The sequence below is a fragment of the Lactuca sativa genome, chromosome 1 (assembly GCF_002870075.4).
Source record: "Lactuca sativa cultivar Salinas chromosome 1, Lsat_Salinas_v11, whole genome shotgun sequence".
NCBI lineage: Eukaryota > Viridiplantae > Streptophyta > Magnoliopsida > Asterales > Asteraceae > Lactuca > Lactuca sativa.
The window spans coordinates 133,086,175-133,230,353 of record NC_056623.2 but is presented as its reverse complement, the minus strand read 5'-3'; the positions used below and the strand labels follow the sequence as shown (position 1 = coordinate 133,230,353).

Here is a 144,179-nt window from a genome sequence, read left to right as displayed (position 1 = left end):
GAGCATTTGGTCTGGTGCACCCCTTATAGCACTAATAGACTACTTGAACATCATATAGAAACAATGATGGACTCATGTTACACCTGTTACACTCTACAACATTTTTCTTATTCGATTCATAAGTATTAATGTTATGTATAAGTATGAAAAAAATTTATGCCTGGTGTGCTTGAACAATATAATTACCGGTACAGAACTTAAAAAAGTAAGGAATTGTACTTAATATCCACACCATATTATAAAACTGATTATATGTCTGCAATGGTCTGAACATGATATAGCAACGGTTATAGTCCCATGTAGTGCTAATTATAGACTAGAACATTATACTTATTCGATTAACAAGTATTAATGTTATCTATAAGTATCACAAATACTTACGCCTGGAATGCTTAAACTATTTTGGGTATAGAAATTATATAATAAGTAAGGACTTTGTAAACTAATTATATGTCAGGTAGGTCATTACAAACTATATTTTCTACATTTATGTTAGAAAACTACTATTCTATATATTGTATAAGAGTACTTTCGGTTATAAAAAGTACACAGAGTCAAAACCTCAGAACATGTGAACGAACAAACTTTATTTTGACATATCTTAAAAAATCATGTATTCTCAAGAACATCATAAGATGCAGTTTCACGCACCTAATACACCTATAGAACTTTTATTCTATACTAAAAATGTCTATATATTAGTGCATGCATCGTATTTAGAATTCCATGTAAGGATGATATAACCGTAGAACGAAAAACAATGTAATTTCTATTTTTGATATTTAGAGAAGCCTATATTTTATTATTATTTTTTTTGTACTATTCAATGTATGTTTATTAACTGTGATTCATGAATAAGTCGCACCACCCAACGTTTCCGCTACAGATCGGGGGTGTGACACATATTCTTCTGGCCCTTTGATACTAGAATCGAAGGTCAGTTACTATTCTTACCCTTATTTTGCATAATCAGTTTTCTCACACTTAGCATTCAAACTACCACCGTCTATAGTCCATAATCATCAGAACCCTGCAGAGGCTCCATCCTAATATACACTCCCTAATTCTGAAAGACTATAATTAATATACCATTACATTGTCCTTTAAATAATTAATATCACCTTTGAAACATATCAGAAAAGAATAGGAAGTACGGCTAATTCAAAATTTTAACCCTATGTAATTCGATTATGCATAGTCCCATGCTAACCAAAACAACTCTTGACTACCTAATCTTTGGTTTCAGTGTTCTCAACTAACATGAAGCCCTTTCCAAAATAAGTGACCAAGTCATACATTTTTCTTATGAGCCACCAAGCTAAGATAGGATCAAAGTCTAACAAAACATACCACTCAAAACAAGCATCAAAATAATTGCAATTTTTTTTCATGATAATAGAAAATACACTGTCAAAAATAAAAGGTGCTGAGTTCTACACCATCTATCTGGCTAGTCGGAGACAATCGTCATTCTCGTGACCTAGTTGATTGCAAAGAAAATATACTCTCTTATCCCTTTTGTATAGTCCCGACTATAATGATCATGATGATTAAATCTGAAACATTCGAACACGTATCCACAACAACCACTTTAGTTCCTTATAGTCTTTGTTGGATCATGTCACTGTCACAACCCATCATACCAAACAAGATTCGTAGAGAAAAATCACCAAACATCCTTTCCACTACAGGATGCAAAATATTCATCGCAAACAAGACCTTTTTGCCTCCACTAGGCAGAAATCACCCTCTACCTCACCTAGACCTGACACCATTTCCACTTGGTCCCTAAACCACAACCACTTTTTTTTGCATATCCCAAACCACATTACGAATAATTAGTGAAGTAGGTTACAATCAAGACATGGTGCAACATAGCAATATGTACCCACCTACTAACTCCTCAGTAACTTTGTGACACTTCCTGATCCTTGTATGTATCATGTGCTTCTGGTAATACGGTGCCATATTGTTGGATTAGGTGTCTAAGCCCATAACTATAGTTGGTATAAACTTGAATTGACAGTAGCACAGTCTCTTTAAGTTGCTTTCAAACTTGGCAATTGAACAGGATAACTTTTAGAGAGAGAAGAATGATTTATTAATTTATTACTTGGTTAATAAATTAATTAGAAATCAAAAGAAATGATTTATTAATGTATTATAATGTTTAATCAGAAATTAATTTAGCATTAATTTTAGGGTTAAAGGAATTAATTAAAATTGTAGGGACTAAAGGTGACAATGTTCAATAGTTGAGAATTGGGCAATTCTACAACCTCCCAAAATAGGGGGGAGCGAAATCTAGAGTGTCTCTACGATTTCCTTGGGCTCTAAGGGTGCCTTGGATTCCTTAGGGAGAAAGTTAAGGGATTAGGGTTATCTTGGAGATACGTGCCTTATCCAATACCTTCCTAAACACCTCTATAAACCTTATTTAGGGTAGAATTTCGGCCATGACTTATTTCTATGTTCCTTGTATGAAATTTTAGCCCCTTCCCTCTCTCTCTCTCTCTCTCTCTCTCTCTCTAGTTTTCCTTGGTTGCTAGGGTTTGTTTGTAAACCATTGGAGACGCAACACTTGTGGCGCTTGCTACCAAACGTCTTCCAAGAAAGGATTCAAGATTGTTTACAATAACAATCTTAATGGTATGTATCATAACCTTTATTATGTGATTTTCGATTATAATATAGAGATCTAGGGATTGCAATTGGTTGCTCATATTATATGTTCAATTACAGAAAACATAGATCTCATTTAGGGTTGCATGCACATATAGGATTGTATATTATGCTCAATACTCATCACTGGTATCAGAGAGTAAGTTTAGTTTTCTATTGAATTGATACTAATATGAACTTAAAAAAGGAGGAGAAAACCTAATCATCATTATGTTCTTCAAACATATTGTGGTGTTCTTCGAACACGACGTTTTGGACTACAACGCGACATGTTGGTCCTCCAACACGGCGTGTTTGTGAGTCAGATCCTTATTTCGGATTTTCTTGTCTAACTTGATTTATTTGATTAATATTTGGTAATGATCGTTTTTTTAAATCTAACATAATTCGGTTCTTTGTAATGTTGGTAGAAAATTATGAATTGGATAATGTTGATCTTATTTAATTATAAATATCCTTATGGATATGATTATTAATTTAATTAACTGTTTAATTTAAGGATAATTAATATATCCATAATTTGTTACTAAATAATTGATTTGATTATGAATTGGACTTAATAATTAATGTAAATTTTAGGGTTGTTTGAGATTTAAATTAAAAGGTTTAATTTTTAAATTTTAAAATGTAAAACCTAAATTACATTCATATGGATTTGTTGATAATTTAATTAAATGATTAATGAAAGTATAATTAATAAATCCATATATGGTTTAAACTTAATAAAACTAAAAGTTTAATTTATTAAAAGATTAAACCCATGTTTAAAATTCACCTTATAATATATATATATATATATATATATATATATAATTAAGAGTTTATTTATATTATATGTATAAGAATAGTCATTCGAACCGCTAGTACGCATCATTCATGAAGCTATAGTATAAGGGGAGTTTAAGGAATCGGCATGTAAAATGGCTGCCATTGGGTACCCATTCTTATCCACCACTCTCTTGTATGGTGGAGGGTCGTTAGCCGAGCGGGTTCGACATGACAATTACTCCTTATTTAAATTATAATGATAAAGTAACAAAACCATTTTCTAAAATCCCATTCTTAGTTACTTTAGGAAAAATATGAATTTAATGCTAACCCATGAAATTGCACATTGCACCTTATTGGTTGTTAGTGGAGCATGTGTGGTTAACTGACACAGTAATATGAGACTAATATTGTTGGAAATGGTTGTCTCGTAAATTATCACTGAATTAATGGAGCGTGTGTGGTTAACTGGCACGTTAGTATTAGATGAGAAATGACATTGAGAGTACCAAGCTAACTTGCATGATTATTCACATCTCGTTTGTAATCCTCGACATCCCAATCACAAAGTGAGAGCATAATCTCGATTAAATATGCCATTGAGTTGTTCAATGAATCTCAAAAGCTCTAGGAGTTTCATAAGATTGAAATTGGTAAATGCCTTAGCTACCTAAAATAGATTCAAATTTGCTTAAGGTGTCCTTCTACAGAATTCGAATTGAAAATATGGATCCTTGCCTTAATTTAAACTTTTGGGTTAATAATTAAGGATTATAATCAACTAATTTTAATTCTCTATTATCCTTTTATAGATATCAAGTTCAGACAACAATGATCTTCCTCGTTCCTCTGGAAATGGTTTTCCTTCTCTATCTGAAGATGATCATCCACAAGTTGATCAAGAGGAAAGAATGTTCACATCTTCATGCAATGGTGGAACTCGAGATTACGCTTCTTTTAACGACCCAAAAATCAAGGGTAAAAATTTCATTTTTAATCCAACCCAAATATAGATACCATTTATTCCAAACATTCCAAAACAGTGTTAATTAGAAACATTTATCATAGTTCGTTCCCAAAGTCATTCATTGCGAAAATCATAGGGGTGTGTGTGTGTATTACGATCAGTCTGAGCCCTTCATTTCCAAAACGATCTAACCTGAAAACAAAATTGTAAACCGTAAGAACAAATCTTATTGAGTCCCCCAGATCATACCTTACACACAATCCACATAACACATATCAAACTAGCTGTAATAGCTATCTTTGCCGTTATCACGTATCAATAAGCTATAAAAGCCCTCTCTACCTTTAGCACATATCAATTAGCTACATAAGCCACTTCTGCCACATATCACATATCAAATAACTATAAAATCTATCTTTACCACTGGCACATATCAATTAGCTATACAAGCTATCTCTACCGTTAGCCACAAAGGCTATCTCTACTGTTAACCACAAGGCTATCTCTACCATCAGCCATAAAGGCTGTCTCTACTATTAGCTACAAGGCTATCTCTACCATCAGCCATAAAGGTTGTCTCCACCATTAGCCACAAAGGCTATCTCTACCGCATATCATGCATATATACATATCACACACCTCTACATATCAAGTATACCAACTATCATAAAATGGGTCGGCCTTGGTGCCTTAGACCCATTAGTATGGTGAGAAGACTCATCTCTCGAACACTAAACTGATAATCTAAAGTCTGACATATCCCACACGATGCTCTTTCTCAACTTCCCATAATCATCAGGTGATTAGCTTGACACAATCCCATAAATACCCTCAGGTCAACCCTGGTCAAAGTCAAAGTATATAGTCAAGGTCAACAGTCCATATTGATATTGACTCGCCGAGTACATTCATTCACTCGTCGGGTTCCCTGCTTAACTCGCCGACTCGCCGAGTCTGTCACACCCCAAAACTAAGAACGACGGAAATGTTCTGGGGCGGAGGACGTCATGTAAAGTATCACAACACAGTATAATAGCAAACAAGTAAACAACATCATCCATTGCATTATATATATAATTTTAATACAAGTGTGTTCTGTATAGTTATAGACACACCAAAATATGAATCAAAATATAAGATGAGTCTTGTTAGCACAAGTGAAAATTTCGGGTTGTCATAGAGTGACCCGAGGGACTCATCGAGTTCCTTGGTGTTTACAGCCGTAAACCACCAACTGTACTGTAACGCCAGTAGATCTAGGCTAGTCAATTTTGAGGCAATAAGTGTCGAAAACGAATTTTAGGCAAAATATTATCTATAATAAATAGTCTTAACCAAGTTCTAGATAATGTGTCATGGTTTCCGTATATATAAAGAGCGCCGAAATCCGAGTTATAACGAAGAAGTTATGGCACGTCGAAGTTTTACGGCAAAACCGGCACGACACTGGGAAGCGTAAATAGTTTTACGATGGAGCGACGTTTAACCTAAGCGACCTAAAAGAAAGTCGTAGAATATGTTAAACCGAGAAAATCCATAAAAAGAACGCCCAAATATGACTTCGTATGAAGAAGTTATGATTTTTCTAAGATTCGGCTTAGTAGTGCACGACCCGAAACTCGAATTTTAGTTTGAGCAGTTTTTGGTTTACGCGGCCTAAATGAGAGTTGAAGATCTCATTAATAGGAACTCAATGGTAAAAAGATGGACGAAAACAGAGTTCGTGAGAAGGAGTTACGAACTCTTCGCGGTCATTTAACAGTCTAAATGTCTCCTACTGTTAAATTTGAGATCGGTTGAGAATTAGCTAACAGAGTCTAAATGAAAGCTCTAGATCTTGTTTTTACCTATGCGTGGAAAAAAAGAATGTCGAAAACGGAGCTCGTATGCCAAAGTTATGAATTTTTGAAAATCGGCTGATTTCCACCCTGTGTGCGATGCCACGTGTCAGCACCAGGCTTTGCCTTGGTGCCCAAGCAGGCTCACGACGTGAGAATCAAGGAACTCACGATGTGAGTGACCCTCTAGCCTCCTATAAATAGAGATGCCCCCTCCATTCATTCTCACACCTCCCTTCACTTCCCTCCCTCTCTAGAACTTCTCTCTAGCCCCGAAACCCCCCGAAAAGCCTAGGGAATCTCCCTAGCACAAGGCGGAAGCCCCGAAGCACCCGACGGCTCTGAGAAGAAGAGCCTTTCGGCTCGGGAAAGTTGCTCCAGCGGCGCCCGGTTTTGAGAAAAACCCACTGTAAGTGAGCTATGCCTACCCTATCTTTAGTATAACTTATGTTTTAATATAGTAATGTTATTAGGAACTTATAATGAGTATTTGGGCTATTATTATGAGTTATATTGAGTGTTATTTAACACTTATATAATAATGATAATAGTCAGACTATGAATTAGTCACGGTTAACGTCATACTAAACCCTAGTGGTATTGATACTAGGTTTTATCGAAGGAAATTGTTTTGAGAGTATCGAAGCGCTGTCTGAGTGCTGAGTCACCACCTTTCATGTGAGTGCATAGTTACTTTCAGCTTACACATATATATGAAGTATTTTATATAAATTACGTGCTACGTGTGCATATTATCAGAATACTTGTTGTCTATGCTGGATGAACGTTTTATACATGTTTTCAATGATTTAAACTGTATATGTATTTTATATCTACGAAAATGTTAGGGTAAAACATGGGTAGATGTAATAGGTGATGTGTGATAAAATGATGAGGGGCATCGATGTTCATGTTGTTGAATCTGTCATCTAGCGGAGTATGGATGACGAGCACGGACTCTTCTAGATAGTCCAGTGGGACACTAGCAGGCTCGCAACCTGTAGGTGTTTGTGAACGATGTGCTCACCGGTGTACTCCATCCCCCACATGGTTGCCTTTAGGACATTTATTGCTGAGGAATCCCCTTAGCAGTAGTGTCCATCCCGATGATGATCTTTAGGCTACGTCCCTTATGATAGGTGTTTAGGGACGTAAAGTGAAGATAACGGGAACGGGTAATCAGGTTATTGTTGATTGATGAAATTAATAAACGTATTTATTGTGGGTTGAAAAACCTATGTGCTCACCAGGCTCCCCAACCTGACCCACTCAGTTTCTTGTATTACAGGTAGTGGTGCATGAGCATATATATGATGTTTGGATGAGGGATTACGGATATACCTGTATATATGAAATAATGTAGTAAGGCTTATATTGTACTTTTTATGCTTTTTATCTGTACAAACATGACATCCCAAGTATTTTAATAAAATACATTTCTATGGAAATGATTTTGATAAATCTTTATCATATTTTGTTTTGGGACAATTCCGCAACACTTTTATTTAAAATGTTACTCTGATTTTCAAACAAAACATAACAAAGTCGGTCTTTTATGGCCGTGATTTTGCGGATGTCACAGTTGGTATCAGAGAATTAGTTTAAGCGAACTAGGATTTTGTAGGAAATTTCTAGACTTAAACTTAGAATGCTAAGCGATGATTGTGATATGAGTGTCTACTATATTTTAGACACAAGCACTAGTTTATTTTAGGAAAGATGCCTAAAATGTTTTATGTGCTAAATGTTTTATGTTATAGCTAGAAACATACCTTATATGCTATTATTTGTTCGGATCTATGGTCTCTTGCCAGCCGGATCTGGAAATTTTATGTGTTCGGGTTTTTAGACGTTTAATTACGATATTAGAACTGGAATATAACTTTTCAAAGTGATAGGGAGAATTATACGTCGATCATAAATAAAATCTTCTCTATTTAAATTCTCATCACTCCACACCGGACATCTAAATTTGACGTATAGATTGACATGATGAACCCTCAACGTGGATTTGGAGATAGTAACCCACAGCCTAAGCCACTAGTGAATGAGCATGCACCAGAATTAGTAGTTGCACCTGAGCCAATCACGATGGTAGAAGTACAGGCAATGGTGCAGACGATGTTGGATCGACATATGGGGGATACAAGGCGCTTATTTCAACAAATTAAGGACAAAATTATGGTGCCAATACGCCAGGCACCTGCTCTTGAGGCAGCCATCAGGGTTAAGATTGGTAAGAAGAGGAAATTTGAGGGATCTTCATGGTCCGACAGGAAAGGCTTATTCTCATAGTCTAGAGAAGGAAGAGGTGAAGCAAAATGGTGTAATAGGAGATGCCCTAAGGAAATGGCCTGCTTCAAATGCGGGAAGATTGGTCATTATGCCCATAAATGCTCAACCAAGGAGGAAGTTTGCCTTAAGTGTAGTGGAGAGGGACACTTCAAGAAAGATTGTTCGATGAGAGCAACAATGCCATATGTACTGCAAGAACACTATGAAGGATACGATGATAAGGTGACTTGCTACAAATATGGAAGGAAAGGGCATTACGCCAGCAAGTGCACGTCCAAGAGTAAGGTGTGCTACGGATGTAACAAAGAAGGACATTTATCTAGGGACTGCCCGAAGAAAAATTAAGCAGCAGAGCGAATGCACCTCCAGAGCTAAGGAACATCCATGACAAAGTAGCTGGCAATGCAAGGAATCAAGAGTAAGGACGGATGACCGAAGATCAAGTTATGAAGTAGTCATGTAGATAGTACCACGTGGAGTAGCCTATTAGAGGCATAGTCTAGAGTGAACTTGAACACCTATGTAATAGTTTCAAGAAATAATGAATCCTTCATTTTGTTATCTGGTGTGTTAAACTGTTATGTGATTTTCTTGTATGGTGACTTGGAGACTACGAGACAATACTTGGGACGAGTATGAGTAGGTGTGAATGGTAGTAGAGGCCTATACTACCGGAAGCACATGACTCACACTTAGAACAGGGAAAGTCACAAGGTTACCAAGAAGCTAGTAATTGATTTCGTTTTATTCAAGTATGTCATTACCATTGTCTCGGTAATGACTAAGAAGATTGTTGTTATCCCGACTCTAGTGGTCATATCACATTGAGTCCGACTACGATGAGTAGGTTACGTGGTTCAGAGAACCAAGTTTGATGTAGCGTCCGACTTAAACCAAATGATTGAAATCAAAGCGATCAATAGAATTATTGTGCTCGTTGTTAAAGAAGTTGGTAGCTACAAACACTTGTCACACCCCAAAACCGAGAACGGCGGAAACGTTCTGGGGTGGAGGACGTCATGCAATGTATCGCAACACAGTAATAGTAAACAAGCAAACAACATCATCCATTGCATTAAATATATAAATTTTAATACAAGTGTGTTCTGTACAGTTATAGACACCAAAAATAATGTAAATCAAAATAAAGAGATGAGTCCTGAATGCGCTCCATCTTCTCAAAAGTTGGTCTCGGTACTTGTCTACTGATGACCTGAGGATAGAAGTTATTTTGAAAGCGAGTATCAGCATTAAGCTGGTGAGTTCATAAGTATTTTAGTGTCGGTGTTTGTATCAAAACGTTTGAACATATCTCCATTGTAAGTTTGTAAAAGGTATGTAAATGTTTGTAAGTGTTTGTAGAAGTTTGAATATCTCAGAAAAACCTATATTTTCTATTAAAAGTAGCCTTCTCCCAAGGCGTAACTGTTTTGTATGTTTGTTTATCGTAAAAGTGGGTAATTTTCCAAGTGTAATTATCATTATCAAAATATAGTTTATACATTGTTATTTAAGTGAAATAGTCACTAAATGTATATAAAGGATAAATTACTGTAGTACTTGTAGTATTGTATTATAATAACTACTGTTGTACTATCTACCTTAAACCGGATTTATATTAAGGTATCATGTGATAAATTGCACCATACTATAAACTGGTAATAACGACAACGTATAGTCGAAAAATAAGGTATGACGTTTGGCACCCACAGACCTGCAGGTCTGGCTGTAGCTAGCAACAACGTGTAGGACAGTCAATCCAGTATAGATCTACATGCAAACTCACGCTCTCCCTCCAAGAGATTCTGGTTACAACTCGGGCCATGACATTTAAGGCATGCCCGATACAGTGGATCACAATTGTAAAAGTATTCATGTATAGGTAATGTAATGTTACTGGTTCTGGTATCGTTGTATATGTTCTCTTCCTAGTATAGTTGTATATGTTCTTCTCTAGTATAGTTGTGTATGTTCCCTTTCTAGTATAGTTGAAAATGTTCTCATAGTAATGTTATGTATATGTTCTCATAGTTAATAAGTATTGACTCATGAATGAACTGACTCATTGATCTAGAATTTGTAGTAGTATGATCCTGTGTTACCCCGATGGTAACTTACTATTGATGTAACTGATACGCATGAATATGGAAGTAATTTTATGTCTATATATGCACATATGATATATAATTAATATTGAAACGACCCTCGGACAGCTACCCGACATCCCACCAGACCACATCCAAATCGAGGAAAAGGAAATAGGGCGGATGGCCTTCCTAAGTCTTTTAAACATTTCTTATATATCTATACATGTATGGACATGCAATTTATAAGAAGTATAATAAAGTTTAAATAAAAGTATTTGATAAGTAAAAGAGTTTGTAAAACATTTTGATGTAAAGCAGTTTGATAAACAGTTTGAACAGTGATAAAATCATTGGTTTTCTAGTTATTAATCACATATGATTGATGTAATAACTATAAGTATTTAGCTTGTATTCCCCCCTATTAAAGTATTTAATACATTTAAAAGTATTTCAAAGGTTAATTAAAGGGGTATGAACTCACCTGTAGTGAGTGGTTCTGATGACTATGTTGGATCAGACGCTAGGTGCCAAGTAGTGACTTGAGTACACGCGCGAATCCTAATTAGCATATATTGGCACATATATGGATTTAATTAGTGTTATGAACAACTAATTGATGATTTTGGGACCACCTTAGGGACTAGTAAACACTTTTAATGAAGTGTTATAATCATATATGATTGTATGAGGGTTTATAAGGCTATACAAGAGGGTGTATGGTCAAAATACACACTATATGTGTGTGTGCGGCCAGGTGTGCGGCCTAGTGTGCTGCCAGCACATGTGTGCGGCCATGTGTGCTGTCAGGTGGTGTGTGCTGCCATGTGTGCAGCCAGATGAAGATCTTGGTGTTCTTGGTGTTCTTGGTACCTTTTATGAACATCTTCAAGGAGAATGGATGATACTTGAGAGGATTTTTGGGTTCTATGCTTGAAGAAGTGAAGGAAGTGTTGAAGAATGATCTAAGGGTGGCATATATAGGTAGAGTGTGTGGTTGGGAAGGTGTGAGGCCACAAACAAGAGTGTGTGGCCGCACACTCAAGTGTATGGCCGCACACTCCATGTGTTGGAGTGTTTGGCCCGGTTTTGATTCCTACACCTCGAGTTAACCCTTCTTAACACTCCTACCTTGATTATATCACATTTACAACGCTTCATTAGACTCTAAAGGGTATTACCATATAGTGAAATAAGTCTAATATTGGAAAGAATTGAAGAGTGCAAGTGAGAAGTTTTTCGGGTTGTCACAACACTACATGTTAAAATGTGATTATATCACATTAGACCATGAAGGAATGCATATTCCATTCCGGAATTTGACTCTAAAAGACCTGAGTCTAAGCGTTGCTACATAAGATGATAGGTCATTACAATATGACACATCGGTCAATTGTAGTAATCAAATTAACTTATCCTAAGTTTGTTATGAAGAAGAAGGAGTCTCTGATAAAGAATGAGGTTGTGACACGGAGGTCATGATTGAAAGTCTAACGAGCAGGTGCAAGACTGAGCACCGCCTGCAGTCAAGGAGTCCAAGAGTTAGATACTTGTTCGAAGCCACATAAAAATTACAGTTATTACCTAGGATGAAGAGATAACGTATGGAGTCATTATTCTACCTTGTTTTGTTGATGATTCCGGGACGTAATCATCCTAAGGGGGAGATAATTGTACGCTCGCAGATCCGAGCTAGTCAATTTTGAGGCAATAAGTGTCGAAAACCACTTTTCGGAAAAATATTATTTATAATAAGTAGTCTTAAACAAGTTGTAGATAATGTCTCATGGTTTCCGTACATATAAAGAATGCCGAAATCCGAGTTATAAAGAAGAAGTTATGGCACGTCGAAGTTTTACGACAAAACCGACACGACACCGGGAAGCGTAAATAGTAAATTTATAATGGAGTGAATTTTAACCTTAGCGACCTAAGAAAAAGTCGTAGAATATGTTAAACCGAGAAAATCCATAAAAAGAACGCCCAAATCTGACTTCGTATGAAGAAGTTATGATTTTTCTAAGATTTGGCTTAGCAGTGCACAACCCGAAACTCGAATTTTAGTTCGAGCGGTTTTTGGCTTACGCGACCTAAATGAGAGTTGAAGATCTCATTTATAGGAACTCAACGGTAAAAGTATGGACGAAAACAGAGTTGGTGTGAAGGAGTTACGAATTCTTCGCGGTCATTTAACAGTCTAAACGCCTCCTACTATTAAATTTGAGATCGGTCGAGAATTAGCCAACGACGTCTAAATGAAAGTTATAGATCTTGTTTTTAACTACGCATGGAATAAAAGAACGTCGAAAACGGAGCTCGTATGCGAAAGTTATGAATTTTTGAAAATCGGCTGATTTCCACCCTGTGTGCGATGCCACGTGTCAGCACCAGGCTTTGCCTTGGTGCCCAAGTAGGATCACGACGTGAGCATCAAGAAAATCACGATGTGAGTGACCCTCCACCCTCCTATAAATAGAGATGCCCCCCTCCATTCATTCTCACACCTCCCTTCACTTCCCTCTTTCTCTAGAACTTCTCTCTAGCCCGAAACCCCCGGTTTTGAGAAAAAGAGCCTTTTGGCTCCTAGAAGAAGAGCCTTTTGGCTCGGGAACGCTGCTCCAGCGGCACCCGGTTTTGAGAAAAACCTGTTGTAAGTGAGCTATTCCTACTCTATCTTTAGTATAGCTTATATTTTAACATAGTAACGTTATTAGGAACTTATAATGAGTATTTGGTCTATTATTATGAGTTATATTGAGTGTTAATTAACGCTTATATAATAATAATAATAGTCAAACTATTAATTAGTCGTGGTTAACGTCAGACTAAACCCTAGTAGTATTGATACTGGGTTTTATCGAAGGAAATTGTTTTGTGAATATTGAAGCGCTGTCCGAGTGCTGAGTCACCACTTTTCATGTGAGTCCATAGTTACTTTCAGCTTACACATAGATATGAAGTATTTTATATAAATTACTTGCTATGTGTGCATATTATCTGAATACCTGCTGTCTATGCTAGATGAACGTTTTATACATGTTTTCAACGATTTAAACTGTATATGTATTTTATATCTACAAAAATGTTGGGGTTAAACATGGGTAGATGTAATAGGTGATGTGTGATAAAATGATGAGAGGCCTCGATATTGATGTTGTTGATTCTGTCATCTAACGGAGTATGGTTGACGACCACAGACTCTTCTAGACAGTCCAGTGGAACACTAGCAGGCTCGCAACCTATAGGTGTTTGGGAACGATGCGTTCACCGGTGTACTTAATCCCCCACATGGTTGCCTTTAGGACATTTATTGCTGAGGAATCCCCTTAGCCGTAGTGTCCATCCCGATGATGATCCTTAGGCTAGGTCCCTTATGATAGGTGTTTAGGGACGTAAAGTGAGGATAACGGGAACACGTAATCGGGTTATTGTTGATTGATGAAATTAATAAACTTATTTATTGTGAGTTGAAAACCCTATGTGCTCACCAGGCTCCCCAGCCTGACCAACTCAGTTTCTTGTATTACAGGTAGTGGCGCATGAGCATAGATATGATGTTTGGATGATGGATTACGGATATAGGCCTGTAGATATGAAATAATGTAGTAAGGCTTATATTGTACTGTTTATGCTTTTGATCTGTACGAACATGACATCCCAAGTATTTTAATAAAATAGATTTCTAGGGAAACGCTTTTGATAAATCTTTATCATATTTTGTTTTGGGACAATTCCGCAACACTTTTATTTAAAATGTTACTCTGATTTTCAAACAAAACATAAACAAAATCGGTCTTTTCTGGCCATGATTTTGGGGATGTCACATGTACACCTTTAACCGTAAACCCTTGTCCATACACCCTTGGCCGCACGCCCTTGGTCGTGAACCCTCTCGACTCGCCGAGTCACAAGAACGACTCGATGAGTTCCCACGTATTCGGTCCTTTCTAGTTGGATTTAAGGTCCCAAACTTCAGATCCATATTCTCCTAGTGATAATACCACGTAAAGTTGCCAACTTTACGCTCATACTAAGTCTCATAATGCCAAAACCACATCAACAAGCTTCTTACAAGGCCCAAATGCATGAATAAGAGTTAGAGTGCACCAAGGAGACAACTTTATAACATCTGCGACCTAAGAAGTTCCGGATCTGGAACCATATCCTTGTGATAGGTCCAGATCCAAACTTGGTTCCATTTCGTCAAGAATGGCCATAATCTCCACAAAGAAGTCAAAGCTAAAAGTAGTAGATTAATACCTCAGACAGATGCCCAATACAAAATAGGTGATAGATCCAGTGTTTTACCCTTGATTATTCTTCTCCAAATTTGGATTCCTTCCCAAATTCCCAAAGTCAAGCTCTCAAATACACACACTTCACACACTAGGGAGTTTGCGGCAGTACACAACTTCTAGGGTGTAAAATGGAGGCTACTAGGGCTTGTATTGATGTTTATATAGGGGGAAACCCTAAAATTGGGGTTTTCCTTAAATAGACCTGACTCGCCGAGTCGGCCTTCCGGCTCACCTAGTGTCTTTCGACTCGTGCCCAAAATGCCTTGACCCTACTCAATGAGTTGGACTCCCAGCTCGCCGAGTCCATGCATAACGTTTCCCCCAAATGGTTCGCTCTAACTGATACTCGAAATAGGTTTTACAAGTCTCCCCCACTTGAATTAGACTTCGTCCTCGAAGTCTTCCATCCCAAGCAATTCTGGGTAAAACTCTTGCATCTTTTCTTCTGGCTCCCAAATCCATTCGGAGCCCCTTCGGTGCTGCCATCACACCTATCCTAATCTTGTTTCCCCATTCTGAAGACCTTTGGTCTTCCAATCAAGAATCGCAACTTGCTTCTCGATGTAGTTCGGACTTTCATCCATCTGAATGTCATCCAATGAAACGTCTGCAGACTCGACCATGACACCCTTCCGAAGCTAAGACACATGGAAGGTATTGTGAGTCTGGCTAAGCCCCTGTGGCAGGTCCAAGCGATATGCCACATTGCCCAACCGGGCTGAGATCCTGAACGGCCTGAAAACCGAGGCCCCGCCTGCTTCTCTTCCGAAACCTGATAATCCCTTTCTAGGGAGACACCCTTGGCAACACAAAATCCAAGAATGAACGAATTACTAGCAACCTGATCACATATGCTTCATCTAAAATTTGAAGTTTCAAGATGGTCTGTCTCCCTGATAGATTGCCCACTTCGACTCATCATCGAACGGGCTCCACGTGAAAACAAGTCTAAATAGAATACTTCCCACTCGTAATACTTTGAGGCTTCCTAAAGAACAAAGTCACCGATCAATCACGGCTAATGAATAACATAGAACCCAAATCAATGAAGTCGCTCCTACTCCTCTTGTTGCTACATGGTTGTTTCCTAGAAGAGCAACTGGGGACCTTACTGGCCCCAACCTGTTTACCCACTGCGAGGAACACCGTACACCTAACTGATTGTTGGACCAAACCATACTCGACAGTCCCCTGTGACCTCCGAAGAACACCTTGTCTAACCATAACTACCCTATCTCCTTCTATCTGACGGATCCATTTACTCGTGATAGGCTGAAAACCTGTCGCCACTGAATCCGACGCAACAAGGTGAGTACTACCACAATAGTTGTAGTCTTACATCATACCCGGTCTCCTTCAACCTACCATTTCCTGATTCCGACATGCCGTGGCTCTATAACAACTAGAGCCACACGAGACACATCCCAATGACTTAAACCACCATTAAATCAACCCGTTCATCAACCTGGAATTCTGCCCTCGAGGCCCTTGACATATAGATGCCCCACATCCTATCTCACTGAAACGAGATCCTGCACGAATTCTGATTTAGGCTCCTATATAAATCTGAATCGTTGCTCCTATCCAGAGATCCTCGAATCGGCATTTGCATAATGCACCATGACCTTCTTCCCTCCTTTACTTGACTGGTTACTAAATACCCTTAGTCGATTCCCTAAGACTTCTAGTCTTGTACCCGGTCCAACCACGAGGTTCCTATGAGATCCCAAAACAGGGCTACCCAGCCGCAGCCCTACAGAAACATGCACCACTCAATCACAATAGCCTGCATCACAAGGTCCAACCCATAGCTCAACAGTCTTTATCGGTTCCAACCTGAACTCCCATACACGTCCGGGCTTACCCCAAGATAACTGACCGATCAACCACCTCGGGTCCTGATCCTAACTAAGATGTGGCTCTCCCACAACCCTACAAACTAGCCTACCCTAGTCCAAATAACCTGAAAGAATCCGTGAATGCTACGTCACCCCGTAGTCTTACAAGACTCTATATCGCTAGTGAATGCTACGACTCCCCTCGTAGTCTTACATCACTCTCTACCGCTAGTGAATGCTACGGATCCCCCATAGTCTTACATCACTTTCACCCCATCTGAACATTAGTGAATGCTACCGATCCCCCGTAGTATAACAACACCTTCACCCTTGCTTCTGACCCGGATACCTGGGCAGTTCTCCTCCACTTAGATTCAACTAAGTCTGTCTTGCACACAAAAATTGCAGGATTCCCAATCCTCATTACGTTCCAATGCTCACCTTGCTGATGACCTGTGCTTACTAAAGCTAGAAAACTGTTCATAACTCTTCCCAAGCAACACGTCTTTCGAAAACCAGCTAACACTTCTTGAATCCGAACAATGCCAATGACTCTAGCTGCCCATAATGATATCACACTTAGATCTCGAAAGTACAAATGCCAAATGCTCCAATTAAATCTTCAGCTTCAACTCTCTTTTCCTTTGACAACCCCAAAAGCCTTTCCAAACATAATAGCTAAGGTTACTAGAACCTAGACATAATTCCCTCTTACCAACCCTTGAACCAAACCCGACCATTTCCCCAAGATGATACTCAAACACTGGACAATCCACGATATAAAGAAGAAGACCCCATAATATTCCACCGAAAATCATGGCATGTGGATGGCATTTAACTCTTCTTGAAGGTACATATAACTTAACCACAACCAGAGATGACAACCAATGATACGCGTACTCACACTGGTTAGGAGGCAAAAGGGTATATACCTCGCACCCTTTCCTATTGAAATTCCGATCTCTCCTGTCCGATCCTGCAAAGTGGGGCCCCTCTCTGCTAGGCTCCGGCTCTACCCTCTCATCCATTGGTGATCCTGAAAATAGCCAGAGCGGATACACTCACCGCTCTACTCTTGATCGTCAGGTAGTCGGCCTCCTCATCACCCACCTGCCCACAATGGAAATATAACATTCTTGCCCCCTATGGGTAGTACTTGCTATTGTGGCCAAAGATGCTACACCCGTAGCAATCCAAATCACCGAAAAAATTCCGATAACGAATCGGAGCAATCACGGCATATGTGGACCTGCTCTGCGACATATGTCTGTTTGGAGGCTCCTCAAAATTCCTCGGCATGCTGTCTAACACCTGACAACCCTTGCTGACCCGGAAAATATCAAAGAACCGAACCGAGATCCAACTTATCACCATTCTGAAGCAATGCAAATTCTCGATACACACTGGGAATGACCGTAGATAGCATACCCGCAAACATCTGGAGGAATCCTGACCACTTCCTCCTGAGTTACCCCCCGACCATCTTGAGAAGATGATGTAATACTTTCTTCCAATCTTAATGACTATCCAACCCTTGGAGAAAAACTCCATCATGCAGTTTCTGCAAGCGTTGCACTGAATCCGGCCCTCACTGGCCTCTCAAAAGTTGTTCAAAGCTTCTGGATCTCTTTCTGAGATCCTCCACTAACTTCACATAGCTTAAACCTCTCTACTTGAGGTATCCCTAATCAATCTTCCACCCTCGGTGTAACACCCCGTTGATTTTTCAAATAAATAAATAAATTAATGATCGAATAGTTGCCCTAAAATCGATAATTATTTAGCAAGGTGTTGATCTCGAGGAGCTATTTGCCACACTTTTAGAGATTGGGGATTAAAAGTGTAAATCCAGACTTAATTTGTAAGTATTATTGAAGGCAGGGATTAAATGGTAACTTCTGGGACTTTATTTGAAGTGAGTTTGGAGAGAAAGGGGTTGTTTTGTAAATATTGTACCTAGATTGCAATGCATTTTTAATGTTGGGGTTTATAAGGTAAATATGGGACTTATTGCGAAATGATTTTAAAAGGGAGGGGCCATAGTTGTTATTATGCGTTAATGTCTTGAAGGAAGCGAGTATATAACCCTAGCTTCACCGGTCATTAACCCTAAACCTAAGGAACAACCTTCAGCCGCCATGATAAATCTTTAGCCACCGCCTGCCCTCCTCTTCTCCATTGAACGGTCGCCAGACGCCAAGAGTGGACTGCTATGCGTGGAGTGTTACCACCACCCGACTCCCTCTCATTCTCCTATGGGTTGAATCCTCAAGCGACTGCCGACGTCAAGCCGCTATCAGAGCCGTTGTTGCTCTAGTTGCCGACGAGGACACAAGCAGGCGTCTTCTCTCTGTTGTGTCGCTGCTGCTATCATCGGGGGTTATTTCGCCGTCGCTGCCTCGCTGTTAGTCCTTTTCAAAAAGGACTGCGCCTGCCTCCACCCTTTCGCCTTCATCTTCGCTGTCGTCGTTCATTGCTTCTACGCCATCATCTTCTTCATTTCTTCTCGCTAGCCACCGCCTTTAGCCACCATTGTGGCCGCTATGTTACTGTTGTCATCACCGTGCACCACCAGTGGGTGGTTGCGCCCAGATTCCGATTTACATGTCGTGTGTGGGTAAATTATTGGCTGGAAGACACAGGAGGACCATCATGGCAGCCAACCATGGTGGATGTCACCGGGAATGCTTTTTTTGCCGCCACAAGCCACCATGAAAGGTGGTTCTGGGTGAGTTATGGTGGTTATGTTCATTGGTTGTGATGTTATGAGGTTACATGAGCATTCTTGGTTGGAGATCCGAAGATAGAACCCACAGCCACCACCGTGAGGTGGTGGCTGCCGTCATTCGCCACCACCGGCCGCCACTAGGTTGGTGTGTATATGTGTTTGTATTAGTGTGTGTGTGTGTGTGTGTGATTATTTGGGGTTTTAGCATTGTAAAATCTAACAAAAAAAAGAAGAGTAATGAAAAGAAAACAGAAAACCACCACCCTAGAGTGGTGGCTGCCACCATCGGCCGCCTCGCCGGGTGGCAGTGTGCTTAGTTGTGTTGGGATTGCTTTTTCGATGTTTGGACAAAGGACTAAAACCCTAATGGGCCCAATGAAGCCCTAATGGAACCAAAAGCCCAAACATGTGGCTAATGGGAGTAAGAAACCCTAATTGACCTAAGGAAAACCCTAATGGGCTTAAGGACTTGGTTTTGGGCCTATTGGGCTAAGATGAGATTGGAAACCCTAATTAGGGTTTAGAAAACTCTAATATTGGATTTATAGGCTTGGACTTATCGGGACCCACATTTGGGCCATTAGAATGGAATTGTGTATTAAGCCCAATCACAGCATATGATTCATTTAGAAGAGTGATAGACTTAATGGATTAAAGTCCTTAATGGGTTAAGTGAGAAACACTTAACCCTAACCGTCATTTTATGTGAAACCCTAATTCCACTTGGGTTTATTGTTGGGCCTTTTTCTTGGGCCTTGATGATTGGGTTATTAATGGGCCATTCAAAGTCAAGCAAATGGACTAGAATAATTAATGGGCTTTGAGGTAAGGCCCATATGAGGAGTTGGGCCCAACTTGGAAAATTAGGCCATAGATTTGGCCTTTATGATTATGTGGTATTGGGGCATTATAATGTGGAATGTTGGACTGGACTAAATGGTTTGGACTTAATGTAAGACCTTATAAAGGTTTGGGCCCAATTTGGAAAATTGGGCCATGTGTTGGGCTTTAAGCCATAGTTAGACTTTTGGGCCTAGGATTGGGCCTTGGGTTTGCATAAAGCCATGCTTAGGGTAATGTAGTAATTATCCAAAGTATCTACTGTTGGTCATGCAGTGGAACCCAAATATTAATTGGGTGTTATTTTGGTGTTGACAGTTCGGGAATCTATCAGCCAGCAGCTGGGTTTGAGTCTACGGGACTTCAGTAGTGTGGGATTGTGTCTACGGGACTTCAACGGTGTGAGGTGAGTTACCTTCCTGTAGGAGTGGGTCTACAGCCACATTGTCGGCCCACTAGTAGGACTTTTTTGTTAGATGATTGTCTTTGTGATAATTATCTGGTGTGTTATTATCTGATATGCCTTATGTGCTAGGATGCTATGACATATATGTTAGTAGTGGCAGGGGTGATATAGCCCCTAGTTACTGGTTAAAAGATACCAAAGGATTAGATAGTACCCATGCATGCCTAACAGTATGATTATGATATGTTATTATGTGAGAGTGGTAGGGGGTGAAATAGTTCCCGGTTACTGGTTGAAAGATACCGATGGGGTAGACAGAACCCATGCATAATATGTTGTAATCTGATCAGTATGCTTATGATATGTTATTTTGTGATAGTGGTAGGGGATCAAATAGACCCCGATTACCGGTTGGAAGATACCGAAGGGGAGGTTAGTTCCCAGTTACCGGTTAAAAGATACCGAAGGGGAGGTTAGCTCCCGGTTACCGGTTGAAAGATACCAAAGGGGAGGTTAGTTCCTGGTTACCGGTTGAAAGATACTGAAGGGGAGCCCAACTCCCAGTTATGCCAGAAAGATACCGGTTGAAAGATATCGAGGGATAGGCATTTTGTGGTACGTGGTATGATGGGGGAACTCACTAAGCTTCATGCTTACGGTTTAAAGTTTTGGTTTATGGTACTCGTGTTCAAAGGAAAGGAGCTAGCTTGATGGCATTGCATCACACTATGTTTTCCGTACATGAGATCTTGGGGATTACACTCTGATATGGTTTTATGATAATATGTTTTGATTATTGACACTTTGGTTTGCCATGAGATATTAATATTAATGTTTTTATACTGATGGTTCTATATAATAACTTAATTAACACGAAATTTTTGGACTGGAATTTTAGGACGTTACAAGTTGGTATCAGAGCCTTGGTTTGAGGGATTCAGGCGCACTCTCGAGTGTGTCTGAACTCAAACTAAGCACTTCGTATGAAAATTTTTAAAAGTAAAATTCATTTCATAAAAAGGATGTTTGAAAAGGGAAGAGAACTTTGAAAAGAATAAGATGTGTGATGCGTGCAATCGGCCGAGCTCAAGTAAGTTTTCCTCAAGATACCCATACATGTTATGTTATTATATGATTATGAGAATTTCATGCTAGATTAGAGCTGAGGATCTAGGAGGATGCCTGGTATGCCTATTGTATGTGCTTGTAGACTTGCATGATAGTACTAATTAGTTAGTGATAGGATTGCCTGTTTACGTTATGCCTGATTGTATGAACCTTTGAATTGCATCTACAAACTCCTGAGTAGAGGATAGAATGGTTTGATTGGAATATGATGGTTAGATTTTCCATTGTCTGAATGCTGCTTGCTCTGTGCTTTGTGGGACTCCTAGTAATGTGAGCTAGCTATATTCATGAAATAGCTACTTGACATTACTGGGAATCTTTCAGCAGCTAAGGACTGGGCGAGTTCGAGAACCTAAGAGAGCCTATGATATGTTTCAGTGGGTTAGCAGTGAGTTCTAGTGAGACTGCGTGTACCAGTTTGAGGAAGTGACTTGGAGGATTCAGGAGGATTGCTGAGGAAAGTATGGATAGGTGTGGAAGGTAGTATTGGGCCCGTACTACTGAAAGCACCAGATCCATACTCGAATTGGTGAGAGTCTTGGAGAATCTGAGAAGCTTAAGGGAAGAGTTTGTGACCCAATTTGGCGACAGAGTATGTTTCAGTTGTTGCAGCTTAGCCTTTGGCAAGTGAGCTAGTGAGCGTGACAGGGTGTCAGACCTTGAAGGATACGATTTCCAAGAGTTGCAGATGCGAGATCGATTTGGAACACCCTGGGAAAAGAGGTTCGTGCCAGGTACATATAGTAGAGGGTCCCGGAAAGAGATCCATGACTTCTGATCCTCATGTGAAAACCCAGTAGGGCCGAAGTTAGTACTGCACGTACGAGAAAATGCACAAGGGAGTTTTCCGCTCCAAGGGTTTAGGCTGGTACAAGTGTGGCAGGGTTGGTCATGTCAGCTGAAGGTGATTTGTATCCTTCCAGATGTTACGGGTATGTCATCTTCTACTACTGCTAGATGGATGTTGGGAATATGTATCGTTTTGGAATTGTGAGTGAGTTTGGATAAGTCAGACCTCGGGTCGGTTTTCCTGCTAGTGCTTGGGTTACCAAGGATCATATATGTCATCCTGCATGTCAAAAAGTTCTTGGTGAACCTATAGAGGGACGCGTCTTGCGGAATGCGTTCCGCGTGTACCATTATCATTCTGGATCTTTATCGGGATCTAAGCAAGAGTATTATTTAGAGGATACTCGGTCAGGGTTAGAATGATAGTTATCCAGTGAAGTCAGCGTTCAGTGGTTCCAACATTGTTGGGTAGGGTCGTTAGGTGTCTATGGAAGAACTTCGGAGTTCAAGGCACCATCGTTGCTAGGGAAGGATTAGTAGCATGAAGAATGTGAAGTCATTTGTGAGTGTTAGATGCATGGGTGTTCGGTCATTGGATGTCCAAGAGAAATGCATTTCTCGCATGGGTTGTGTTCGGTTAGAGTTAAGTGATATTGCAAGATTGGAAGTGGGAACAAGGATTCGTCATTTAGAGTGAAGATTAAGATCTTCAGTGGACAGCATGGGAGATGGTGAGGTGTCAGACTATACCAGATTCAAGAGTACTCTTCAAGATTTCATAGGATGGGCGATCTTAAGGTTTAACTGGTAAGTGATCGCTAGCATGGGTAAGCATAGGTTGTCATCAGTGGGATACTGGAAAGCAAGAAGGAATGGGAATCCTTCAATTCTCACGTACATCGAACACTTAGTCGAATCTAAGTAGGGGAGAGACTTTTTATATAGTTCTTTGAATGTGAGTTCTGGTTGCGCGGGGCATAATCTCTGGGGCACCTTGTCAACCAGAAGGGAATTCTGGTCGATCCGGCCAAGATAGTGGTCGTGATGCCGTGGGAGATTCTGAGCTCTCCAACTGAGATTCGGAGTTTCATGGGTATAGCGGGATATTACCAGAGATTTATATAGGACTTCTCCGAGATTGCGGTCCCTTTGACCCGACTGAACAAGAAGTCGGTGGCCTTCGTTGGCGGCCTGAGCAGCAGACAACCTTCGAGACTCTCAGACAACAGGTTTTGGGAACTAGGTTAGAGTTTCGGTTAGGACTCAAGTTCAGTGGTGTGTTAGGTCGAGTGCATGTTCAACCCAGTTTGGAAAGTGTTGTAAGACTACGGGGGTAGCCATAGCATTCACTAGCAGTCAGACTGTTTAGAAAGTGTTGTAAGACTACGGGGGTAGTCGTAGCATTCACTAGCAGTCAGATAGTTTGGAAAGTGTTGAAAGACTACGGGGGTAGCCGTAGCATTCACTAGTAGACATATAATTTAGAAAGTGTTGTAAGACTACTGGGGTATCCATAGCATTCACTAGCAGTCAGATAGTTTGGAAAGTGTTGTAAGACTACAGGGATAGCAGTGTATTCATTAGCAATCAGATAGTATGGAAAGTGTTGTAAGACTACGGGGGGTGGCCGTAGCATTCACTAGTGGTCAGTTAGTGTAGGAAGTGATGTAAGACTACGGGGGTAGCCGTAGCATTTACTAGTGGTCAGCTAGCATGGGAAGTGTTGTAAGACTGTGGGGGTAGTCGTAGCATTCACTAGCGGTCAGAGAGTGATAGAGTGTCGTGAGACTACGGGTGTAGCCGTAACACTTACTAGGTTGGTAGATGGCATGAGTGTGTTGTTAGGACGTGGAAGGAACAATAGTACCAACCAGTTCGGGTGCAGTAGAGAGGATATGGAAATCCACGGATTGGATTTCGGGATTACCCAAATGGATTAGATCTGGTTGAGCCAACGATACGACAATTGGAACGTCACTGTAGTATGAGGTCAGGGAAGCAATGGATTACTTAGGTTCGTGTATGATATAAGGCTATCGTTGGTCATGGAGCCATCACTTTTAGCCTTGGGTGTGGAGACGTTAGGATTCGACGCATGGAATCGATCGTTTAGATCAGAAAGTTGTTAGAGTCACAGTGGCATGATAACTAGTTGCAACTAGTTCCATAGAAGGATTTCATTCAGAAGTCGTGTGAGGCAACTAAGTGGAAGTCCTTTGGCTCCGTAGCCGGGCCGGAACCCGGTATTTCCGATGATTGGTGAATGAATCGAGACCAGGCAGGTCTAGATAGATTCTGAAAAGCAGCTGTATGGCAACATACTGCTTCAGGCAGTTCAGGGTTAGAACAGTTTTAGCGTTTGGGCAGCGTTAGTATTTTCGTTTCAGGTTGCAAATACAGACGGAATGGCTAGTTGATTGGGAAGTGGCAAGTCACTCACAGCGGGATTATTTGAGCCTTAGTCGAGTGCAAGCGATCTGCAGAGAAATTTTGGATTGTGGTCCTGATTTATAGTGGGAACCTCGAGTTATCAGGTGTTAAGTAGTCAGATGATAGATTAGTGGACTGGATTTAGCGATAATGATTCAGTATGAGGGATTCATTCACCAGCGGGTTTAACCCCTTGCGAAGATTGGTCATGGCTACCCTAGGAAGACTAGGGTGTGCCAATTTTGGTGACCATGTTACTAGAGTGGTTGGGCGAGTAAGGAATGGTAAGGAATGATTTTGAGGACGAAATCTAATTTAAGTGGGGGAGAGTTGTAACAACCCATTTAATTTTCTAATAAATAAATAAATTAATGATCGAATAGTAGCCCTAAAATCGATAATTATTTAGCAAGGTGTTGATCTCGAGGAGCTATTTGTAGCACTTTTAGAGATTGGGGGTTAAAAGTGTAAATCCGGACTTAATTTGCAATTATTATTGAAGGCAGGGATTCAATAGTAATTTCTGGGACTTTATTTGAAGTGATTTTGGAGATAAAGGGGCTATTTTGTAAATATTGTACCTAGATTGCAATGGATTTTTAATGTTGGGGTTTAAAAGGTAAATGTGGGACTTATTGCCAAATGATTTTAGAAGGGAGGGCCCATAGTTGTAATTATGGGTGAATGTCTTTGAAGGAAGTGGGTATATAACCCTAGCTTCATCGGTCATTAACCCTAAACCTAAGGAACACCCATCAGACTCCATGAGAAATCTTCGGCCGCCGCCTGCCCTCCTCTTCGCCATTGAACGGTCGTCGGACGCCAAGAGTGGACCGCCATGCATGGAGTTCTACCACCACCCGAATCCCTCTCATTCTCCTATCTGTTGAATCCTCGAGCGACTGCCGATGTCAAGCCGTTATCAGAGTCGCTGTTGCTCCAGTTGCTGATGAGGACACAAGCAGCCGTCTTCTCTCTATCGTGCCATTGTTGCTATCGTCTGGGGTTATTTCGCCGTCGCCGCCTCGCTGTTAGTTCTCTCTGTTAAGGACTGCACCTGCCGTCACCCTTTCGCATCCATCTTCGCTGCCGTCGCTCATTGATGCTACGCCATCATCTTCTTCGTTTCTCCCCGCTAGCCACCGTTGTGGCCGCTATGGTTACTATTTCCGTCACCGCACACCACCAGTGGGTGGTTGCGCCTAGATTCCGATTTGCAAGCTATGTGTGGGTAAATTATTGGCCGGAAGACACAGGTGGACCACCATGGTAGCCAACCATGGTGGCTGTCACCGGTAATGCTTTTTCTACCGCCACAAGCCACCGTAAAAGGTGTATGTAGGCGAGTTGTGGTGGTTGTGTTCATTGGTTGTGATGTTATGAGGCTACATGACCATTCTTGGTTGGATATCTGAGGATAGACCCCATAGCCACCACCATGAGGTGGTGGTTGCCGCTATTCGCCACCACTGGCTGCCAGTAGGTTGTTGTGTATATGTGTTTGTATTAGTGTGTTTGTGTGATTATTTGGGGTTTTAGCATTGTAAAATGTAACAAAGAAAGAAGAGTAATGAAAAGAAAACTAAAAAACACCACCATAGGATGGTGGCTGCCGCCACCGGCCGCCGCGTCGGGTGGCAGTGTGCTTAGTTGTGTTGGGATTGCTTTTTGGATGTTTGGACAAAGGACTAAAACCCTAAAGGGCCTATTAAACCCTAATGGGACCAATGAAGCCGTAATGGACCAAAAAGCCCAAACATGTGACTAATGGGTGTAATAAACCCTAATTGACCGAAGGAAAACCCTAATGGGCTTAAGGATTTGGTTTTGGGCATATTGGGCTAAGATGGGATTGGAAACCCTAATTAGGGTTTAGAAAACTCTAATATTGGATTTATGGGCTTGGACTTATCGGGACCGACATTTGGGCCATTAGAATGGAAGTGTGTATTAAGCCCAATCACACCATATGATTTATTTAGAAGGATGATGGACTTAATGGATTAAAGTCCTTAATGGGTTAAGTGAGAAACACTTAACCCTTATCCTCGTTTTATGTGAAACCCTAACTCCACTTGGGTTTATTGTTAAGCCTTTTTATTGGGCCTTGATGATTGGGTTATTAATGGGCCATCCAAAGTCAAGCAAATAGACTAGAATAATTAATGGGCTTTGTGGTAAGGCCCATATGAGGAGTTAGGCCCAATTTTGAAAATTGGGCCATAGATTGGGCCTTTATGATTATGTGGTATTGGGCATTAGAATGTTGAATCTTTGACTGGACTAGATGGTTGGGCCTTATGGTAAGGCCATATAAAGGTTTGGGCCCAATTTGGAAAATTGGGCCATATGTTGGGCTTTGAGCCATAGTTGGACTTTTGGGCCTTGGATTGGGCCTTAGGATTGCATAAAGCCAAGCTTGGGGTAATGTAGTAATTATCCAAAGTATGTTCTCATGGTTATGTAGTGGAACCCAAATATTAATTGGGTGTGATTTTGGTGTTGACAATTCGGGAATTTGTCAGCCAGCAGCTGGGGTTGAGTCTGCGGCACTTCATCAGTGTGGGATTGTGTCTACGAACTTCAGCAGTGTGAGGTGAGTTACCTTCCAGTAGTAGTGGGTCTACAGCCACAATGTTGGTCCACTAGTAGGAGTTTTTTATTAGATGATTGTCTTTGTGATAATTATCTGGTGTTTTGTTATTTGATATGCCTTATGTGCTAGGATGCTATGACATATGTGTTAGTAGTGGCAGGGGTGATATAGCCCCTAATTACCGGTTGAAAGATACCGAAGGAGTAGATAGTAACCATGTATGCCCAGCAGTATGAATATGATACGCTATTATGTGATAGTGGTAGGGGTGAAATAGTCCCCGGTTACCGGTTGAATGATACCGAAGGGGTAGACAGAACCCATGCATGATATGTTGTAATGTGATCAGTATGCTTATGATATGTTATTATGTCATAGTGGTAGGGGTGAAATAGTCCCCGATTACTGGTTGAAAGATAGCGAAGGGGAGGTTAGTTCCCAGTTACCGGTTGAAAGATACCGAAGGGGAGGTTAGCTCCCGATTACCGGTTGAAAGATACCAAAAGGGAGCCTAGCTCCCAGTTATGCCAGATAGATACCGGTTGAAAGATACCGAGGGATAGGCATTATGTGGTGTGTGGTATGATGGGGGAAGTCACTAAGCTTTGTGCTTACATTTTATAGTTTTGGTATCAGGTACTTGTGTTCAAAGGAAAGGAGCGCGCTTTATCGCAGCGCATCACACTATGTTTTCCGCACAACAGATCTTGGGGATTACACTCTAATATGGTGTTATGGTAATATGTTTTGATTATTGACACTTTGGTTTTCCATGAGATATTAATATGAATGTTTTTATATTGATGGTTCTATAGAATAAATTAATTAAAATGAAATTTTTGGTCAGGAATTTTGGGCGTTACACTCGGGCTCTGGAATCCATGTCATCCAGGGTCTCGCACCCTGACCCACTTACTGGCTCAATCGTCAATGGCTGAACTGCAACAGTTAGAGTGACCTCTGCTCTACACTAGGCTACTAACTGTCCTTAAGACATAGTCTCCAATCCGAAAAGTGTAATAAATCTCATAATCGATCCCTGCCGTCTGATACCAGAGATCCACGACGAACTCAAAACACTGGCAGTCCTTCCCCTAACTGGCTCACTACCGGAGCCTGGACTAAACCCTGGTCCTCCCTTATGCCTGCTCATCCTCATCTGCACAACTACTATTCCCACTATCAGAACATAGCAAAGAATTTATCTTCCCATCAACTTCTTAGATTCTCCAAGACTCTCACTGATTGGAGTATGGATCCTGTGCTTTCAGTAGTATGGGGCCATACTACCTTCCACACCTATCCATAGTTTCCTCAGCAATCCTCCCGAATCTTCTAAGTCATCTATCCTACTAGTACACCAATATCTCCTAAACAGCAACACAATATTCACTGAAGCACATCCTACGCCCCCTAGGCTCCCAAACGTCACCGAACTGCCTCTACTAAGTTCACTGGATCATATCCTAGGCTTTCCTAGGTTTTCAACCTCGCCCTGACATCAGCTGCTGAAGAAAACCCCATGATACTAGTCATCTACCTCCTAGATATCGTCACATCCACTTAGTAACTGACTCGCATCACTTAAGAGTTCCACAAAGCACAAAACAAGCAGCATTCATGTAGTTGCACTCTGATCCAAAGAACTGCAAGAGAACATTCTGCCCACATATCCCAACCTGTGCTATCCACATCCATCCATCCTTACTGTCGCTGCCTTATGCATGCAAATTATGCACATAACAGGATCTAATAGACTGTCGAATAATTGACTCTACCCTAGGACCACAACCAGACAAGGAACATAAAATAAGGCCAAATCAATTATTCTAAGGCTATAAGATCCTAACCATATACAATTTTAAAAGCATACACATAGCAGTTATAAATACTAACTATCATTCTCATTCCAGCATGGCATCTAATATTCCAAGGCTGCAAGCATTACATATCAGGCCAACCTATTGCTGACTGCACAGCACTAGCATGCAAGTCTACCAGTTCATACATCATATACAGCATCTCCCTTAGCCCTAACTAGCATGCGAGTCACAGATTCATAAACCAAGTCATAATAGACAACATATGTGGGTATTCTGGGGAAGCTTACTTAAGCTCGGCTGATTACACCCATCACACACATTGTTCTTTTCAAAGTTCTTTTCCCTTTTTAGCTTCTTTTTTCAAATTCCTTTTTGTAAAAATGATTTTCTTTTGGAAAATTTTCATACCATGTCTTCAGTCTGAGTCTAGACACACCCGAGAGTATGCCGAATCTCTCAAACCAAGGCTTTGATACCAACTTGTAACGGCCCAAAAATCAAGGGTAAAAATTTCATTTTTAATCCAACCGAAACATTGATACCATTTGTTCCAAACAATCCAAAACAATGTGAATTAGAAACATTTATCAGAGTTCGTTCCCAAAATCATTCATTACGGAAATCATAGGTGTGTGTGTGTGTACTACGATCAATCCAAGCCCTTCATTTCCAAAACGATCTAACCTGAAACCAAAACTGTAAACCGTAAGCACAAAGCTTAGTGAGTCTCCCAGATCATACCCCACACACAATCCACATAACACATATCGAACTAACTGTAATACCTATCTCTACCGTTATCACGTATCAATCAGCTATAAAAGCCCTCTCTACCATTAGCACATATCAATTAGCTACATAAGCTACTTCTACCATATATCACGTATCAAATAAATATAAAAGCTATCTCTACCACTGGAACATATCAATTAGCTATATAAGTTATCTTTACCCTTAGCCACAAAGGCTATCTCTACCGTTAGCCACAAGGCTACCTCTACCGTCAGCCATAAAGGCTATCTCTACTATTAGCCATAAGGCTATCTCTACCATCAACCATAAAGGCTATCTCTGCCATTAGCCACAAAGGCTATCTCTACCGCATATCACACATACATACATATCACACACCTCTACATAGAAAGTATACCAACTATCATAAAATGGGTCGACCTTGATGCCTTAGACCCATTAGTATGGTGAGAAGACTCACCTCTCGAACATTGGACTGATAATATGATGTCATACATATCCCACACGCTGCTCCTTCCCAACTTCCATTCTTATCAGTTGATTAGCTTGACACAATCCCATAAATACCCTCATGTCAACCCTGGTTCAAGTCAAAGTCTATAGTCAAGGTCAACAATCTATATTGACCTTGACTCGCCGAGTACAATCATTCAGTCGTCGGGTTCCCTGCTTAACTCGCCAACTCGCCGAGTCTGTCACACCCCAATAGCAAGAACGGCGGAAACGTTCTGGGGCGGAGGACGTCATGTAAAGTATCAAAACACAGTATAATAGTAAACAAGTAAACAACATCATACATTGCATTAAATATATAATTTTAACATAAGTGTGTTCTGTACAGTTATAGACACCAAAATATGAATCAAATATAAGATGCGTCTTGTATGCGCTCCATCTTCTCAAAAGTTGGCATCGGTACCTATCTACTGATGACCTGAGAATACAAGTTATTTTGAAAGTGAGTATCAGCATTAAATCTGGTGAGTTCATAAGTATTTAGTGTCAATGTTTGTATCAAAATGTTTGAAACAGTGTTTGAAGTACGAATTTGTAAACGTTGGTAGTAAAAGTATGAATATGTTTGTAAGTGTTTGTAAAAGTTTGTAACTGCTAGAAAATCCTATATTTTCTACTAAAAGTAGCCTTCTACCAAGGTACATCTGTTTTCTATGCTTGTTTCTTTTAAAAGTGTGAAATTTTCGCAAGTGTAACTATCATTATCAAAATATAGTTTGTACATTAATGTTTAAGTAAGGTAATCACCAAATAAATGTAACGGGTAAATTAATGTAGTACTGTAGTGTTGTATTATAGGAACTATTGTCGTACTAACTACCTTAAACCGGATTTATATCAAGGTATTATGTGATTAATTGTACCATACTATTGACTATGAAACACGATAATGTAAGTCATCAAATGGTATGACATTTGGCACCCGAAGACCTATAGGTCCCACTATAGCTAGTGTGACAACCCGAAGTTTATTCTATTGCGGTAACCTGTTCCGTCAATAAAATTTGTCTTTTTCGAATTGTTTCCGTTTACGTTTTGGATAAAGTCGTTAAATTTGAGACTTTTATTATTACTTAATGGGTGTCCAAACACGTTAGAAATAAAAGAAAACACTCCAAATTAGTAATTGGAAATTTTTTAGTTTCGACCATGTCGGGTTACGACAAGCTAATCAGGTACGACCAAAAGCCTCGTTTAACGTCAGTATCTGGCAGAATTCCACTGCCTCTCAAACTTAAACCATATATAAAGTTTAAATAACTTCATTTTGAAGCTTTTCACTCTCTCTCACAACTCTGTCTCTACAAACACAATCTTTGGTCCAAAATCACCCAATTCAAGCTCCAAATTGTTAAGATAACTATCCTAGCTCATAGATTAACATCTTTAGCCTTCAAATTAGTGCTTAAATCATGAAATAGGACCATAAACAGGTGTTTACAGCCCTGGAACAGCCTTAGGCCGTAAACACACATAGATGGGGTTTTGGAGCCCCAAAACCCGTCCAAAACACCTTTGGAGCTTAGATATGACTTAAGGGATTACAAGACCGGACTTGGAACACCATAAACTCATCATTTAAGGGGTAAACATGAGTTTATGGCCCAAGAACATGCTTGGATCGTAAACCCCCTTTCTTAGGCCGTAAACACCTTTCAAGGTGTTAAGATGCCCCTTAAACACCTCATAAGCCTTGGAATAATGTCTAAAAGCAACTTAAAAGGTGTTAGGGACCTTAAACTTGATAAAACCACTCCCTTAGGAGTTCACGGTCGTAAACCCCCCAAGGAAAGGTTCCTGGGCCGTAAGCTTCTATAACTTGGTCAAATGGTGCCCTAACTTCATTACATGGCTTGTATAATGAGTTTGAATCACATGTGATTGACCTAGAACCACCAAAACACATAAGGAATGGATGCATGGGAGTTTATGGCTGTAAAATCCATGTTTACATCGGTGAACTCCTTGAAATGGTCCATGTGTTGGTTTAATCACTTCCCATGCCTTAGAACTTAACCTAGCTTCATCCCACAAGTGATTGATGACCATTTAGCACTCTAGAACACATCACCCGTGAGTTTACCGCCGTGAACTCATGGGGACATGGTCATTGGTCCGAAAACTACATTAGGAGTTTACTCTTGAAGAGAAAACTCCATATCTAGGCCATATGCATCCATAAATGCCACTCGGGTCACTCCGAACACTTAAATTGAAGTGTTTTCGCGTCTCGAAGTGTATATTCATATCTAATAAGTGGTTCAAAGACTAATTAGATACAATTGTGTATCTCTTCATATTACATAGGAACCTCACGCATTATCTAGCCCCGAACTGACGTTTAGCATCCAAACCGACGCTTTCCTCGATTGGTGAGTTCATACCCCTACACTTTTTCCGTGTTTTCAATATTTTCAGGGGGGGGATACAAGAAAAGTACAAGGAATACTTGTACTCAAAACTTATTATTTCATGTGTTATGTTTCATATTTCGTATGCTTTTAACATTGGAAATCGTATCAACCAACCATTTAACTTGCAGATCCAATCATCATACTGTTTGTGAAACTCTTTATAAAATGTTGTATTTTATATTTCACAAATGATTTTCCATGTTATTTATGTTAAAAGCATTAACCTTAGAACTTTGATACGTCCTTGGTAACACTCCCCCGAAATACGAGAATGAAAGACACGTCCTGGATAACACTCCCCAGGATACGAGAGTGGTGGACTAATAAATAGAGTTCTCCGTAATACTACTTTCGAAATTCATTAATCTTAACGATTGAAGTCATGTCCTTGGCAACACTCCCCCTAGTTACGAGAGTGTAGGACTACCCCTGTAAGCAGAATCTCTTGGAGGGAGAACGTGACTTGAGTGTATAGATCTATACGGGATTGACTATCCCACACCTGGCTGCTAGCTACAGCTGAACCGAAAGGTTCAAGGGTGACAAATGTCATAAAAAGATACGGGCCCCGTTTCGAGCCTTATCTAGTGTTTAGTATGGTTATAGAACTCGCAATCTAGATTATGAAAACTTTCCTACTTACTTATTAGTTTTATATACGTGTTAAAACTAATGCACTTTACTAGGATAATTAGGTTTTCAGAACACATCTCTTAACACTGCAAGTATGGTAGATACTTGTACATTTCATTTCGGATTGGTAACTAACATTTAGGAAAATAAGGGTTTTTCCTGGGATAGCTGAACTGTTCATAACCAAACTTGTGTAACAAGCGGATAACCAAACTTTACTTATAAGAAAATATGGGATTTTCTTGGATTCATAACTTTTACAAAAACCAAAGGAAACTTGTTCATTTTCAGAAAACAAACCGCTTATGAACTCACCAGCTTTATGCTGATTTTCAAACTACTTGTATTCTCAGGTCCACATTAGACAGGTACCCCACGGTCTTTTGAAGAAGATGGAGCGCGTAGAAGTCACGTCTTACTTTTGTTCATATGATGTATACGTATAAAACTTGTAACACTTTACTTTCAAACAAAATGTAAATTTTTCCTATGTAATGTAGTGGTTGTTTACTTTGCTTACTATGTACATTGGTTGTGATACTTAACATGACGTCACCTCCGCCCTGGAACGTTTCCGCCTTCGGTTTCGGGGTGTGACAGATTGGTATCAGAGCCCTTGTTTATAGTAAACTAAGTATACCAAACCTTACATGGTATAAGACTATAAACACTAAGGGGCCTAAGTGCTATGAACTAAAAGTATACTTCAAAATATAAGTATTTTAGAAAGTATACAAGTATACCTAACTGCCGGAATTTGTAACCTCGAGTAGAACAAAACATAAGTAATTGGGTGTTGGGCACTGTGGTTAAACCTGGGCAGTTATGTAGTTGTGTCTAGGGTCAATATAGCCTGATCAACTATATTCGTTGGAGACACAGCCAACATGTGCTTGGAAGTGACTGTGGTGTTCAACATGCCTAAAACTTACCCAATACCCAAACAACGAGCCGTCGTCGCAGCGAAACATGAAATACTATGGGAGTATTTCTTCATCCAATTCCGTTATGAAAATCCTCATTCCAGCGTTGCTCCTTCATCATTCTTTTAGCGATAATTTTTCTATTTTGATAATTCTTTCCTGCTTTATCGCTTAATAGAAATCTATATCTGTCATATCTCTTGATTTCAATTTAGAGGACTTACCATCCTCTCTTTGTTAATCTTTTAGATCAAGATGCCTCCAAGAAAGAGACCCAACTCAAAGACCAACAACCCTCCGCCACCACCTCCTCCTGAATTTGATCCTGTGATGTTCTAGGCAGCTTTTACTGCTGTAGTGGCAGTCACCATGTCCCAAATGAACCCTGGTGGCTCCGGTGGTTCAGGAGGTGGTACTCAATCCCAAAACCAAGAAGGTAGCCAGGGACACCAGAAGGAGTGTTCCTACAAAGACTTTATGAACGCGAAACCCACATCTTTCGATGGCACTGGAGGTGTCATTACCCTGACTCGATGGTTCGAGAAAATCGAATCTATCTTCGAAATCTGTACCTGCTGTAAATCCGATAAGGTGAAGTTCGCTGCCTGCACTTTCACCGATAAAGCCCTGACTTGGTGGAATGGCCGAGTCAAATCCTTAACCCTACCTGTAGCCAATGCCATGGGTTGGGAGGCCATGAAGGAACTTCTACTTGCGGAGTACCGCCCTCGGGGCGAAATGCAGAAGCTGGAGCATGAACTCTGGAAGCTAAAGATGAAAGGTTTTGACATCGTCGCATACACTTCCAGATTCGATGACTACCGCTTCTCTGTCCGGGGATGATTACCCCGGAAAGAAAAAAGATTGAGAGATTCATCTGGGGGCTGACCCAGCCAACCAAAGGGAATGTCTTGGCTACAAAGCCATACACCTACAACAGCGCAAACTCTGATTGACCATAGCGATGACCATGACGAAGCAACTGCCACTCCTAAACCAACCAACAGGAGTGGTGAGAAAAGAACGTTTTGGAAGAAGAAGAAGAATCAGCCTTCTTAGGAATCCTCAAAGAAGCAGCTAATTGTAGCAGTCCACGCTGCTACTATCCTTGCTACTGCTTCTGCTGTCGGATCCACAGCTCAAACATCTACCAGTAGGTATGCTGGTACTCTTCCCCAGTGCAACAAATGCAACTATCATCACCTCCCTTCTAACCCATGCCGAGAGGTGCTTTGCAAAAACTGTGGCAAGAAAGGCCACATGGCGTGAAACTGCAAGACACCAACCCAATCAACTAATCAGTCTTCCGGAGCTGGTGTCGGTCAGGCCTGCTACGGTTGTGGGGAAGTCGGGCATTTCAAGAGGAACTGTCCCAAGGCGACAATAACTGGTAAGACCAGGAGAGTCCTAGCTATGGGACGAGAGGAAGCAGTCGCCGATCCCACCGTTATCTCGGGTACGTTCCTTCTCGACAACTCTTATGCTAGTATCCATTTCGATTCGGGTGCCGAAAGAAGTTTTGTTAGCCATTCATTCAAACATAACCATAAACATAATCCCAAACCATTAACCAAAACATTTACCGTCGAGATGGCTAATGGTGAGGAAGAAAGCGCTACCGATGTATTCATAGGTTGTACCCTTACCCTGAACGATCATTCTTTTCCCATCGATCTTATGTCAGTTTCAATAAAGAGCTTTGATGTTATCATTGGCATGGATTGGTTGAGTCCCAATCATGCAGATATCCTTTGTTACGAAAAAGCCATCCGTCTCAATCTTCATGCGGTTCAAACTCTCATGATCTATGACGATAAGCTTAGCTCCAATCTTCGCATCATTTCTTGCATCAAAGCTCAAAAGCTTCTGCGAAAGGAGTGCCATGCATTCCTAGCCCATGTAATCAACGAGAAACAGGAAGTTAAAGACCTCGAGAGCATCCCCGAAGTCTGTAACTTTCCTGATGAAATTTCCCGAAGAGCTCCCACGAATTCCTCCCGAACGTCAAGTTGAGTTTCGTATCGACTTAATTCCTGGAGCTACCCCCGTAGCCAAGTCTCCATATCGCTTAGCTCCAGCAGAAATGCAAGAGTTATCCAACCAGCTCAATGAGCTGCTCAACAAAGGGTTCATCAGACCGAGTTCTTCACCCTGGGGAGCTCAGGTATTGTTTGTGAAGAAGAAAGATGGATCCTTCCGGATGTGTATCGACTATCGTGAACTGAATAAGTCGACCGTCAAAAACCGATATCCTCTTCCTCGAATAGATGACCTCTTCGATCAACTTCAGGGACCCAGCTACTTCTCAAAGATAGACCTTAGGTCAGGGTACCATCAACTACGAGTTCATGAGAGTGATGTTTCCAAAACAGCTTTCAGGACTCGATAATGGCACTACGAGTTCGTAGTGATGCCCTTCGGTCTAACCAACACACCGACAATGTTCATGGACCTGATGAACCGTGTGTGTCGTCATTTTCTGGACAAGTTCATCATCATGTTCATTGATGACATACTTGTATACTCCAGAAGAGAAGAAGATCACAAACAACACTTGAGATTAGTGTTGGAAACCCTTAGATCCGAAAAGTTGTACGCGAAATTTTCCAAGTGTGAATTCTGTATTCGGAAGGTAACTTTCCTCGATCACGTGGTAAGCGAGGAGGGTATTCACGTGGACCCTTCCAAGATCAAAGCGATAGAAAATTGGTCGGCACCGAAGATACCCACAGAAATCTGTCAATTCTTGGGTCTCGCCGGCTATTATCGGAGATTCATCCAGAATTTTTCCAGCATCGCCAAACCCTTAACCACTCTGACACAGAAAGGTGTACCCTTCTGTTGGAGTGAAAAGCAAGAAACTACGTTCCAAACATTAAATCAAGACTTGTGGAGCGCATCTATCCTGTCCCTACCCGAAGGGACGGAGGACTTCGTTGTCTATTGTGATGCGTCCAATCAAGGTTTAGGCTGTGTACTTATGCAAAGGGGAAAAGTTATTGCTTATGCCTCGAGACAGCTGAAGGCACACGAAGTCAACTATACCACTCACGACCTGGAGTTAGGAGCAGTAGTCTTTGCACTGAAGATTTGGAGACATTATCTCTACGGAACCAAGTGTACGATCTTCACTGACCATGAGAGCTTGCAGCACATCTTTGATCAGAAAGACTTAAACATGAGGCAACGACGATGGGTAGAACTGCTCAGTAACTATGAGTGCGAAATCCGCTACCATCCCGGCAAGGCCAATGTGGTGGCAGATGCCCTTAGCCGAAAGGAAAGTTCAAGCCGCAAGGTGAAGACACTGACGATGACTACCCATTCCCACTTGTCCATGCAAATCCGAGAAGCCCAGTTAGAAGCCCTCAAACCAAAGAACGTGTCGAATGAAGCCTTGAGGGGAATGGACAAGAAACTTGAGATCAGAGGTGACAGAGTCTACTGTTTCATAGACCGAATCTGGATCCCAAAGTTCGGAGGATTCTGCGAGGTTGTCATGGAGGAAGCACATAAGACCAAATACTCTGTTCACCCGGGTTCTGATAAGATGTATCTGGATCTCAAGAAACAATACTGGTGGCCAAACATGAAAGCCGAGATCGTCACCTTCGTGGGCAAGTGTCTGACTTGCGCCAAGGTGAAAGTTGAATACCAGAAACCCTCGGGTCTGCTCCAGCAGCTCGAGATACCCGAGTGGAAATGGGAGATGATTACCATGGATTTCATCACCAAGTTACCCAAATGTCCGAGTGGGTACGATACCATTTGGGTAATTGTCGATAGTTTGAAAAAATCCGCTGACTTCATTCTGATTAAAGAATCATTCAAGATGGAAAGACTCACGCGAATCTACATCCAAGAGGTAGTCCGACTGCACGGTGTGCCTGTGTCCATTATCTCGAATCGAGATAGCACGTTTACCTCCAGATTTTTGCAGTCTCTTCAGAAGGACCTTGGAACTAAACTGGACATGAACAAAGCTTATCATCCTCAGACCGATGGACCGAGTGAGAAAACTATCCAAACCCTGGAAGACATGCTTAGAACATGTGTCATCGATTTCAGAAAGTCGTGGGACACACATTTGCCATTGATCGAGTTCTCGTATAACAACAATTACCACACCAGCATCAAGGTTGCCCCGTTCGAAGCCCTTTACGGTCGCAAGTGCAGATCCCCTCTATGCTGGGCCGAGGTAGGGGACACGCAACTAGTAAGAGTCGATTCCCCGACAGTGCTCTCACTAGTCTTGAAATCATCCGTGAAACCACCGAAAAGATCATTCAAATCCGAGAATGACTGAAAGCTTCATGAGATCAACAGAAGAGTTACGCCGATATACGAAGAGAACCTCTGGAGTTCCAGGTTGGAGACCGTGTCTTGTTGAAGGTCTCGCCCTGGAAAGGCATGGTATGCTTCAGAAAGCGCGGGAAAATTAACCCAAGGTACATCAGACCTTTCGAGATCCTAGTCAGGATCGGTCCTGTAGGCTATAAACTTCGATTACCCCAAGAGCTTAGTAACATCCATCCTGTCTTCCACGTCTCTAACCTTAAAAAGTGTTTATCCGATGAAACCCTCGTGATCCCTCTGGATGAAATACAGATCAACGAGAACCTAAAGTATGTGGAAGAACCGATTGAAATCATGGATCGAGAGATCAAACGTACGAAACAAAGTCTCATCCCGATAGTGAAGGTTCGCTGGAATGCCAAGCGGGGACCCGAATTCACTTGGGAGCGCGAAGACTCGATGAAACAAAAGTATCTGCATCTCTTTCCAAATCCATGATTTGTATCTTAATTTTTGAATTTCGGGACGAAACTCCCTCTAACAGGGGGATAATGTGACAACCCGAAGTTTATTCTATTGCGGTAACCCGTTCCGTCAATAAAATTCGTGTTTTTCGAATTGTTTCCGTTTACGTTTTGGATTAAGTCGTTAAATTTGAGACTTTTATTATGACTTAATGGGTGTCCAAACACGTTATAAATACAAGAAAACACTCCAAAATAGTAATTGGAAAATTTTTAGTTTCGACCATGTCGGGTTACGACAACCTAATCGGGTACGACCAAAAGCCTCGTTTAACATCAGTATCGAGTAGAATTCCACTCTCTCTCTCTCACTACTCTCTCTCTACAAACACAATCTTTGGTTCAAAATCACCCAATTCAAGCTCCAAATCGGTAAGATGACTATCCTAGCTCATAGATTAACATCTTTAGCCTTCAAATTTGTGCTTAAATCATGAAATAGGACCATAAACATGTTTTTACGGCCCTGGAACAGCCTTAGGCCACAAACACACATAGATCGGGTTTTGGAGCCCCAAAACCCTTCCAAACCACCTTTAAAGCTTAGATATGACTTACGGGCTTACCAGACCAGAGTTGGAACCCCAAAAACTCATCATTTAAGGGGTAAACATGAGTTTACGGCCAAAGAACATGCTTGGACCGTAAACCCCCTTTCTGAGGCCGTAAACACCTTTTCAGGTGTTAAGATGCCCCTTAAACACCTCATAAGCCTTGGAATAATGTCTACACGCAACCACAAATGTGTTAGGGACCTTAAACTTGATAAAAACCACTCCCTTAGGAGTTCATGGATGTAAACCCCCCAAGGAAAGGTTCCTGGGCCGTAAACTCCTATAACTTGGTCAAATGGTGCCCTAACTTCATTCCATCGTTTGTATAATGAGTTTGAATCACATGTGATTGACCTAGAACCACCAAAACACATAAGGAATGGATGCATGAGAGTTTAAGGCCGTAAACTCCATGTTTACAGCCGTGAACTCCTATAAATGGTCCATGTGTTGGTTTAATCACTTCCCATGCCTTAGAACTTAACCTAGCCTCATCCCACAAGTGATTGATGACCATTTAGCACTCTAGAACACATCACCCATGATTTTACGGCCGTAAACTCATGGGGACATGGTCATTGGGCCGAAAACTCCATTAGGAGTTTACTCTTGAAGAGCAAACTCCATATCTAGGCCATACGCATCCATAAATGCCACCCGGTTCACTCCGAACACTTGAATTGAAGTTTTTTCGCGTCTCGAAGTGTATATTCGTATATAATTAGTGGTTAAAAGTCTAATTAGAGACAATTGTGTATCTCTTCATATTACATAGGAACCTTGCGCGTTCTCAAGCCCTGAACTAACACTTAGCATCCAAACCGACACGTTTCCCGTCTGGTGAGTTCATACCCCTACACTTTTTCTGTGTTTTCATTGTTTTCAGGGGGAATACAATCAAAAGTACAAGGATTTCTTGTACTCAAAACTTATTATTTCATGTGTTATGTTTGATATTCCGAATGCTTTTAACATTGGAAATCGTATCAAACAACCGTTTAACTTGCAGAACTAATTATCATACTGTTTGTGAAACTCATTATAAAATGTTACATTTTATATTTCACAAATGATTTTCCACATTATTACTGTTAAAAGAATTAACCTTATAACTTGATACGTCCTTGGTAACACTCCCCCAAGATACGAGACTGAAGGGCACGTCCTGGATAACACTCCCCTGGATACGAGAGTGAAGGACCAATAAACAGAGTTCTCCGTATTACTACTTTTGAAATTCATTAATCTTAACGATTGGAGTCATGTCCTTGGCAACACTCCCCCTAGTTACGAGAGTGTAGGACTACTCCTGTAACCAGAATCTTCTGGAGGGAGAACATGACTTGAGTGTATAGATCTATACAAGATTGACTATCCCACACCTGGCTGCTAGCTACAGCCGAACCGAAAGGTTCAAGGGTGACAAAAGTCATAAAATGATACGGGCCCCGTTCCGAGCCTTATCTAGTCTTTTGTATGGTTATAGAACTCGCAATCTAGATTATGAAAACTTTCCGACTTACTTATTAGTTTTATATACGTGTTAAAACTAATGCACTTTACAAGGATAATCAGGTTTTCAGAACACATCTCTTAACACTGCAAGTATGGTAGATACTTGTACATTTCATTTCGGATTGGTAACTAACATTTAGGAAAATAAGGGTTTTTCCTGGGATAACTGAACTGTTCATAACCAAACTTGTGTAACAAACGGATAACCAAACTTTACTTATAAGAAAATATGGGATTTTCTTGGATTCATAACTTTTACAAAAACCAAAGGAAACTTGTTCATTTTCAGAAAACAAACCGCTTATGAACTCACCAGCTTTATGCTGATTTTCAAATTGCTTGTATTCTCAGGTCCACATTAGACAGGCACCCCACAGTCTTTTGGAGAAGATGGAGCACGTAGAAGTCACGTCTTACTTTTGTTCATATGATGTATACGTATAAAACTTGTAACACTTTACTTTCAAACAAAATTAAAATTTTTCCTATGTAATGTAGTGGTTGTTTACTTTGCTTACTATGTACATTGGTTGTGATACTTAACACGGCGTCACCTCTGCCATGGAACGTTTCTGCCTTCGGTTTCGAGGTGTGATAGCTAGCAACAAGGTGTAGGATAGTCAATCCAGTATAGATCTATACGAAAACTCACGCTCTCCCTCTTGGAGATTCTGGTTACAACTCAGGCCATGACAATGAAGGCATGCTCTGATATAGTGGATCACATTTATGTTATTGTATACTTGTATAGTAATGTATGTACTTGTGTAATGAATGTATTATTTCTCATCATAGTATCGTTGCATATGTTCTCATCCTAGTATAGTTGTATGACTTCTCGTTATAGTATAGTTGTATATGTTCTCATAGTAGTAAGTAATGACTCATGAATGAACTGACTCTAGTATGCTTCTTTGAACTAGAAGTAGTAAGTAGTATAACCCTAAACTATACCTATTATAGTTTATTAGTAGACTTGTTTGTATGACTGAATGTACTGAACCGAGATAAAAGTCTTTATATCTATGCATATATACATAATATATAACTAAGGATTCAACGACACTCGGACAAACAACCGAGTACTTTAAGTCTACAACCAAACAAGGACAGGAAGTAAAGTGGATTATCTGTTCTAAGACCTTCAAACCTTATTTATATAACTATATATGTAGTAGACATGATTTTAGCAATATATAAGTTTGAAAACTATAAAAGAAAGGTTTAGTATACAAAAGTGAATGTGATAAAGAGTTTGACATGTAAAATAGTTTGATAAACAGTTTGAAGTCATTACTTTGGTAAAACAGTTTAAAGTATAGAAAATTCATTAGTATGCTAGTTATTAATCACATGTGATTAATCTAATGACTAACACGGTTCAACTTGTATTCCCCCCCACCATAAAAGCATTTAAAGACATTTAAACACATTTCATAGGTTAATTAAGGGGTATGAACTCACCTGTAGTGAGTGGTTTGTACGAAAGTCTTCGACAAGGTGCTAGGCGTCAAGTGAGGACTTGAACACACATAATGATCCTAGTTAACATATAATAAACATATATGTATCTAATTAGACTTTTAACAACTAATTAAACAAGGTAAGACACCCTAGGACATGGAAACACTTTGATTCAAGTGTTAATGGTACAAACGGGTTGCATCTAAGGGTTGTATGGCATGGCATTGGAGTTTATGGCCCAAGGACCACTCCTTATGGAGTTTACGGCCCATGGTCATTTCCCCATGAGTTTATGGCCGTAAACTCATGGTACTAAGTGCCAAATTGTGTTTTGAGGTCTTATAATTCATGATTGCATATCCAAAGATCAAGTCCAAACCTTAGGAAAGCATTATGGGCACAATAAGACTACTTTGTAGAGTTTACGGCCTAAGGACCATATCCTTATGTGTTTACGGCCGTAAACGCTTATGGGAACTTGTTTTGATTGTTTTTTAAGGTCTTACACACTTCTAGGAAGGACCAAGACTAGTATCCTAGGCTTAGGAAGGGACTAAAGTACATTTAACCCCCTTAAGAAAGGTTTATGGCCCAAGAACATCCCTTGGCCGTAAACTCCTTTGATCCTATGTTTCTTGGTGATTTTCAAGTGTAAACAAGTTCATATTAAGCACACAAGAAGCTAGGGCAAGTGTACTTACAAGATAGAAGCTTGATTGGGTGTTTAAGGTCCAAGACCACTAGTGTGTGTTCTTGGTGTTTTAAAGAACACTTGAAGATCTACTTGAAAAGCAACAACGAATGCATGAAATGATGTATCAACACTAGATGTTAGGTTATAACAACAAATCAAGTCGAGAAACACTTACGTTTTCGTAAGATTGGGTAAAGAATGGGATGCTAGTTGAGAGAGAATGGGGGGTGTTCTTGAGGGTGGAAGTGAGAAATGCAGAGTTTGGGGAGTAAACTCATGCCTAAGGCACCTAACTCCCTTTGTTTGGCCGTGAACACCTAACTAAGGTTTTAGTTGTTCCATTGCTATCTCGATATTCTAGAAATTAATTCCTTCCATTCGTTCGTTTCAAGAATATTTATGAAAATACTCAAACGGACTTTAAACCGGCTAAAATGTAGCAGAAAAGTATTTAACTTTTATTTTCAGTGCATGTCTTTAGGGTTTGCACAAGTGAAAATTTCGGGTTGTCACATCATCCCCCCGTTAGAGGGAATTTCGTCCCAAAATTAGAGTTTAAGCAAATAAAGTAGTTACAAATAACTAAGCGAAAAGATGAGGATATTTCAATTTCATTTGATCCTCGTGCTCCCATGTGAATTCCGGTCCTCGCTTGGCGTTCCAGCGAACCTTCACTATCGGGATGCGGCTTTGCTTTGTTCGCTTGACCTCACGGTCCATGATCTCTATAGGTTCTTCCACGAAGTTGAGGCTCTCATTGATCTCAATCTCGTCGAGTGGGATTACAAGAGTCTCGTCGGACAGACACTTCTTCGAGTTGGAGACGTGGAATGTGGAATGTACGTTACTAAGCTCATGGGGTAGTTTGAGTTTGTAAGCTACTAGGCCGATTCTTGCGAGAATATCGAAAAGCACAATGTATCTTGGATTTAGCTTTCCACGCTTACCAAAGAGTATGAAGCCCTTCCAGGGTGAGGTTTTCAAAAGGACTCGGTCTCCCACCTGGATTTCCAAATGTTTCCTTCATTTGTCAGCGTAGCTTTTCTGTCGGTCTCTAGAGGATTTCAATAGTTCACGAATCTAAACGATCTTCTCAGCTGTTTCCCGAATGATCTCCGGACCTGTGAGAGTGATGTCAGGAACCTGTCCTTTAGCTAACTGTGTGTCACCCACCTCAGCCCAGCACAGAGGGGATCTACACTTTCGGCCATAGAGGGCCTCAAATGGAGCAGCCTTTATGCTCGTGTAACAACTATTGTTATAGGAAAATTCGACAAGGGGTAAGTGAGTATCCCATGCCTTTCCAAAGTCAATCAAATAGGCTCTCAGCATATCTTCCAGCGTTTGTATCGTTCTCTCACTTTTTCCGTCGGTTTGTGGATGATAGGTTGTACTCATGTTCAGCCTCGTTCCAAGGGAGCTTTGTAGCGACTGCCAGAACCTCTAAGTGAACCTATTATCCCTATCAGAGATAATGGACATAGGAACACCATGCAGTTGTACGATTTCCCTAATGTATGTTCTCGTAAGCTTCTCCATCTTGTCAGTTTCTCTGATAGGCAGGAAGTGTGTAGACTTGGTCAATCTATCGACGATGACCCATATGGTATGAAGCCCACCCGTTGTCTTGGGCAACTTGGTTATGAAATCCATAGTGATCCGCTCCCACTTCCATTCTGGTATCTCTGGTTATTGTAGTAAACCGAAGGGTTTCTAGTATTTGACCTTAACCTTTTGCACAATTAAGGCATTTACTCATGAAGGTAGCAATTTCTGCTTTCATGTTAGGCCACCAGTATAACTTTTTAAGATCCAGATACATCTTATCTGAACCTGGGTGGACGGAATACCGAGTGTTGTGCGCCTCAGTCATGACGAAGTCTAGGAAGCCACCGTGTTTCGGTGTCCAGATTTGGTCCATGAAATATAAGGCCCCGCCATCCTTGGCTTCTCAATTCTTATCCATTCCTCTAAGGGATTCACCCGCCACATTTTCAGGTTTCAAGGCATCAACTTGAGTGTCCTGAATTTGTGTAGACAAGTGTGAATGGATAGTCATTGTCAATGATTTGACCCTTCGACCAAAATATTCTTTCCGACTTAGGGCGTCTACTACTACATTAGCTTTACCCGGATGATAACAAATTTTGCATTCGTAGTCATTTAGTAGCTCGACCCACCTTCTTTGTCTCATGTTGAGCACCTTCTGATCGAATATGTGTTGTAAACTCTTGTGGTCTGTAAAAATAGTGCTTTTCTTGCCATACAGGTAATGCCTCCAGATCTTCAGGGCAACCACAACTGCCCCCAGCTCAAGATCGTGTGTGGTGTAGTTGACATCATGTGTCTTCAGCTGTCTCGAGGCATAGGCGATGACCTTACCCCGTTGCATCAAAACATAATCGAGCCCTTGATTTGACACATCGCAGTAGACTACGAAGTCTTCTATTCCTTCGGGAAGGGATAGTATCGGTATGGTGCACAATGCTCGTTTCAATGTTTGGAAAGCCTTCTCTTGTTTCTCTTCCCAGTCAAAGGCCATGCCCTTCTGGGTCAATGTTGTAAGAGGTTTTGCAATTAGAGAGAAGTGTTGTATTAATCTGCGGTAGTACCCAGTGAGACCTAGAAATTGACGAATTTCTGTAGGCGTTTTCGGTGCTCACCAGTTCTCAATGGCCTTAATTTTGGATGGGTCTAGGTGGATTCCCTCTACGCTAACCACTTGTCCTAAGAATTCGACTCTTCAGATCCAAAATTCACATTTAGAGAACTTCGCATAGAGCTTCTTCATTCGTAAAGTTCCTAGAACTTGTCGCAAGTGATCACCATGCTCTTCTTTACTTTGAGAGTAGATCAGGATGTCATCAATGAAGACGATGAAGAATTGATCCAAGTAAGGATGACATACTATATTCATTAAGTCCATGAATACTGCAGGCACATTGGTCAATCCGAATGGCATCACCACGAACTCGTAGTGTCTGTAACGAGTTCGGAAGGTTGTCTTTGGAACATCCTCCTCTAGCACTCGTAACTAGTGATATTCGGATCTTAGATCAATTTTGGAAAAGTAACTCGCCCCCTACAGTTGGTCAAATAAATCGTCTATGCGAGGTAGAGGGTAACAATTTTTGATCGTCATTTTGTTGAGTTCTCTGTAGTCGATACACATATGAAATGATTCGTCTTTCTTCTTAACGAACAAGACCGGTGCTCCCCATGGTGAGAAGTTGGGTTTAATAAAGCCCTTGCTGAGTAATTCGTTAAGTTTACCTGATAGTTCCTGCATCTCAGCTGGTGCTAATCGGTAGGGCGATTTGGCTACTAGTGTAGCTCCCGAGATTAATTCGATTCTGAATTCGACTTGTCGTTGCATAGGTAATCCTAGTAGTTATTCTGGAAAAATGTCGGTAAAATTCGTTCACTACTTGAATGTTCTTTAGTTCTTTCATTTCTAGGCTCGTATCAACAACGTGAGAAAGGAATGCATGATATTCCTTACGTAGATACTTCTGTGCTTGAATACTTAAGATATTACGAAGACTCGTACCGGGTTTGTCGCCATAGATAATTAGAGTTTCGTTAGATGGAAGATTAAGACGTATGGCCTTTTTGTAACACATAATGTCTGCACGATGAAGACTCAACCAATCCAAGACAATGATAATGTCGAAGCTTTGAATCGAGACCGGCATGAGGTCGATCGGAAATGAATGGCTATTTAGAGTTAGAGTACATCCTATGTATATACTGCTAGTGCTCTCAGTTTTCCCATTAGCCATTTCTACAGTGAATGGTTCCTTAAGTGCGCATGCTTTTTATTTAAGTAGGCAAGCAAATTTATGATTTACGAAGCTTCTCTCTGCTCCACCATCAAACAGTATGCATGCATAAGAGTTTTTAAGGTGAAACGTACCAGTCACCACCGCAGGGTCAGCAACTGCTTCCCCATGGCCTATAGCCAGAACTCTTCCCGCTCCACCAACATTTCTTGCTTTGGGGTAGTCCCTTTTATAGCGGCCCACCTCACCACATCCATAGCAAGCCTGGCCTACACCAGTGCTGGGAACTTAGGTGATCGGCCTTGCCAGAGATTTGCATAAACGAACAGTGTGTCCTTTCTTGTTGTAGTTGGAGCACTGCATTTCCCGGCAGGGGCCGTTGTGGTGGAAGTTGCATTTGTTGCACTTTGGCAAACTTCCAGTGTACTGCTTCACCGGAGCTGCAGCGGCGGGTGCTATCGCGGCATGAACCGCCACAATCTGCTGCTTTTTGCAGCTTTCTGTTTCTTCTTGTCATCCTAAAACTTCCGCTTGTTGTCAGCGGGTTTGGAGGGTTAAGAGATGGCCAGGGTTGTTATTGATGATGGGTATTGGACTCCATGATCGATGAGTCCTTGTGCCAGTTGCTTGGCACTGTCGAAGGTAGCAGGGTTTGAGAATAGCACATTCCCCTGATACGGAGGCACCAACCCCCAGATGTATCTCCCAACTTTCTTTCCCTCGGTGGGAACCATGCTGGGATAGAGGGCCACCAGTTCGTTGAACCTGGTGGTATAGGCGACTATGTTGGAGCCCTTCATCTTTAGGCTCCATAGATCATGTTCCAACTTCTGGATCTTGCCCCTCGGGCAGTATTCTTCGACCATAAAGTCTTTCAAAGTGTCCCAACCCATGTCATTAGCCACCACAAGAGTTAGTGACTTGACATGGCCATTCCACCATGTCTAGGCTTTTTCTTCAAAGGTGCATGCAGCAAATTTGAATTTTCTCGCGATAGGGCAGGAGCAAATCTTGAAGATCGACTCCGTCTTCTCAAACCATTGCTAGACGGCAATGACTCCGCCAGTCCCTTTGAAGGACTTTGGCTTGTAGGTGGTGAAATCTTTATAGGAGCACTCTCTCGAGCGCACAAGGATTTCACATTGAGTTGAATGAACCGGTGTTCCACCTCTGCTGGCACCAGTGAAGTAATACTGAGCCATGGTTGTTGCCACAGCCGCAGCTACTACATCGTTTAGGGCTGCCGTGTTGATTACCGGAGGAGGAGGCGGTGGTGGTGGAGGATTATGCCTTGTTGATTTGCGAGGAGGCATCTTTCAACTATAAATTTACAAAGATGAACACAATAGTAAAATTCAATTATGAGCAGAGTGATAGTGACCCATGGACTAAATTTCCATAGCCCGACAGTTGAATGAGAGTATGTTTTAAAATAGTAGTATAGTAGGAGAGTACGGAAACACAAAAGTACAGGTTTTTGTCCAACAGATTAGATAACCGTCAATATTACTGGTATTTTTGATGTATCGAGTTCAGAAAATTGACCTAACAGTAGGTCTTACATCATACCATAAGGGAAAAGGTTGACAGTTCTTAGATTCCTAGTTAGAGTACTTAGAAAGTAGGAATATTTTACAGACAAAAGCTTCATAGAGCATAGTTAAGAAGGCTATTCCTTGAGTCAAAAGAAAAGATGCTCTAAACATCTTCTAACGGCTATGAGAATTCCTCAGGCGAACCCTCAGGTCAGCCAGTTGGCGAACCACTTCTTGAACGTATCGCTCATGATCCCTCTAACGAACTCGAAGTTCTAAGACTACGGCTCGGGATGCGGTTAATTGTTATTGCAGTGCGTCATTGGCTATTCTCATCCCTTCGACTGCTTCTTCCAAATGTCGAATGCGGGCGGTGTTAACGCCTGAGTTGGCATCAATTTGCATGAATCGGTCGATGGCTGCTCGACCTTGTTCGACGTTACAAGCAATTATGAGGACCATGACGGGTAGAGCTCGATCTGCAGAGCCACCTTCGCTAAGGTCATAAAAGCTTCAGTCCCCATAGTAAGGTAAGGGTTGACCCTGTTCGTAGCTCCAACGATTCAAGTTGGTTGCCCACAAGGGTGTGGGACCTTGAAAGGTAGGTTGGGGTTGAGATTTGGGGCTTGACCCTCTGGGGGTAGGTTGTTGACTTCAGGCTCGGAGTCAAAACCATCCGAGAAGCCTTCTGTGAGGTGATCATCCAAAGGAATTGAATGCTCAGCTTCGGGCTCTTCTTCAAGCAATCTAACATTGCCGTGGGGTGGGAAGTATGGGTCACCATGATGATGGAATCCAGCCATGATATCTACGCGAGAAAAGGGGTATAAGAATCTTATATAAATGGACGTACTACTTAAGATAATTATAAGATGATCTTTCTTAGTTATGTCAATACTTGTGTAGTGTATACCAGTTATAAGAAATCAAAGCAGGATAGACCTTCGAATAAGTGGCCCTAACTCCAAATCCACAACCAAACAAGGACAAGAAGTAAAGCAAAGGTCACAGATTCTAAGTCTATAACACCTGAATTTCATATAACCTTAGTGTATCCACTTAACAACTATTGACCTACTTGATAGAGACCTTTTTATTTCTCAGATATGTAATTGTAGTAATACAAAGTACTCTTACAGTATTTTAGACTTATGTTTTGCTCTAATGTTTTCATTGTAGTAGTGTTGTTAAGTTTTTAGACTTGTTGCCATATCACAACCATTCTTAGGCACATGCTAATCACTCCTCGGACCAACATAGTTGATCAGGCTATGCCACTCCCAGGACTGACCATACATCCCCGAGCTTACTTGTGATATTTAACAATCGCAATACTTTTGTATTTGTCATTGTAGCACTAATTTTAGTATAAACGTAGGCTTGTGTACTTAGTTAAATATTTTATTATTTAAAAGTATAGACTGTTGGTCAGATTTTTAATCCCATTGGGTTTATAGTTAGTATATCTTTTATGGGTTGATATACTAGATTCACTATAAACGATGCTCTGATACCAATCTTGTCACAACAAGAAATTTTTGTGCCTTGTAACTACAACACTTAAGCCAAATTATGAATCAAAGACATGATAGCATGTATGATGCTTACTCTATGACAACAAAATTTTAATCAAACACCTCATACATGCATTTCAAGTAGTCAATAAGCACTTGGAAACCCTAGGAGTTCTTGTTGAAGTCCATTTTGGACTAGGACTTCCTTATTGGGCCCAATGGACCAATAAGCTTCCAATTTGACTATCTTGGGCTTAGAACTCTTAAATGGGCTCTAATTGGATCCACTTCCATTTATTTCAATATTTTGGGCCATATTGGGCCTAGAATGAAATAAATTATTTAAATGAACCATATTGGGCCATAATTAACCTAATTTAGCCCTAATAGGTCATAAAAATCACATTTATATTTATTTGGACCAAACATCACTTAACACAACCATGAAAAAGGCTTAAGCATACAAGGCCTAATCCTTTTCTTTTTCCCTCTCCAATTCTCGGCCCAAGCCCAACCCAAAGAATGAAGAGTTGACTTTCCCATGCCACCTCACATTTGTCCATAGGATTACCATGCACCATCTCATGTTTTCATGCAAATCACTTCAAAACCTCTCTTCTCTCCTCTCTCTCTTGCTCTCGGCCGAATCCAAGCACACACACACACACACATTTCACTCACAATTCTCTCAATAAACTATCTCATTTCTTCTCCATATTTTCGAGATCTAAAAGGTGTTCAAGGGATTTTTTCCATAAAAATCATCATCTAAGGTAAGATATTGCTTAGATCCATAAGCTAGCTATTTCATTTCATTCAAGAATCATCTCTTAATTCATTCAAACTTATGATCTAGCACCTTAGAAGCATCCAAGTTCAAGATCTTCCAAGAAAGTTTGCTAGGATCGAATTCTTCTCATCTTTTCCTTTCAAAACCGAAACCACACCCAAGGTGAAGTTCATACCCCTTATTTTCAGTTTTTATGAGTTTTTATGGGGGAGAATACAAGTAAATGTGTTGATCTATGTGTAAATGTATGTTATGTGTGATTTGATGCATGTATGTGTGTGATATCTTGTGTTTGTGATGAATATGTTATTCAACAAGTGTGTAAAACCAAGATCTAAAACATGGGGAAGGAAATAAACATAACCTAAACTATTTTACCCTAATCAATTCAAGAAAAATAACTCATATGGTTAGTATGAACATGCTTGAACATAAAACCCATTTTTGGGCTTAAATTGTTAAAAATGCAAAACTAAGGGCCCAAGCCGACAAATTATGGTTTCTGGAGGGTCAAAAGAGTCCAAACAGTTTCCATAATAATTTTTCTGAAACAAAACATTTTTGAAGGACTAAAAATGTAAATTTTACTCTTAATAGGCTAAACTTGGGCTTTTCGGCCCAATAAGCCTCAATATGCGAGACTTTCAAGTTTGAGGGGCTGAAAAGGAAGTTTTCTGTAAAACAGGGGATTTGAAGGGTATTAAAACTATTTCAATGGTCAAAAATGCTTTTCAAATTCAAAAAGGACCAAAAATGTAAATTTTTTCTCTTTTGGGCCAAAACTATAAAAATTGCGAAATTGGGGGTTTCAACCGAAAAAACATTATTCTGAAAGGACTAAAGCTGTTTACAAAACTAAATTTGGTTAAAAATGTCTTTTCAACAAGTTATGATACCAAAGTGTCAAGAAAAATGGTTTAAGGACTAAAATGGAAATTCTTTTATATAAAGGACTAAAAGTGCCAACTTTATAAAAGAAGGGTTGTGAAAAGGTAAAAATGTTAATTTTAAACAAATAAATCCCTTAAGACAAAATACAAGATCCACGACTACCGGCGAAACGTAATAACAAATACACTTTCAACAACCAATATCGTTACCAAACGAATTGATTCGGTCTCGAATCAATAACAAAACAAAAATCAAATAACCGTAGTACTTCAATAAACACGTGACAACTACAAGGAGTCAATATTCAATCTTTCGGCTTGAAAGTTTCAAATCGTGCTTGTTGGTCCTTGCTAGCCCAATAACATGATCTTTGGGCCCGAAGGGGACGCGCTTACATGTTAATGGGCCTTCTATGACCTAACTTCATGTAAAAGGACTTTCAATAGCTCTATTGTGTTGTTGGGCCCCAAGGGTCCATTAGTACTGCTAGCGAAGTCGAGAAGTCAAATGCGAGCCGGGCCAAGTGCCTTTCTCATTCCCGATAGCCTTGAATGACTTATGGAAATAAAGGAGGCTTCTTACCCTCCTTTCTCCTCGGTTGTGGGGCTATGAGAAACCAAGTAAGCAGATTCGTGACGTTAAACAAGAGAAGTCAGGGTGGTTGGATTATGTGAGTAGTATGGACGATGCCTCAAGGATCGTTCATAATTTTTACAAACTAGTCATTTTCAATAATGTGTGATTGTAACAACTCACAATCCCTTAATTAATCCAATGTCACCTGGGAAATCAAAAACAATCGTCGTATCGGTATAACAATAAACAATTCATGTAATTTAAGCATTGGGAAAACATCGGGTTTTCCCAGGGAGTTCAACACTTTTACCTACGTGATGTATACAAAGTTCAACAATTATCATGTTTTCAAAATCGACAAGCATACTTACGGATCTTCACACGTTTTATAAACAATACTCTTTTCAGAAAATATCGGATTTTCTGGGTTTTCAAACTTCACAAAAATCGTTTTCCATTACATTACTTATGAACTCACCAACATTTCATATGTTGACCGGTTTCAAAATAACTTGTATTCTCAGGTAACAGGTAAACAGAAGAATATGTATCAAGTTATATCATGGTGTTTTGCTTAGATTAATGATCAAACGGTTTATGTTATGAAATTGTAATGTTAAAACAATGTATTGAATGTAAACAATATCGGTTGTAATATTTCAATGCATGGTGATGAATGATGTTATGATTCATGTATAATCATTGTGATGATATTCAATTTAAGTCACAAGAGCCCTCGGACGTTTCCGCCGTCTGGTTCGGGGGTGTGACAGGTTGGTATCAGAGCTCTGTTTATAGTGAACTAGCATATCTAACCACACATTAATATGCAACTATAAACCAAAAGAGGGACTAACACAACTCTGAACAAAACAAGTAAAACATAACAATAAAAACATCCTTGATTGTATTAGGAAAAAGAACATAATACCGAACAAAACAAGATAATGCTAGTATCTCGGTTAAGGATGAACTGTTCTAGTTAACATATAAAAACATCCTTGATTGTGCGAAAGTCTTAGACAAGGTGCTAGGCGTCAAATGAGGACTTGAACACATATAATGATCCTAGTTAACATATAATAAACATATATGTATCTAATTAGACTTTTAATAACTAATTAAACAAGTTAAGACACCCTAGGACATGGAAACACTTTGATTCAAGTGTTATTGGTACCAACAGGTTGCATCTAAGGGTTGTATGGCATGGCATTGGAGTTTATGGCCCAAGGACCACTCCTTATGGAGTTTACGGCCCATGGTCATTTCCCCATGAGTTTATGGCCGTAGACTCATCGTACTAAGTGCCAAATTGTGTTTTGAGGTCTTATAAGTCATGATTGCACATCCAATGATCAAGTCCAAGCCTTAGGAAAGCATTATGGGCACAATAAGACTACTTTGTAGATTTTACGGCCTAAGGTCCATATCGTTATGTGTTTACGGTCGTAAACTCTTATGGGGACTTGTTTTGATTGTTGTTTAAGGTCTTAAACACTTCTAGGAAGGATCAAGACTAGTATCCTAGGCTTAGGAAGGGACTAAAGTCCATTTAACCCCCTTAAGAAGGGTTTACAGCCTAATAACATCCCTTGGCAGTAAACTCCTTTGATCCAATGTTTCTAGGTGATTTTCAAGTGTAAACAAGTTCATATTATGCACATAAGAAGCTAGGGCAAGTGTACTTACAAGATAGAAGCTTGATTCGGTGTTTAAGGTCCAAGAACACTAGTGTGTGTGTTCTTGGTGTTTTGAAGAACACTTGAAGATCTACTTGAAAAGCAATAATGAATGGATGAAATGATGTATAAACGCTAGATGTTAGGTTATAACAACAAACCTAGTTGAGAAACACTTATGTTTTCGTAAGATTGGGTGAAGAACGGGATGCTAGTTGAGAGAGAATGGGGAGTGTTCTTGAGGGTGGAAGTGAGAAATGAAGAGTTTGGGGAGTAAACTCATGCCTAAGGCATGAGTTCACAACCATGATATAGTTCACGGCCCAAACTTCCTTTGTTTGGCCGTGAACACCTAACTAAGGTGTTGATTGTTCCATTGCTATCCCGATATTCTAGAAATTAATTCCTTTCATTCGTTCGTTTCAAGAATAATTATTAAAATACTCAAACGGACTTTAAACCGGCTAAAAATTAGCAGAAAAGTATTTAAGTTTTATTTTAAGTGCTTGACTTTAGGGTTTGCACACGTGAAAATTTCGGGTTGTCACAGAGTCACCCGAGGGACTCATCGAGTTCCTTGGTGTTTACGGCCGTAAACCACCAACTGTACACCTTTAATCGTAAACCCTTGTACATACACCCTTGGTCGTGAACCCTCTCGACTCGCCGAGTCACAAGATCGACTCGATGAGTTCCCACATATTCAGTCCTTTCCGGTTGGATTTAAGGTCCCAAACTTCAGATACATATTCTCCTAGTGATAATACCATGTAAAGTTGCCAACTTTACATTCATACTAAGTCTCATAATGCCAAAACCACATCAACAAGCTTCTTACAAGTCCCAAATGCATGAATAGGAGTTAGGGTGCACTAAGGAGGCAACTTTAAGACATCTGGGACGTAAGAAGTTCCAGATCTAGAACCATATCCTTATGATAGGTCCAAATCCAAACTTGGTTCCATTTCCTCAAGAATGGCCATAATCTCCACAAAGAAGTCAAAGCTAAAAGTAGTAGATTAATACCTCAGACAGATGCCCAATACGAAATAGGTGATAGATCCAGTGTTTTCGCCTTGATTCTTCTTCTCGAAACTTGGATTCCTTCCCAAATTCCCAAAGTCAAGCTCTCAAATGCACACACTTCACACACTAGGGAGTTTACGGCCATACACAGCTTCTAGGGTGTAAAATGGAGGCTACTAGGGCTTGTAATGATGTTTATATAGGGGCAAACCCTAAAATTGGGGTTTTCCTTAAACAGCTCTAACTCGCTGAGTCTCTTTCGACCCATGCCCAAAATGCCATTACCCTACTCGACGAGTTGGACTCCCAACTCGCCGAGTCCATGCATAAAATTTCCCCTAAATGGTACTTTCTGTCACACCCCAAAACCAAGAACGGCGGAAACGTTCTGGGGCGGAGGACGTCATGTAAGGTAATCACAACACAGTAAATGTAAATAGGCAAACAACATTATCCATTGCATTAAATATATAAATTTAATACATGTGTGTTCTGTAAAATTTTAGACACCAAAAATATAACGTAAATCAAAATAACAAAATGATGAGTCTTGAGTACGCTCCATCATCTCAAAAGCTGGCATCGGTACCTGTCTACTGATGACCTGAGAATACAAGTTATTTTGAAAGAGTTTATCAGCATTAAGCTGGTGAGTTCATAAGTATTTTAGTGTCAATGTTCATTGTCAAAAACGTTTGAACTTGTCCCAATGTATAAGTTTGTAAAAATGTAAATAAATGTTTAAAAGTATTTGCAAAAGTTTGAATCTCTCAGAAAATCCTATATTTTCTATAATAGTAACCTTCTACCAACGCTTAACTGTTTTGTGAACTCGTCTGTTGTAAAAGTGTGTGATTTCCCAAGTATAACTATCATTTGATAAAATATAGTTTGTACATTAATGCTTAAGTGAGATTATCACCAAAATATGTAATGGGTAAATCATTGTAGTACTGTAGTTTTGTATAATAAGAACTACTGTTGTACTGATTACTACTACCTTAAACCGGATTTATATTAAGGTATAACGTGATAATTGCACCATACTATCGACTGATAACAACGACATAAAGAACGGTCGTAATAACGGAGTGACGTTTGGCACCCGCAGACCTGCAGGTCCGGCTGTAGCTAGCAGCAAGGTGTAGGATAGTCAATCCAGTATAGATCTATACGCAAACTCAACGCTCTCCCTCCAAGAGAATTCTGGCTACAACTCGGGCCATGACATTTAAGGCATGCTCCGATACAGTGGATCACATTTGTTATCGTATTCTTGCATATGTGATGAGATGTTTCTTGTTCTAGTATAGTTGTATATGTTCTCGTAGTATAGTTGTATATATTCTCTTCCTAGTATAGACTCATGAATGAACTGACTCATTGATCTAGCAGTTGTAATAGTTTGATTCTGTGTTACCCCGATGGTAACTTGTTAACAGCGCGTTTAGTACATATGATTATGGAAGTACTTTCATGTCTATATATGTATATTTGATATATAATTAATATGGAAACGACCTTCGGATGGTCACCCAAAATCCTATCAGACCACATCCAAATCGAGGAAAAGGAAACAAGGTGGATAGCCTTCCTAAGTCCTTTAAACATTATTTATACGTCTATACATATATGGGCATGCAATTTGTAATATAAAAGCATAAATAAGTATTTATAAGGCATTTGAAACATAAGTATTATTTTTAAAGAAAGATTGACTTGATGTCAATCTATAAAACCATTTGAAGGTGTAGATTTGATTAAAACAGTTTAAGTATAAGGAACGTTTGCTTAAATCACAGTTGCAGTGTAAATTCGAAAAGTAAATGGGTTTGGAAAACATTTAGAAGTAAAACAGTTTGATAGATAGTTTGAATAGTGATAAAACCACTGATTTCCCTAGTTATTAATCACATGTGATTAGTACAATCACAGGTGATTGAAACAATAACTATAAGTATTTAACTTGCATTCCCCCCCTTTTGAAAGCATATAAAAGCATTTAGAATATTTAACAGGTTGATTAAGGGGTATGAAACTCACATGAAAGTTTGAAGATAGCGAGATGGAAAACCGGGCAGAGTTTCGTCTCGGGAAACGGATTTTCCTCGGGGTTCTCGGGAATCTCGGGAGTAAAATCGACCTTCGGGACTTGAGCCAAAAAGACCAGAGCTTCGGGTTTGAACGGACACGGAAAACGAGGCAAAGTTGGGAGAGAGAGAAGAGAAATGAACCCTTTCTTTGGAAACCCTCGCATTCTATTTATAGGAAGGCTGGTCTGCCTCGGTACGCGGGGCGTACGCTCGTACGCGCTGCGTACGCGTACGTCATGCATGACCGAAGCCTCGACTGCCTCGGTTCGGATGGGACGGGTTGTTGGGTTCTCGGGTCGGATGGGACGGGTTGCTGGGGAGGTGGGTCGGATGGGACGCCGGGTCGGATGGGACGTCGGGTCGGACGGGTCGGATGGATCGGATTCTTCGGATATGGCGACGTGGATGATCCGAGGCCAATCCTCTCGGTTACGCGGGGCGTACAGGAGTACGCAGCGCGTACTTCGGAGGAGGATGCTGACTCCCCTTCGGATAATATTCGAATTTTGAATTAAATAAATAATTAATTTATTTAATAAACTTCAAAAATCCATATCTTCTTCATACGAACTCCGTTTTCGATGGTCTTTATATCCTCGCGTAGGTGAGACTACGCTCTACAACTTTCGTTTAGACTCCGTCGGCAAATTCCAAAATTATATTTTTATTATTTATTAAAAATTCATCGTGTTTAAGGAATTTCTTAGAAAATTCATAACTTCTTTATCTGATGTCGGTTTTTGCCAGACTTTTTACCGCTGGAATACCATTGACGAGACCTTCGATTCTCGTTTAGGTCATTCCGGCCAAAGGTCGCTCGATTTCCGATTCGAGTTTTTAGCTGTCTGTTGCTAAGCCGAACTTGGAAAAATCACATCTTCGCTATATGAAGTCGGATTTGGGCGTTCTTTTCACGTACGATTATGTTTCAAAGACATTAAATCATAGAAGGAAATTAAGTAGAACTTATTTATACATGTTATTATGAAGGTAACTTTTTATTATTCAGAAGTGGTTACAATACTTGACCCATTTTGGTCGTTACAAAGAGTTGAAATATCGGGTTGTCACATCATCCCCCCGTTAGAGAGAATTTCGTCCCGAAATTTAAAGTAGCAAAGATGCTAGTGAACATGAAAGAGATGAGGGTACTTTTGTTTCATCTGATCTTCGCGTTCCCATGTGAATTCAGGTCCCCGCTTGGCGTTCCAGCGAACCTTCACGATGGGTATGCGACTTTGTTTTGTTTGTTTGACCTCTCGGTCCGTGATCTCTATAGGTTCTTCCACGAAGTTGAGGCTCTCGTTGATTTCGATCTCGTCGAGTGGGATTAGAAGAGTCTCGTCGGATAGACACTTTTTCAAGTTAGATACGTGGAATGTAGAATGTACGTTACGAAGTGCGTCTGGTAGTTCGAGTTTGTAAGCTACGGGGCCGACTCTTGCAAGAATCTCGAAAGGCCCTATGTACCTCGGATTAAGCTTTCCACGCTTGCCGAAGCGTATCAAGCCCTTCCAGGGTGAGACTTTGAGGAGGACTCGGTCTCCCACCTGAAATTCCAAAGGTTTCCTTCGTTTATCAGCGTAGCTCTTCTGTCGGTCTCTGGAGGCTTTCAATCGTTCACGGATCTGAACGATTTTCTCTGTTGTTTCCCGAATGATCTCCGGACCGGTGAGAGTACTGTCGGAAGTTTGCCCCCTGGCTAATTGGGTATCACCCACCTCAGCCCAGCACAGAGGGGATCTGCACTTACGGCCGTAGAGAGCTTCAAATGGAGCAGCCTTGATGCTCGTGTGATAACTGTTATTATAGGAAAACTCGACAAGGGGTAAATGAGTATCCCATGCCTTCCCAAAGTCAATCACGCAGGCTCGCAACATATCTTCCAGAGTTTGGATGGTCCTCTCACTTTGTCCGTCGGTCTGAGGATGGTAGGCTGTGCTCATGTCCAGCCTTGTTCCTAGAGAATGTTGTAGTGATTGCCAAAATCTTGAGGTGAACCTACTATCTCTATCGGAGATAATAGACATAGGTACACCATGTAGCCGTACGATTTCCCTAATGTATGTTCTCGTAAGCTTCTCCATCTTGTCGGTTTCTTTGATAGGCAGGAAGTGTGCAGACTTGGTCAATCTATCAACGATGACCCATATGGTGTCAAGTCCACCCGTTGTCTTGGGCAACTTGGTTATGAAATCCATAGTGATCCGCTCCCACTTCCATTCCGGGATCTCTGGTTGCTGCAATAAACCAGAGGGCTTCTGGTACTCGACCTTAACCTTTGCGCAAGTAAGGCATTTACTTACGAAGGTAGCAATCTCTGCTTTCATATTAGGCCACCAGTATAGCTTCTTAAGATCCAGATACATCTTATCTGAACCTGGGTGGACGGAATACCGAGTGTTGTGCGCCTCGGTCATGACCAAGTCTCGGAAGCCACCATGTTTCGGTGTCCAGATCCGGTTCATGAAATATAAAGCTCCGTCACCTTTGGCTTCTAAATTCTTGTCCATTCCTCTAAGGGATTCACTTGACACATTTTCAGATTTCATGGCCTCAAGTTGAGCCGCCTGAATTTGCTTAGTCAGGTGTGAATGGATAGTTATCGATAATGACTTGACTTTGCGACCAGAATATTCCTTCCGACTTAGGGCGTCTGCTACTACGTTGGCTTTACCCGGATGATAACGAATATCGCATTCGTAATCACTGAGTAGCTCGACCCATCGTCGTTGTCTCATGTTGAGCTCCTTCTGATCGAAAATGTGTTGTAAACTCTTGTGGTCGGTAAAGATAGTGCTCTTCGTTCCATACAAGTAATGTCTCCAGATCTTCAGAGCAAACACTACTGCTCCTAGCTCAAGATCGTGGGTCGTGTAGTTAACCTCGTGTGTCTTCAATTGTCTTGAGGCGTAGGCGATGACCTTACCTCGCTGCATCAGAACACATCCGAGTCCTTGGTTTGATGCATCGCAATAAACTACGAAGTCTTCTATTCCTTCGGGAAGGGATAGTATTGGTGCGGTGCACAAGGCTCGTTTGAGCGTTTGGAACGCTCTTTCTTGTTTCTCTTCCCAGTCAAAGGCCACACCTTTCTGGGTTAGGGTTGTAAGAGGCTTCGCTATTCGTGAGAAGTTCTGAATGAACCTGCGGTAGTAGCCAGCGAGACCTAGAAATTGACGAATTTCTGTAGGAGTCTTCGGTGCTGACCAGTTCTCAATGGCCTTAATTTTGGATGGGTCCACGTGGATTCCCTCTTCGCTTACCACGTGTCCTAAGAATTCGACTCTTCGGATCCAAAATTCACATTTCGAGAACTTCGCATAAAGTTTCTCTTTTCGTAATGTCCCTAGAACTTGTCGCAGATGATCTCCATGTTCTTTCTTACTTCGGGAGTAGATTAGGATGTCGTCAATGAAAACGATGACGAACTGATCCAAGTAGGGTCGGCATACTCTATTCATCAGATCCATGAAGACTGCGGGCGCATTGGTCAATCCAAATGGCATCACCACGAACTCGTAATGTCCGTAACGAGTTCGGAAGGCGGTCTTCGGCACATCCTCCTCTAGCACTCGTAACTGGTGATATCCGGATCTCAGATCAATCTTAGAAAAATAGTTCGCCCCTTGCAGTTGGTCGAATAGATCATCTATGCGTGGTAGAGGATAACGATTCTTGACCGTCAGTATGTTGAGTTCTCTGTAGTCAATACACATACGGAAGGATCCGTCCTTCTTCTTAACAAACAAGACCGGTGCTCCCCAAGGTGAGAAGCTTGGCCTTATAAAGCCCTTGCTGAGCAGTTCGTTAAGTTGACCAGAGAGTTCTTGCATCTCGGCTGGTGCTAAACGGTAGGGCGACTTGGCTACTGGGGTAGCTCCTGGGACTAAGTCGATTCTGAACTCGACTTGTCGTTGCGGAGGTAATCCGGGTAGTTCTTCTGGGAAAATGTCGGGGAAGTCGCTCACTACTGGGAGGTTCTTTAGTTCTTTCGTTTCTAGGTTCGTGTCGACGACGTGAGCAAGGAATGCGTGGTATTCCTTACGCAGGTATTTCTGTGCTTGAATACTTGATATGATGCGAAGACTTGCACCGGGTTTGTCGCCATAGACTATAAGAGTTTCGTTAGACGGGAGGTTTAGACGGACTGCTTTCTCGAAGCACATGATGTCGGCATGATGAAGGCTTAACCAGTCCATGCCAATGATGACGTCGAAACTTTTTATTGAGACTGGCATGAGGTCGATTGGAAATGAATGGTTGTCTAGGGTTAGGGTACAACCTAAGTATATGCTACTCGTATTTTCAGTTTTTCCATTAGCCATTTCTACTGTAAATAGTTCTTTGAGTGCGTGCGGTGGTTGATTAAGCATGCGAGCAAATTTATGGTTTACGAAGCTTCACTCCGCTCCACTATCGAATAGAATGCATGCATAGGAGTTATCGAGGAGGAACGTACCGGTTACTACTGTAGGGTCAGCAACTGCTTCCCTGTGGCCTATAGCCAGTACCCTCCCTGCTCCTCCAGCATTCCTCGCTTTGGGGCAGTCCCTCTTGAAGTGGCCTGCTTCGCCACATCCATAGCAGGTTGGGCTCGCGCCAGAGCTAGGGACTTGGTTGATAGGTTGTGCCGGGAATTTACAGAATCGGACGGTGTGTCCTTTCTTGTTGCAGTTAGAGCACTGCAATTCACGGCAGGGGCCGTTGTGGTGGTAGCTGCATTTGGTGCACTTGGGCGAACTTCCAGCATACCGACTCACCGGAGCAGTAGTAGCAGCAGTAGGGGTTACTGCGGCATGAATTGCCACCAATTGCTGCTTTTTGGCAGCCTGATGCTTCTTCCTTTCATCCCAGAATTTCCGCTTAGTATCGGCGGGTTTGGAGGGTTCCGGGATGGCTAGGGTGGTTGTGGTTGCAGGGGTTTTGACTCCATGGTCAATGAGTCGTTGTGCCAATCGTTTGGCACTGTCGAAGGTAGCGGGGTTTGACGCTAGCACATTCCCCTGATACGGAGGCACTAGCCCCCATATGTACCTCTCGATCTTCTTCCCCTCGGTGGGAACCATATTGGGGCAGAGGGCCACCAGCTCGCTGAATCGGGCAGTATAAGCGACCACATTGGTGCCCTTCATCGACAGGTTCCAGAGTTCCTGCTCCAGTTTCTGGATCTCGCCCCTCGGGCAGTATTCCTCATTCATGAGGTCTTTCATTGTTTCCCAGCCCATGTCGTTGGCTACGACGAGAGTTAGGGCTTTGACGTGGCCGTTCCACCACGTTAGGGCTTTACCCTCAAAGGTGCAGGCGGCATATTTCACCTTGCACGCAGCAGGGCATGAACAGATTTCGAAGACTGATTCAGTCTTCTCGAACCACTGCGAGAGAGCAATGACTCCGCCGGTGCCATAGAAAGGCTTCGGCTTGCAGTTTGTAAAATCCTTGTAAGAGCACTCCCTTGAGCGCACAGGGATTTCGATCGGAATAGATTCCACAGGGGTTCCACCTCTGCTGGCATCAGAAGAGTGATACTGAGCCATGGCAGTTGCCACTGCTGCAGCTACAACAGCATTCAGGGCTACAGTATCGATGACCGGAGGCGGAGGAGGTGGTGGAGGTGCAGGATTATTCCTATTCCTGGGAGACTTGCGAGGAGGCATCCTTCAACTGAAAGTTTAAAAAGATAAGAAAGATGGTAAGAATCAATTTGTAAGCAACGCGAGAGTGACACATGGACTAACTAAACATAGTCCAACAGTTGAAAGGGTGCTTGAAACCACAACAAGCATTATAAGTAGGAAAGCACAAGTGTATAGATTTTTCCCCAGATAGATAGATCTCAAAAATTTACTGGTATTACTGACGTAATAAGTTCAGTGAAAATCGACCTAACAGTAGGTCATACATCATACCATATAGAAAAGTTTGACAGTTCTTAGATTTCAAATTTGAGTACGGAAGTTAGAAACATTTTACACACAAGCGCTACTTGGAGCACAGATGTTAAAGGCTATTCTTTAATTAAAAGACGGAGCTGTACTAGACATCAACCAATGGCGATGGGAAAATCCCGGGCGAGTATTGTGGTCGGATACTTGACGAAACACTTCTTGAATGGGTCGATCCTGAGTCCTCTGACAAGCTCGAAGTTCCAATATTTCAGCTCGTGAGGCAGCCAACTGCTATTGCAGGGTTTTATTTGTCCTCCGGGTCCGTTCCATGTCTTCTTCAAGACGGCGGATGCTGACTGTGTTGACATCTGAGTCGGCATCAATCTCTATGACCCGGTCGACGGCTGCTCCACCTTGCTCGACAATACGAGCTATTCTGCGGATAATGACAGGCAGAGCTCGGTCAGTAGAGCCACCATTGCTGACGTTGTAAAAGGTTCGGTCCCCAAAGTATGGTAAGGGTTGACCCTGATCATTACTCCAGCGGTTCAGGTTGTTGACTTTAGGCTCGAAGTCGGATCCATCTGAAAAGCCTTCTGCAAGGTGATCATCCAAAGGGATTGGATGATCAACTTCGGGCTCTTCATCGATCCACCCGGCATTGCCTTCATTGGGAAAGTACGGGTCGCCATGATGGATATCTAGCCATCAAGATCTATGCAAGAATAGAGGTATAAGAATATAGTATACGTGTAACTAGTAGCGCAAAATACTCCTATAGTATTTTAAGTTTAAGTTCTATTGATCTTCTGGTGGTATTGTTGGTAAGTTTTTAGACTTGCTAACCTATCACAACCATTCTAAGGCATGTGCTAATCACTCCTAAGATCAGCATAGTTGATCAGGCTATGCCATTCCCAGGACTGACCATACATCCCCGAGCTCACTTGTGATATTTAACAATCGTAATACTTTTGTTCTTGTCATTGTGACACTTATTTTAGTATGAATGCAGACTAGTATACTTAGTTAAATATTTTATTATTTTAAGTATAGACTCTTGGTCAGAGTTAAATCCCCAATGGGTTTATAGTTTAGTATATCTTTTATGGGTTGATATACTCAATTCACTATAAACAATGCTCTGATACCAATCTGTCACACCCCAAAACCAAGAACGGCGGAAACGTTCTGGGGCGGAGGACGTCATGTAAGGTAATCACAACACAGTAAATGTAAATAGGCAAACAACATTATCCATTGCATTAAATATATAAATTTAATACATGTGTGTTCTGTAAAATTTTAGACACCAAAAATATAACGTAAATCAAAATAACAAAATGATGAGTCTTGAGTACGCTCCATCATCTCAAAAGCTGGCATCGGTACCTGTCTACTGATGACCTGAGAATACAAGTTATTTTGAAAGAGTTTATCAGCATTAAGCTGGTGAGTTCATAAGTATTTTAGTGTCAATGTTCATTGTCAAAAACGTTTGAACTTGTCCCAATGTATAAGTTTGTAAAAATGTAAATAAATGTTTAAAAGTATTTGCAAAAGTTTGAATCTCTCAGAAAATCCTATATTTTCTATAATAGTAACCTTCTACCAAGGCTTAACTGTTTTGTGAACTCGTCTGTTGTAAAAGTGTGTGATTTCCCAAGTATAACTATCATTTGATAAAATATAGTTTGTACATTAATGCTTAAGTGAGATTATCACCAAAATATGTAATGGGTAAATCATTGTAGTACTGTAGTTTTGTATAATAAGAACTACTGTTGTACTGATTACTACTACCTTAAACCGGATTTATATTAAGGTATAACGTGATAATTGCACCATACTATCGACTGATAACAACGACATAAAGAACGGTCGTAATAACGGAGTGACGTTTGGCACCCGCAGACCTGCAGGTCCGGCTGTAGCTAGCAGCAAGGTGTAGGATAGTCAATCCAGTATAGATCTATACGCAAACTCAACGCTCTCCCTCCAAGAGAATTCTGGCTACAACTCGGGCCATGACATTTAAGGCATGCTCCGATACAGTGGATCACATTTGTTATCGTATTCTTGCATATGTGATGAGATGTTTCTTGTTCTAGTATAGTTGTATATGTTCTCGTAGTATAGTTGTATATATTCTCTTCCTAGTATAGACTCATGAATGAACTGACTCATTGATCTAGCAGTTGTAATAGTTTGATTCTGTGTTACCCCGATGGTAACTTGTTAACAGTGCGTTTAGTACATATGATTATGGAAGTACTTTCATGTCTATATATGTATATTTGATATATAATTAATATGGAAACGACCTTCGGATGGTCACCCAAAATCCTATCAGACCACATCCAAATCGAGGAAAAGGAAACAAGGTGGATAGCCTTCCTAAGTCCTTTAAACATTATTTATACGTCTATACATATATGGGCATGCAATTTGTAATATAAAAGCATAAATAAGTATTTATAAGGCATTTGAAACATAAGTATTATTTTTAAAGAAAGATTGACTTGATGTCAATCTATAAAACCATTTGAAGGTGTAGATTTGATTAAAACAGTTTAAGTATAAGGAACGTTTGCTTAAATCACAGTTGCAGTGTAAATTCGAAAAGTAAATGGGTTTGGAAAACATTTAGAAGTAAAACAGTTTGATAGATAGTTTGAATAGTGATAAAACCACTGATTTCCCTAGTTATTAATCACATGTGATTAGTACAATCACAGGTGATTGAAACAATAACTATAAGTATTTAACTTGCATTCCCCCCCTTTTGAAAGCATATAAAAGCATTTAGAATATTTAACAGGTTGATTAAGGGGTATGAAACTCACATGAAAGTTTGAAGATAGCGAGATGGAAAACCGGGCAGAGTTTCGTCTCGGGAAACGGATTTTCCTCGGGGTTCTCGGGAATCTCGGGAGTAAAATCGACCTTCGGGACTTGAGCCAAAAAGACCAGAGCTTCGGGTTTGAACGGACACGGAAAACGAGGCAAAGTTGGGAGAGAGAGAAGAGAAATGAACCCTTTCTTTGGAAACCCTCGCATTCTATTTATAGGAAGGCTGGTCTGCCTCGGTACGCGGGGCGTACGCTCGTACGCGCTGCGTACGCGTACGTCATGCATGACCGAAGCCTCGACTGCCTCGGTTCGGATGGGACGGGTTGTTGGGTTCTCGGGTCGGATGGGACGGGTTGCTGGGGAGGTGGGTCGGATGGGACGCCGGGTCGGATGGGACGTCGGGTCGGACGGGTCGGATGGATCGGATTCTTCGGATATGGCGACGTGGATGATCCGAGGCCAATCCTCTCGGTTACGCGGGGCGTACAGGAGTACGCAGCGCGTACTTCGGAGGAGGATGCTGACTCCCCTTCGGATAATATTCGAATTTTGAATTAAATAAATAATTAATTTATTTAATAAACTTCAAAAATCCATATCTTCTTCATACGAACTCCGTTTTCGATGGTCTTTATATCCTCGCGTAGGTGAGACTACGCTCTACAACTTTCGTTTAGACTCCGTCGGCAAATTCCAAAATTATATTTTTATTATTTATTAAAAATTCATCGTGTTTAAGGAATTTCTTAGAAAATTCATAACTTCTTTATCTGATGTCGGTTTTTGCCAGACTTTTTACCGCTAGAATACCATTGACGAGACCTTCGATTCTCGTTTAGGTCATTCCGGCCAAAGGTCGCTCGATTTCCGATTCGAGTTTTTAGCTGTCTGTTGCTAAGCCGAACTTGGAAAAATCACATCTTCGCTATATGAAGTCGGATTTGGGCGTTCTTTTCACGTACGATTATGTTTCAAAGACATTAAATCATAGAAGGAAATTAAGTAGAACTTATTTATACATGTTATTATGAAGGTAACTTTTTATTATTCAGAAGTGGTTACAATACTTGACCCATTTTGGTCGTTACAAAGAGTTGAAATATCGGGTTGTCACACTTTCTAACTGATACTCGAAATAGGTTTTACACTTTTCTAACTGTTCCTCCTCCTCATCCAGTGACTCTCACTAAGTAATATCTTCTTCAAGGTGAAAAGTATGAAGTTACTCAACCCCTGTTCATCAAGATGGAAAGTCTGTGTGTGTGAATGTTCTAAAATGAAATCACACATTGACGTATTAGGGATGTTGGGTGTTGTTTACCGTAGGAAGCTAGCCATTCATTAATACATCTATTGATTAATTGATATATTCTAGAGCCTCGTAGAATAATAGCATAATCGATTTTATCTTAGATAAAAAGATATGCACTAATTCAAATAAAGATATGGATTATTATTATTGGAGACTATATATTGACTGCTAGGGGTGATAAACCTGGTGATTATGTTTTTCTCTCGATACTATCTGTTTCCTCTGTCTATCTATCTTAGACGAATTCAAAATCGTAGTACTCAATAAGATAGAAAATTTGAGAAACAGAATGTCAAAAACGAAGTCGGTATGAGAGGGTTGTCATTTTAGTAAAATCATTTAATCATATAAAAATAGGGAAGAATTTCAAAATTAGTTGATGGTGTCTGAATGAAATTGGTAGATCTCGTCAAGAGCTTTCTTGGATATAAAGAACGTCAAAAATGGAGCTCGTATGAAGAAGTTATGGAATTTACAAAATCTATGTTTTGCGTCATGCTCGCTGCGCACCAGGTGCGTTACGCGTGCTTATATAAGGTGAAAATGCGGACCACATAGAGGTCGACACGTGGCATAAAGTGGCTGGGGAGACATCACCTTAAAACGCGCGATGTGCACCACATTTGCACGACGTGCACTCTGAATTTGGCTATAAATAGGTTACCATGCCCCATTTTGTTCCTCATACTCTCCAAATTAAGTTCTCTCGAGTCCCTTTAACTTTTAGCCCATTTTCTCTTAGCTTTAGTCTATGGCAAAACCCTACGATCCATTAATTAGTAATGGCTAGCAAGTAAAAGCTCCACTAGTGCAATTTCCGGACTTTTGTACAAGAAATCTCTGTAAGTTAAGCTACACTCATATCTCTTTCAATGTAACTTATATTTATATTCATAGTCATTATTACGAACCTAAAAATAATATTTATCAGCAGTTCTAGTTATAATACTGATTGATCTACTTACGGGAGAGGTGTCTAGAATGGTAATGTTGGCTTGGTTATTGGATTTTAGAAAGGATATATGCCGAAACGGTCGTGCCTCCCAATTGTACTGCCTGGCTGATCCTTACTTGATAGATCTTGATGTTGACATTGGGATTAATGAGGAATATATACTATAATTATTATACTTACCAAGATTATGAAACTAGACTATGGCTTGGTACTTTATGTGTCTAGTTCTTTTCAAAGTATGAAACGAAGATCAGCCGAAATCATCAGTTACTCATATTTGCAAAGTGAGTGCAGTGTTACCTTCACTACAACAAAATGAAACTAATGCAACCCCACTAAAAAGTGGCATTAAGCCTTAAAAAGATTGCATTATGCCTAAAGAAACCTTTTATCAAGGGTTGCATTAAGTGAAGTTGCATTAGACCTAAGCCAACCCTTTTGTAAGAAAATGCAATATTTTTTAAAAGAGTTGCATGTACTATTTAAATGCAAAATGTTTTGAATACCTTTTTTCACATTGAAATGTAACTGTTTTTATGCTCAAATGCAACCTTTTTAGTACTTAAATGAAGCTTTTTTAATAGTGTTATTCATAAATATGCAACTTTTTCTATGATCAAATGCAACATTTGTGATGTTTTTAACAAAAAAAATGAAGCCTTTTTTACAATATATATGCAACTTTTGCTATGAATTTAGTTACAACAAAGGCAAACTTGTTTATACTAAAACACAACCTTCTTTTTGACTTTAATAATGCTAAGACATCATCCTTTTTTTATGCAAACACATTTTATTATATTTGTAACATCACTGTTTCACACACTATGATAACTATTAATATGATTATGCATTACTAATTTAATGAAACCATAACAATAATAATATAAATATGATAAATAATTTTTCATGTACATTGACAGATATGTCCAAAATTACCAATCTTAGTTAACACAAAATTGTCATTTATAATCATAAAAGGTATTTAAATCTCCTGCGCTTCTCACTTCTTTCATGTAAGGTGGCTGTTTAGTCTAATCATCTTTTCAACACTTCTTTCATGTAAGGTGGCTGTTTAGTCTAATCATCTTTTCAAAATGCCACCAAATTTTTCAAAACGACACCGGCTCATCATATACTACAAAACAAAGTAGTTTGCAACACAGATGCAAATAAACGTTAAAATCGAATGAGATAAATAGTGATGAAACCAAACAAGTACAAAAAATAGCAATAAATTAATTTGTGTTTCATATACATGATTCTTGAATTAAATGGATTGTTCTTCTCCCCACCATTTCACAAAGGTTACTCTTTATATATATATATATATATATATATATATATATATATATATATATATATATATATATAGATATAATAGTCATAACATTTGAATCTTGAATAAAAAGTGGATATAAAAAGAAATTTATATTCACTTTCAAGAGTAAACTCAATTTTCATGTGTTGTATAGGAATCAGTGAAACTTACAAGAGCATGCTCGAGAAAAACCAAGGAATGTATTCACAAAACTTGTTTTTACATAATAATTAGCTTCTTTAAGAATACCTTGAATACATAGGAATGAGTCCACATCAATCATTTCAACCAAACATGCTTCTACAAAAATCACATATAAAATGTCAAATGGTTGTAAAAGTAGTAATTTGTTTATACAACTATCAATAAGATATAATGGGAAGAAACAAAAGTATGCTAATTTATAAGTTCAATATTGTGAGAGGAATTTTCAAAGAACATAAATGAAAATAGAATTTTATAAGAGAAAAATTAAGAAAAAAGTCAAAAGTACAATGTTATAACTGTGTAGATTTTTCACAGTACATAAATGAAAATATAATGATATTACAATTCTATTTCTTGGATTTAAACCTTAAAATCTAAATAGAAAGGTCTGGGCTGCATAAATGCTTAAAGTGACAACTTACAACCATTTAAGGTCCATAGTTTACCTGACCACTAGCTAAATTCTAGAGCATAAAATCTAAATAGTACGCCTATAAACATATTTATTCAATCCAATACAAAATATATGCAAAAAAATTTTTTGTAGAGGGTCTATCTAGAATGTCGATAAGAAGAAACTCAAACTAAAAGAAAAAACGCCAATGATTAAAAGAACACAATACCTCCTTGAGGAAGGCAACACCATGACTATGAAGCATGTCCGGGAAATTTTCATCTTTCATACCAGCAAATATCCCAGTTCACCTACTCAAATATCCCATCGATAATAAATCAAAATGTTATGTCCCAATTGTTAATCCATCCTAGTGAGTCCAACTTAGGGCAGGATGCATCAATCCATCCCTTACCAGTGTCTTCATGTGTACATAGTCCCATCACTCGCGTACAATTATAAAGATATGCGAACGACGGAGATAGAGTGGACAGAGGTGGTGGTGTGGTGCACAAACGTCTCCAAACGGAGGAGATGAGCCGTGACCGGTCCGACGAACGACAGAGAAGATAGGCCGAGCGTACTCAGGTCAGCTGCAATGGAGAGATGAGAGAGAGAGCAGGGAGGTTGTCATCAATGAGTTAAGAAAACAGTGATGACATCAGTGTATGGTGTGACATATATTGGTGCTCGTGTCCAAATTAAAAGAAGATTAAAGGAACGTTGTTCCATTGAATATGATGCTGAGTTGTTTGCTGCTACTTGTTATGTTGCAAAAGTCAGAAAATATCAATCTATTTTTTTCTTTTACTTATAATATCTTGCTATTATGAGTAAATATTTGATGCAAATTCTGTATTTTATTTTAGAGACAACTTTAATTGCTTTAGGGGAAATGTTTGAATTTGCAAGAAGTATTATGAGTTGGCTTGGTGATAGTGCAAAGGTATTACTTACTATATATGTTAATTTATATTTTTATAAGATTAATACATTTATTGATTTGATAAATTTTGACAGGTTATAGCAGTGAAAAACAATCCAGTACACTGGACAAGGACAACTCCTCTTGGACATCCTGTTGTTTAACCGTACCGCAAATTAGGAAGACATCTTGTGAGTTCTTTTAGTATGTCATATATATATATATATATATATATATATATATATATATATATATATATATATATGACATTTTGAAACTATTCATCATTTTTCAGCATTCAAATATGTGTGGCCCTTCAACATGTTCCTATTGTTGACGACTTCCTGAAAGGCTTAAAGGATTCAGTGTAGATTGTAAGCAAGAAATCGGGTTTTATATATCATCATTGGAATATCTTGTTTGAATTTTACCATCACTATAGAATTCAATGATGGTCGTTTGGACATTCAAATCATGAGGGTAGCTGTTTATGAAGGGCAATAGGTCGATACTACTCATCTTTCTGATGAAAGGTAATCTCCATTTTCTTAATGGACAACTCAGGTCGCTCTCTTTTTTATTTATTTTTATTTTATGATCATTTTGATTTTGGTCATGTACTTCATTAAAACTGTTAGTATCTGTTTCATATTGGCTTAATGGACTTAATGACTCAATCAAAATCCCCTTAGAGTCTAGAAAAGGAACAAGCTTTATTCAAATAGACATCATTATTTACATATGTTAAGGGGAAAAGAGGAGCAAGGGCATACTTAGTTTTTAGTTTTCACCTTGTTTTTTTTTAATAAATTACAGGTGGTTCCATTGTTAATGAAAGCTATTGGATGGCAAGGAGGAAGTATACTAGCCCTTGAGACACTAAAACGTGTGGTGGTTGCTAGAAATAGGGCATGGGATGCATTTGTTGCACAAGATCTTATTTTTCTGTAGCTTTTTTTTTTGCAGGCAATATAGATACTGTGAGCAAGTTCATAGATTTAGAGTCCTTGAGTGGTGTTATTAAGGAAGAGTGGAGACAAGTGAGTCACACCTTTGAAAAAATCAGCACAAATCTTGTTTACAGTGAGGCACACATTAGGTTATTAGAACTATTAGTTTGTAAATTTTTGTTACAACTCCTATTGATTTGTTTTATCTTTCAATGTAACGATTATTTGTATAAAATTAAATTTTATGTAATGAATTGTATTTTTTGCATATGATATTTTATTTTGTATTATGAGACATTAAATGCAAATTTAATTTGAAAATTAGTAAATCTAAAAATAATATTTTTTTAAACATATAAAATTACGATATGCAAAAAGGTGTGTCATCTTCATTTATGACATGGTCTTTCTTGACAGGGTTTTAATGATACCCAATGCGAGTCGTAAGGTTACGACACACAAATGCGTGTCGTCTTACTTTATGACAGAGCTTTCCTTGATACGCATTGAGTATCGTAAATGAGTGTCATAAAAGCGTGTCGTACCTGCACGTCGTCTATAGACGACGCGCAAAAGCGTGTCGTCTCTCGTTATGATAGGGCCTTCTTTGACACTCATTTGCGCTTCGTCTGAGTGTTTTATAACACACATTGTGCGTCGTAAAATGCTGTTTTTCTAGAGTGAAAGGTCCAAATAAATTTTCTAAATTTCCAGCTTGCACCATGCACCATCTCAATATTCCCTCTGTGACCATCGTTGCATAAGAGCATGCGACAAGAATATGGTCCGGACATTCTTCTACAAGTAGGTTGAAATAAAGATTTGGTGGGATTGATTGAAGGTATCATTAAATTGATATGGTCGATGGAAGAGGACAGTGAATGGATAGAAAAAAAGATAGTCGTATCCCAAAAAAAAGGACACGTTGCAACATTATATACTTGTTTACTAGGCATACATGAGTGGGAGAGGCTAAGCCTCGGCCACTACCCTCGATACTAATTCGCTACACTACCCCCAACTTATGCTAAGGGCCTTGCTAAAGTGAGCACGCCAGAGAGAGAGAGAGAGAGAGAGAGAGAGAGAGAGAGAGAGAGAGAGAGAGAGAGAGAGAGAGAGAGAGAGAGAGAGAGATGGCTTTTTTATCTTTTAAAAAAAATCAAAATAATCCCTATTAAAATAACACACCACAAGGTACCACTTTCTTTATGCTATGTGGCATCAAAAAAAAAATTTATCTGACTTTGAAAAATCTTAGGTGATAATATAATAAGAATGTTACTACTCCATTTAACCTTAGGTATATAAAAGGGTTTTCGTTGTTCATATATATATATATATATATATATATATATATATATATATATATATATATATATATATATATATATATGGGTAAAGTGAATATACCTAACAACCTTATATAAGCTTAGGTATCTAACCTCATCAAACTACGTCATTTTGCATTAAATTTTCATTGCAATCATCCAAGGTTCTTAAACTTCATCCCTAAACTTGATTTACTTCAAAAAAAAAATTGCAAATTCATCATTATATCTCTCTTACATCCTTTCATTTCTAGCAGTAGGATATGAAGCCATCAGGTGGTATTCGATAGAAAGACGTGGTATAAAAGAAAAATATTGGAGAAAGTCCAAAGATTTTGGAAGTAATCAAGTTATGAGGTTGAAGTTTAAGAACCTTAGGCAATTACAATGTAAATATGATACAAACCGATGTACTATTATGGAGTTACATACCTAAGCTTATATAAGGTTGTTAGGTATATTCACTTTACCTTTTATATATATATATATATATATATATATATATATATATATATATATATATATATATATATATATATATATATATATATATATATATATATATATATATAAGTTACATGTTTTAGATCGTCCAATAGATATACTATCTATTTTTTAAATTCATATATTGTTATATTGCAATGTCTTTTACACATAAAAAGTCTTCAAAGCTTTTGTCTTGACTTGCCATAAATTACACTTGTTGAAGACCATATTAAAAAAACAACTCATTGAACTTTTCGAAGAAGTTAACCCGTACAAAGTAATCTAATGAGAATAATCTTGTTATCATATTTTTAATTTTCCTGATTTCTATAAATAGCAACTACATGATTATGAAAATGATCATCAATAATTACATTGACAAGAAACAAAGCTAGAACAAGTGGTAGCATTTGTTGATGAGTCGACATCACGGGGTCATTTAAAAAAAAAGTGTTATTAATGGAACACTTTCTTAGACATTGTAACTTGACCGTTAAATATGGTTAGAACGTGTAATATTCCTATATGTGAAACCATTTTATCAAACGTTTGGGTCTAACGTTTGTTTTTTTTAAACATCAAACACATGTACCCTCTATCCGACTTCTGTTTTTATACATTTATTCACGATAAAACTTAAATCCTCAACCCAATTAACTAACAACTGCCATATTTGATAGAATTTTGTAAATCAACCATATATTTTTTTTAGAATGACAGCACATACATTCCCTAGTCTATTACTAAACTTGATCGAATTTTATATAGGACATGAACCTTCAACCATTTACGTTGAGAGGTACTATTGTGGACATTATTTGCTAAAGCTATAATTCTTTTTGTATAAACCTATAAATAAATTTCTATAAAGTTCTTTTAAAAATAATTTTGCCTTATGTTTAAAAAAATATTAATATCGCTCTTAGCATCAATTATGTTTAAAAAAAATATTAATATTGCTCTGACCATCAATGCAATAATGTGAATATGCCGTTAAAGCGACAATAATGTAAATACATTCTAAACAAAGCGTCAAGTTGATCATATTTATTCTAATGACCATAAATAGAACTAAAAAAATAATAAAATTGAGACTAAAACAAGTCATACCTAACGATTATATAATACGTATAATACAGACTAAAACAAGTCGTACCTAACGATTATATAATACATATATACGGCCTGTGTGAACTACTGCCAAATACCAAATATAAATAACGATATCTATTCTAAAAACAAAATTCGGTGGAAATGGAGTTATCCATGGCTTTTGTTCACCCTTTTACTTACTGTTTACCTACATTTTCCACCTTCTTTTCTAGCAAATGACGTTTTTAACCCCATTATTTTTTTAAATTTCATTTTTACCACTTCAACTTTAAACTTTTTAAATGTCATTTTCATCCCTCCCATTTTCTATATCTATTTTTTAAGATATTTTTACAATTTTAACTTTAAATTTTCTAAAATGTCACTTTCGCGTTTCTATTTTTTGTTGGAATCTTAAGTCGTGTAGGACTTGGAGTAAACTTGGAGCTTAAGCAAGTTGGTTTAAGTTTCCTAATCTTATTCTACAAGTTGGTAGTTTAAGAATATATATATATATATACCGAGGCCTGGAACTATGCAGAAAACAATATTGAGTTTTTAGAGTTATATTTTCTCAATAAAAATGGAGAGTTATTCTACTTTGTTTTGTGCTACTTGATTTGAATTGGTATCAGAGCTTGAAACAAGAAGCTGTGAGATCGATTTTACCTGTTGACGAGTCAGGTCAACATGTCGAATGCAGGGGTAGACCAAGGAGCCGCTCCGGTGACTGTGAAAATGGATCAACCTTTGTTCCATGTTCGATGCTCAATTTCACAAATTACACAGTTTGGTCCCTGCGTATGAAAGTTGTCTTAAGAATTCATAAGGCATGGAGTGTAATTGACCCAGGAACAGAAGACAATGAAGAGAAAAACTACCTTGCAATTGGGGCTTTTGTATCAGGCAATCCCTGAATCCCTGATTATGCAGATCGGTGATGTAGATTCGGCAAAAGCGCTCTGGGACGCAATCAAGACGAGATACATAGGAGCAGACTATGTGAAAGAGGCCCGATTGCAAACCCTAAACGCCTAATTAGACCGGATGAAGACGATGGAGTCGGAAACAGTCGACGTGTACGCAAGAAAGCTATCCGGTATCGCCTCGAAATCAACAGATTTAGGAGAAGTTATTGACGACTCGAAGTTAGTAAAGAAGTTCCTCAAAACCCTGCCTCGTTCGAAGTTTATACACATCATCGCCTCCTTGGAACACGTACTTGATTTGAAGTTTGTTGGATTCGAAGATGTAGTTGGTCGATTGAAGGCGTACGAAGAAAGAATAAGGGAAGAAGATGTCGATGGGAATGATCAATCGAAGAAGGTTATGTTCGCTAAGTTGTTTGGAGGTGCTGGTTCGATTAATGGTAGTAGTGGATCATCGGGGTCTCATGGAGGAATGATAGGAAAGACGAAAGGAAAAGGATCGTCAAGTGGGTTTAATCATGGGACAAATGGGTAGGATAGATCAGGTGGAGAAAATAAGTGGACTAAGAATTGACATGGCCCAAAATAGAAAAATCACAGGCCCAATGACCTAAACAAGTCTAATTTTAACCCGAACAAAAAAAAGGATCGATCAAATATTATTTGTTGCCAATGTGACAAAGGCTCATGACAGAGATTTACTACATACTAGATCACAAGAACAATATTATTAGTCTCGGACAAGCAACCGAAGCCAGGTATGATATTTGAATGAAAGACAACTACTTGACCATGCACGATGCCGATAATTACTTATTAATGAAAGTACAAAGAACTCCAAACCGCCTTTATAAAATAAAATTAGAAATTGGAGTTCGTATTTTCCTTCATTCGAGACTATGTGAATATACATGGCGATGGTATGCAAGACCTGGGCACAACAATTTCGAGTCAATGATGTCCAAGAAGGGTCTAGTCAAAGGGTTACCCCAATTTGATCATGAGAATCAATTGTATGAGTCTTGCTTGGTGGGAAAGCAAACAAGAAATTCTTTCCCGACTATGATGACATACAAAGCAAAACGACCATTGGAACTAGTTCATGGTGATTTATGCGGTCCGATCACGCTGGCAACCAAGGATCAAAATCAGTATATTTTTACACTTATTGATGACTTTTCACGATTTATGTGGATTCATCTCATGAAAGAAAAGAGTGACACGTTTACACACTTCAAAAAATTCAAAGCTTTGGTGGAGAATGAAATTGGAAAGCCTTTGTAAGTATTTAGAAGTTATCGAGGAGGCGAGTTTACTTCTCTCGAGTTTAATTCTTTTTGTGATCAAAATGGAGTCAGATGCCACCTTACCGGCCCATACTCGCCACAACAAAACGGAATTCTGGAACGAAGAAACCGAACACTTATGGACATGAAACGAAGGATAATGAAGGCAATGAATGTTCCAAACTACTTATGGGGAGAAGCGGTAAATCAATATACAAATCTAATCAATTTCGTTTAAGCAATAGTCCTTGGTGCTGCAACTCCATACAAAAAGTTGTATAAAAGAAAACTGAATTTAGAAAATGTTGGTATATTTGGGTGTTTAGCACATGCAAAAGTTAAACGGAATAATCTAAAGAAGTTGGATGCAAGATTAAGACCACTAGTGCATGTTGGTTTCGAACCGGGTACGAAAGCTTATCAGTTATTTAACCTGGTAACACAAAAACTAATTGTGAGTCGAGACGTTATTTTTGATGTGTAACGCCCGTAGATCAGGGCTAGTCAATTTAGAGACAATAAGAGTCAAAAATTACTTTTTGATAGAAGATTATTTAGGATGAATAATCCTAACTAAGTTGTAGTATATGTTACAAGGTTTCCGTGCATATAAAGAACGCCAAAATCCGAGTTATAACAAAGAAGTTATGACCTATCAAAGTTTCGCGACAGAACCGGCACGACACAGCGCGACGTAAAAAGTGAATTTACGTTAGAGTGTTATTTAGCCTTAGCAATCTAAACGAGAATCGAAGATCTCATTGTTGGTATCGAAGCGATAAAAAGTTAGGTGAGAACGGACATCAAACGAAGAAGTTATGAATTTATAACGAAGTTTTCTGTCGCGGCCTATTAAAAATAAATAATAAAAATAAAATCAAAATTTGCCGACGGAGTCTAAACGAAAGTTGTAGAGCGTAGTCTCACCTTCGCGTGGATATAAAGAACGTCTAAAACGGAGTTCGTATGAAGAAGATATGAATTTCCGAAGTTTATTAATCATTTTGTATTTAAATTTAAAAGGAAATTCGGAAGCATTATCCGAAGGAGTCACCGGTCTGATCCGAGGTACGCCCAGCGTACTCAACTACGCCCCGTGTACTCCGAAGTGTTGACATTCGCAGCAAGTGGCTTCGGATGACGAACGCCATGACGCATTCGGACCAGTACGCCCCACGTACTCCGAGGCTCCAGCCTCCTATAAATAGGATGCAAAGGTAGCCGACCCAATTGCCAATTTCTTCTCTTCTCTCTCCCGTTTTGCATCGTTTTGCATGCCAGAAATACCCCGAAGCCCCGGTATTATTCTCTAGCCCCGATGCAAGTCCCGAGATCCCGAAGATCCCGAGGATCCCGAGAAGTGCGGTTCCCGAGCCGAAGCTCTGCCCGCGAGAAGTTAGATTTTTGTGGAGATCTTCCAGATCTACGGTGGATTACTACTTCTGCAAGTCGTAGTGCTGTCCGGTCATCTTCTAATCAAGTGAGTGTATACTACCTTTCATAAACACGATAATAATACAAGTGTGGTTTGAGTGTATTAAGTATATTGTTGTTTATATGTGTGGGTGTGTAGTTACCTTCTTCTAACACATAAATATGAAGTATTTGCTATGAAATACGTGCTATGTGTTTATATGTTATTTGTCTATTTGAGATGGGCATGGAAATTGGAGTTTTATATAGGTGTTAAATGATTTAAACTGTGTAAGTATTTATATCTACAAAAATTGTTAGGTAGAACATAGGTAGGTGGAATAGTTGGTGACTATGGAGTTAGCGCCTATTGTATAAACCTTGGTGACTATGGAGTTAGCGCCTTTTGTATAAACCTTGGTGACTATGGAGTTAGCACCTATTGTATAGAACTTGGCGACGATGTGACTTCGTGCCTATTTGATGAACCTTGGCGACTATGGAGTTAGCGCACGTTGAGTAAACTTTGGCGACTATGGAGTTAGCGCTTGTTAAATAAACCTTGGCGACTATGGAGTTAGCGCTTGTTAAGTGAACCTTGGTGACTATGGAGTTAGCGCCGCTTGAGTGAACCCCGACGACTATGGAGTTAGCGTCTGATAACTACCGATTTAGTACTCGATAGATAAACTTTGGTAGCAATGGATTTCGTGCCGATTCCTTAGGAATAAGTGAATCAAGGATAGTTGGTTCTTAGGGTGGAACCTTAAGAAGATAATGGGGATGGGTATTTGGGTTGATTGTTTGATAATTGAATATAATAAATGTATTATTGTGGGTTGAAAACCCTATATGCTCACCAGGCTCCCAAGCCTGACCCACTCAGTTTTCTTTTCATTACAGGTAATGACACAAGAATATAAGTCGGCGGACTTGACGAGAGATTTTGGATTATAGATCAGTAGTTGAATAACTATTGTAAGGTCTATTTTATATTGTAACGAACATGACATCCCGAGGTTTTATTATTTAATGAAAATACATTCTCTTTGAAAAATGTTTTGATAAATTTTATCATATTTTATTTTGGGAACAAATTCCGCAACTCTTTTAATCAAAAGATTACTCTGAGTTGATAAAAACAAAGCATAAACAAATCGGTCTTTTCTGGCCGTGAAGTTGGGGATGTCACAGTTGGTATCAGAGCATTAGTTTAAGCGAACTAGGAATTTGTAGGATTTCTAGACTTAAACTTAGAATGATAAGTGATGATTGTGAGATGAGTGTCTACCATATTTTAAGACACGAGCACCAGTATATTTTAGGAAAATTGCCTAAAATGCTATTATGTGCTAATTGTTATATGTTTGCCATATATGACATTATTTGTTCGGATCTATGGTCTGTTGCCGACCGGATCTGGAAACCTTATGTGTATAGGATTCTAAGCGTGCGTCTACGATATTAGAACTAGCATATAAACATTTCGGAGTGATAAGGATGATTTGAATATCTATCGTGATTAAGGATCTAAGTTCACCATATTCGGTGTATAGATCAAAAATGGTGAGAACGAGGAATGGAGTTGGAAATGCTGATGAGAACAGGAATCAAGTACCAGTAATTGAACAAATACTTGTTGTGGCAGCAGCGCCTGAACCAATGACAATGGCTGGAGTTCAAGTGATGATCCAGGCAATGTTGAATAATCAGATGGAAGAAACTAGACGTCTGATCAGACAAAATCACGAGGAATTGTCAATTCGAGTTGAATAGCCCAAAGTAAATGGAGGGCAGTCTGAAGGAGGAAACTATAGTGGGACTGTTGGTCAAGCCAACCCACCAATAGTTCGCCAAAACAACCAGGATAGAGGAAATGATGGACGTGGATGCAAGTACAAGGATTTCATGGCATCTAAACCACCATGTCTTTCTGGGAGCCCGACACCGGTGCAAGTCATGGACTGGATCTCCGAAATGGAGACAATGTTTGAAAGTTGCGAGTGTAGCAACAGACAGAAGACCGCTCTTGCAATCCCTCTGTTAAAATCTGGAGTATTGAGCTGGTGGAAGTTACTGGCTGGTTCAATGCCCAAGGGGGAAGCTAGCAAGATGTCTTGGGAAGAGTTCGTGGAGCAAATGAAAATGCAATACTGCTCTGAGCAGGATCTTCTGGAAATCAACAATGAGTTCCAGAATCTGAAGAAAGGAAAATTGAGCATTACTGAATACGCTACAAGGTTTACGGAGAAGATGAAGCTTATTCCATACCTAATTCCGACTGAACTTTCCAAGGTCAACAAGTTTGCCAATGGATTACCAGCGGACTTTGGTCCGATAGTCAAACAAGCAACCACTCTGAAAGCCGCCATCTGGGCAGCCAAAAATGTTGAGACCCAAATAAAAGAAAAGGGTCTGGAAAGGGCTGAAGTTGGAGAGAAAAGGAAGCGTGAAGGATCTTCAATAATCGACAAAGAAAGTAAATTCTCGAAATCTGGGGGAAGAGATGAGGCTAAGTGGTGTGAGAAGTGTAAGAAGAAACACTTCGGGAAATGTAGCGAGGAGATGACTTGCTACAAATGTGGGAAGACAGGGCACTATGCCAACAAGTGTGCACCTAACAAGAAGATGTGCTATAGGTGTAATGAAGAAGGTCATATTTCTAAAGACTGCCCACAGAAAAACACACCTCCACAGCCAAGGGCATTCAACATGTTCCTCAACGAAGCAGAAAGGGATGGGAGGATTAAAGGATGAAGACTTCATATTAATATATAAAGTCGGTAAAGTCTGTATCAGGAAGCATAGCCTGTTAGAGGCATAGTATAGGGTGAAATTGAACTTTTGTGTAATAGTTTCAAGAATTAATATAAATCCTGGTTTTTTTATCTGATGTGTTGAATGATTATATGATTTATGTATGGTGACTTGGTTAACTGCGAGACAATACTTGGGACGAGTATGAGTAGGTGTGAATGGTAGTAGAGATCTATACTACCGGAAGCACATGACTCATGCTTGGATCAGGGTAAGTCACAAAGTTATCAAGAAGCTAGTAATTGATTCCTTTTTATTCAAGTATGTCATTACCATTGTTTCGGTAATGTCTAGTAAGATAGTTGTTATTCCGACCTAGGGGTCATATCAATTGAGTCTGAGTATGATGAGAGGTCATCGGGACACGACCCATCAAGGTTATTACTTAGAATGGAGAGATAAATTATGGAGTCAATATGCGAATCCTATTTCGTTGATGATTCCGGGACATAATCATTCTAAGGGGGAGATAATTGTAACGCCCGTAGATCAGGGCTAGTCAATTTAGAGACAATAAGAGTCAAAAATGACTTTTTGATAGAAGATTATTTAGGATGAATAATCCTAACTAAGTTGTAGTATATGTTACAAGGTTTCCGTGCATATAAAGAACGCCAAAATCCGAGTTATAACAAAGAAGTTATGACCTGTCGAAGTTTCGCGACAGAACTGGCACGACACAGCGCGACGTAAAAAGTGAATTTACGTTAGAGCGATATTTAGCCTTAGCAATCTAAACGAGAATCGAAGATCTCGTTGTTGGTATCGAAGCGATAAAAAGTTAGGCGAGAACGGACGTCAAACGAAGAAGTTATGAATTTATAACGAAGTTTTCTGTCGCGGCCTATTAAAAATAAATAATAAAAATAAAATTCAAAATTAGCCGACGGAGTCTAAACGACAGTTATAGAGCATAGTCTCACCTTCGCGTGGATATAAATAACGTCGAAAATGGAGTTCGTATGAAGAAGATATGAATTTCCGAAGTTTATTAATCATTTTGTATTTAAATTTAAAAGGAAATTCGGAAGCATTATCCGAAGGAGTCACCGGTCTGATCCGAGGTATGCCCCGCGTACTCGAGTACGCCCCGTGTACTCCGAAGTGTCGACATTCGCAGCAAGTGGCTTCGGATGACGAACGCCATGACGCATTCGGACCAGTACGCCCCGCGTACTCCGAGGCTCCAGCCTCCTATAAATAGGATGCGAAGGTAGCCGACCCAATTGCCAATTTCTTCTCTTCTCTCTCCCGTTTTGCATCGTTTTGCATGCCAGAAATACCCCGAAGCCCCAGTATTATTCTCTAGCCCCGAGGAAAGTCCCGAGATCCCGAAGATCCCGAGAAGTGCGGTTCCCGAGCCGAAGCTCTGCCCGCGAGAAGTTAGATTTTTGTGGAGATCTTCCAGATCTGCGGTGGATTACTACTTCTGCAAGTTGTACTGCTATCCGATAATCTTCTGATCAAGTGAGTGTATACTACCTTTCATAAACACAATAATAATACAAGTGTGGTTTGAGTGTATTAAGTATATTGTTGTTTATATGTGTGGGTGTGTAGTTACCTTCTTCTAACACATAAATATGAAGTATTTGCTATGAAATACGTGCTATGTGTTTATATGTTATTTGTCTATTTGAGATGGGCATGGAAATTGGAGTTTTATATAGGTGTTAAATGATTTAAACTGTGTAAGTATTTATATCTACAAAAATTGTTGGGTAGAACATAGGTAGGTGGAATAGTTGGTGACTATGGAGTTAGCCTCTATTGTATAAACCTTGGTGACTATGGAGTTAGCGCCTTTTGTATAAACCTTGGTGACTATGGAGTTAGCACCTATTGTATAGACCTTGGCGACGATGTGACTTCGTGCCTATTTGATGAACCTTGGCGACTATGGAGTTAGCGCACGTTGAGTAAACTTTGGCGACTATGGAGTTAGCGCTTGTTAAATAAACCTTGGCGACTATGGAGTTAGCGCTTGTTAAGTGAACCTTGGTGACTATGGAGTTAGCGCCGCTTGAGTGAACCCTGACGACTATGGAGTTAGCGTCTGATAACTATGGATTTAGTACTCGATAGATAAACTTTGGTAACAATGGATTTCGTGTCGATTCCTTAGGAATAAGTGAATGAAGGATAGTTGGTTCTTAGGGTGGAACCTTAAGAAGATAATGGGGATGGGTATTTGGGTTGATTGTTTGATAATTGAATATAATAAATGTATTATTGTGGGTTGAAAACCCTATATGCTCACCAGGCTCCCAAGCCTGACCCACTCAGTTTTCTTTTCATTACAGATAATGACACAAGAATATAAGTCGGCAGACTTGACGAGAGATTTTGGATTATAGATCAGTAGTTGAATAACTATTGTAAGGTCTATTTTATATTGTTTATGCTTTTGGTCTGTAACGAACATGACATCCCGAGGTTTTATTATTTAATGAAAATACATTCTCTTTGAAAAACGTTTTGATAAATTTTATCATATTTATTTTGGGAACAAATTCCGCAACTCTTTTAATCAAAAGATTACTCTGATTTTATAAAAACAAAGCATAAACAAATCGGTCTTAATAGGCCGTGAAATTGGGGATGTCACATGATGAAACCAAAGGGTAGGATTGGATTAAAGAAGCGAGAACCAACAATGAAGAATCAGGCTTATTCATAATACCATGGGACTACCTAGAAGACGAGGCGAACAACAATCATGGAAATGTTGTAAACAATATTCCAATGGAACTAATTGAATCGGATCACGAGATTGGAGACGAAACAAAAGTACAAGATAATGAACAACCAAGTCCAGTCAATAATTGTCACACCCCGAAAACCGAAGGCGGAAACATTTCCAGGGTTGACTCCACGTTGTGTATCAAATCCAATGTGCATAGTAAGTAAAGTAAACAACCATTACATTACATATAGAAAAGTTTTACATTTGTTTCAAAAGCAAAAGTTGTACATGTGATACATAGTATCTATATACAACACGAAACGAGTCTTTTGAGAACTCCGTCTTCGCACAAAAGGATCTTTGGGTACCTGTCTAACACGGACCTGAGAATACAAGTGGTTTGAAAATCAGCATAAAGCTGGTGAGTTCATAAGCGGTTTTGTTTTTCTGAAAATGTACGAGTTCCTTTGGTTTCCTAAAAAAGTGGTTATCCAAGAAAATCCCATATTTTCTTATGTAAAGTTAGTTTCCAAATCCAAAAAGTAAAGTAAACGATGTACAATGAAAACATGATTGTTCTTGTGAATTGTAGTTCAATTAGTTAACTTGTTACACTTTTCTAGTTTCATACTACGATTACTCAGGAAGAACCCCATGTTCTCCTAACTGTGTGTGTGTGAACTATTACAAATTCTGATTATGTTCAGTGTCCTCCCCAGGAAAACCCCATGTTTTCCTGATTGTATATGTGTATCTTTACCGATTCTGATTATGTTCAGTGTTCTTCCCAGGAAAACCCCATGTTTTCCTGAATGTGTGTGTATGTGTATCATTACCGATTCTAGTTATGTTTAGTGTTCTTCCCAGGAAAACCCCATGTTTTCCTGAATGTGTGTGTATGCGTATCATTACCGATTCTGGTTATGTTCAGTGTTCTCCCCAGGAAAACCCCATGTTTTCCTGAATGTATGTAGGTGTGCCTGTCATCCTTGAACGTACATTAGTTTTATTACGTACATAAAACTAATAAATACTCGTAAAGTGTTAATAATCCTGATTGCGAGTCCTTAACCATACTCAGACTAGATATGACTCGGACCAAGGCCAATATCCTTTTTATGACTTTCGTCACCCTTGAACCTTTCAATTTGGCTGTAGCTAGCAGCCAGGCGTGGGATTGTCAGTCCCGCATAGATCTATACAATCAAGCCACACTCTCCTACGTTCGAAGATTCAGGTTACAGGGTTAATCCTCCACTATCTCGTGCCAAGGAAGTGTTATAAGGACGTGTCTCCAATCTTTAAGATTACTCTTTACTTTTCGACTAGGAAAGTAGTATCTACGACTAGCTAAGTTCTAACGTACCTTTCCTTTCCACTCGAGCCTTGGTGTTTTATTAAGGACATTACACTCGAGCCTAGGTGTTATCTAATGATGATTGTCCTTTACACTCGATCCTAGGTGTATTATTAAGGATGTTACAAATGATATATGTGTTATCTTATGGTGATTGTCCTTTACACTCGATCCTAGCTGTATCATTAAGGACATTACAATAGATTTGTGTATTATGATGGTATTTATCTATCACACTCGAGCCTAGGTGTATTGTTAAGGACATACAGATGTTTTATGTTTTCTGATGGTGTCTGTCTTTTACACTCGAATCTTAGTGTTTTATTATAGACAGTACAATGGTTTATGTGTTCTATCAGTTTAAACATGAACCATCAAATATAAGGTATACAATACATCGATGTATAATAAGAATTGAAAATCGGGTTAAAACAAATAACTCTGCAAGTTAAAACGGTTTGTTAAAAGGTTTTCAATTCCTAAAAATGTACAATTATGAATCCATTTAACTGAAATCATGTGTTTAAGTACGAGATATTCTTGTACTTTTGCTTGTATTCCCCCGCTGAAAACATTGAAAAAAAAAGTAGGGGTATGAACTCACCGGACGTGGAAATGTGTCAATTTCGGATGCTAAACGTCGAATCGAGGCTTGATAACATGCGAGGTTCCTATGTAATATGAAATGGCATACAAATATATCTAATTAGATTTACAAACTCTAATTAGATAGGAAGTTACACTCCAACGAACGAAAACACCTCAAAACGGGTGTTTGGAGTGACCCGGGTGACATCTACGGACGGGAATTGAAGCGATGGACTTGGGATTTGAGTTTACTCCCCAAGAGCAAATTTCCTAATGATTTTTCAGCCTCTAAACATATAACCACATGATTTCACGGCCGTGAACTCATGTCCGGGTGTTTTATGGTGCTTAATGGGTCATAAATGGCCAATATCACTTGGGAATGCTTGGAATAATTTTTCTTAAGGCTTGGAATTAATTTAAAACATCAAATAACACACTTAAGGGAGTTTACAGCCTTGGCATGGAGCCTATGGCCGTAAACTCTCATATTCCTTTGAATAAGTGTTTTTAAGGTCCCAAAGTTAATCACATGTGATTCTAAAAATTCCTACAAGCCTTGAAATGCATTTGGAGCACAAAATGACATGCTTTTAGGAGTTTACGGCCTTGGAGCATGTTCTATGGCCGTAAACTCTCAAATGAAGAGTTTTGTTATGTTTAAGGTCCCTAAACTATTTTTGGTTGGTTCTATGATTTATTCCAAGGCTTTTGGTGGTGTTGGATGGCTTTCTAACACCTTGAAAATGAGTTTACACCCATGATTGAGGATTTTACGGACCAAGCACATGACTTGGCCGTAAACTCATACAAATCCCCCAAAATTCATGTTTGAAGTGTTCTAAGTCCAATACCAAATTTCTAAAAGTCATATCTAGGTCTAGTTTGAGTCATGGAAGGGTTTAAGGGCTTAAAACCCCTTTAAATATGGGTTTACGGCCTAAGCACCTTCCTGGGCCGGAAACTCATATACAAGGCTCTAAATCATGGTTTGAGGCTTTCTAGTTCCATTTCATAAAGTCATCTAGCCATATTCAAGGTCTAATTGTGGTTTGGAAGGGTTTTGTTGCTTCAAAAACCCCATTTATATGAGTTTACGGCCTAGGACTGTTCTAGGGCTGTAAACTCATGATAAAGGTCCTAGTCCATGGTTTAAACTCGAATTTGAAGGCTAGAGAGGTTGCATAACAAATTAGGGATGGTACCTTGGTGATTTGAAGCCTTAAACTTGAGATTTTGACCCTTAAATCTAGTTTGAGGAGAGAGGTTGGAGTGATAGTTGTAAAATGAAGCAAAAGCTTCAAAATGAAGACTTGGATCACTTTAAATAGTGTCCAAGTTCGGGACACGGTAGAATTATACCCGATACCGGCGTTAGGCGGGGCTTTTGGGCGCACCCGGCCAATTTGCCGTAACCCGATATGGTTGATTCTAGAAATGTTCTGATCATTAATATGAGGCGTTAGAATGAGTTCTAAGGGTATTAAGACACTCATTAAGTCATATAATAAAATCCACATTAATGACTTAATAAAATGTCGAAATCGGAAACGAATTCGGAAACGGCGATTGGATGATCAGAACGAGTCGCGAGAAGGGTTACATTTAGGGATATGAATTTCGGGTTGTTACAATAATAATGTTCAACAAGGAACTTCAAACCAAAGGCCCTCGAGAACAAGAGTGCCTCCAAGACGATTTCAAGATTATGAGCTTGATCTTGATAATCTCGAAGAACTACTTCTATCAACCAATGACGAGCCGGTATCGGTTGAAGAAGCGAAGAAGGAACTAGAGTGGGTCAAAGCCATGCATACGAAAATCAATTCGATAAACAAGAATAATACTTGGAATCTTGTGAACAAGCTTATCGGGGTGAAGCCAACTGGACTCAAGTGGGTGTTCAAATTGAAGCAAAATGTAGACGGCACCATTAATAAATACAAGGCAAGGTTGGTTGCTAAAGGTTACGAGCAACCCAGTATTGATTTTCAAGAAGTATTTTCCCCGTTGGTTCGACTTGAAGCCATCCGATTTCTTATAGCCTTAGCTGGTACTCATGGGTGGGAGCTTCGTCACTTAGATGTTAAAATGGCATTCTTACATGGAGAATTAAAGGAAATCGTTTACGTATTGCAACTGGAAGGCTATATAAAGAAAGGGAAACGAGAATAAAGTATATCACCTTACAAAAGCACTATATGGTCTAAGACAAGCACCTCCAGCATGGAACACGAAGCTTGACGGGATTTTGAAGAGTATGAAATTTCAAAAGTGCATGAAAGAACCATCGGTGTATGGGAAACGTGAAGGATCTAACTTGCTAATTTTAGCAATTTAGGTTGATGATTTATTTTTCACAGGTATAAATCCAAACATGATCAAGAGGTTCAAATTAGAGATGTCCAAGAACTTTGAGATGTCAGATCTTCAAAGATTAACGTATTACCTTGGCATTGAAGTTAAGCAAGAGGAATCGGGAATTACTATAAATCAGGAAGCATATGATCAACATATTCTAAAAGAAGTTGGTTTACATGATTGCAATCCGACGCACATTCTAATGGAACTGAGAAATAAATTGTCAAATGCCGAAGATGAACCCGTAATCGACCCAACACAATATCGAAAGCTGGTAGGATATCTTAGATATCTGTTGCAAACAAGACCCGATATGACATATGCGGTTAGAGTTGTTAACCAATACATGAAAAGTCCAAGAGAATCACATGGTGGTGCAATGAAACACATTCTAAGGTACTTACGAGGAACAACGGGATACGAAATCATGTATGAAAGGATAGGGCAAAGGCGACTTATTGGTTATTGTGATACTAGTCACAATGTTGAACCGGATGACGGAAGAAGCACAACCGGTCACATTTTCTACTACGGTTCATCTCCAATTACATGGTGTTCGCAAAAGCAAGATATTGTTGCTTTATCATCTTGCAAGGCGGAGTTCATGGCAGCCACGAAAACTGCATGTCAAGCAATATGGCTTCAAGATTTGCTCGGAGAAATCATGAACAAAGCGCAAGAGAAAGTGGTTCTTAGAGTTGATAACAAGTTGCCTATCGAACTAACGAAGAATTCCTTTTTTTCATGGAAGGAGTAAACACATTCACACAAGGTTTCACTTTATTTGTCATTGTGTTGAAAACAAACAAGTAGAGGTGGAGTTTATTCCCGGTGAAGAACAAAGGGCGGACATTCTTACCAAACCATTAGCTCGAACCAAGTTCAAGGACATGCCGAGCTTGATCAGGATTAAAGACGTCTCTAGAAGGATTTAGAGATCTAAGGGTGATTGTTGGAATCCTATGTCGTGTAGGACTTGGAGTCCAAGTAAGCTTGGAGCTTAAGCTAGTTGGTTTAAGTTTCCTAATCTTATTCTACAAGTTGGTAGTTTAAGAGTATATATATTTGTATAGATATCGAGGCATGGAACTATGCAGAAAACAATATTGATATTTTAGAGTTATATTTTTTTAATAAAATTGGAGAGATATTCCACTTTGTTTTGTTCAATTTGATTTGCTTATTAAAATTTAGTGTTACCAATTTAGTATACATAAGTTGATTCTCCTGTGGTTACTACCCATATAATTTTGAGGTGGTAATAGTTTCGACGTAAATTTCAAAATTTCTTCTATTAATTTAAAAAAAATAACTTGCTTTTATTTTTTTTTGTTAACGTGTTAGTATAACTATGAGTTTGTTCACATTTCAACGTAATTTTTTTATGTTTTCGTGTTTGGATTAATTTTTTTATGTTTCGATGTAAATCTTTTCGTTATGTTTTTCGGCTATTGTTTAAACATTTTGCTTCATATGGCTTTGGTCCTTAACTTTTGTACTTTGGCAGCTTAAGTCCTCCTAAGTTTTTATGTATGGTTTTTGTCCCAGAGTTTTGTGATTTCGCAACTTAAGTCTTCCTAAATTTCTATTGCTAACGAAAGAGTTTCTCTTATTAAATTCATTACTGCCACAACAAGGTGCGGTGAGTAAAATCCTAGTTTTAAAGTAGAATGATAAGTAAGTTGATAATGTATAAATGTTAATGTGAGCTGGAATGTTACATTAGTTAAATGTGGTTTGGAAGAGAATTATTAGTTACACACAGAAACTCTCTCTCTCTCTCTCTATGTATATATATATATATATATATATATATATATATATATATATATATATATATATGTCAATCTCTTATAAGTTTTGACACTTGTCACTTTTGTGGTATTTTTGAAATAAATAATATCAACATGTCAATTTCTAGTTTTTTTATTTTTAAAATTAAAAAGCCACATAATAGATATATCTATAAAAGTAAAATATTAAATATAATTAATAGGATCTTAAATTGCAATAAATATGTTTTTTCATTATTTTTAAATTTAATTTTAAAAACTACTTAATGTTTACATTTTGATTTTTAATTTTTTTAAATTAACCTAAGTAATATATCGGTCTCACATCTTTTATATATATATATATATATATATATATATATATATATATATATATATATATATATATATATATATATAGAAGTAGGATCAAATGAGAACACCTAAAAGGTTGAGAACGTGAGAACAGGTCTAAGCCTTCTAAATTTTAAAATCAAAGATTAATATTAACAGGCCATTTATATAAATTCTGAACGTCAGAGGATTAAACTGTAACTTCATAATTACGTAAAAGGGTACTATAGTCATTAGGTTTTATCTTATTTTTATCAACTCCTAAAATCTCTCTCTCTCTCTCTCTCTCTCGTTTCCTTTAAACCCTAATCGACGGAAGCCAGGACTAAAAAAATGTCCGCCTCTTCCCTCTCATCTCTCCACTGCCTACTTTTGAGTTTTCTTCAACCTAGCCGCGGCACAAGATACAAAAACACCACCACTTCCATCTTGTTAGTTGAACCCGCCAGCAACACCATCGTCACCATCATCAACACACAACAATCATCTCCATGCCTCTATCAACAGATGGGTAGAGATCGTTTAAGAGAAGGAGAAATACAAAGACATATTACATATCAGAAGCCTACAACTTGATTTTATTTCATCGGGTTGCGTTGAAGTTTCTAGACCTATAAATCGATTTCAATTTTCAAGGTACGGTCTCGATTTTGCTTGAATGTTGGTGTGAAGAAAAATGTCGATGATGGAGGCTATGTCAATGGTGATGATAATGACAGGTACAATTAGGGCATCCTTTATCTTTCATTTTTTCATAATCAATTATGAAAACAAATTAGGCAGAGCTTGAAATAGTGTTTTCAACAAAGCTTCAATTCTTGTTGATCGAATTTGAGTTTTTGATGATATTTATTCTCAAACGAAGGATTGTTTTGGTGTCAGTTAGGTGAGCTTTTATCAAATTGGTTTACATTGACGATAGCATTATGAGATATTTTTAAATTTTATCAACAAATTTCGATGATATGTTTTCGTGTTTGTCAAAATCAAAATCACATGGTCAAATTAAAATGTCACTTTTAATGGTGATAATATCTTTGATCTGATTTATATGGTGCTGGATTCTTTCGAATTAACCAATAAATGAATTACATGGTCATAATTTGAAACGAATATATTTAGCAGGAGGCTTAAATTCTTTTGGCTGTTTCTACACGTAATTTAAGTTTTTATGCCCTACTTCTTTCAATTAGCATACATTTTTAACATCAAAGTTAAAGTGATTTGGAGTTTTAATTTCTTTGATGTCATAGTTTTTGATTTAATGGAATAACTTTTAAATATAGTGATCAAGAGGTAAGCTTTTACTTTCAATCATTAATGATTATAACATTTCATTAACGATTATAACCTTAGTTGTAGATTTTGGATGCTCTGGAGAAGACAAAAGCACCAATTTCATATGGATTTTGTGGAGCTCCTTTGGAGTTGTTTGAGAATATGAAAGGTGAAGAATTTGAGCTAGAAGAGAATGAAAAATTATATTATCTTCTATATTTTTTAGATGTATGTTATATTATTTTTTGATGAATACATTTATGTTAGAATGTGTATTTATTTATGAATAATAGTGTATTCATTTGTGAATAGCAATGCATTCATATGTGAATGAATGTATTTATTTATGATTTGAGATATTCAATTATTCATTTGTGAATAGCAGGGTATTCATTTGTTAATAGTAGTGTATTCATTTGTGCATAGCATTGCAATCATATGTTAATGAGTGTATTTGTTTATGATTGGAGATATTCTTTTTATCAAAAAATGATAATTTTTACACTCTTTATTTCAATTGATTAAAAAAAGGAATTGGATTACATGTAAATTGATGTGTATTTATTTGTGATTGGAGTAGTGTCATGTTTTTTAAATAAAAAAATCATTTGTGAATACAAATGTATTGATTTGGGGTTAGATTTCTATTCATTTTTTTGAAAAAAAAAAGTGAAACAGGAGAAAAATTTTGATTTTTTTAAGAATTTTTTTTTTCAGTTTTAAAATAATTTTTGGTAAAAATGTTTTTTATATTCCATTAATAAGAAGAATAAAAAATCGAATATTTTATTCGTTTTTGGTAATTTATCATCAATTTAAGGGATTTGATTGAATTTTATTTTATTTTAATTTAATTAAAATATACAATTACAAATATATCCTTATATATTGATTGGTCCAGAACTGTTCTCACGTTTTCAACCTTTTAGGTGTTCTCATTTGCTCATTCCCCCCCCCCCCCCCCCCGCCCCCCCCACACACACACATATATATATATATATATATATATATATATATATATATATATATATATATATATATATATATATATATATAAACTTGTAACATCCCAAAAATACGACCCAAAAATTTTTGTTTCAATATTACTAAAAACCATATCATCGGATATCATAAATAATAAAACCATAAAATAAATAACTCAAAATTCATATTGACTATGTCTAAATAAAAACTGTATCAGTCATAACATTATCCAAATAAAACTCCCAGAATAAAACTGAGGTTGTGTTGTGTGCAATGCCATCATCCCGAGCTCTTCCCTTTGCTTGCGGAAGTACCTAAAACCAAAACTGAAATTGTAAGCACAAAGCTTAGTGAGTTCCCTAAAACTACCACATACCATACAATAACACATGAAGCACATACTGGGCCTTGCCCACTGCATTAGACCGAAGTCTGGAAACTGCATCGGACTGAAGTCCGGAAACTGACCAGGACCTTGCCCTTTGCATTGGACCGAAGTCCGGAACTAACTGCATCGGACCGAAGTCCAGAACTGACTGGGACATTGTCCCCTGCATCGGACCGAAGTTCGGAACTGATTGAACATAGCATATCATAAACATATCACTAACATAACACATATACTACATACTACATTGGACTGAAGTCCGAAACACATAACAAATAGACATGCTTGAATCACAAAGACATCAAGCACCCTGAACTACTGCATCGAACCGAAGTCCAGAGCTGACTACTAATTCAACGGGTCAGCATTGTGGCCGTAGACCCATTCCTACTGGAAGGAAAGTCACCTCGTAATGCTGGCTGCTGAGATGCTAACTCTAAAAGTGGTTGATTGCTGCTCCGGAACTGTCCGGCTACAAATTTCCAAAAACACTAGATCAGTTACTTGCAAATGCCCTCATGGTAAAATGACTATTTTACCCCCAGCCAAACTCAACTCCCTAGTCAAAGTCAACTCTCTAGTCAAAGTCAACTTCCAGTTGACGGGACTCACTGAGTCCTTCCTTTACTAACTCTAACTTTTACTCACCGAGTATGAAAAGACAAAAAACAATAATTTTGGTATATTTATAACTAAAAAAGTGAGTTTTTACTGCTATGTGTTGCATAAACATCCAAATTATAAATTTACAACCTATTTTTCAGTCCTATTATGTGTTGCATACACATCCAATTTATAAATTTACAACCTATGTTTTAGTCCTAGGTTGGTTTAATGGAGGAACCAAGTGTGAGCCATAAAAATAAGATCCAAGCATGCATGTTGACTTAGAGAAACATATCAAGTTTAAAGTTTGTGCATAACTATTACACTAAAGATCACATCATCAAATTACACTTTATAGTCAAAAGTATAAAACATCTTCTGTTCTTGAATAATAATACATCAAAAAATTTCAAAAACTAATAACTTGTTGAAAGTATGAAGTTTTCTATGTAAAGTCTAAATGCAAAAGTATTTGGATAAAGGAACTTAATAAACTAAACCAAACAGAAGATCAAAATCAAGTAGTAAGTATAGAAATTTGACACTGGGACAAAAAATCAATGCCATATCACTTCACTAACATATTTCTTTCACCATAAAGATCAATTAGTAAGCAAAAAAAATTCTCATCAAAAAAACAAAAATCAGTTCCACATTACATCACTAATCAATTTTCATAATCAAATATCTTCAAAATTTTGACCCCTTTCAGATGTTCATACTACGATTTTCCTCCTATTGGTAATAAAAAATACACTAACATTAAAAATAATCATATCCGGAAAAGAGAAATGTCGTGTCTGTTGGAGCTATCTTATGTCAGACCCCCAAACCGTCATGAAAACAACGGCGGAAGCGTCCGGGGGCGGGCGACGTCATGCGTAGTATCACAACCATTGTACATAGTAAGCATAGTAAACACAACCATTACATTACAGAAGAATATTTACATTTGTTTGAAAGCGAAGAAATACATAATTTATATACATCAGTATAAACAAAAGTAAAGACGAGACTTCTAAATGCTCCATCTTCTCCAAAAGTGATTGAAGTACTGGTCTAACATTGACCTGAGAATACAAGCAACTTTAGAAATATCAACATAAAGCTGGTGAGTTCATAAGAGATTGATTTCTGGTGAAAGAAAATGTTCCTTTGATTTTATGAAAAGTTGTTTCCCAAGAAAATCCCATATTTTCTTATAAAAGAAGTTTGGTTATCCATTTGTTAAACAACCTGTTTATGAAAAGTTAAGTTATCCAGGAAAAATCTATATTTTCCTTAAAAGTCAATGGTTGGTTATCGATCCGGTAATGACGTGTACACGTATCTACCATACTTGTATCGTTAGGTGAAGTTTCCTTGAAAACTCTGTTACTCTCGATGAGATACATTCGTTTTAATACACACATAAAACTAATAAGTAGGTAGTGAGCTAATTCCTAAGGGTATTGCTGATACCCTCTGGTAATCAAAACAATTATTACTTTGAGGTTAGTTCACTAGGTTCATTATTACTAAAAGTAAATCTCCATTATCTAAGTTGCGCGTTCCATAACCATACAATAAACTGGATATGGCACGTAACGGGGCCAGTATAATTTTATGACTTTGTCACCCGTAGACATGTTGGTCCTACTGTAGCTAGCAGTGAGGTGCGGGGTAGTCAGTCCCATATAGATCTATATACAAAAGTCACGTTCTCCCTCCAGGAGATTCTGGTTACAGGGTTAGTCCTACACTCACGTATTCCGGTGGAGTGTTACCAAGGACGTGCCTCCAATCTTAAGATTAATGAATTTACAAGTAATAATACAAAAAATCCTGTTTTATGGTTGGCATGAATCCTTTGTAAAATATAAAATATAACATTTTATGATGTGATTCACGAGTTTGCTTGCCTTAGCTTTGAAAACTAACTTTACAAGATGATTTATTAATCGATTGGTAAAACATTTTTCTGTGTTAAAAGCATACTGAACATGTAAATATTTCATAAAAAATAAAAGGTTTTGAGTACAAGTTCCCTTGTACTTTTACTTGTATTCCCCCTCTGAAATCGTGAAAAACTCGGAAAAAGTTGTAGGGGTATGAACTCACCTATTGTGAGTCGAATGGATGGACGTGTCGGGTAGGATGCTAGGTTTCAATTGAGGACTTGTACACACGCGAGGATCCTATGTAACATGAAGTGATACATAATTGTATCTAATTAGTTGTTTAATCACTAATTAAGTAAGTAAATACACTCTAATGCGTGAAAACACTTTATTTCAAGTGTTAGGGGTGATACGTGTTGCATCTAAGGAGTCTATGGCCTCATTATGGAGTTTACTCTTCAAGTGGTAGTCCTTAGGGGTGTTTATGGTTGAGGAACCATATACTCCATGAGTTTATGACCATAAACTCACGGGAATGGTGCATTTGAGTGTTCCAAGGTCTCATGCTTCACCAGGAAAGGTCCTAGGGTTGAATCAAAGGCTTAGGAAGTGATTGGAGCTTGAAATGGCCCTTATTTGGAGTTTACGGTTTTTGAACCACTCCTTGGGGAGTTTACAGTCGTAAACACATGATTTTATGGCCGTAAACTCATGTTTGTCACTCTCTTTCATGGTTTGGTGCTTCTAAGGTAAGCATGCAAGGTTCTAGCCACTCATACAAGTCATAGAAGGTGTTAAGGTCATTTTAACACCCTTAGAAGGTGTTTACGGTTTTGGGATATTCCCTAACCGTAAAATCATGTTTACCCCCTTCATTTCATGTTTTGGGGTTCTTAGATCATTCATGCAAGTTTCTAGGTCATTAGCGAAACATTGGAAGGGTTTTGGGGCATCAAAACCCTCTTTTAGGGTGTTCACGGTTTTGGGATGTTCCCAAACGTAACCTCATGTTCTTGGGGTTTTTGAGAGTTTAAACCACGGATTTGCGAGTATGCTAAGCTAAACAACAAGCTAGGAGGGTTTACTTACCGTTGTGAAGCTTGAAAGGGGCGATTCTTGGTCAAAACCCGATTTGTAGAGAGAGAGATAGAGAATAGAGAGAGGAGGTTCCTAAAGTGTGAAAAAGGTTGGAATGAAGACCACTCAACCCTTATATAGGGTTGAGTTTACGGCCAGGGTGGGGGTCCACCCAACACCAACCGCAAACGGGGTTTTTTTTCGTGTGATTTATCGTTTTCCGACACGTATGAAATTACGACAATAACCCTAAGTGATTTACTTAACTCAAAAGTTAACGGAAAACTTTAATAAAAATAAATTTTATTAACGAAAGTGGGTTACATTGGCAGAATAAATTTTGGGTTGTCACATCTTACATATGTGCAACTTCTCGTAAATACAATTGATAATAGAAGTAAAAAATAGAAAGCTTTATGTCATGTGTAGAACGATTGATTTTGTTGCTAAACTATTTGAATAATAAGGTAAAAAGTTTACTAAACTATGTTGAGTAATCATTTTTGTATTGAAGATTGTTGATAGACCAACGTGGCTGATTCATAGCTCCTTTAGCAGTCTTATGATGAAAATCATTTATTGGTTGAAGACGTCAGGTTCATCAACCATTAGTCTAAAACTACTGATATTAGCCCTATGATTCGAAGACCATTGGTATGATTGATTCAATTAAAAAGCCTATGTTCCAAAGACCTTAATTGCCAACTAAAACTATAGAAGATGATGCAAATGTTGCATAAATTCAAAGTTGTGGATAGACTTTGTTGATCACGAAATCGATGAAAATCACTTGGGCAAGCCCAAGAGATTTCGTCCAAGCCCCTTGAATGAGGGGAATAGGTTGCTTGATAACTAAGCCAGGAAATTTAGGGTTTCCTCCTTAAACCCTAGCTTTGGCACCAAGGTACCTCAACTACATAAAGGCCATAGCCCTTAACATTTTTGTGCACTCCTTCGCTTAAGAATCCTTGGGCAAAAACTTGGCTATACCTTCTCCTGTCTCCATATTTATTCTCTTGCTAGCTTGGGTGTGATTCCATTAGTGGCACAACAATTGTGGTGCTTGCTTCCAAGAGATCAACAAGAAGGTGTTCATTGTTATTTGCTACAATAACAATCAAGGTATGTAATCCTTAACCTTAATTTGGTGTTTTCGAAAATAGCATAGTGTTCTTAGGTTTTCCTTTTGATGTTCATAGTTATAGGTACAATAGAGAAAACATAGATCCTTATTAGGGTTGCATTCACACTTAAGAGTTTAAGTTTATTTATTTTTCATAAAACTCATAAGTGGTATCAGAGTTTGTTTTGTTTTCAATTGAATATGATATAATAGTTGAATTGATCAAATTAGGATTTATTGCAATTAAACCCTCTAGGCAAAGAATTTCAAAATTAAGGTTTCTTGGACCCTATGTTTCGAAAATTAGGTAAGGGTTGAAACCCTTACCATGCCTCCCATGTAATCGATTTTAGAGCAAAATTTCTTGATCCCTAAGTTTTTGATTTTAAGGTAAGCATTGAAATCCTTACCTTCCTCCCCGAGGTTGCATTTTCTTGGTAAGTTAGGATAGGGTTTCGTAATTTTTTGTAATTGTTAGTTTATCTAATTAAATAGGATAATTATAAAATTCGATAAATCCCTACCCATATTTTCGAAAATATTGGGTAAGTATTAGGATTAAATTATTTGATTAATTTAATTAGACAATCCTTATATGATTTAATTTAATTAATTAAATGTTTAATTAATCGATAATTATTAAATCATTTGATTTAATGTTAAATTTAAATTAATTTGTTTAAATGTTTGAAATTTAAATATTAAACCTAGTATTTTGAAAAGTTTTAAAATACACCTTATACTATATGTAAAATTAAAAGTTTAATTAAGTGAGTCGAATCGCTAGTACGCCTCATTCACGAAGTTAGTCTATAAGGGGTATAAAGAAACTGCGTATAAAATGGTAGTTGAATAGGTATCTGATCTCACCTACCGCTTCCTTGATTAGTGGAGGGTCATTAGGCAAACATGTTTGAGAGGATAAGTAATTCTCATTAAAAGTAGAATGATATTAAAAGCTACTAGAACCTTCATTTATTAAAATCCCAAAACTACTTACTTTAGGAAAAATGTGAAATGTATGATAATCCATGAAAACGCACATCATACTTTATATTTCGTTAGTGGAGCGTGTGTGGTTAACCGCTACATCAATGTAAAATGATAAAGAACATCAAGGTTGTGAAGCGGTTTTGCATGGTTATTCACATCTCGATTGTGATCATCAGCATCCCAGTCAGAGAAGTAGGTGCATAATCGGAGATTAAACATGTCATTGATAAAAATCAATGAATTTCAAAAGATCTAGGAGTTTCATCATAATGAAATTGATAAAAACCTTACCTACCTAAATAGATTCGAATTTGATTACAACATACCTCTTCAAAGTTGGAATCGAAAATATGGATCCTAGCCTTAATTTAAAACTTATAAGTTAATAATTAAGGATTGAAATCAACTAACTTGAATTTTCTTTTGTCCAATTATAGATGTAAAGTCAAGACAATAATGGTCTTCCTCATTCCTTTAAAAATGTTTTCATTTTCCTTCAGAATATGGTCTTCCACTTTCTAATCAAGGTGAAAATGTTCTCTTCTTCGGGAAATGGTGGAACTAGATGTCATGCTTCTTCAACTCTTCCTCCTCCTCCTCCATTGACTCTCCCCACATCACATTTTCGTCGAGTTGAAAGATACGATACAACTCAATCCTTATTGGCATGTAAACATCAAGATGGAAATTATGTGTTTGCGTATTTTCTGAAAATGAAATTGTACATTGATAAATTGGATAGAATGGGCGTCGTTTTCCCAAGGGAGAGAGTGATTGATTTCGTTCTTCTTTCGATTCCAAATACATATGAATAGTTCATTGAGGACTTTTATATGAGGAACCTCGATGTGACCCTAATTGATATGACACATATGTTTATTGTTGTTGAAGCAGAAATGCTTAAGAGTACAAGAGAAGCAAAAGTGCCTAAAGGATCTGATTCCAAAGTTTCCATGGACATTGAAAATGGTGACAATGGTGGTCTAGAAAAGATTTCTCTTCCAAATGGAAAGGGATCGGCCAAGGTCAAAACATTTGATTGTATGGCAAAGAGAAAGGCTAGTTCTGAGGTAGTTCCATGTGTTAACCCTAAAGATTCTGTATGTTTCTATTGCCAATTGAAGGGACATTGGTTTCGAATTTGCCCAAATTATCTGAAAGATCTCAGATATGTTAAAGTCAAGTCATGTGACTCTACTTTAGGTATTTCCATTATCTAACTCCGTTATTTTAATAAGCTCCTATTCGTAGACTCTTAATACATGATGTGATGATCACATTTTGATGTTATTGTATGTTCTAAAAGAAAGAAGGAAGCTTAAGAAGAGTGAGCTAAATCTGATCATGAGAGATGGACTTTGGTCGTATGGTTCGTTGATCAGAATTTGGAGCTACTGTTTTGGATTTATGATAACTTAATAGATTGGTATTACTCTTTTAAGATATCTAGTTTTTTATTTTATGATTTGTAAGGACAATTTCCAATTTTTGGTTTATTTTTAATAAAAGTGAAATTTTAGTTTATGCCTCTTTTTATACATTTCCTTGCAATGGCATTTATGAAAATGTTGGTTACATTTCTATCATTAGCAATGTTAATTGTGGGTTTTATTCTTATGATATTGCTTATGGTATTGTTATAATTAACTAAGTGCTAAAGAATTCTCATCACCCAAGTTTCAGTTGGATAGAAACCTGGAATCATGCAATCTAAATTGCGTGATGTATGAGAATCTTGATAGTTGGAAAATTATGACTAATTCATTGATCACATGTTTATATGTGTCAGGTGAAAGACTAATAAATCTAATACATGTTGATGTAGGCTATTTAGATCCACCACAAAGGATGATAACTTTATTCGTCATGGTTTACTGATGTTTCAGTAAATATGGTTCCTTTCCAATCTACTTTAGAGCCATACTCCAGTCAATACAAATTGTATCTTGAAAAACTAATTTTGTACTGAGTAGGTTTATAACACCTCATGAAATGTGGAGTAATAATGCTTTCTTATTCTAGCACATTTGGAATTGGAAGTTGTGATGTTTTGGTTATAACAAATGATGAACTAAGACAGATTCCATGAAGTGATTCTTGTTGGGAATCCATACTAACTTTTGAATCTTTGTTTTAGCTCACAAAGGGATGTTCTTTAATAGGGAAACTTATGTGTCAAGAAGTCAGCGGTAGTCTTATTGATCTTGAGAATTTTAGGAGTCATTCGATAATGAACCTTTTTAGTTATCACTAGCGCACAATCTGAGGTTAATAACATATCGTGTTCATTTGACACATTCTTGCTTCTATGCACATTCTAGTTGAGTTGGGAATGCTTATGAGTTCTATGGCTCTCATTTGACACTAAAAAGCAAAGCACGTTTACATTGATCAATATGTGTGAGCTTCTTAACAACACTAAAACACTGGTAGGCCCTTGTGCTACTAGAGGGCAAGAAATTAAGAATAAAAAAAGTTTAGTACATGAAAGGAAAGGTAAATCTGAATTTAGTTTTGTCATGATAAATTAACACGGATGGGAATGTATACACCATAAAATCTAGGTGGCAAAAGGTTTTGCTCTAATTTATGGGAATAATTATGAGGAAACACTTTACCTAGTAGATTTTAAAAGATCTAAAACATATCATTATGGATAAAGGTTATGTTAATTTTATTCTCGAATTCATAATATGATTACGACATCCCTCTTCATATTTCAAATTGTGAGAAATGGTAAGGAGTTGTTTGAACTTTGAATACATATAGCTATAAGTTCTGAAAGGATTTAAACACACACATATGCTATCTAATGAAGGTGTATAAGCTTAAGAAATCTAGTTGGACACTTATCGAAGCATCATGTATCAAAAACCTGCACTTTAATAAGAAAGTCAAGAGTATTGATTTCTAGAAGTCTAGTTGATTTCTGGGTACGTGTCAAAGCTAATGCGAGCATAATTATTATGCTAGTTGGAGCGTAATTGTTTTGCTGGTACTGCAAGTTGGCGGTAATATTCAGAGGGAACAAAGTTTTCAATTTGCAAATTGCAAAGTTTAGGAATTTTTTCTCTATGATAGACTTAAGGGAGAAGGCAGTCATACTTCATTTCGAATCTAGATGTTTAGATTGCATAGTTTAATAGAACATAGTCATAAACATATATGAATATCATGTTGATTGTGAAAATAATTCAACATAGAAAATTTAATATATGGAAATATTATAGCAAGAGACAAAACGGATATCAGGTCCTTAAGTAAGACATAATGAATCGAGTCCCATATACTTCAGATATAGGATCGATTACATATAGTATAATATTGATTTTTTCTAATTTTTCCAAATGCCTTGGGCATTAAGAGGGAAAAAGGACTACAAATTTGTGGCACTAAAGTTGTTAGACAACTATCAAGAACATTCAAAGGTTATACCAAAAGATTGGTTGCTTGTAGACAGTTGGAAGTACGGTATTGTTTAGAAGGACCATAGTGACATGTTTTAGATTAGGATGATTTGTGACAACCGTCAATTTCTGGTCAAGTCAAAGTCAACTAAAGTCAACAAGTCAAATCTGTCAACTCAATTAACCCTTGTATATTAGGGTTTACCTTATGTTTACTATTGTACAACACACCATCTTAATACAAAGCATCGCCTAGAAGTTTCACGTGTTCAGAAAATCCACACCCAAATTAGGGTAAGAAATGGAACTACTCGATATAAACATTAATAGATAACCTTCGAGGGCATATAAAGTTCATAACGAGGCTTAACGGGTTTACAAACCTTGCATTTCAAACTTAAAACACTCACAAAAGTTGCAAATAAAGCCTCTATAAATCTCTCTCGCTCTATCTCTCTCTATGTGAAAACTCTCCCAAATCTCTCCAAGTATGTGAAATTTCTCCCAAATCTCTCTAAGTATGAGAAATCTCTCCAAGTATGTGAAATCTCTCCAAATCTCTCCAAGTATGCGAAATCTCTCCCAAATCTCTCTACGTATGAGAATCACTCTAAGTATGTGATATCTCTCCCAAATCTCTCCAAGTATGTGAAATCTCTCCCAAATCTCTCCAAGTATGTGAGATCTCTCTCAAATCTGTCCAAGTATGTGAAATCTCTCCCAAATCTCTCTAAGTATGAGAAATCTCTCCAAGTATGTGAAATCTCTCCCAAATCTCTCTCAACTTTTTATAATCACTTGGGGCATCCCGACCCTCGAATTAGACGAAAAAAACTTGAAAACAGAATTCTACGCGAAAAAACCTGTTAAGGAGCCGAACCTCTTAGGAACCGAACTTGTCAGAAGCGAACTAGACCCTCTAGGACCGAAGCTCAGCAGACAGAACTGAACCTCGGATCTTCGGTCCCTCCCCCCTCGCACCTTCGGTCCCCTTCTCTACTCTCGGTTCCTTCCTTCCCTTCTCTCGGTTCTCACTCTCTTAGAGCCGAACCTCGCAGGTTCGGTCCATATTGTCGGGTTTTGACCCAAACTTCGTTTTAAGCTCGTTTCATGTGATTTTAAGGCGGGATTTTCACCCAAACTTGTATTTTAACATAATAAACCCTAAATATCCATATTTTAATTATATTTTGGGGAAAATTCTTGCCTAAGAATAAAATCTAGTAGGTAAGATTTATGGGTTGAGTGTTGACTTACCCTTTGGGCAAAGACACAAGCAACTTCCCACACCCACTCCATGACCATCCCCAGTCACTATTCCACTATACCTAGTCAATCATTGTCCTTTTCCCACCATAATTCCAGCCATACTCTTGGTCAAAGTCTAGAAAACTCTTATCTCTCCTCAGTCTTCTCTCATTCTCCACCAAAGAACAAACTCTATTCTCTCTCTTTTCTCACTCTAAAATTCGAGATTCAAGGGATGATTTTCAAGTTCTTCATCTACTCCTTGTAAGTAATATCACTCCTCACATGATTATTTCATTTTCTTTCTACTAAAATCATGGATGCCTTACACAAACATTATCATATTCGTGTTAGATCTTTGAATCTTCATGACATCTTCTAAGTGTTCTTGAGTTGAACACTTCCCTTCCTCAACATCCATCCACTGAAATCACACAAGGTGAGTTCATACCCCAATCTTTTCATGTTTTTCTTAAGTTTTAAGGGGAGAATACAAGTTAAAACACCAAGAACACAACTAAACTCAAACATCAGCTTTCAACAGAAAAGTTAATGTTCATTCACGGACTGTTTTGGTAAACTTAAACATTTTAGTTTTCAAAACTGTATTAGGTGCAAATAGATCAGGTTTACACCTTTAAAATGACTACTTGCACATATTCACACGATTTTTCCACGATTTTTGATGATTTTTACAAAACTGCCTATCATTGTAGCTACGAATTAAGACTTGTCTGTGAATATGAACGTTTTCACACCAGATCTAGACTTCTAAAAATCATGAGAAAAATTATGAAAAATCTAGATACAGTTTCTATACTCTCATAATTTACGGAATCAGTTTTCGACTCCGTATGAATTTTCTATAATTATTCCAAGAACAGAAACACAAAGGATGAAACTAGCAAATTGTTATCAACTCATTTACACCGTGTAACTTGTTGAGCATGGTGTGTATTATCATATATAAATACATGTTGGTTATATTACAAGTCATTTTACCTTGGAAATAGGTATTACACAAAAAAAAAGGATTTCTAACTTTACAAACATTTGATAAACTGTCATAGACATAGTTATGTTCACTACATTACAAACTTTTTATAAACTATAATAGGTATAGTTTATGATCCATTTACTTTTCGAACTCATTACAAAAGATTATTCATTAACTGGGGTACACCTATGAATTTCCGGTTTATTCATTAAGTGGGATACAACTATAAAGTGTCGTTTTATTCATTAAGTGGGGTTCAACTATAAAGTATTGGGTTATTCATAAGTGGGGTACAACTATAAAGTGTCGGTTTATTCAGTAAGTAGGGTACAACTATAAACTGACGGGTTATTCATAAGTGGGGTACAACTATAAAGTGCTGGTTTATTCATTAAGTGGGGTACAACTATAAAGTGACGGGTTATTCATTATGTGGGGTACAACTATAAAGTGTCGGGTTATTCATATAAATGGGGTACAAATACAAAGTACCAGGTTTATACAAAAAGGGGTAACTTACAAAGTACCGGGTTTTTCTTTCAACTAAACGACTTTATGTTGATTTGAACTTGCATGATTTATTTTAAGCATAAAAAATACTTGTACATTCTGGTTTTGACATTTAAGACTACACATCACTTTTGTAAGGAAAATATTCGATTTTTCTTGGTAATACACAACTCATTATAAGGTCGGTTTCCAAACTCTTCGTCTAAAAAGCTTATGAACTCACCGACTTAATTGTTGACACTTTTTCAAAACTACTTGTATTCTCAGGGAATCAACGAAATCAGGAAATCACAAGCTTTTGAGGATGGTACGCTACGGCGTTGAACATCCGTTTTTATATCATGTTGTAATCAATCATTGAAATATGTAACACTTGAAACCATGTAACTCTTTGTTGATTATATTTATGATTGGTTGTATTTACTTTGAGCACTATTATACTCATTGTTGTGATACTATACATGAAGTCTGCCACCCCCGGATGTTTCCACCATCCTTGGTTTGGGGGAGTGACAAATTGGTATTAGAGCATTGTTTATAGTGAACTAAGTATATCGAAGCACATAAAATATACAAACTATAAATGCATTGGGACTCAAGTCTCTGATTTAACAATTTCAATACAGTTACACTTTTAGAAGTGAAATAGTTTCTTGTTAAATGTATGAGTACATACATACATACTAGTATAGTGTAATATCTAGGACAATATAAAAGTAAAACGAGGAGTTGGACACTACGAGTAGACCTTAGGATATGTAATCAGACCTGGGATTAATATAGCCTGATCAACTATATTTATCCGAGGTATGACTATTGTATGTCGGGGCATGGTCGTGGTGAGCAACAAGCCTAAAAACTTCCCATGCAAGAAAGTTACTAAAAACCAAACACAACATTTAAAATACTATAGGAGTATTTTGTAATATCATAACTTATGTGTAAACTAAATAGATCCTTAATAAAAGGTCTATAGTCACTAAGTGGATACTCTAAAGTTATATATAACTTAGGGATCATAGACTTAGAATCTGTGGTCATTACCTTACCTCCTTTTCCTTGTTTGGATGTGGACCTAGGGTAGGATCACTTATTCGAAGGTCTATCATACCATTGTTATATGTAATTATTATGTACTATGTCAGTATAGAAGTAACTAATGAGGATCAAACTCCTATAAGTATTTCTAGGAATACGACTTATATATGCTTCCTACCCCTCCTATCCTCGCACGTATAGCATTGCAAGATTCTACTTACCAGGCGACCCCTACTTCCCCAACCAGGAAAATCATGGATGGTTACGAGAAGAACCCAAAGAGAATCCGGAGGTGATCAGTCCTCCGTACATAGACAAGGTTCCCACGATCTGTTTCGACTACATCAGACATGTGCCCCGTTGGGCAACCGTGATTGAGGGTTGTAGTCGATAGCAACAACAACGATCACCATTTGGAGACCAACGAGGTTGCTATGACGTCATCCACGGGGGACCAACTGACAAAGACCTCCTAACGAAGATCTGGCGGATTGTGAACATCGGGGATCAAAACAGGGAGATTGCGAATCAAGTCCAGGAACTGCGTGCTACTACAGATGCTACCATCTCACAAACTCGAGACTTGGAAAAGAACTACCATTTCAGAGACCAACTCATTAAGGACCTTTTCACCACTCGGGAGAAGGAAAGAGAGCGTCAGGATAGACACTCGACACTCGAAGAGAGAATGGTCGCAGTTGAGCGTAGGGTAGTAGAACTACAGGACGCGTCGACTTCATTTCAAACACCACCGGAGACGTACTATCGTGAGCATAATTAATATTACTCACAAGACATTATAGGTTAGGTTCATGAGTATGTGTTGGTGCTACTATATTCTATGTGTAAGCTCAACCCTATGATTTAAGTGGTTATACTAATCGGGGGATTTATTTGCTGTCAAAACTTTTCCTTACAATGATCTGGTATAGACCTGCATCGATGTCAAAATTTTCTCTTAAACAAAAATTTCTAGAGTCATATTAACAAAAGTGGCTTACGGAAGACCCATTAGAATGGGAGGACTAATAAGTCTTACTCATACAACTAAGCGTACATCAAGTGGTCGTAAGAAGGACTTAACTTGGATCACATTACAGGGTTTCACTTGGATATGGAACTACTAAATTCCATGGGTTTGTTATATATACACTCTTATTAGGAATTGCTTTCAGAAAACCATAAGAATCGAAATACAATACACTTAGAACTAAGATGAACTTAGTTAGATAACTCAAAATGCATAGCCCTTTCTAACGACTCATTATTGTCTCACCTTTAAACATGTTGGTTGAAAGGTGCCCTTCTTCGTAGACCTATAGGGTGCGATCATACCAGCACTAATGCACCGGATCCCATCAGAACTCCTCAGCTAAGAGTGTTTGGGCAAAATAGTAACTAGGATGGGTTAATTTAACATTTGTACAAAACCTACTTCTACCATTTCCGTAACTCCATCTCAGGAGTGTTTAGCAGAAACACTAAGAATAGTACAACAATGTGCGAAATTTATATATGTGAATATAAATTGTAAGCATGCACTTGAGATAATCGTCCCCACTCACGGAGTCGTTTTTCATCATGAAACAGAATTAGCTCTTCACCAAGAGGTAACCAACCAACTAGCAATGCACCAACCCTGCAAATAGACTCTGCTACTTTTCAAGCTGTAGTCACGGCAACCGTCATGGCGCAGCTCAATGCTAACCACGCTAGCGGGCGCAAAGATGGTGCCAGAAATACTAACCGCAATAACAATCAAGAACACCAGCGGGCATATACGCATGAAAATACCTCAGACCACAAACCTAAGAGCAAGGAACAGAAGTTTTGGAACATAGAGAATGTAGAGGTTGAATTGTAAAAGTCGAAATGTTTGTTTGTTTAGTTTCGCATTTTTAGTTATTTTACTAAGTCAATTTTATGCGAAGCGTATTGTAATAGACTTAGTATATTTTTTGTACACTCAAGTTTCCTATAAATAGGGACTGAGGCTAGAAGTAGAGAAGACTTTTGCTCTCGAGTATTCTTTCTGCTTAAAAGTTTTGTAATCAGTCTTCATCAATATAAGATCTGATTAATATTTACTCTTTCTGTTATTACTTTTCAATCATTCAATCATAATTGCTTTCATAATCTCGATAACAATTCTCAACAATTGGTATCAGAGCAGGATTCAAACTGCATCGATCTGATTTTCGTGTTAGAATCATTTGCTTTTTGAGTAGTAACTTTACTCAAAATTTTCCGTGCATTTTGGTTTTGAAAATCATATTTGATCTTCATATATGAATTGATTCTGCCTTTGAATTGTTTAGTCGAGTGATCGATTAGCAATTTGTGATCAATTCAGTTGATCAATTCTCAAATTCATCAAGTTTTTCAATCTTTCTGAAAATTTTTGTGTTCATCAATGGCGAACTTCAACATGAATACAATGACTTCTTTCTCTCACATGCTTGGTTCCTCAACCAAAATTCTGATGATAATCCCTGAATACTATGATCACTGGGCTAATAGAATGGAGGATTACTTAAATGGAATTGATGAAGAACTTTGGAATTGTATCGATGGAACAGTGCAAGTTCCTACTAATGGTCAACCAATTGGACCGTCTACTACTTTTGCTAAAGTTGCTGAACAACAAAACCGTGTGAAGAAGAATGAAAAGAGATGCATGAGGGAACTAAGAGGTGATCTTCCTCCTGTGGTTTACAATTACATCCGTAGTTGTCAAACAGCCAAGGAGATCTGGAACACTCTAAAAGAGAAGTATCAAGGTAGCAAAAAGACGAAGATCAACTTTGTGAAGCAATGTCTAGTTGAACTGAAGGAATTCAGACAAAAGGATGCTGAAACTCTTGAAAATTATTATGATCGTCTGAATGAGCTTGTCTATCGCTGCAATAGGTATGGAATCACTAGGTCTCTCATGGAGTTCAATTTAACTTTCATCATGGGCCTTCACAAGGAATGGTAAAGTGTGAGTATGATGATTAAGAATCAACAGAGTTTTGATACAACCTGCTTGAATGATCTCTACAATCAGCTGAAAACACATGAAAGTGAAGTTTTAGAAATGTATGAAGAAAAAAAACAAAGTATAGGAGGACCTTTGGCTCTTGTTTCAAAGGTATCAGAAATCGAATTTAATGAAACAGATGGTTCAGACAATGAAGGCTTCTTAATGAACTCAGATGATGAAGTTGTGGCATTCTACTCAAACAACAGAGTTAAGAAGTTTTTCAAAAAGCCTTTTAATCCAAAAGGAAATGCAAATGATGCGAATAATGGAGTCTCAAAAGCTGGAGGAGAGGAGAAGAACAAAATGGAAAAAGTTGATGAAAAGCAAATAGATGATAAAGCTGTGAAGAAACTGAAAGGTGATTCTGGAATCTATTGTCATTACTGCAATGGTGCGAATCACTTCGCAGTTGATTGCATGTTGCGAAAGAAAGAGGAGAAGAAGAATAAAGTGAAAGATGAAGCTTACTAATCAGAAAAGATTGAAGAGTTGTGTCCGAAGACAAAAGGTATGTCACTTGTTGCGAAGGGTGAGTCTGATGAGGAAGAAAGTGGAACACATCAGATATGGTCTTCAGGATCCGATGACGAAGAAATGAGGCATCCAACTCATGGAGCAATGTTCGCAAGTTTTGAAGAAGATTGCGAAGAGAATGTTTCAAGAAGGTGCTTTGTATCCAAACCCACAGAAGAAACACCAATGACCACCAAGGTACGTGCTATTCTTGAATCTTTCAAGATTCCTTTATCTGCTTATGATACTGAAATTACTTCTTTTGATGATAATGTTGCTTATTTTGATTCTGTTATTGTGTCTGCTAGTACTGAAGCTCAAAATTTAAATATGCAACTAGTTGAGACACGAAGAGAGTTAGAAATAAAACGTAGCAGAGTAGACATGTAACGCCCGTAGATCCGGGCTAGTCAATTTAGAGACGATAGGCGTCAAAAATGACTTTTTGATGGAATATTATCTAGAAGGATTAATCTTAAACAAGTTGTAGTATATGCCACAAGGTTTCCGTGCATATAAAGAACGCCAAAATCCGAGTTATAACGAAGAAGTTATGACCCGTCGAAGTTTCGCGACAGAACCGGCACGACGCAATGCAACGTAAAAAGTGAATTTACGTTAGAGTGGTATTTAGCCGAAGCAATCTAAATGAGAATCGAAGATCTCATTGTTGGTATCGTAGCGATAAAAAGTTAGGCGAAAACGGACGTCAAACGAAGAAGTTATGAATTTTTAACGAAAGTTTCTGTCCCGGCCTATTAAAAATAAATAATAAAAATAAAAGTCAAAATTAGCCGACGGAGTCTAAACGAAAGTTGTAGATCGTAGTCTCACCTTCGCGTGGATATAAAGAACTTCGAAAACGGAGTTCGTATGAAGAAGATATGAATTTCCGAAGATTATTAAATAATTTGTATTTATTTTTAATCTTTAATTTGGAAGCATTATCCGAAGGAGTCACCGGTCTGATCCGAGGTACGCCCCGCGTACTCGAGTACACCCCGCGTACTCCGAAGTGTCGACATTCGCAGCAAGTGGCTTCGGATGATGAACGCAGTGACGTTTTTCGGACCAGTACGCCACGCGTACTGGCGTACGCACCGCGTACTCCGAGGCTCCAGCCTCCTATAAATCGGATGCGAGGGCAGCCGACCCAAATGCCAATTTCCTCTCTTCTCTCTCCCGTTTTGCATCGATTTGCGTTCCAGAAATACCCCGAAGCCCCGGTATCATACTCGAGACCCGAGGCGAGTCCCGAGATCCCGAAGATCCCGAGAAGTGCGGTTCCCGAGCCGAAGCTCTGCCCGCGAGAAGTTCGATTTTTGAAGAGATCTTCCAGATCTGCTGAGGATTACTACTTCTGCAATTCGTAGTGCGGTCCGATCATCTTCTGATCAAGTGAGTGTGTAGTTATTTTCTTCTAACGCATAATTATTAAGTATTTTCTATGAAATACGTGCTACGTGTATAATATGAGGTTGTTTATATGTGTGGGTGTATAGTCCCTTTCATAAACACGGGTATAATACAAGTATTGTTTGAATGTATTAATTGTATGTTTGGGAGAGTGTATGGTTACTTTCTTCTAACACATAAATATGAAGTATTTGGTATAAAATACGTGCTATGTGTTTATATATTGTTGTTTATTTGAGATGAGTATGGAATGAATGTTTTATATAGTTTTTAAATGAGATAAACTGTATGTGTATTCTATATCTACAAATATGTTGGGTAGAACATGGGTAGATGAGATAGTTGGTATGTGATAAAGTGATGAGGTATGAAAGATAATTAAGAATGATATTGGTAGACGCACCAATTAAAGAATGTCATAAAGCTAGCAGATGTGCTGGAGAATAATATCGGTAGATGCACCAAGTAGTGAATATCGTAATCCTGGCAGATGCGCTTATAGGATAATGTCGGCAGATGCGCCAAATAGAGATTGTCATAATAATAGCAGATGCGCTTATAGGGTAATCTTGGCAGATGCGCTTATAAGATAATGTCGGCAGATGCGCCTAAAAGAAAAGGTCATAAACTTGGCAGTCGCGCCTCATAGTGTATGACGTAATCCTGGCAGAGGCGCTTAAAGGATGATGTTGGTAGATGCGCCTTATGTAGCAATAGATTTTTGTGCTAATTCCTTAGGTCAATCCTAGGAATGGATGAATGACGGGTAGTTGAATTCTTAGGGTAAAATCCTAAGAAATAAAGGAGATAATGGGGATGAGTAATTGGGTTGATTGTTTGATGGTTGAACATAATAATTATATTATTGTGGGTTGAAAACCCTATATGCTCACCAGGCTTCCAAGCCTGACCCACTCAGCTTTCTTTGCATTACAGGTAATGACACAAGAGTATATGTTGGTGAACTTGATGAGAGGTTTTGGATTATAGATCAGTAGTTGAATAACTATTGTAAGGTCTATTTTATATTGTTTATGCTTTTGGTCTGTATCAGAACATGACATCCCGAGGTTTTATTATTTAATGGAAATACATTCTCTTTGAGAAATGTTTTGATAAATGGTTATCATATTTTATTTTGGGAACAAATTCCGCAACCTTTTTCTTTAAACGATCACTCTGATTTATAAAACAAAGAATAAGCAAATCGGTCTTTTCTGGCCGTGAAATTGGGGATGTCACAGTTGGTATCAGAGCATTAGTTTAAGCGAACTAGGAATTTGTAGGAAATTTCTAGACTTAAACTTAGAATGCTAAGTAATGATTGTGAGGAGTGTGTCTAAATTATGTTAGGTATTACACCTAAATTGACACAAGCACTAGTTTATTTTAGGAGCGATGCCTAAAATGCTTTTACGTGCTAAATGTTTTGTGTGATAGCTATATTGAGGCTATTATTTGTTCGGATCTATGGTCTGTTGCCGACCGGATCTGGAAACCTTATGTGTTTAGGATTCTAAGCGTATGGCTACGATATTAGAACTAGCATGTAAACGTTTCGGAGTAATAAGGGCGATTTAAGTATCTGTCGTGATTGAGGATCTGAATTCACCTTATTTGGTGTGTAGATCAATAATGGTAAGAACCAGAAGTGGAGTTGAAAATGCTGATGAAAACAGGAATCAACCACCAGTGATTGAGCAAATACCTGTCGTAGTAGCAGCACCCGAGCCGATAACAATGGCTGGTGTACAAATGATGATTCAAACTATGTTGGATCGTCAAATGGAGGAGACTAGGCGGTTGCTTCAACAGAATCGTGAAGAACTATCAATTCGTGTGGAAGAGCCCGAATTAAATGAAGGGCACTCGGAAGGTGGAAACTCCAGTGGGTCTATTGGTCAAGCCAACCCACCGATAGTTAGGCATAACAACCATGATGGAAGGAATGATGGAATGGGATGCAAGTACAAGGACTTTCTAACTTGCAAACCATCGAACTTCAATGGAAAGGAGGATCCGATTGGAGTTATGGATTGGATCTCCGAAAAGGAGTTAGCCTTCATGACTTGTGGCCGCAGAGGCAAGTTGCAAACTATCTATGCAGTGCGTCAATTCCGAGGTGGAGCCGTTCGTTGGTGGAACACTATAGGGAAGACTTTAAGCCCTAATGAGCCACTACAATTGTCATGGGCAGAGTTCTTGGCGCAGTTCAAGCGCAAGTTCTGCTCGGCTCAAAATTTGTTGGAATTGGAGAATAAGTTTCTGACACTGACAAAAGGTAGCATGTCAGTTGATGAATACACTAATAACTTTACAGACAAGATGGAGTTTGCTTTGCGCATCGTTCCAGATGAGCTGACAAAGGTTGACCGATACGCAAAGGGACTCTCATGGGAGTATGCAGTGCCAGTACGTCAGGCACCTACCTTAGAGGCAGCTATTTGGGCTGCCAAGTCTGTGAGAATATGATCAAGGGGAGGACTGACAGTAAGGTTGAAGTTGGCGAGAAGAGAATGTTGGAAGGAACTTCAGGTTGTAATGAGAAAGGAAAATTCTCAAAGTCTGGGGGAGGAGGAAGGGATGAGGCAAAGTGGTGCGATAAGTGCAAAAAGAAGCACTCAGGAAAATGTGGCGTGGAGGTGACATGTTTCAAGTGTGGAAAGCATGGGCACTATGCCGATGGATGTATTTTCAACAAAAAGGTGTGTTATGAATGTAAAGAAGAGGGGCACTTCAAGCAAGACTGCCCAAGGAAAAATCAAGCAGCAAGGCTAGAGGCGCCGCCAAAGCTAAAGGCAAGAGCATTTCAAATGATCCTTGAAGAAGCAGATGGCAATGCAAGGAATCAGGAATAAGGATCTTATATCTAAAGATCAAGTTATAAAGTAGCGATATGAAAAGTATCATGTATGTAGCCTATTAGAGGCATTGTATAGGGTGAACTTGAATTTTTGTGTAATCGTTTCAAGGAATTTATATAAACCATAGTTTTGTTAACTGATGTGTTGAATGATTGTCTGATTTTCTTGTATGGTGACTTGGTCGACTACGAGACAATACTTGGGACGAGTATGAGTAGGTGTGAAAGGTAGTAGATGCATATACTACCGAAAGCACAGGACTAGCACTTGGATCAGGGAAAGTCACAAGGTTACCAAGAAGCTAGTGATTGATTCAATTTTATTATGGTATGTCGTTACCATTGTTTCGGTGATGACTAGTAAGATGGTTCTTGTTCCGACCCTAGTGGTCATATTTAAATTTGAGTTCGATGGCGAGGAGTATTTACGTGGTCTAGAGGACCGAGTTAGATGTAACATCTGACTTAAGTCAGAAGGTTGAAGTTAATGCGATTGATAGTGTCGCTCTCGTTGTTAAAAGAAGTTTGTAGGTAGAAATTCTACATGTTGAAATGTGATTATATCACATTAGAATATGAAGGAAGGTATATTCCATTCTGGAATTTAACTTTATTAAAGACCAAGTCTAAGCGTCGCATCGTGCGATGAGAGGTCGATAGAGCACGACCCATCGGTTTGTTGCAATAGATAAAGGAAAGTATTTATCTTGAGAAAAAGAAGGAGTCCAAAATGAGGACTTATTTGGTAACTTGAAGGTTACGATTGAAAGTACAACATAGTACGATAAGCAGATGCAAGATTGGGCCTCGTTTGCGGTCAAGAAAGCCATAGAGTTAAATACTCTTTCGAGAAAACATAGAAGTTACGGTTATTACCTAGGATAAATAAATAAAGTGTGGAATCATTATGCAAGTCCTATTTCATTGATGATTCCGGGACGTAATCATCCTAAGGGGGAGATAATTGGAATGCCCGTAGATCCGGGCTAGTCAATTTAGAGACGATAGGCATCAAAAATGACTTTTTGATGGAACATTATCTAAAAAGATTAATCTTAACCAAATTGTAGTATATGTCACAAGGTTTCCGTGCATATAAAGAACGCCAAAATCCGAGTTATAACGAAGAAGTTATGACCCGTCGAAGTTTCGCGATAGAACCGGCACGACGCAATGCAACGTAAAAAGTGAATTTACGTTAGAGCGGTATTTAGCCGAAGCAATCTAAATGAGAATCGAAGATCTCATTGTTGGTATCGAAGCGATAAAAAGTTAGGCGAAAACGGACGTCAAACGAAGAAGTTATGAATTTTTAACGAAAGTTTCTGTCCCGGCCTATTAAAAATAAATAATAAAAATAAAAGTCAAAATTAGCCGACGGAGTCTAAACGAAAGTTGTAGATCGTAGTCTCACCTTCGCGTGGATATAAAGAACTTCGAAAACGGAGTTCGTATGAAGAAGATATGAATTTCCGAAGATTATTAAATAATTTGTATTTATTTTTAATCTTTAATTTGGAAGCATTATCCGAAGGAGTCACCGGTCTGATCCGAGGTACGCCCCGCGTACTCGAGTACACCCCGCGTACTCCGAAGTGTCGACATTCGCAGCAAGTGGCTTCGGATGATGAACGCAGTGACGTTTTTCGGACCAGTACGCCCCGCGTACTGGCGTACGCACCGCGTACTCCGAGGCTCCAGCCTCCTATAAATCGGATGCGAGGGCAGCCGACCCAAATGCCAATTTCTTCTCTTCTCTCTCCCGTTTTGCATCGATTTGCGTTCCAGAAATACCCCGAAGCCCCGGTATCATACTCGAGACCCGAGGCGAGTCCCGAGATCCCGAAGATCCCGAGAAGTGCGGTTCCCGAGCCGAAGCTCTGCCCGCGAGAAGTTCGATTTTTGAAGAGATCTTCCAGATCTGCTGAGGATTACTACTTCTGCAATTCGTAGTGCGGTCCGATCATCTTCTGATCAAGTGAGTGTGTAGTTATTTTCTTCTAACGCATAATTATTAAGTATTTTCTATGAAATACGTGCTACGTGTATAATATGAGGTTGTTTATATGTGTGGGTGTATAGTCCCTTTCATAAACACGGGTATAATACAAGTATTGTTTGAATGTATTAATTGTATGTTTGGGAGAGTGTATGGTTACTTTCTTCTAACACATAAATATGAAGTATTTGGTATAAAATACGTGCTATGTGTTTATATATTGTTGTTTATTTGAGATGAGTATGGAATGAATGTTTTATATAGTTTTTAAATGAGATAAACTGTATGTGTATTCTATATCTACAAATATGTTGGGTAGAACATGGGTAGATGAGATAGTTGGTATGTGATAAAGTGATGAGGTATGAAAGATAATTAAGAATGATATTGGTAGACGCACCAATTAAAGAATGTCATAAAGCTAGCAGATGTGCTGGAGAATAATATCGGTAGATGCACCAAGTAGTGAATATCGTAATCCTGGCAGATGTGCTTATAGGATAATGTCGGCAGATGCGCCAAATAGAGTTTGTCATAATAATAGCAGATGCGCTTATATGGTAATCTTGGCAGATGCGCTTATAAGATAATGTCGGCAGATGCGCCTAAAAGAAAAGGTCATAAACTTGGCAGTCGCGCCTCATAGTGTATGACGTAATCCTGGCAGAGGCGCTTAAAGGATGATGTTGGTAGATGCGCCTTATGTAGCAATAGATTTTTGTGCTAATTCCTTAGGTCAATCCTAGGAATGGATGAATGACGGGTAGTTGAATTCTTAGGGTAAAATCCTAAGAAATAAAGGAGATAATGGGGATGAGTAATTGGGTTGATTGTTTGATGGTTGAACATAATAATTATATTATTGTGGGTTGAAAACCCTATATGCTCACCAGGCTCCCAAGCCTGACCCACTCAGTTTTCTTTGCATTACAGGTAATGACACAAGAGTATAAGTTGGTAGACTTGACGAGAGGTTTTGGATTATAGATCAGTAGTTGAATAACTATTGTAAGGTCTATTTTATATTGTTTATGCTTTTGGTCTGTATCGGAACATGACATCCTGAGGTTTTATTATTTAATGGAAATACGTTCTCTTTGAGAAATGTTTTGATAAATGGTTATCATATTTTATTTTGGGAACAAATTCCGCAACCTTTTTCTTTAAACGATCACTCTGATTTTTAAAACAAAGCATAAGCAAATCGGTCTTTTCTGGCCGTGAAATTGGGGATGTCACAAGACAAACTTGAATTGCAAATCAAAAATGTAAATTGTGATAGGGACAATCTTGGAAATGAAGTTAGGTTGTTGCTAGCACAAAGAAATATATACTGTAATTCTGCTAAGCGTTTGTATGCAAAATTAACTGCTTTACATCATTCATTTGAAATTAGCAAAGAACAACATAGGAAACTTTTACCTTTTCTTGAATATGATCATGAAAAAGTTGATGTTGTGTCTTATGATTGCGAAAACACAATTGCTCAATTTGACAAAATACCTGATGATAGATTCGCATATGGTATTGTCAAAATTGATGAATTTTTGAATGCTGATGAGTTGGTTAGTATTATCAATGAAAGTTTGACAAATAATGAACAAGTGAAAATCTTAAAGAAAACTGAAACCTCAAATCTGTATTCTCAACTCAATTATGCTGATATTGATGACAATTCAGATAATGTGAGTGAAATCAGTGAGATTGAAGAGGAAGAAGAGGTTGATTGTTCTCAATTGTCAATCATTAATATTACATCTAAGATCAAAGGTAAAGAAATTATAGTTGATTCGATTGTCAAAGATGACATTGAAAAACCCTCTACTTCGCAACATTGTAATTTTGATAATGTGGAATTTGGAAGCTGGAAATCTGATGACACTGATGAAAACAAAGAAGATGTGACAGATTCACATGAAATACCTCCACGAGTCGTGGTTGATCAGGTGTTCGAAAATACAAAAGAATTTGAAAAAATTTTATATGACAAAGGCGCACATTATTTGGAAACCAACACTGTGGCATATCCAAATTTTGTATGCACTGATAATACCATTTTTCAAATCAAGTTTTTGTTACTACTGGGAATGCTGAGAAAATTCACCATGAATTCAACAAAATGGTTGAAAAAGACAATCAAGGTAAACTACTGAAGGTTTTTTCGCAAATCAAAACACAGAAGAAAACAATTTAACTCAAAATCCTTATGTATTTCTTAGACAAAAATCATCACAAAAATTGGTAGTTAAAGGGGAAAAAGAAAACAAAGTTTTTTAAAAAGCTGAAAAACCAAAGGTTGAAGTGAAATTAAATTCTCATGAATTTAAATTGATGGTTGGAAATTATTCAACAGAAAATAATGTGTCAAAAAGAAAAGCAAGAAAAGAATTTTTTGGCAAGTTATGTCCAATGATAAATCAAAAGTTGAAAAAGAACAAATTTCAAAGTCAAAATTGTCAAAATTTCAAAGCATAAATAAACAAAAGGATACAAGTTTTCATAAACCAATATATTCTGTTGACAAGACTCCAATGAAAAATAATGATAAACTTGTTCACAAATATGACAACAATCGAAAATTTGAGAATTCACAAAAATATGTGAAAAATCAAAAGTTTCAAAAAGTTGGCAAATCCACGAATGATTCATCATCTTTGAATGTCACAAATCAAACAAAAATGAAGTTTTCTCCTTAACAACCAAATTTTCCAAATCCATCAGTCTCAAAACCGACCAAAGTTTCATATACAATAGGAAAATCTGAGGTAGGTACGATCAATCGTTGGCTTGAAGGGAAAGGAAGACAATATCAAAGTGGGAAGTTTTCAGAGCAACAAATAAAAAATGCGTTTGATAAGTTCGCAAATAACTCTGCCACTAGTAGTTCATCATCTTATAATTTGCAAGTTCCAGTACAAAAATGGAAACCAGTTATCAAAGTTGTGAATGTTTTGAAAGATGAGATGAAACTCAATGAAAATCCAAAATTGTTGAACAACTACATTTCAATATCTCGATCTGATGATATTGATATAGTTGATTGTGTCACAGACAAAGTGAAAACATGGTCTTTAAATTCAAAGCATTTGTTCAAAACTACTAATGGAGGACCCAATAAGTCTTGGGTTCATAAATGTTTTCAATAAATGCAGGTGATATGTGAAGAGCAATATGATTCGAAATGGTATATTGATAGTGGTTGCTCTCGTCACATGACTGGAAGGAAGGAAAACTTGCGAGATTATCAAAGCTTGGAAAATGCAGGAGTAGTCAAATTTGGAAACAATCACAAATGTCAAATGAAAGGCTATGGGAAAGTCACAAATGGATAATTCACTGTTAACAGGGTTGCTTATGTTGAAGGACTTCAACATAACTTGATTAGTGTTTTGCAACTTGTTGTGGGTACTGGAAACCAGGTTGTGTTTAATGAAGAAGGAAGTACATTTCAAATGCGAAAACAAATGAAGTACTTCTCAAATCCAAAAGATATGGTGATATGTTTACACTGGACATCAAACCAATCGTGGGAAAACATGTTGTGTGTTTACTATCAAAGGCATCTAATGATGTCAGCTGGCTTTAGCATAGAAGATTGTCGCATTTGAACTTTCGCAATATTAACAAACTTGTCACCGAAGATTTAGTTCGAGGTTTACCTGTACTAAAATTTGATAATGATTCTCTGTGTGCAGCTTGCGAACAAGGAAAACAACATAGAAAAGGTCATCCGATTGTGATAGATTCAAAAATCATAGAACCATTGGAACTTCTTCATATTGACTTATGTGGACCGTCGACTGTTGCTACAATCAATAAAAAGCGATACATTTTAGTTATTGTTGATGATTTTTCTCGATTCACATGGGTATTTTTTCTCAGGTTAAAATATGAAGTTGCTCAGACGATGATTCATTTTATTAAAATGATTGAGATTAGCCTTAAAAAGAATGTTCGCAAAATTAAAAGTGATAATGGTTCTGAGTTTAAAAACCAAACTTTTGATTCATTTCTCATAGGCAAAGGCATTTCGCATAATTTCTCATCACCATATACTCCTCAACAAAATGGTGTTGTTGAAAGAAGAAATCGATCTCTATGCGAAGCAGCCAGATCCATGTTAACATATGCGAATCTACCTCAATATGTTTGGGCTGAAGTAGTTTTAATTGCGTGCTTTACTCAGAAGAGATCATTCATTCATCGCAGATTCAATATCACTCCATATGAAATACTCAACAATCGAAAACCTAATGTCAAGTTTTTCCATGTTTTTGGTTGTAGGTGTTTTATAATGAATCTCAAAGACAATTTGACAAAGTTCCAAGCTAAAGCTGATGAAGGCATATTCTTAGGATATTCGCAAAATTCATTTGCATACAGGGTGCTAAACAAGCGAACAAGAAAAGTTGAAGAAACTTTCAACTTAACTTTTGATGATTACTATCTCAAAAAAACGGATAGTAAATTTGAAAATAAATCAATTCTTGTTGATTCCGATACATAAATTGATAATTCTGAAATAAATGATTTTAATTATGACTTAATTTTTGGAATTCCTGACAGGGCAATTAATGCTGAAAACAATGCTCCTGATAATCAAACATCAGAATCCTCAAAACACACTGATGATTCAACAATCAAAACAAGTTCAAAATCTTGCGAAAGTGTTAGTGAAGTTCATATGGAGGGGGAGCATACAAATAACAATGAACTCAGACCGCAAAATTTCGAGGGCGAGAATGAAAATGCGAATCATCAAGTTGAGGGGGAGCATTCGCGAACTCAATAGGAACATCATTTTGAGGGGGAGCATCAAGATGAACATCATGTCGAGGGGGAGCATGATGAAACAAAGACAATTAATCTTGATGAAAATGATGAGTTTCATGAACTAAATGATAATTTTTCTGTTGCAGGTTCTGAAAATGAAGAAATGTATGACGATGCACCATTGGAATTTAATCCTGATTATCCACCACTTGAGAAATGAATACTCATATTAGGTTGTTGCTATGAAATCTGAACTGGCTGAATTTGAACGAAACAAGGTTTGGAGATTAATTCCTAAACCTTCTGATCTTTCAATTGTCGGACTAAAATGGATTTTTAAAAATAAAACCGACAAAGATGGCAATATTATTCGAAATAAAGCTAGACTAGTTGTTAAAGGTTATTCACAACAAGAAGGAATAGACTATGAAGAAACATTTGCTCCTGTTGCAAGACTCGAAGCAGTTCGCATATTTTTACCTTATGCAGCTCACAAAGACTTTGATGTTTTTCAAATGGATGTTAAGTGTGCATTCTTAAATGGAGAACTTGAAGAAACAGTCTATGTTGAACAACCACCGGGATTTATAAATGATGATCATCCTGATCATGTCTACATTCTAGAGAAGGTAGTGTATGGATTATAACAAGCACAAAGAGTATGGTACGCAACACTTACAAAGTTCTTGAAACAATCTAAATTTAAACAAGGATCAGTTGACCCCACATTATTTCGCAAGAAAGTTGGGAATCATCTAATGCTTGTTCAAATTTATGTTGATGATATAATTTTTGGCTCTACTGACCCAGCATTGTCAATCGAATTTGAAAATCTAATGAAGAGTCAATTTCAAATGAGTATGAGGGGAAAAAATAATAATTTTATTGCATTGAACATAAGACAGATCAGGGATGGAATTTTAATCAATCAATAAAAATACACGAAGAACCTGCTTGAAAAATTTGGAATGACCAACAGCACAAAATTGAGAGTACCAATTTCAATGGGAACAAGATTAACTCCTTCGTTAGATGCTCCTGCTGTTGACTTAACACTTTATCGAAGCATGATAGGGTCTTTATTGTACTTAACTGCAAGTAGACCTGATATTATGTTTTCGGTATGTAATTGTGCTAGATATCAAGCTGATCCCAGAGAACCTCATTTGACTGCAGTGAAAAATATTTTTCGCTATCTTAAGGGAACGGTTTTGTTAGGACTTTGGTATCCTTTGAAAACAGGATTTTTCATTCAAGTTTTTTTCAGATTCTGATCTAGGAGGATGTACTTTGGATAGGAAAAGTACAAGTGGTGGATGTCAACTATTGAATGGGAAGTTGGTAAGTTGGCAATCAAAGAAGCAAACTTGTGTGGTCGTATCAACTGCTGAGGCTGAATACATTGCAACTACTGCTTGCACTTCGCAAATTATTTGGATTCAGAGTCAACTTCGTGACTATGCAATAAACATGAAAAAGATTCCCTTGTATTGTGATTCGCAAAGTGCAATTCGCATTTGGCATAATCTAGTACAACATTCAAAGACAAAACACATTGCTCTTCGATATCATTTTATCAAAGACCATGTGGAAGATGGGAATATTAAAATTCATTTTGTTAAAACAACTGAACAACTTGCTGATATTTTTGCTAAACCTCTTGATGAAAAATCATTTGTAAGAATTTTATCAGGTTTGGGAATGATTGATGCGAATTCAATTTCAAAATATCAAGCATGAAAGGTTCATTCAGCAGTTATGAGTCAGTATTGTTCAGATGTTACTGTTCATCCAGAGGCTTCACATGGCTTTGCATCCACATTTCTTCGCATTTACATACATAACAACTAAGGTTAGGTTTTATTTTGTTCATCACTTTCTTGAAAAATACAAAAAGATTTTATTTTTATTCATTTTCGTTTTTGAAAAATCAAAAATCCAAAAAGATTTTATTTTTAATCATTTTCGTTTTTGAAAAATCAAAAATCCAAAAAGATTTTATTTTGTTATGTTTTTTTTTTTGAAAAATTTAAAAATCACAAAAATATTCTTTAGTGTGTTTTGAGTTTAGTCCAGGGCTTAATGCGAAGAGGTCATGCTTATATGTTTCTATGGGAAGGTATCATTTTTTTTTAATTTGAACTAGTTAGGATGTCCCTAGAAGCATGCTACAGCATGTTGACTCAAGCCTCATGTGACTCTATGTGTGAGAAAAGAAAGCCTTAATGAAATTATCACATGAAAATTTCTTCCCAAAAGGCTTGTATTCGCATAAGTCAAACGAGCTGCCTTACTCTTCTCATATTTCTATTTGGTCCACATATAATAGAGGTACATTCGATCTTATAACCAATCTTTTTCATCTCTAAATTTCTTCACAAAAATCACACGCAAAGACGTATGTCCGAGAGGTCTCTGATCAAACCCATCGAGACTTAGATATACAAAAATTATGTGTTTATGATCTGACATCATGAGTCCGTGATGAAAGTGAAACCCAAACATCATAAACCTTGAGGAATTGACGGGGAACATAGTTCCAGATTTTAACGAAACTTTTGTTTCTATACCAAAATTTCGAAACTCCAAATCTTATTCAATTCGCATGTGTGGTCTTGATCAAACATTCACAACCCACGATGTTTGTTACCCAACATGATCCAGTACAAAATTTCTTATGAATATGATTTATGTGTGAGTTTTATTCGCAATTCCTAGTCATGATAAATATTCTCAAAAGCCAACTTGTCACTGACTACACTGGTCATACAAGTAATTTCAGTTACAATTTCTCACCTTATGTTAAGGTTGATATGTAATGAAATTTGAAACCAATCCAAAAGTTTCTTTCAAAAGAAGCCCTTTGATACTTATCAAAAAGTATTCGATTGTAGTTCACGGGAAACTACACAAGCTGTTGATCAACTCTCTTGATAATAAACGAAGCAACCTTTGCCTGGGGTTTAACTGCCTTTGTGTCAAATTGAATTTTTGACATCACTGAATTCCAAATTTTTTTTATTGTTTCTCATCTTATTTCTTTGGAACACTGCACTCACGAAATCCTTGAGGTTCTGAGTAATACCAACTCAGGCTGATGATTTCGCAAATCTGGCATATGACTTCACTTTACATCCCAAAAGTGAAAGAGCCTTGCCTCCATGCGAAGGGTTTTAATGGTTCAAATTCTATAACGGGAAAATTGACAGGCTGTGTACTCAATATGGTTGGTATTCTGTCCGGTTTTCTAGGAGATGTGACAGTTACTTTTTGCAGCATGGCTATCTTTTACAGTCATGGTCCGATTTTCAAGGTGCCACATCGGATAACATTAAATGTATCCCACTTTAATTTCAAATCAATTTGGATTACCTATAAAAGGAGGATAAAGACCAGTGTATATGGTTACACGAACAAAACTCTCACAATTCTAAAGATCTTCAAATTTCTTCAACTTCATCTCTTTCAAACCCTATCAATAGCTGGTACTCAATGAAACATTGATGAAGTTCTCTCTCAATCACTCATGAAGATTCAAAGCACCAACTATCTGGTTGATCCCAATGTCTCATCATACCCAGAAGGATTGAAGATGCTAATCGTTGCCCTGAAAAGATCTCCTCTGTCTACTGCAATGTTTAATTTCTTCTCAGTTCTGATGACTTGGTTGTCCTTGGCAGCATCATCAGCCTCATACAACTATGAAACTGATGTCATTACCTTCCATATGATGAACAACAAAAGGGTCAAACTCACCAAGAAAATGTTCATCGAGTTCTTGAACATTCCTAACAACCCTCCCTTTTTCAAACCGCTAAATTCCCAAATCATCTTTATGTTCAATGAAATGGGTCATCAGCCAGCATTGGAGAAGATTAGTGATTTCAGAAAGTCTGGATTACCATGTATGTGGAATTTTCTATTTCGGATTTTCCTCAGATGTTTGATAGGAGGATCAGTAGGTCTGGACAGGGGACGAATGGAAGTATACGCAATGGTGATGGGCTTATACTATGATCTTAATGTTAATTATGGAACTCAGTTGTGGAAGGAGTTCGTAAAAAGTTTGGAAAACACCAATTCTAAGAAAGGTGTCTCATGTGCAAGATATTGGAGCCTTATTCTGGAAATGGCGTATGAAAAAGAGGGTATTCCAGTTCCAGAAGATGCTGAGGTTGCAGAATTTTCAATGTATCAGTTTCCGAAGGAGGTGGAGGATGATGAAAATACTTTTTCTCATATTGCTCGCATTCCATATGCGATGCTTCGCAAATTATCATCCACTCACAAGGTGTTGATACGATATATGAAGACATTTGATCCAGCTGTGGAGATTGGGATCTTATTAGAAACCATTGTAAAAACCCCAAAGAATAAGAAGGCCACCAAGAAGGACGAAAATGCTCAATCTTCGAAACAAAGTCAAGAAGAAGAGGTTCAGATAGAAGAAATCTCGTTTAAATCGAAGAAGGAAACAATACCCTCAAAATCATGGGTATTGAAAAAGATTCGCAAAACCGAAGTGAGCAGTAAGGGGGTGACAGTTTGCAGTATTCCAGCTCCTGTTTCTCCAGGGTCTAAGAGGCAACGAGCTCAAGATGTTGCGAAACAGATGCAACAAACTTTGTTGAAGAAGTGAAAGTTGATTAGTCTTAATGAGTCTTCAGATGAAGAGGTGGTTCCAGACACTCCACCAGTTTCAACACCAGTAATCGTTTCTCTTCCACCTGTATCCATTTTAAATGTTTCGCAAATTTCCACACAACCACTTGAAATAGTCACTACCAAATCAGTTTTTGAGGAGGTACCTATTTTAGATATGGTTGTCAACGTATCTGATACGGGGGCACCTATCACAAGTGTTGAAACCACTTTGCCAATTAGCCTACCAGTCACATTACCCATTTCCTTACCACCAGTTTCACTTCCATCTTCTACACTTTCTACCTCATCCATTTTTGAGAATCCACTACAAAACCCATTTACAACCTTATTTCCCTCCCAATCACCTGAAAACTCCTCAGCCTTTGCAACCTATGTCTGATAATGAAAACGAAGGAGGAGCTTTTGGAGGAATATTTGAAGATATTCACTTTAATTCAGAGGAGGAGGATATACCTGATCATATGCTTATGGCAGGAAAGCAATTCAAAATCCTGAATCATAAGTTGAATGCCATTATTCAGTCACAAGCTGATTCTGGCAGAATGTCATCTATCTCAGCAATGGAGGTTGATGTTATGCTCAAGGGTGCTGAGAAAAGAATATTGGATAAGGTTGATCAAATAGACAAAAACAATGAGCTTCGCATTAAAGCTCAAGGAAGTTCATTCAATGGAGTCGTTAAAGATTTACAATTTGTAGCAAAAGAACGCCATGTTCTGTTTGTGCAGGATGTAAAGAAGGTTCGGGAGGATGTAAACTTCAAGATTGAAAAGTTAAAGACCGAACTTGCGAAGGAGCTTCAAGATATTCATTCTCAACAGATTGAAGTTCAGAAGAGGGTTGATGTAGTTGTCTCAGAAATCAACAAAGTTATTGCTGCTCCTATCTTTGAAGCGAATCACAAAGAAAATATGGCAAAGTTTGATCAATTGATTCAAATGGTGACAGAGTTGAAAGCCTTGATTTCGCAATCTTCATCTCAATCTATTCTCACTCCTGAATTCTTGTCTCTCAAAGTAAATACTTTAGAACAAGCAATTCAGAAGGCACTTGCTTCGATTGCGAACTTCACTTCTTTACTATCGAAGAGTGCCCCACCTGCTTTCATAGGGGTGCAAGGGGGAGAGAAAAAATCAAGTAAAGAAGATGATGCAAAGACCGTGGGGAAAGTCATATCTACACAGCTTAAATCTACTCTTCCAATATTCACGATGCCGATTTCCTCAATAACAATAACCGCAAGACCAATTGCCAAAGGAACAATGATTGGGTCAAAAGAAGGAAGTTCTAGTGCGAAATCTCCAACTGATAATGTGTGAAAAGGAAAAGGAATTTTGTATGAAAAGTCGAAGGAGGAGAAGAAAGCTGAAGTAGAGGCTGAGTGGGAAAGAATGAGGGAAGTTCAAAGCATTATGAGGCAAAGGGCAAGTGATCCTCCTACAATGAACAAAGGAGATCCTGCGAAGTTATACTCTTATGAAACTATAGAGTCAAAAGTTGTGGGAAGGGAGATGCATGAATTCAAGAAGAAGCCAAAAGAGAAGTTACGATATTGTGAATTCAGACAAATGCCAGTTCGATTTTCCGATTAACGAAATGCTTTTCATTACAGCTCAATACAAGATTAGCGAGAAGTTTGATAATCCTGAAGATTACATACACATGAAAATCAGATTTCATGCTGTATTGGGGAACAATCCAGATGAAGTATGGTCTTTAATGAAGATCAAAAAGGTGTTGACGACCAAGAAGGATACGATGTTTGAAGACATGCTTCAGAATTTTCGTTATTTAGTTATTCGAGCTGATAACAAGCAGTATGATTTCACAATAGCTGACTTCCCTCTGATGAATTGCAATGATCTGATTCAAGTGGCTCTCATTTTGAAACATATGGAAGAGAATAAGCTCAAAGGATTTGAGACTGAAGTGTTTAGAATCGGGTTCGCACATGTTAAGACTTTTATCGATAATTACTTCGATTGTTTGGCATTAACGGATGAAGAACTCGCAACATCTTTGGGAAGAGAAGTGAATGCTCCATGGGAAAATACCTTGACCCAGTCAGCATTATCTAAATATTTTGTTGGGGAAATATGCCTGAAACCTTTCGGCATGGTATTTTCGGGAAGAGGTACGAAGGGGAAGCCCAAGAAATTTTTGTTCAAGGTCTCAGAGGTTGAAAGATATACTTCTTCGCAATATACGAACTTTATTGTTCGTATTAACAACTGCAAGAAGAACAATGAAGGACACAAGAAGGAGCTCAAGAAGGTGATTTCCTGGTATGGAGAAGTGCGAAAGACAATTCACTCAGTTGTTCAAAGGGGGAGATTGTAGAGGTTGAATTGTAAAAGTTGAAATGTTTGTTTGTTTAGTTTTGCATTTTTAGTTATTTTACTAAGTCAGTTTTATGCGAAGTGTATTGTAATAGACTTAGTATATTTTTTGTACACTCAGGTTTCCTATAAATAGGGACTGAGGATAGAAGTAGAAAAGACTTTTGCTCTCGAGTATTCTTTCTGCTTAAAAGTTTTGTAATCAGTCATCATCAATATAAGATCTGGTTAATATTTACTCTTTGTATTCTTACTTTTCAATCATTCAATCATAATTTCTTTCATAATCTCGATAACAATTCTCATCAGAGAAGTGCAACCCATCTCAGAAATTCGCTAAGAAACAGCAATCCGTGGCTGTCCCTACAATTACGACAGCAGTCACAACACATGCCTCGACATCCGCTACAACATCTATCACTCAAGCACCAGACATGCAATATATGGGAACACTTCCAAAGTGTAACAAGTGTAACTACCATTACACAGGAGCTTGTTGGATTCCGCGATGTATCAACTGTTGGATATAGTGTCTAAGTCCATAACTATATTTCGTATGTACTTGACCCGACCCAGCATGGTCCATTTGGGTTGCACTTCACCCGAACAATTTATAGATAATATTTGAGAATAGTACAAGTTATGATTTATTAATATATTATAAGTTCTAATATATTAATATAAGATCATATTATTTAATTAGTAGTGATCTATAATTAATCTAGGATTAATTTAGTGATCAAAGATATTACTAATTAAATATGGGCTTCTATATTTATATAGTGTGGGCTTATGCTTATTTGGAATGGGCTAGGCTTGGATGGAGAAGTCCATGGATACTCCATGGAGCTTTAACCCATGGATCTCATGGAAATGAAGAGAAATGGGTATTAGGGTTTACATGGATGTAACCCTAATCCACCACACTATATAAAGGAGGCTTTGACTCTTGAAATCAGTACTAGTTGACACATGTTGAGGTGAGGGCCGATTTCAAGAGAAGTGTGACTATTCTCTCAAAGTTCCAAGTTTGTGGTGATTTGTGACTTTCATTTGAGGCATCCACATTATTGGTGCTAGGCTCTAAAACTCCAAGGAATCAACTACAACTATAAGGTAAATGTTTCTACTAGCTTTATTTGATTCAAGTTCCCCATGCCATGCTAGTTAGGATATAAGCCTTGGAAAAATAATTATTTGCATGTATCTTAGACAAACATAGATCCAAGGTTTATTAGGGTTGCATGTACACTTAGGAAGTGTTAGAATGCTCAAAACCCATCAGTGGTATCAGAGCCTAGGCTTGTTTGTTTGATACTTGTTGCATATGCTTGAAAAAGTCGAAATCTTGCTGTCTGACTGATGGACTCGCCGAGTCCATGGGGGGACTCGCCGAGTCCACTTGTATCTTCAACCTACTCGCCGAGTAGGTTCATGCACTCGTCGAGTAGGGTCGACAGAGTGCAGTTTTTCGACTTTAGTTGTTGGAAATGGATTAGAAACATTACCCTAAACTGTTTTGGTACTTGAAAACTTGTTTTAGAAGGTGTAATGTCTTTTCTAACTCATTTACAACAACTAGTTATCAAAATTACAAAGATTAAGTGTGATTTTGATATATGAAAGTGTTCATGATCATGATCTTGTTCTTATGATGATTAGATGATCATAGGAATTATTTGTAACCTATGTGGTAGATTAATTCTTGATCATAATGTTATTTAATGGAGTCCATAACTTGTCCTCAAGTTATGGAAAACCAAAAGTCTCTTGGATTGAAAACCATTAAAAGAACACAAGAGTTAGAAAAATGAAGAGTCTTCATTTTATTACTCTATTAAACTCATAAGTTACAAGATATGAAAAGTTTTGAAAGTTTACAAAACTTGCCCTCAAGTTTTGGAACAAGTAAAGTCAAGTTAAAACTTTAGTTCCAACCCTTAGAATTTTAAACGTTAAAATTCAACGCTTATACTTATATTATTATGATTTAATAATTATATATATATATATATATATATATATATATATATATATATGTGTATATATATATATATATATATATGTATGTATGTATAAGAACAAAGTCGTCTTACCGCTAGTACGCCTCATTCACGAAGTCGGTCTATAAGGTGGGTATAAGGTTGTTGCCTATAAAATGGTGACTTAATGGGTGTCCACTCTCACCCACCGCTTGCTTGACTGGTGGAGGGTCGTTAGCCGAACGGGTAAGACAAGGACTTATAAATTCTCATTCAAAGTATGATGAATATTATAAAGTAACTAAATGTTTTATTAAGTTCCCAATCTTAGTTACTTTAGGAAAAATGTGAATAAGGTGCTAATCCATGAAATCACACTTTACACTTTGATTAAGTCGTTGGTGGAGCGTGTGTGGTTAACCGGCACACTAACTTGGACTTAACAAGGTAGGTAAAGGGTGACTTAGGGTTTATTATAGTATCGATGGAGCGTGTGTGGTTTACCGGCACATCGATTGAGTGATAAACCTTAAGGCTACCAAGTGATTTGCATGGTTACTTCACACCTCGTTTTGTGATCCTCGGCATCCCAGTCACAAAACTTGGAGGACACACTCGAGATTGAAACATGCCTTTGAAAAGTTCATTGAATCTCAAAGAATCTAGGAATTTCTAAGAACCAATCAAAAACCTAATACTTAAATATTTCGGTTTTCGTGGTGGAAATTGGTGAATCGTCATTCACCTACCTTTCAAATATGGTATAGCTTAGATTACGGCATACCTCTTCTAAATTATATTATATTGTGATTGGATCCAAGCCTTAATATTACATTTTGGTGTTTTATTAAGGACTCTCTTATATCTAAACCAATCTTGTTCTCTTCTTTTCAGATGTCTTCAAACAATGCTGCTTCTGGCTCTAACCCTAATGGCTCCTTTACCCTTATGAACTTGTGTGGGAAAGTCACCTTTGATGGATCCAACTTCAATGAGTGGATCAGAAACATCAGGATGATTACCCGCTACGAGGACAAAGAATAGGTCCTTGACAAGGAGCTTAAGGAGATTGATGAGACCACTGCAACTCCTCAGGAGATCGCTGAATTTCGGGCACATGAAAGGGATGCTACGAAAGTGGCTTGCATCATGATGGCCACGATGACAGCGGAACTCCAAAAGTCTTATGAGGATTTCTACCCTTATGAAATGCACCAAGATTTGATGGAAAGATACCATCAAAGTGCAAGACAAGAGAGGTATGAAATCATCTGCTCCATGATAACAACCATGATGAAGGACAGGGAATCCATCACGAGCCACATGCAGAAAATGCAAAGGTATGTGGATCGTTTGCTGAAGCTTAATGTGAACTTCCCTGAGGATCTTGCAATAGATATCATTTTGCACTCCTTACCGTCGTGCTATGATCAATTCCGCATGACATATCACATGAATAAGGAAGAGGTCACACTCAGCAAACTTCAGGGACTTCTCAAGACCGCAGAATCAGGTCTTAAGGGGAAGTCGGTTGCTATCACTCATACTCCAAACTCAACTCCGGTTCTGGCAATTGGGAAAAGTCGATGGAGGAAGTGAAAGAGATCCTCGAAGGGTACCAAGGCTCGGACCCTTGATGGCTCTTCTTCAAGTGGAACCAAGAAAGGTTTCGTCACTCCTTCTTCTGACCCAAAAGAGGCTGAATGCTTCTATTTTCATGAAAAGTCTCATTGGAAGCGGAACTGACCAAAGTACCAGCAGGATGTGAAGGATGGGAAAGTCAAACCCAACCATGCAGGTAGTTACACTATCATTTCTAATAACTCACCCCATTCTCAATCTTGGGCCCTTGATACCGGTTGTGGTATTCATATTTGTTGTGACTTGCAGGGACTAAGAAGAAGTGAGAATGTGGAGCAAGGAAGAATAAACTTGATCATGGGGAATAGGAAAGCTTCACCTGTTACCAAGATTGGAGTTTATACTTTATCGCTAAGTAGTGGGTTTAATTTAGATTTGAATAAATGTTGTTACTCGCCAGGAATGGCAAGAAATATTATTTCCTTTCATGCTTTGTACAAACAAGGTTTTACCTTTTCATTTAATAATGAAGTTGGTTCTATAGATGTTTTCTATAATAATGTTTTTTATTTTAAAGCATTACCTTGTGATGGTGTGTATGAAGCTGTATCTGTTGTAGATAACTTAGGAAATAATGTTTTGTGTATTGATTCTACTAATAATAATAACTTGGATAAAGCATCGTTATGGCATTGTTGTCTTGGACATATAAGCAAGAAACGCATAGGCCAACTCCAAAAGGATGGAGTCTTGGAGTCGTTTGACCTAAAGTCAGATGATAGTTGCGAATCATGCTTACTTGGAAAAATGACAAAGTCACCCTTCACAGGCTCGTGTGAGAGGGGTAAAGGTTTGTTGGACCTTATACACACGGATGTGTGTGGACCATTCAAACATGCCACAAGGGATGCTAATCGTTATTATTTGACTTTTACTGATGATTACAGTAGATATGGATATGTCTACTTAATCAAGCATAAGTCAGAGACTTTCGAGAGGATTAAGGAATTTAAACAGTAAGTCGAGAATCAATTGGGCAGGAACATTAAGATGCTTCGATCCGATCGAGGAGGTGAGTATCTTAGTTCAGAGTTCCTCGTCTATCTTAGGGAATGTGGGATTGTCTCACAATTGACACCTCCCAGGACACCACAGTTGAATGGTGTGGCTGAGAGGCGTAATCGAACCTTGTTGGATATGGTTCGTTCCATGATGAGTCGAGCTACGCTACCAATCTCATTCTCGGGGTACGCCTTAGAGACTGCCGCCCATATTCTTAATCTTGTCCCTATAAAGAAAGTTGCCAAAACTCCTCACGAGATGTGGACTGGCAAAGTACCTAAGCTAGACCATATCAAGATTTGGGGTTGTGAGGCTTTCGTTAGACGCGAGACTCATGATAAGCTCGAACCTCGAAGCGAGAGGTGTATTTTCATCGGTTACCCACATCAATCCTTTGGTTACCTCTTCTACAGACCTAGTGACAATGTGGTCTTTGTAGCAAGAAGAGGAGTCTTTCGAGAGAGAGAATTTATAAGCCAAGGAGACAGTGGGAGGCAAATTGATCTTGAAGAAATTCAAGAATCAAGCGGTGAAGGAACTTCAAACACTAGCCCTCAACTTGAGGAGGAAACTCCTGTTGAGCCAGTTGATGAGCCTGTACCTCTGAGGCGTTCCACGAGAGTTAGGAATGCACCTGAGCATTACTATGGTTTCCATATTACTGCAGAAGGTGAGACACTTATTAGTGATGAGACACTAGTAGGTCTGGATGAACCTAACAGCTACACGGAAGCCATGGCAGGCCCTGAGGCTGCTAAATGGAAAGAGGCCATGGATAGCGAGATACAATCCATGTATGACAATCAAGTTTGGAACTTGGTTGAGAATGTACCAGGTCGTAAGACTGTAGGGTGCAAATGGGTCTTCAAGAAGAAGACCGACATGGATGGTAAAGTACACACTTATAAGGTGAGACTGGTTGCAAAGGGCTTCTCTCAAATTCCTGGAGTGGACTATGATGAGACCTTTTCTCCAGTAGCCAAGATTAAGTCTATTCGGGTTCTGTTAGCCATAGCTGCATTTCATGACTGTGAAATATGGCAAATGGATGTCAAAACCGCTTTCCTTAATGGAAAGTTGGCTGAAGATGTTTACATGAGTCAGCCAGAGGGTTTTGTCAGCAACGAGTACCCTAATAGAGTGTGTAAGCTTGAGAAATCCATTTATGGACTGAAACAGGCACCTCGCAGGTGGAATCTTTGCTTTGATGAGAAAGTCAAGGAATTTGGCTTTTCGAGGAGTGAAGATGAATCTTGCGTCTATATCAAGGCTAGTGGGAGCATAGTCAGTTTTTTGGTACTGTATGTGGATGACATACTACTCATAGGAAATGACATCCCAACCCTGCAGGAAGTAAAGTCCTGGCTTGGGAAGTGTTTCGCTATGAAGGACCTTGGTGAAGCTGCCTATATCCTAGGGATAAAGATTTTGAGAAACAGGAGTAAAAGGCTAATTGGACTTAGCCAAAGTACCTACTTGGACAAAGTGTTGAAAAGATTCAACATGCATAACTCCAAGAAAGGTGAGTTACCCATTCAGTGTAATGCCAGATTGAGTAAGATACAAAGCCCTAGTAGTGAGGCTGAGATAGCAGAAATGAGTCGTTTTCCTTATGCTTCAGCTGTAGGATCGATCATGTATGCCATGACGTGTACTCGACCTGATGTAGCTTTTGCTTTGAGCATGGTTAGCAGGTATCAGGCGAACCCTGGCAAGGAACACTGGACTGCGGTAAAGAATATCCTCAAGTACCTGCGAAGGACTAAGGACTGGGTCCTTACCTTCGGTGGGAGTGATGACTTGAGAGTTGTAGGGTATAGTGATGCTAGCTTCCAGACTGATAGGGATAATTTCCGCTCTCAGTCAGGCTGGGTCTTTACTCTAAACGGAGGAGCAATTTCTTGGAAGAGTTCCAAGCAGGAGACAGTGGCTGATTCCACTTGTGAATCAGAGTATATAGCAGCAAGCGAGGCAGCAAAGGAGGCGATATGGCTAAAGAACTTCATCGGAGACCTTGGAGTTGTACCAGCTATAAAAGAGCCAATGGAGATTTTCTGTGACAGCAATAGTGCGGTTGCCTTAGCCAAGGAACCAAGGGATCACAGGAGATCCAGACACATCGACAGAAAATACCATTTTATCAGACAACGAATTGAAGAAGGACTCCTCATGGCGAAGAGGGTATCATCGGATGAGAACCCGGCAGACCCCCTCACGAAGGGACTGAGTAGGGTTAAGCATCTCCAACATGCTCGGAGCATAGGGCTGAAGGATGATATAAGTTTTAGTAGTTAGATAACCCAGAAATTTGTAAAGTGTAATTGACATTTGATGATGAATAAAAGGTGTTTTATTTATGAGTAAAGTGTTGCTATCTCTTGTCGATCTTTTACTATATTTCTTTTGCATGTTTTGACTTCCAAAATAATTATGTTTGGTATATCATATTATTCAAACCTCCACAGTCGGTCATATGTCGGAAGTAGGTATGAATCAACACTGTCATGATTGGTTGCAGAGGTCTAAAGTGTTGGACATGGCTACAACAATCATGAGTGCTCATAAGTTCTGAGCATTGGACTCAACCCACGCTCACTGGAATCACTTCACGGAATTTTATCTCGAGTGATCGTGAGACGGTAATATCATATAAGTCTTCAAACCTAGAGATATGATTTGTTACTTACGAGTTGGTTATACATTGATTGTACGTAAACGCATTGGTAACTCGATGTTATAAAACGTGCCTTTGTGTGTAATTCAATGAGTGGTAGAACAAACATATGAGTCGAAGTTTATCTGTTCCTTCTTGGATTAGAAGCTGATATTTGGGCCCCTCGATGATTTTGTTTTGACCTATGTACCGGGCCCGGTCAGAAGTAAATTGATGTGTTCAGTTGAGTTCTATGTCAAACAAATCGGAAATCAGGAAACAAATGCTGGACAATAAGCAAGACAATGTTCCATGTATTTGTCCGGCTGATATCTAGAACAGAGGATTATATGATCACTTATCTAAATGGCGCGTTCTAGTTCAACAGAGTTTAAAGAGCTATGATTGCTGATCGGTTCCTGAAGTTATACTTGCAAATATAGTTACTAGACTTATCCAAGTGGGAGACTGTTGGATATAGTGTCTAAGTCCATAACTATATTTGGTATGTACTTGACCCGACCCGGCATGGTCCATTTGGGTTGCACTTCACCCGAACAATTTATGGATAATATTTGAGAATAGTACAAGTTATGATTTATTAATATATTATAAGTTCTAATATATTAATATAAGATCATATTATTTAATTAGTAGTGATCTATAATTAATCTAGGATTAATTTAGTGATCAAAGATATTACTAATTAAATATGGGCTTCTATATTTATATAGTGTGGGCTTATGCTTATTTGGAATGGGCTAGGCTTGGATGGAGAAGTCCATGGATACTCCATGGAGCTTTAACCCATGGATCTCATGGAAATGAAGAGACATGGGTATTAGGGTTTACATGGATGTAACCCTAATCCACCACACTATATAAAGGAGGCTTTGGCTCTTGAAATCACTACTAGTTGACACATGTTGAGGTGAGGGCCGATTTCAAGAGAAGTGTGACTATTCTCTCAAAGTTCCAAGTTTGTGGTGATTTGTGACTTTCATTTGAGGCATCCACATTATTGGTGCTAGGCTCTAAAACTCCAAGGAATCAACTACAACTACAAGGTAAGTGTTTCTACTAGCTTTATTTGATTCAAGTTCCCCATGCCATGCTATTTAGGATATAAGCCTTGGAAAAATAATTATTTGCATGTATCTTAGACAAACATAGATCCAAGGTTTATTAGGGTTGCATGTACACTTAGGAAGTGTTAGAATGCTCAAAACCCATCATCAACTGCAACAGGAAGGGACATACTGTCCAGTTCTGCAGGACCCCAACTCAGCACATCAGTTCGACCACCAATACCAACGTAAGTCCAGCGTGCCACCTATGCGGTGAAATGGGACACTTTAAGAGAGACTGTCCAATAGAGAGGAATGACGGGGGAGCAGGAGGAGTGTGACGAACAAACTAGCAAGGGCAACAACGAATCTTATTAGGACTTTTGTAATGTTTCCAACAACGAAAACTTTTAAGTACCATATATTTTTAATGAATTCGGTGTGTTCGCTAAAAATTACTGTCTTTCAAAAAAAGTAGTTAAAATACCCTCTCGTTAAATCAAATCAAAGACACTCATATGTGACCTTAGGATCATTACCGACGAGCCGTGATGAATTGATGGATACATCAGGATTAAGTATAATCAAAATACTATAGACTTAAAGCGAATAATTCTGTCCTAATCCTTGTTCCATGTCTAGTGGTGGTATTCGGATAGAGCCATTCAACCGTCGATTTCATCAATGTCAAATGACATACGACTTGCATATACCCATCGATCATGGAATGATCGGTCGGGGATTACAATATAAAGTGTCATCACTAGCTACCAGAACACACTTACTACCAGTACTGCCTACGATCGTATAAATCATTTGCAGTAACAATAACATTGATCAAAACAGATAACACTAAAAAGAAACACATGATGCACTGCCACTCTAATGAATGCCTATTACAAATACGACTTAATACATGTGTCATCGAGAAAATCCGGTTTCGTCATTGGATATGGATTGGTTTGGATCATCACCTTATCAATGACATATCTTACAAGAAGACCCTCCACTTAACCAGCTGAATATCGAAACCCTCGTCTCTCACCACCTAAAATCTAACTCTAACTCTCTGGGCATCCTTCATTGCGAAACCCCAAAGCACTCTCTAGAGGTGTGTTATACCTTCTATAACCTTTTCAAATATTTCCTAGTAAATCCTTTGAGAATATCACTCGTATAACAGGTCAAGATCAAGCATGGAAGCTTGGGACGAATACGGTTAGTCTATCGCTGCTAAGTGTATACGCAAGGATAATATATAATTAAGGTTCTACGGACATTGGATGTTTGCTTCCGCCCTATTTCCTATTCCTTGTCTGGCGGTGGACATGGGGCAGAATCACCCATCCAACCGTCTTACCAACCCTAATTACATACGACCTTTATGTGCAAGTTAAAGATAGATAGATCAGGTACGAGTCCTACCAGGAACTTCGGGACAAGACTACCTAGGAGTGCGAGTGAACGTTCTACCATCCGAATAAGTCTAGTCGCGTAAACTAAACCCATATATGTAACAGCCCGGAATTTCAAATATTGATATAATTATGATTTGGGGGTGTTTTAAGAAGGGACTCGGCGAGTTGGAGCCTTGACTCGCCGAGTAGGATCGCAGACCGGGTCGTGGGTTCGCGACTGGACTCGACGAGTCCGATATGGACTCGGCGAGTCGACGCTGTTAGCGAAAAACCCTAACCGTTCAGGTTGGGGCGTATAAGAGGCACTCATTGACCATCATTGTTCAGTTTAGCCTTCTGTGAAGAACCCTAAATCGAGTGGGTGCATCTGGAGCAAAGTCTTAGGGCCATTGTTGGTCTTGGAAGAATTGTTGTGCAAGGAAGAGAAGGGATTGGCTAAAGGAGCAGCAAGGGAGTCACATTCTGAGGATTGGGGACACAGAGGATTCATTATGCAGGTAAGAACTCGAATTATCCTCTGCTATGTTGATGTGTTATGGGATTAGGGCTTGTGAAACCCATTTGGTGATTAGAGGAATTAGTATGTTGTTACCCAAGTGTTTGTAACCCAGTAATAGGATGATTAGAGGTCCAGAAGGTCCCATGATTGTGTATTTCGGGACCATACGTATTTCAGGAAGCAGTTACTCGTCTGCATGGCATGGACTCGCCGAGTTGTTCTTCAGACTCGGCGAGTAGCTTGAAGATTTACTGGGACTCGCCGAGTTGTTCATCAGACTCGGCGAGTAGAGTCGGGGTGGCCCCGCGATTCTTCCACGAGGACCTCGTCGAGTCAAGAGGGATACTCGACGAGTAGAAAGGGATTCTGCAGGAATTGGTGAGGACGACTAGACTCGCCGAGTCGCCAGGGAACTCGCCGAGTCCAGTCGAGCTGACAATGGACTGTTGACCAGAGTTGACTGGTGTGATTTCTTAGGGTCAGTTAACGTGGAAGATAGAAGTATTGATAAGGGATATATGATGTTACAGGAAGCTTGTAGCTCGGAGTATCAAGTGCAAGGGACTTTAGGAGTTGCTATCTTCTAGTGTCCGCAAGGTGAGTCTTCTCACTATACTGTACCCGGAAGGGTTTGACTGTGTGACCGGAAGGTCGGATATGATATGTGATATGTATGCTGTATGTGGTATGTTATATGTTATATGTGCTATGTATGTTTTGGGCCGGAAGGCGAATATGTTTTGGGCCGGAAGGCGAATATGTTATGGGCCGGAAGGCGATATGATGTGTGATGGACCGGAAGGTCGGCGTGGGTAAGGCCGGAAGGTTTACCCAGCAGGGACGGAAGTCCCCTGAGACACATGGACCGGAGGATGTGTGATGGACCGGAAGGTCGGCGTGGGTAAGGCCGGAAGGTTTACCCAGCAGGGACGGAAGTCCCCTGAGACACATGGACCGGAAGGTCGGGCCGGAAGGCGTATGTGCGTAAGGTATATTGGGGAACTCACTAAGCTTCGTGCTTACGTTGTTTATGTTATGTTGTTTCAGGTTCTTACAGTGACACGGGATGGCAACGGTTCGATTGTACACACCGAAGAAAGAGTTGTGTTTGGGAGGATCCTGGTCTTCTATTATAATGAAAATGAAACTATGTTTTGTAATTTGAATGTGAATAAGATTTTAAACAAGTGTTATTTTATATTAAATTGATTAATTAAATGAAAATTTTATTTTTTGGAAATCTGGGTGTTACAAATTGGTATCAGAGCCTTGGTTTGAGGGATTCGGACGTGCCTACGGGTAAATCTGGACTCAAACTGAGGAAGTAAGGAAAAGTTTTCCAAATAAATGGTTTTCTAAAAGTGAATAAGAGTTCAAAGAGGAAGCAAGAAAGAGCAGTGTGTACAATCAGCCAGAGCCAAACGGTGATTTCCCAAAATACCCTTACTTTTGTATTATGAAATATCTATTATGCACTTTATGAGATATTATTGCATGCTAGAGACAGGCTAGGTATTTCACATCTTAGGACTAGAGTGGCCTGATTTGTGATGCCTTAGTCTAGGGTTTGTTGTTATATGTGCGTTATGCTTTTGTGTGTATGTGATGAGTGAGAGTATCTAGTTAGAACGCACAAGGGGTAAAGCTACGGAGTACAGAGGTACTTCCGAGGATGAGCCGAGAAGGTGGAGCTACCACAGATGGGGAGTCCTATGTATGCTTCAATGCTCGAATGCTGCTTGCTTTGTGCTTTGTGGAGTTGTCGATGATGGGAGTCAGCTACTAAGTGAGTATGACGATACTCAGGAGGTAGAGGGCTGGCATCATTAGGAACTCTTCAGCAGCTGATAGCAAAGAAGTGGGGGGACGGCGGAAGGGACTAGGGAGTCAACCTAGCCAGATGAGTGCGCTGGTAGAGTAGAGGATTTCGCTGGAAAGCGAGCACGCGCGATGAGATTGGCGAAAGAGCAGGTTTATCAGCTACTTAGGAACTCTGGAATGGTCCGTGTGGAAAATATGGGTAGATGTGGCAGGTAGTATGGGCCCGTACTACTGAAAGCAGAGGACCCATACTTGATACAGGGGGCATTCTGAAGGTCCTAAGGAACAGATTGAGGGGTGATGTTATGGTTCGGATACCATGCATCGGATCGGATACAGAGTGATGTTATGGTCAGGGCACCATACATCGGAACAGTTTGAGGTAGATGTTGTGGCTCGAGTGCTACACATTGGAGCAGATTGAGGAGTGGTGCTATGGTTCAGGTACCATACACCGAAGCATGTTGAGGAGGGATGTCATGGGATGAGTACCATGGGTCGTAGTGGGTGATGCTTGTGGCTATCTTGTTATCCGGTTATCGATCGGACGAGCACGAGCGAGCGGGATGCGAGGATTCGCGAGATCCGGCGTGATGAGGTTGCTGCATTGTTGCGGGCTGAGTCGCCAGAATTGTTTGGGTCGATCAGGACCACTATGATTGAAGTAGTTTGATGAGCGATATGCGGCTTTCGCAGAGACGGCTGCCGCGGCGGTTGCAGCGGCTGTAGCAACGGCAAAGAAAGGGACTAGTTGGGGTTTTTAGTATCGGGACTTCTATTATGCGAAGCCTCCCACATTCGACGGAATTCAGGACTCGATTGTTGCTATGAGATGGTTATCAGACATGGAGGGGTGTTTCTCCACGAGTTTATGCCCTACTAATCAGAGGGTGGGGTGTGCTCTGAACCTGTTGAGGCTCGGGGCGAAGGATTAGTGGAGATTGACCACGAGGTCATTTTCTGATGCGCAGAGGGCTGCGGTTTCATGGGATCAATTCAGAGGGATGTTCAGTACTCGCTATGTTCCGCGGGATGAACAGGAGAAATTGGCTCGGAAGTTCGTTAAGCTGAGGCAGGATTTGGAGTCGGTGACTGAGAGCACCGGGCTGTTTGTTGAGAGGGCGATGTTTTGCCCTGAGTTCGCTTCGGAGCAGGCTCAGATGCCCGATATTCGAGTAAGCTCAAGGGGGTATCAGACAGTTCGTGTCTGCGCGGAGGTGCGAGACCCTGTTGGGGTTGCAGAAGGCCGCCATGTGGCGTGAGTTAGAGGTTAAGTTGCAGTTGCGTGAGCTGGGACAGGCCCCGATGCAGTCGCAGTCGGCGCCGAAACGGTTCAGAACCGTAGACGTTGAAATGGGGGATCGGAGCGGTCACACTTGTGGGAAGTGTGAGAGAGAGGGCACCGGAGCTTGTTGGCCAATGGTGCATGCCGCGAGTGCGGAAAGGAGGGGCATGGTGCACGGGATTGTCGGCAGTCAGTGCCAATTCGGGATCCCAGGATTTATTATCAGTGTCGGCAGGTTGGACATTTGAGGGTCAAATGTCCACAGCTTTTGCAGGATCGGTGCAGACTCTAGCACCGGCCACCTTGAGGAGTTCAGGAGGAGGACAGGATGGAGTAGAGCCCAAGGGCTCAGGGTTGTGCTTATCGGCTTGCGGCAGGGGGAGACGGAGCAGTGTCGGGGGGCAGCTGCGGGTATGATGCTGTCTTGATGTCTTGATTAGCTTGCGTTGATTGTGGCGTATTGTTTGTGCTGGTAGTGTGGATTTCGATGCGGTATTCGTTGTTTCGCGGGATTGGCATGGTTATGGACTGGTGCTTCAGGTTTCGTTCTGGCATTCGTTGTTCCCTGATGGTTTGGTATGGTTATAGTCTGGTGTTTTAGTGCCGGTAACTTTGTGCGGTTTTCGATGCGATATTCAACCTTTGGCAGGTTGTGGGTTTGGTTATGGGTTATTGTTTGGGAATTCCGTTGGTCATCGTTCGTGAGGGTTGATAGTGGAGGTGCGGCACTGGGTTGAATGACGGGTAGTATCTGCAGTTGTGGAGTGGATAATTGAAAGATCGGATTCTTTTGAGCGGATTGATCAGGGAGGAGATGTGTTTTGCTGAGGGTTGCTTACGCTTGTGGGAAGCAGTCAGTGGGTAAATGTTCTCCTTGTGCAGGATGGTTCTGAAAGGTCGTTAATGACGATCGGTGGCAGTTAGTCAGTGCTTTAGTGGGGGAGAATTGTAAAATTCTCCGGGAGATCGATGAATATGTAAGGGTGCTTAGCTGTTGGGATTCAGCAGTGTTTGTCAGCGCAAAGTATAGGCCGACGAGAGCGAGTGTTGGGTATGCAGGGCGAGATACAGACCTAGGGCATTTGATTGTGGAGGCCTGAGAGGAGGTCGGGATCGAGCTTGAGTAAGTAAACGGAATTTTGCGATCAGAGTATTGGTACGTTTGAGGTACGTGTTGGTTGTACTGCATTAATCCCACGGGATTATGTTGTGCATGTTTCTAGAGCTGGAACCGGAAGGTTCCCAGAGTTAGAACCTGAGGGTTCGCAGAGTTGGGTGTACGGACCCACAGAGATATAGCCTCGACTGGCTAGTATGTGTTATGAGAGTCGGTCCAGTCATACTGGAGACTCTGTTGGTATTGCTGGATTAGTTTGAGATTTGCGGATCACGTATGTTGCAGTGTGATTGCATTGGAAGGTCTGGCCCTGGGTTGTTGATCTTGTTTAGCGGAGGCAGTGATTTTGATGAGTGGAGAGAGTGCGTGGGATTGAGAGCCCCTGCAATGAGAACCAGAGTATGTGAATGGCAGTTACGCAAAAAGGGTGGTGTCGCTTGGGGCGAGCACCGTGGCACCGGTTGGAGTGGCATTATGTTCAAGAGAGTTCCGTGGAAAAGGAAAAGAGGAGGGTATGTAACTCCGAAGGGGGTGCAAGTTCACGAAAGTGAAAGCTGCAGAGCAGAGTTATGGTTAGAGTATTTCGAGTATGGCTTTGAGCATCGTGTTCGCGGCAGTGGAGTAGGAACCCATCCGGTTGGGATGTCTGTTGAGGCTCAGAAGGTATGCATGGAGAGAGAAAATTTTAAATTCTCAGTGTGAATCTGATCAGAGTGTAGGGTGGATGTAGTGGTTCATCTTGGGAGATGTTCGAGGATATCATCAGTGTATCGGGTCTTCCAACCTACGAGTGTTAGGACTAGTTCAGCATGTGTATATGATGGCAAGAGGAGAATTTGTGAGAGTTACTCTGGGAGTGAGAATGGATCTCTAAGTTGGTCTGGGATGGACAAAGTGGGCTTTGGATCGGGGATCCGGTGGTTCAGGGCTTCCTAACCCTTATTGGTCGAGTGATTGTTGGGGGTTTAAGAGCAGAGTTGCATCTTGGGTGGTTCTCGGTTACAGAGAGTGATGAGCAGTTCAGAGTTCGTACTTTAGTTGACAAGGCAGACTCAGCATGTTAAAGGGAGTTAGTGACCGCCCAGAGCCGACAGGAAAGTTATGCAGACAGACGCCTATCCGAGCTTGAGTTTCAGGTCGGTGACTTCGTACTCTTGAAGGCCTCTCCTTGGAGAGGAGTGATTCGATTCAAGAAGAGGGGCAAGTTGGGGCCCCGGTATATTGGGCCTTTTCATGTGATTGCGGGGGTAGGCCTGAGGGTCTACCGGTTGTAGTTGCCCTCGAATTTGAGACAAATCCATGATATTTCATGAGTCGCAACTGAGGAAGTGTATAGCCGATGAGTCGGCAGTGATTCCATTAGAGGGTATTCAGGTGGATGCAGGCTTGAATTATGCCGAGAAGCCAGTGGTCATCAGAGAACGGAAGATCGAGGTTCTGAAGAATAAGGAGATACCTCGGGTGTTAGTTCAGTGGCAGCATCGGAGGGGATCGGAAATGAACTGTGATCTGGAACGTGGTATGTGGGAGCAGAATTCGGGGCTATTTTCAGAGTGAGACTTCGAGGGCGAAGTCTAGTTCTAGTGGGGGAGAGTTGTAACAGCCCGGAATTT

The 144,179-nt window shown here is 38.9% G+C and overlaps 1 protein-coding gene across 1 annotated transcript; it reads left to right on the top strand.

Annotated features, from left to right (window-relative positions):
• Positions 1 to 88,873: 88,873 nt before the first annotated feature.
• Positions 88,874 to 89,590, top strand: LOC111892166 (secreted RxLR effector protein 161-like). Its single transcript, XM_023888229.1, has one exon. The coding sequence runs from the start codon at positions 88,874 to 88,876 to the stop codon at positions 89,588 to 89,590; it is 717 nt and encodes a 238-aa protein (XP_023743997.1).
• Positions 89,591 to 144,179: the final 54,589 nt, after the last annotated feature.

Bases quoted from the DNA above. Each gene is read 5' to 3' on its own strand.
- LOC111892166 (XM_023888229.1), top strand. From the start codon at position 88,874: ATGTCCAAGAACTTTGAGATGTCAGATCTTCAAAGATTAACGTATTAC.